This window comes from Rhopalosiphum padi, chromosome 2, assembly GCF_020882245.1.
Source record: "Rhopalosiphum padi isolate XX-2018 chromosome 2, ASM2088224v1, whole genome shotgun sequence".
Taxonomy (NCBI): domain Eukaryota; kingdom Metazoa; phylum Arthropoda; class Insecta; order Hemiptera; family Aphididae; genus Rhopalosiphum; species Rhopalosiphum padi.
Genome location: NC_083598.1, coordinates 29,873,876 through 29,995,771, shown reverse-complemented (window position 1 = coordinate 29,995,771; position 121,896 = coordinate 29,873,876). Strand labels below are relative to the sequence as shown.

Genomic DNA, 121,896 nt, shown 5'->3' with positions numbered 1-121,896 from the left:
ATGTAGGTATTTCAACATTAAACATATTATAATTAAAAATATTAGCAGCCAGCAATACATATGATTATAGTTTATAATGTTTTTATATTGTATGATATACTTTACTTTTATATTATTTTATTTTATTATTTGCTATGTATGGCTGTGGGACGCTATTTTAGTATTTGGTAATCGTCGCGGGCTTATCGCACCGACGACCGAGCGATCCCACATCCACTTTTATATATATATATTATATTGTATGTACGGCGTGTGTGCGCGGGGTGACCCGACGTAATATTCTATAAATATTATTTGTCAATTATTATTTTATAATATCTTTTACTGTCGTAGTGTCGTAGTCAGTTAGTTCTCCGCCGCACTGCTAACATGTCTTGTTAAAGTAGAATAAAGAGACGCACATTGATGTGTTACTGTATTTCGTATGAACCTTCTTTTTTTTTATTTACTCCATCGGCCTTCCAAGAGTTTTGACTCTTACAATATCAGATGTAAATTTAAATAAATATTAAAAAACAATTCTACTAAATAATGAATTAAAAACAAGATAGGAAATCTCACATTGTTAATTTTATAGCAACATTTAGCTATAGATCACTTATTATAAGTACTTTTGTGGGTCATTAATACAAACAGTAAAAATGTTCATTACACCATCAAATTATACTTAAACAGCTCGTTATATTATGTTGTACAATTATATCAAATACCAAAACGTTCTAAATTATGATGTGTACTCTATAATATTATGCTCTTAATTTGTCTAATTTGTATATGCAATAATGATAAAATAACATACAAACGTTTTTTTTAAATATAACTTCCTAATTCAGTGTTATATAAAATAAATGCATCACTCACATTGTTCTGCGAGTTCTGCGACCTTTCTAGAAAAACTAAAACTAGAGAAAATAACTAGAAGTCCTCAACCCAAGAAAAATCATAATAATATGTAGATAAGTATAGATTCTTAATTAGCAATAATTACTATAGATAAGTATTAAGTAATAACATAATATGAAAATGAAATATAAAAATAAAATAATTTTATTAAAAAACTTTAAAATCGACAACATATATATAGACTAAAGAATCACCTACGCTTAGGTACTTACCTATATTATAATAGATTACACTGATTGTAGTGAGATATAATAATATTTCTTAAACGATTTGTTCTGTTCTGCTCCTGTTCGCCGCTTTCGGCTGTTATAATTACGAAACGTCAGTAGCCTGCTGTACCAAGCTGTTGCAGTCGACGTATTACAATGTAAATTAACTATTAATGTACTATCATCATAGGCATATCACTCAGATACCGCGGGCAAACGTCGTTATTCCGTTAATAATAATAATATAATTATTATAATGCATTTGATTTTAATAACCAATTATTTTTCCTCGTCTGATTTGAACGGAACGCGTCTTACACGCCACGGCCGATCCGTACGTTATATTATACTTTAAATATAGATTCCAGGTAAGTTTATTTTGTAACCAAAATATAGTGATTGATATCTTATATATAATGTATATTGTATTTTTATTTTTAATTAATGTGGCAATGTTGCATAAAAGTTAGCAGGTAAGAACATTCTCAATCGTGCTATTAAAAAAGGTACGGCCGATAATGACCGTTCTCAATCGTGTTCTACCAGTGTAAGGGTATATCTGTCCGGTAAAAAAAGGTACGTATATGTAAGTTCATACACGTTGGAAGACAGGTACGATATAAAAAAATGTACTATACTTTATATAACATTATAAGTTAACAAACTAATGATACTGTCTTAAAAAAAAATTAAAATATCATAATACATTTCATTTTCATATACATTTTAGTATAATATTTCAATAGTAATTATTGAAATTCTCAAATTATTTTTAGTAAATACGTACATAAAAATAAACTAATAAGTCACATATAAACAAAAATGGATTTTTAAAAATTACATTGTTTTTCTCGCTTCAATTTTGGAAATATCAGGTGTATGGTTGTGTTCTTTTTCACTTTCATTAATAATTTGACCATAATACGACCACGACATTTTTTCGTATTGCATTCGATACATCGCCAACAACTGTTTTTGTAAAATCTATAAAATATCCGATATAGCACAGAAGGTCTCGAGCTTTTTCACTTTTAATAACTTCGAATTTATTGTAAAAATTATAATTTAAAAAAAATTAAAATATTAAATACAATAAATTGAATAGTGTTCAGTATCATGCACGTGTCAACGTGTGAAAATATAGTAAAGTTATCCAGCGATAAGAACCTACATCTACTTCTACGTTATCGTCATTGGAATTTTATTCTAATAAAAACGATTTAATAACACCGCGCGTATCGATACGATACGAATGATGCGGCAAATAAATAATATCATTATCTGATTATCATCAAACCTGAAGAGTAAAGATTATCTAATGGATTATATAGGTATTCGCAGACACTGCAAACGAATTCATTTCTAATTTCGTCATGTCGTGTACAAGAGTTTTGCACTTAATACAGTGAATTTTTATGAACTTTTATTCAGTTCAGTATAATATTATAGTACTCGATTAGTCAATTGTCTCACCACTTAATTGTCGCAGCGCCTAATTTTCATTTTTCGCCGCGCTCAATTGTTGGGATACCAACAAAAATCAGTCAAAAATATGCCAAAAAAGAAAATGTTATAAATGAAAAAATTGTAGAGTACTCATCAAACAAAAACCAAAAGGATTACGTTAAAAATTTATAAGTTTACAAAATAAACCACATAAAATAATTTTTTTTTTAAATATATAACAATATCATCCGAATGTACCGTGTCCCTAAAAATGTCCACCGAGCCCCACCGTGTGCATGTCTATGATTGTACAGGTATATCTGCCATCGTTTATTTATATTCTGCGCAAAATATATGATGAGATGGGATGGACTGAATATAGAATGTTCGTGTTGACTGTGCGCATGAGCAGACTTCGAGATAATGCACTTCAACAATTCGCGTACGGAACACTCGCAACTCGGTATACGTATAGTGTATACAATACGTATCTGTCACCGCCAATAAAAAATCTGCAAATATACAATACAAATGAAATCATTATAATGAACTATAACGATTACGACGCAGTATACGTATAAAATAAGACACGTGGTTAACAATCGTTATTAACGTTTGGAATCTAACGACGCACTTGTGTTATATTCTGTGGTGATACGCAGTCGTAGTAATAGTTATGATTATTATTTTATTGGTCACACATAAGTACCTACATTAATGGAACGGTGGCGACGTCCATTTGAAGCCGTTTGGATTTCTACGTTTTTGGATTGGCCAATGTTTGGATTACCGCAACGCTATCACGATTCACGGTGGCTATCGCTATCGCAGCATGTGGACAACGACTCGGACCCAATAATGCGATAACTACGATAGCGACGGTGTGTTGATGGCAAAGACGGTACGGGGTGAGTTGCTTGGAATAAAAATGTCAGCAGTATCAACTCACCTGCTGTTTTAGGGTACGGTGCAGCCGGTGCAGGCGGTAACCGGATACAGACAGCATTACCGGCAGGACGACAATTACATAGTATCAGGCCCGTGCAGCACCTATCCGAAGACTTACTCCTAATACCTCTTTAACGTCTTCCAATCCTGACGACAGAGTCCTGTCCGCAGTAACTTACACGTGCATTCACGGCATTCTGATACATTACACGCATCGTCAGACGGGTTACCAAAACAGTTTTCGCGCAAAAAAACACGAAATAATCCCCTTTTATATTTTATATTACGACCGGGCACGGCCCCTAGTCGTATTTTGCCGTTTTTCACCAAAAAAACTAAATATACGTATTTTTAAGATGGAAGCGCACTCGCGATGCCTCTAAAAACGATGTAGCGTGTACATAGGACCACCGGACTTTCTTTCTGTATCAAAAAAATTTCGAAAATCCAAATATTAAGCACCTAAGTAAGCTAAAACCACTTTTTTTGAAAAAAACTAGTATGCAAGTTTTCGGGGTGAAGGAATTATTTTTTGACTCTGATACTTTACACGCATCGTTAGACGGGTTGCCGAAATAGTTTTCGCGCAAAAAAACACGAAATAATCCACATTTTTATTTTATATTACGACCGGGCACGGCCCCTAGTCGAATTTTGCCGTTTTTTACCAAAAAAACTAAATATTCGTATTTTTAAGATGGAAGCGCACTCGCGATGCCTCTAAAAACGTTGTAGCGTGTACATAGGACCGCCGGACTTTCTTTCTGTATCAAAAAAATTTCGAAAATCCAAATATTAAGCACCTAAGTAAGCTAAAACCACTTTTTAAAAAAAAAACTAGTATGCAAGTTTTTGGGGTACATAATGTCATAATTGTTTTTTTATTATATTGTACATTTTATAATTTTTATATTTTAAATAATATACTTTTATTTCAATAATAACAGCACGAATGTGACACACAGAGAAAATGCTACAATGAGTAAGCCAGTAAGCTATATACTCGTGTCTCTATAAGTCAACTACGCACTTTATTCGGCCATCCAAAGACTGGCGGCATGGTGGTTGGCCGTAAAAGTGCGGTTAACGTGGCTGCCCGACAGTACTAAATATTACAAGGCGAAAGTAACACATTACGACGGCGGCGGAAATTTTCCACTGGTCAGGGTTGCTGCGGTCAACGGCAATTCCAATCAAATTACCGGCCGGCGTGGCAAGCTGCAGATTGATATGTATCATGTATTATGTATATTCCGAGCGCATGCCGATGCAAATTAATGTGCCCCGTTTAGTCTGCGACACGATGTCAGTGATGTACTCATGTCACCACATATATATTCATATCGTCACTACAGACACGGTCAGGATATATGTATATAATATATATGGATCTCGTTCAGTACCGTGTCGTGTCACCGCAACTAGACGTCGTCACTGCAGCCCTCAAAGACATGTGCGACCGTTTGCTGTGAGTTCACGTGTATAATCCCGTATCACACGATATTTGATTTATTTTTTTACTTTTACTTTTACACTATCTCGGTGAGACGTCTCCGACACCGACACTGTATTTGTGTACGATCGCAAAATACCATTTGCGATTTGGATCGGTTTCTTTATCGGTCGCCGTATTGTTTTTATGCGTCCCCGATTTGCGTTCGTCAGCCTCCGCCCGCGTTGCGACGCGTAAACGTCCGTACGCCGTGTCGTTTTTGTATTGACGTGCGTCGAGTGTGCCACCACTTCACGGCAACCTATTCGGGCGTTAAACGCTTCAGCGCGTTTTTAATATTTTCAACATTGTTGTCCGGTTTCTTCGCCGGTAGTCCCATCGCCGCACGCCGACTTCTCTATACCGTTTGTCCGTTTGTCGTTACCACTGTACGTGCAATGCAGTACACGCGGTCTCGCTCTAACTATACCGTTCTATAATATGACGTTTCGTGTCCATCGAGCAGTCGGTCGAATTGTTCCGTAACGATCAGTTGTTGAACTCTGGTAAATTTTTAACAATTGCCATAACTGCTATAATATTGGTGTCGTTACGCCGGCATAATCGTAGTACCACCTAGCCACTTTGTCGCCGCCGCCGCCGCCGGGCCGCGCGATTGTAATAGGCGGGTGTTGTTCGGCTGGCCGCCATGCAGAGGGCACATTGAATTGATTCTAGTGATGAGCTACACGAGTTGCATAATTTTGATTTGTCGAAAAAGTGGTATTAAGGATTTTTAAAACATCGTACTAGGTCAAATAGTTTATAAAAACTAAAAATTTAAAACAACAACTTTTTGGAAAAATGAAAAACTGTTCCCAGTGAAGAATTCCTTGTAGAACAATACAACATCAATGAAAATTTTTCGATGAACCATCATCAGGTGATAAAAAAAAAACGCCAATGAAAACTGAAAATTTCGAAATATTGAAAATCTTGATTATAATTTCTATTCGTTTGTAGGTTTTGATAGATTTGAGGTCCTGCTGGAAAATTCGAGCGTGAGCCTTTAAAAAATTATTATGTAACAATGTAACCAAAAACATAATATATTTTATAATACTATTCAGTCAACTAACTATAATATAATAAATAATATGATAACTTTGTATTATTAAATGTATTTAAATCAAGAAGAACTTGTACATTAAATAATTAACAATAATGATGATGTATGGGTCTTTGGAAAAATAACGGCCGAGGTTAGGTTAGGCCGAGTCACCGATTCTCCGCAGCTTGATTATTGTATTAAATTTTCAAATATTTCTATCCAGCAAATAATTTTTAATTGACATTTATAAAAAAAAACTTAATAATACATTAAGTAGACGAAATGTCTGCATAGAATCGGTTATTACTTATTATAATATTATATAATGATACATTAAATTCCAATTTAACACATCCATTACACTATGTGAGATGTGACCAACTCGATACGTCCTACTGTACAGCAAAGCGATACCAATTTTGTCACCTTTTTTTTATTTATGACCCCATAAAATACCAACTAGATACAATTTGTTACTTGAAACCACCCTCAAAATTAAAATTCAAAGCACTAAAAGATAATAACGAACACATACAAAGAAAATACATCATTGTAAAATAAATACATTCATCATCACTTCTCTCAGAATCTAAAATAAGTTTTCATTTTGCTTGTATAATATTGTTTTCATTATAACTTTTAAGTTGTAGTAATAATATTCACATAATTATGATGTATGAGACAAAACTTAATAAATAAACATCAATAATAATAGAAATATTAAATTATCATTATTGTACTGCACAATATAATTATTCTCGTACCTTGTATCCTAGCACACTAATCAAATTATGTATACAAGACACAAGTATAATATTTTAGTATAATATGGTCTAAGATTAATATGAAAAAATATTTAATAACTCATTTTGTACTTAATTATATGTACCTTTTCAATAAGTAAAACAATAGGTAGTTATCGCTTAAAATTGGAAGGTAGTCCAATGGTATAAGTACTAAAGTACTACTTAAACAATAACAATAAACAATATTTAGTGAATCTCCTACCAAAATGTAGGGATAGTTGTCTTACTATTGATTATTATATTATTCACATTATATCTATAACGATGGAGTTATTATAATAATATGTTTTAATTTTTTTTTTTTGCTTTGTGGACTCTTATTTTTTGGATCCCTCATAGAAGAGGAATGTTTCAAGAATAAGTAAGTAATTATATAAAATATCAATTAAATGTAAAATATTTACCTCGAATATGTAATTATAATTTTTTATTTATATTAATTTTATATATAAAAAAAAAAAACTAAAATAATAGAAAATTTTTCATACCATTTAAATAACTTAAAAGTATCTAAAATAATAAAATGGTAATATAAACTATAAACATTTGTTAAAAATTTTAAGTATCTATTATGGTTATTTATTTTTAAATTACTATAAAATAACAAAAATTGTTTGAGGGGAATTAGTTATTAGTTCAATGGTTATTTCAATGGAAATATGCAATTTCTTAAAAATATAAACTTCGAATGCTCATTTGAAATTAATTAGACTTTTCGTAGGAATTTTTTTTAACTAAGATTGAAAAATTCATAAGTAAGTTTGTATTGAATTTGAGTTTTAAAGATGAATCTTCTGACAAATAAAATTTTTTGGTATAATCTTACTATAATTATATATGTATATACTTATAATTAATTTGATTTTCCAAAAGTAGGTAGTGCACAAATATTTTTATCGGCCCTCTGTATTAAAACGTATGACTTTTTTAAACTCAATGTGTTTGTAATAAACATATATTAGAAAAACACAAGTTACACGCTACGACACTACCACACATTTCTGAGGAGTATAGTCGTGGCGGGTTAACATTAAAGTTAAAGTGCAATCAAAAAGGAAAAATAAATGAATAATGTTATCATGATAACAAATAACACAAGTCAAACAATATTGGTTTCACAGTACACAATCACATTACACAATTTTCAATTGTAAAATTGAATAATTAATTCATAGCAATTTTTAATATACATGTATAATACTTTAGCTAGATAAAATATTTGGTGATTCTTATTTATGTTATTATTTTTTATTTTAGCTTACACCCGTAAGTTTGGATGAGCGCACTAATTTTTTTAAATGTTTTTGTTTTTTTAAGAAAAATGTTTTTATTTTTACTTTAGAATATCTATAAAAGTTGGTATTTAAATGCCATTCTTTCGACAAAATCTAGTCTTGATATTTTATTATTTTGAAATTATGTATATTGATTTTAATATGTAGATATGATATTTTTTTACATGTACCTACTTCCTTTTTGTTTTCATGTTTTTTTTTGTGGTTGTTGTAATTGCTATTTTACTGGGTTTATTCAATATATCCAAAAATGTATTTATATCTGGCTGGCGTGAATAAAATAGTTACTTACCGGTATATTGTGGACCGAGGACGTAGTCGGCTATTTAATATAATTTGTCGATAATACTGCGGACACAACTGGGCTATGATAAAGGTAAAAATTAAGAACTGAACGCACTCGGGATATCCCCAATGGTAATGCATACCTACAAATGTCATAGTACAAAACTGGCAAGTGAGATTGTTAAGTGTTTGAAGTAAAGACGGCGGTGGGATAGGTAATTAATGGAGCGACGTAGTACTATAAAATCCTAAAATCTCCGGCAACGAACTATATGGAGTATGAGTATTAAACGGGAGTAGCTAGGTTTCTGAATCGACTATTTTATCCTATTTAGGCATAAACGTTTCGAGTTCCAACAAATAATAATTTTTAATCACGTCATAATAACTAAAATCGTTATTGCTCGTTTAAACATCTAATTTTGTTTAAATTTAAACTTCAAATGTCTATAAACAGAATTATTATGTTTTTATATTATTTTGGTTTTTAGATTTCAGTAAAAATATTACTATGAAGGAACACGTATTAAATTTTCAAATCTTGACAATAAAAATTGAACATTTTCACAGGGATTTTACACTATGACAATGTACTCAAGCGATAGCAGTAGGATACACAACAATGCGTCGGAGTTTACCGCGCAAGCTTCAGCTCATATTTTGGAACGTTCTTCAACGTTCGCTCTCAATCGCAATGATGACACTGACACCGACCATCCGTTACTCGACGAATTGAACATCAATGGCTACAATGAAATTAAACAACTTATACAAAAAACATTTCCCAGCGTAAGTAATGCTACGATTGTCAAATGACCAAAAAGTTATTACTTATTATAGCATTAACGCTTGATAATTAGTATATTTATTTGAAATAATCTTTTTAGAGTTATACAATAATATATACACATAACTGATTGCTGAGCGAATCGGTGGCTATATAAGTATATAACTATGGTGTCTGTCTCTGCTCTAGCATATACACACAACGACAACGGTGTCAATTTTTTCTCTTTCTCCTTAACTTATAGCCTATATAAGTTATAGGAAACATTGATAGGCGTATATAGGCGTTCAAAATTAGTATTATTTATTAGATAGTATATTAATGTATCCTTTACGGATTGTCATCGCTTATAAATATTAAGTACCTATAAACTTGTCAGAATTGAATTGATTGATAAAAAATATTATTTATCCTCATTATTAATAATTATAATATACCGTTCTATATTCCAGTGCGATGTTAGTAAGATATGCCAAGTCTACGCCCCGCAGATGTATGGCATGTATTTGCTGCGCATGGAAGAAATTAAATTGAACGTTGGCCGAAGTGTTCGAGAAAAATTGCTATACCATGTGACCACCGAGTCCAGAGCCATGGAGTCACTGAACAGCGGACTGGACTGGAGACGCACCTGTCGCAACAATTCGGATGCGGTGTTTCGTTCAGCGACAATGCGGATTACGCTAATTATTATGCTGACAATTCTCCCAGCGAAGGTATAATACTAAAATGTATTATAATGGTTTGTTTATTAATTAAATTCTCCTCACACCACTAAAACAAATACAACTCACACAAATTCGTTGTTAAGATATTGTATCTAACTTATAATATATTATTATTATTATTATTATTTTAATTGTGATACATATACTTTTTTACTATAAAAGGATGTAACGCACTATAGGCAATTTGTGTTCGGTCGATCTAATTTTATACTTTTAGCTTTAATATAAAATTGAGTTGACCTAATATCAAACTTAAAGAAATTAACATGATGTAGGCCATAGGGGATTTCATAGTAATTTATAAATTGAATTTAAAAATAAGTTTACTTATAATAACAAAGTAAATTATTACAATTGTATAATGACTTCCATAGTTTCATCAACATTAAAATATCAATAGATATCTATGATATGCTTATAATATTATTCTTACTTTCACATTTTATAATACTGTATATGCTATATAATGGTGAACTCTTGTAGTTAAATTTACTAGATGTCTAGATTGCATAAAATATTGTTGCACCTTGCACATGGGTAAGAATAAGAGAACAATAATTGCACCGAGCAATGACGTAAATAAGAAAAAATACCAAAGGGGCACAAGCTCCCAGACAATTTTTTTTTAATTATATCATATAATATTATATATGTATTAGTTTATAACATATATTATACATAATATAATATGTATCAATATTATGACATAATTTTTAATTAATATTTTCTTAATAAATTAATGCATTTATTTTATTATTAGAAAATCAAAACAAAATAATTATTTGTTGTAAAATGTAGCAACATAATTTAACATTATACATTTTTCTATGATCAATTAAGATAGTATGACATTCGAAAAACTACATAGAACATGCAACTTAAAGAATGATTGTCCATCTCTAATATGTTTAGATGCCACTACACCAGTAATTATATCTACGTCATAGTAATATTAATAATGTAAGCGTTTTTTTCTGTTCTCGCGAATGGCTGCAGACACGCGGATCATCATGATATGTTGTGTGCTGGTTAGAGAGACGTACGTGGTCCACGGCCAAAACAATGGGAACGCCTTAATCGTACCACCTAATAATGCGGACACGTCGGTGAGCTATACCGGTCACGTGTACGTTAAGTACAACGATAATGAATTTTATCCACTGTACTTTGTGTACTATCTGCGGAGACCTGAACACCGGACCACAAGCAAATTTTACCGCGCTAACAACCGCCGCCGGACCCGTATGGTATCTAGGTGGTAGCTATAATCTCCCATTCAGCAACAACAGCTACTTATTTGATTCCATCGACAATGATATTATCATTTGTATGAGTATGAGTTATCATAGTAATGATAATTCCTGGTTATTATAAATAATTGTTTTAATTTTTACGTAATTGAACAAAAGTATTGTCTGAATAATTTTTTGATTTTATATGATATTAAATATTTATTAATATTGTTATTTATACTTCTTTCACTACTCATTCGTATTATTATAATTTTATTATACATGTATTTTTGCGTAAATAATTCCTATCAATAACTATTACCTATTAATTACCGGTGGTATTTATGCGTATGATTAGCATTTTAACTTAATTTGATTGTACTAACTACTAGTAGATTCATTAAGATGTAGGTACATTTCAACTTTTATGTATATTTCATGTTATGCAATCAGTACGGAGATGGCTATGAGATAGCCAATATAGTATTAATATAGAACGTCGCCACATCGGGTATTAATGATGCAAACGTTTAGGAAAATGTAAGTCTGCTACTGTGGAAGAACCTCAATAAAAAATCTGTAGTAATTTTCGCTCCAAAAATGTGTAGACCAATCATAGGACAGGACTCATTCGTGGATTTTATTTCGTGTGCAGAATGGTAATATACATTCCAGCATTTGGCTTTAGTGTAGGGTTGCCATACATCACGTTTTGGCCGGGACTATACGGATTTTTAATATAGTGTCCCGTTGTCCCGACAATGTTTTGGAACGTTTAATTGTCCCAGAATCAAACTTCAATAACGTATGTTTATACTTTGTCTTTTACTAAACATTTCTTATTTTTGTTTTTTTTTCTAAATTTTAATTTTTTCTGTAGTATCTAAAATCTAATTAATAAATATATATTGTTTTGATAAATGATAAGTTAATTATTTGATTGACTAACAAAAACAATTTTAAAATTATTTCCTCAGTTTGTTAATGGCGACAATTAATTATTAATGAATAGTCAATAGTTCATTGTTTTCATATCACTGCGTAATAGTTTTTGTCATAGCATATCGCTAATAAATGATAATTCTGTCGATTAGTCATCATACACATTGTGTAAGATTTTGCCTTACAAACGTCGTAAAATGTCAAATACTCAAATGTTGCAGTATTTACGATTGTGCGTGAAATTCTAGTTACGATCAAATAATAGTGTGCTCAAACTGGTGGTTGACCACAGAATAGTGCCGCCGGTATACGATTTTTGCCATACAATTTATACAAAAAATATTCGTCCCGTTTTAAGTAAAACCTTACTTTGGTGGATAATTTAAAAATTTATCACCGTTATCTACGTTAAAAATTAGATGACTAAATTTGTACATTTTATAACTCACGAGTTAAATCAGTATTTTCGGTTGCCGCAGCCACCATAGGTATACCTACTGTGTTCGATTTCTGTTACGACTATAAAACACATACATTGTAATTATTTTAAATAATATATTCTAATATTCTATTCAAGTAATTCAAAACAACCCGACAGCGACCAATTTTCGTTGAGCAATGGTTAGGCAACACCCATTTATAATTCGCACCAAGTCAACTATAATGTATACGCCTGCCTTGTTATTCAGCCACGCCTCTGTGCACAAATTGGCCATCGAGGTGTCTTCTTGAATGTAGAGTATATGGTAACCAACAAATAATAATATACAAACCATTAAGCGCCCGTTCATTCCAGTCCCTATTTTTGTGTGGAGTAGCACACACAGTGTACACTGTGCAGTAGCAAAATTTACAAAAAATATGGACTGGTTCATTCTATCAACGTTGTCAATGTTCACCGAAGATATATTTCTTAAATAATTTTTATAATAAATTAAGATAAGCTTAGCAATTAATATTATACATTCATACTTATGATATACTTATACTTATACTTATTAATACTTCTATTGAAGTACCACAGACAGCAAGGTAAAAAATCGAATTCACTCATGTGTAATATAATATAATATAATATGTGTATGCATAATATAACAATATATAAAGTATTAACCAATAATCATAAATCATTAACTCCTAACTCGGTTCACTTGTCCATTCACCATACACATATTTTTCCCGTTGTTTCTCCGATAACATAATACTAAGTAGACAGTTTAACTGTAACACACTGATACTATTGTAAATAAATTGAATAGGTAAAGTTCACTAAAAATTATTGACGTCGAGTGTTTGAGTGTTGGTGTTCAGGATTTAACGCCAGTCAACTGAGGCATCACATTTTTGTGGCTGCACTTTAGGTACTGCAGCAATTCATTTAATACATATTCAAAACAGAAATATGTGTATACAGGAACACTGTTTCTGGAACAGTCGTATATGGGTTAGTTCGAGAAGATTCGATCTTTTAAAAATTCTCAAACATATTTTTATTCGTATTATTTCGTTATAAAATTTATTTTTATTTAAAAAATTTTCAAGGTTTTCAATCATTATACAATAAAGTAAAAAAAATTTGAAAATTTCAATTGTAAAAAAAACAAACATATTTTGAAAATTATATCATGTCTTGGTTAAATATTTAGTGAACATTTCAAGTCTGAAGTTTTAGATTTTTTTAAAGAGTGAATACCTACCACTGCAGTGTAGTTATAATGTAATTGCAATTGTAATTGAAATGCGTATGTTAAATTTTAATTTAATAATATTATATTATAAATACAAAAAAACATTCTGATAGCGGATGAGACAATTGTCAGTTTAAGTTAGGTATATTTCATAATATGACTTTTTATATCACTATTAAATTTATTTAATTTACTAATGCTATTACGGTATGTTGATTTTATTTTTATGTAAATCATTGTATGTTATGTATATTCTTAAAATTGAATTATTATTGTAGTAAAAAAATCGGAAATTTCTCATGCATATAAATAGCCGAAAAATCGTTTAAGGAGAAATAGCGGTATTATTATGGGTGAAAATCAAAAGTAAACATTTTAACTTCAAACAGTTCAAATGCTTATACAAATTAATGAAACTTTCCGGTAATTTTTTTTATCATACAAAAAATATAAGGAATTTCATACACTTTTAAATCTATTAAATATAAATACATATAATAATTTCCAAATTTTAATATGTCGTTCAATATTTCAGTGCAATGTCAATAAGATACGTCAAGTCTACGCCCCGCAAATGTACGGCATGTACATGCTGCGCATGGAAGAAATGAAATTGGACGTTGGCAAGTGTTCGAGAAAAATTTCTATACCATGTGACCACCGAATCCAGGGCCATGGAGTCGCTGAACAGTGGACTGGACTGGAGACGCACTTGTCGCAACAAATTCGGGTGCGGTGTTTCGTTCAGTGACGACGCCGATTACGCAAATTATTATGCCGACAATTTTTCCAGTGAAGGTATATTTATATTTATTTGTTTTTCAAATAAATAATACACATCCCCATTCGTCAAACGTATCATAACCGCTCAAAAATCATTGTCAAAATTGTCCAATGTATACTTAACGAAATGGATTTATAATGAGTTCCATCCAAAATTGACATGTTTTGTTACTACACCCATAATAATAAAACTTTCTTTTTTATTATTTAAAGGATATCAGCACTCAATTAAAATTCTCTGAAAATTATTCTATTTTAAACATCATATTAAAAATGTATGCCATTATACAAAAAGGTAAAAAAAAATTATAAAGATAAAAATATAAAATTAATTAAATGTTTTTAATTGCTTCAAATTATGGTAAACAATAAAAATTTCTAAAAATGCGCAACAATACTTTTTGAAAAGCTAAGTGATATTTGTTGTTTCCTTTAAATGAATCACAATTGTACTTGTATTAACTATTATATATTATAACAAAACTATTATCCATCTCACATACGTTTACTGTTTAAATTCTAGTAATTTTATCAGTCACCTGTAGCAGTACATAATATTTGAGGTATCTGGGTCCATTTTTACAGAGAAATTAAATAAATCTCATGGTGATATAAATACATATTATATGTATTACTACTTTAGAATTTAACAATTACCATATATATGTGTGTAAAATGTATTTTTTCATTTTTATTAAATTTAAATATTTTTGTACTGTGGTCTTAGTTTGTGCAGTTTAGTTTATAGTTTTTTTCACAATATGGATATTAATATATACAACAATTAATTAATTAATAAATGTATAGATTAACAATAACAATTTATTCTACTTAATTATGCACTATGATTTGCATATAATACATATATTTTTGCGAATATAAAAAATAATTTTACAAACAATGTGTACAGTGTACACGGTAATCGTCGAACGTGCAGTAAGGCAGTAATATCCATTTGAACTTTTTTAATCTTCCTATAAAAATGTACACAGAAACCTCAAGTACATAATAATAAATTATGACTATACAAGAATAATTTATTGATCATTCAGGATAATCAGATTAATAAATACAATATAATAAATAATATAAATGAAGCCCATTTACTATACTGACTGACACTAAGGATTTCCTCTTAACTCTGAATTGGAGTAGTAATAAAAAAAATAAACGTGTTTTTTATATGACTATACCTGCGAGTTTAGTACGAGCATCGGAGTATATTCCTCCAAGATACAGTAAAAACAAAACGTAATTTAGAAAATATTTTATTTATTACTTATAGTCTTATAGGTATATACTTACGTTATGTCCTCATGTAGTTAATAATGTGAGCATTTACTCGTATTTTATTTTTCTGTTCTCGCAAATGACTGTAGACACACGAGTGATCATGATGTGTCTCGTGCTAGAAAATAAAACGTACGTGGTTCCTAGACAGTACCAGGGGAGCACCTTGGTTATACCACCCAACCAAGCGGACACGACCATGAGCCATAACAAACGCGTGATCGTAAAGTACAACGATAATGAATTTTATCCACTTTACTTTGTGTACTACCAGCGGAGACCTGAACACCGGACCACGAGCAAATATAACCATGCCAACAGTCGCCGGCTGCAATTAGAGGATGCAATAGAGGCTATGAATATCTATGACGACCCATATGGAGGCGAACCTTCCTACTTCAGCGATACATACGAAGAGCTACAAAGTCAATACAACGACGATTACTGATTAATGATTATTATTTATACAACATAGTTATAAGTAATTGTTTTTATTTTTTAGCAACCAGGCAAAAAATATTACCTTTAAATATTTTAATTTCATATATTGTTTAATATTTATACACATTGATTTTTTTTTTACGTCTTTCGCAGCTAAGGCCACATTCAGTTTAACAATTTTATTTACGGTTAAGTAATAAATATTCATTCTCATCGTAATTACACGTACATTTATCACCGGCTTTTTCACGTGTCGATTTATACACATAATTATTATAGTTAGTATTTTTACGTGTGATTGGCATTTTCAATGTCGTTTGATTTTACAGAAGTTTCATTATATATATTGTGTACACATGCAAAATTATAATTTTATGTTATTGTGTTTACTAGGTGTATTTATTTATGCGGGTAAATAAATAAGATAATTTTAGTATTTTTATAATTGATAGTTGACACAACAGTTAAAGTTACAACTGGTCTAATACCAGTGGTGACCAAACAAACACGAACAAACAAAATGTAATAATTTATTATTCATAATTCGCGCTAATAAAAATATAAGTATTTGTATATTATTATCTGGTATTGTACGGTCATTAGTCTCAGAAGACAATATTTTAATTTTTTAATTAAATTATTATGGTTGATTTATTTTTCAATTTTCCAGAACTATTTCAATAACTTGTTAAGACTTTTATGTATTATTTTAAATATATATTTTTTATGGAACATAGTACATACAGTTTGCGACGTTTATACGTTTATAAATATATAAAGACATTATATTGTAAATGCTCTGGCATTTTATATTAGTATCAATAAAGTAATGTATATATACATTATACATTTTATCGAATAATTATTATTATAAACTATAGCCTAAAGGCAAAGGTCACACATATTTTGTTTGTTTAGGTTATGGGTCTTTAGAACTCGAGATATAATACATTAATAGCATAAGCGAAATTTGGCGGGGGGCTAAGCCCTCGCCCAAATGGTTTGTATACATCCCCTTCCACTTTTATATATCTCTGGAAGCATACACGCAGTAGATACATGCAAATTATAATAGACTCCCCAAATTTAAAACTCAAATTGCGCCTATGTTTAATAGTATATACTTAACTTATATAAGTAAATTCATATCTAAAATCCAGTTATTTGTTAATTTTTTAATGATAAAAATATGTATGCATAACTATAATAATAGTCGCTCCATAACCATGCCCTTGACATATAGATGTACGAATCCCCGGTAACGATGGCGGGGAGTCTATCGAGGATTGAGTCTACTGCTGTTATCTCTGTAAGAAATAGTTCGCTTTTTTAGGTACTGTATATATGTCAGTTTGTCATAGAAAATGCACGTCTCATGTATAAATTGGTGGTCTTTGTGCCGATAATACAACACAAAAATCATAATTATTTAAAATAATTTTCTAAGTAATACTAGTAGTATTAATAATGTTATTATTATATAATAAATTAATCATTTGTGCAAGAAGATTAGTAATCTCCTAGTCTTGATGCATTTGTTGTTATTATTGTCGTTGGTGGTTATCAGCGCTGTCAGCAGTGTAATGACGACTTAGACGTTAATAATATAATATAATTATTATTACGATGATAAAAATATAGTCGTAATATAACGAAGTTATAACAAAGACTTTTAGACTTAATTTGCAGGATTCAAATGTTTGGATCGCATTCTACGAGTAGCGCTCGACCAGATCACCTGTCTGCATCTAGTGAGTAGTGAGCAAACGATTCAATAAGTTAAAAACAGGTAATAAATAAATTACATTAAATAATATACGACGTATACAATCCGGTAGATTCATGATTCAACCTTTTTTAATTTAACTCAGCGTAAAATTGTCAAATCTTCGAAATACAATAATACACCCTACAGAATAAGAACGTACCTCGATAGTTTTAATTTCCCACCGATTATATATACAGATAACATATATTGTTATACGCATATACACATAATATAGACCAGAGATGGAAAATCCATGGCATGCGAAAAATCAAAATATTTTTATAAACCAAATATCAACGAATTTGCATCAAGAATTAAACCAAAAAAATCACAATAAGAAAATAAATAAAATCTTCAAATAATTTACTACCCTTGATATATGCCATAAAGTGATATAAACATTCATTTTTCTGTCGATAATTTAATGTTTTCTTTTTAGTGATTTTCCATTCTCAATAAACACACGTTTCAATATTTTCATCTGCTTATCCTCAACAGTTCTAGACGACGACAACGTCAATGTATCCGGGCGGAAACGGAACTAATTCCAGGTCGTCGAGATTTACCGCGCATGCTGCTGTTCAATTGCAACGGTATTACAATAAGCCAGCGTACATGCGCTATGGTGAAGCTGACAGTCAAAAGCTCGAAGTTCTGAGCCACGAAAATAGCGATCCCCTCATACAACGCGTCCGCAAAACATTTCCTAGGGTAAGTACCTACGACGACTGACCGATGACTACAGTAATATTACAATATACAGGCTAGAGTTGTTTTACCGTGTACATGGGTATATATTGGTAATTTATTAAATATAATAATATTATAAGTTATAAGGCTATAACCTCTAGATACATTTTATAGCCCTTGTAGATATTCTATAGGATATCTATATTATCTATGAAGGTACAAAAAAAATATATAATATAAATTGCTAAATCGGTTCATTCGTTTCGAATTAGTATTATAATTATGAATACCCGTAGACCGTAGTATATATATTATCCATGATTTAATATTTTAATTATTAATTATATATTAACAATTATATTATACTCGAAAACACCGACATAAAAGATGACCGTTTGATCAACAATCAGCCCATATTATTATATTATAAATTTTAATAAGTAGACTATACGCGCTATAGTCTACTAAAACAAAATTCAAAATTGTCCATGCTTATAGCATACTGAAATAAAGAAATCAAACCTATCAAACTCCGGATCTCCAACTTCTTAACGTCTCCTCGAGTAACTAAAAAAAATTATCCTCTATAAACCGTAGAGTTATATTATATTTTTTAAGTCTTCTTCACATTATTTTTAAATATGTTATTAATGCTAATAGTAAACTAATGGATTAGCAATTTTGATATAATCATAAACACATTTAACATTTTAAGTTTAGAGTACATTATTTTTTCTAACAATTTAATTACAGGGTTTTGAGGTTATTATGCAGATAATTGACAATTGTGTTTGTTGACATTTTTTCGTTGAAATGTGATTGAACACGGTCTTATCGGAACAATTATTATAGTATTTATACGATTGAGCACGCTCTTATTTTTATTAATTTTTTAACGCTACTGAATTTAATATTTGTTATTTTCTAAGATTATAACATAAAGGACTTGTTATATTGGTGATGTTGTTGTATAAATTAATGTTTTCACCTGTGTTATCCATATTGTGTGTCAGAATAGATTATAGATGTATATTATAGTTTGCCATATTTTGTTGTTAATACATTTTATTTATATAATATGCTCTAACCACACATAGTTGGTATTACTATACTCTTTAGTCTTTTCAGCAAAAGAATATGAACACAAAAATCTATTCTTTTGCGTTTTGCGCATTGGCCTATACACGATACTATTATGTAAGATTGTGTAAATAAGACGAGTCCAATTATAACATATAAAAATAAAATACATTATTTATAAAATTATAAATATATTTCATACCTGCATATATATATATTTTAAATGCATTAACATCATGTTTATAATGAACCATTATTCATTATCATTATCTAAAATAGTATATTATTTTGTTATTAATAGATTAAATAAATTAAATTCGATTAGCTAATCAATATTATTAAATGTATTTAATATTAATTTATAATGTATACCATCATTATAATATGTCGTATAATATTTTAGTGTAACATCAATATCATACACCGAGTCAACGCCCCGCAAATGTACGGCATGTATTTGTTGCGAAAAGAAGAAATGCAGTTGACTCCCGAATACTGCAGGGAAATTATTCTGTATCACGTAACCACTAAATCTAGAGCATTAGAGTCGTTGATAAGTGGACTTGACTGGCGACGCACCCGGCGTTCCAAGTTTGGACGCGGTGTGTCGTTCAGCGACGATGCTGACTACGCCAACTATTATGCCGACAATTTTCCCAAAGAAGGTAATTATTGATTTTTGTTTGTCAACGAAATTCTTCACTTTCTTCTTACTAATATACAAGTCAATTATTTTAAAATATACATTATTTTTTTCGGAAAGCATTTTTATTAATTTTTTTTTCTTACCTCTCACCCCACAAAATGTTACTGATTCTATACTACTCCAATCATCTAAGCATTAAATACTTACAACAAATTAATTTATAATTGTTGTAATAATTTGAAATTTTATGTATTATTTAAATTTTTAAAAAAGTATTATGCTTTGGGATTTGAAATTCGGAAAGTTCAAAAACCTAAGTATAATATAATACATGATAATAGATAAATAAAATGTTGTTTTGCAATATCTATTATAAAATTATAATTATAAAAAATAAAATTCAGAAATGTTTGTATAGTTTTTCAAAAAATAAGAGTTTACTCATTCAAAGAATCCCCTGTACACAACTGTACATAATAATATAACGATTATAACGTCATATTTATATATATAGTATACAATTTTCCATCATCACATAGTTGCACTTAGAAACTTAGATTAGGTAATACTCGTATATATGCACTTCGTGATATAGAGTCAGACCTATATAATCAGAGCTCTAACGTATACAATGCATTCTTTATCTGTTTTCATGGCCGGACGCAGACAAACGAGTGATCATCGTGTGTACTGTGCTGGTGAAAAAAACCCATTCTGTATCTGGCAAACCCAACGATAAGAAATTAATGATACCGCTCGGTACAGCTGACACGACGGTGAGCACAAACGGCCGCGTGTACGTCAAGTACAACGACTATGATTTCTATCCGATGTACCTTATGTACTACCAGCGGACACCGGAACTCATAAACGAAAGCAAATACTTCCGTATCAATCCCAATAATAGAATACAGCAAAACCATCTGGTGGCGCAGCAAAAAGAACTGCAGGCACAGCGAGAGGTACAGGAGGCACAGCGTCGTCGAGAGTTGCAGGCGCAGCGCGAGCTAGAGCAGGCAGCACGGCGTCGGCAAGAGCTGCAGTCGGAACGTTATTTAGAGCAAGAGCGGGCACGCCAGAGGCAAGTGTGGGAGCAGGAACGTCGCCGTCAGCTACTGTTGGAGCAGGAACATCATCAGCAAATACAGGCGCCACGTTCACAAGATCACCCACGGCGCCACGAAAGCAGCAACAATTGTCTAATCCTCTGATGTCCTAATGATTGTGTTATATTATTATTATTTAATATATTAACTTAAGATCATGTTATTACACCTGTGTATATACAGTGATCACAGTTATAAACTATATGAATATTGATACATTTTTTCTCATCGTAGATCTTTTTTTCTGTGATTTTAATGTGTTTATATTATTATTTAACGTTTATTTAAAAATGTATCATACAATTTTTTTTTTACAATAAGACGTATAATTATTGTGGTATGAGTAAATATTTTAACACGAATGTATTGAATAAAAAAAATTGCACAACAGTAATACATTTTACACGACGGATTTATATGTTAATATGTTATAGTTATATTAATAAATTTCTACAATAATTTCTCTTCAGTTTGCACAGGGGTATTGACGGATACATGGGTATTACAAGGATAAGAGGATTTGAGTGGTTGGTAAAGCAGTAGCAAAACACTTTGTAGGAGGATGTTGGTGATGTTGGTACTTCTAAAATTGTTTGAATTTTTTAGATGCTAGTATAGAGTACTAGAGTGAATGATGTTTTACGTAGCATGGTATTTGTATCTATCTAATATAATATTAAATATATAGACGTTACTATTTATTTTACTGGTCTTTAATATTATATAAATTTTCCATACAACAAATTTTAGTATTATTTGTATAATTATTTTGGGTTTTGGTAATAATATTTTAAGGACAAATATTATTATTTGTTATAATGATTAATAAATTACTGTTTATATATCAGTGTTTACGACAGAATAATAAGACATAACCACTTTACCCGCTATGACCACTTTGTACACCTTTCCCCTACAATATATTATGCAAAATGCAAATTAAAGAAATAATCTTTAAATGTATAATCAGTATAGATAGTATAGTATACTATTTTATGTTCGTAATTTAATCATTAAGCTTTTACGTAATACTGTAATAGATAAGTTCAATTAAGTTTTTTATAGTTATTAGTGAGTGTAATCAACTTTAATTTGTTTAAGCTTGTATAATATAGGATCCTTATAATTTGGTAATTCGCTCTTCCTTTTTGCACAATCATTGGATTTCGAGGAGATTTATAATTTATTAAGCTTCTGTTTGAAAATAAATTATTCTATTTTTTGATTGAATAAAATTATAAAATAATATTGTATTATTATCATTACAATTATTATTAAAAAATGTGCATAAAAAAAGTAGATATAAATACTATTGTCTATTAATAGGTAATATAAGTATAAGTATGACAACCATACAAAAATAATTGAAATATCATTCAACTATTAATCAAGATTTAATTTTATTTGGTACAATATATTATTTATTTTATTATACACTATTAATATAGGTACCTACTCTATAGGTTCGCTTTCAACAGAAGATAACCAAAACGAGTTTTCTCGTTTATTAATTCATTATTATAATTATATAACAAGTTCGGTGCAAAAAAATAGCATTGTCAGCCAGTTTAGCTGTACGTTTGGCTATTTAAGTTATAATGTAGGTTCCTCTTCCCTAATCTAAACTGTTCGGAATGTCATTTTCAAAAACATTGTATAATAACTAGATTCACTGTATTTTTCAATAAGTCCTATACCATAAAAATACATAAACAAATTTAGTTGGCCAACATATTATAGTATAGTATAGACAATATACACCTATACAAATATAATATTATAATAGGTACCTGCATATAGAATAGATATATAAAAAGATTGTATAAGTCATTACTCATTACATAAAAGTTATAAATATGATTTAGAGGACGCATTGGCGCAACTAGGTCTAAAATATTAGGGATCTAATTTTTTTTATAATTGATACAACGGTTAAAAATATTCTGATACATACAAATGGTGACCAAACAAACACGAACATGTACCATGTACCAATTATTATAACAATATTAGGTACATGACATGTAGCTATATCGTACACAATTATTTATTTAAATTTTAAATAAAATGTATATTTTTTATTGTATGATATTTTTATGTTCAAAAAAAAGTTTACACTGTGCACTATATCAAATAAAAACAACTAAATTGATTTTATACACAATATTTACAAAACACTAATGCCGCCAATGCACCATAGTTAAAATAGTAAAAACGACAAATGATTAAGTAATAGAAGTGAAAATTGATAAAAAAAATATTACAATTAAATTATAAAAATATTTAATTTTACTTTAGGATAATCAATCTCTGGTGGTTTCGAACAAATATATTCCGCGTGATGATAAAGACTATGTTTGTGCATTACACTTCGAGACCACTGGCCAGGCACGTATCCAGGGGAGCCTGGGTGGGCCGGGCCAACCTTGCATTTACTAGGCCCCCAAATTCAAAATATAATTATTTTTACCAATTATTAAAAATGTGATCCTGCACATTGAAATAAACCAATTGTGATTACTACTAGGTAATATAATTATTATTATAATAATTAATTTTTATATTTGTGGATAACGTTTCTGAAAAAGATAAATAATAGGGGTCTTGATAGACATACCTGTTTTATAGACAATATAATAGATAATATACTAGCCCGCAGATAGCAGTCAGTACGTACCCGACTGCTATCTGACTGTTTGAGCCGTTATTAAATATAATTTTATGAACACTTTCAACGGCGTTGACGTAATGACGTGTATACTTGACAATGGACTTCACTCCAACCGTCCTGTGACGCGTTTACGCGTCAGAAACGACAGAAACATATACTTTGGAAGTTTTGATCTACTATAAATTCAGTCGTTTTTATTTTAATAAACTGAATCTTACATGGGCCACAAACAATCACCTCGAAATTTAATTTAATGGTCGACTTTATTGGTTTTAGTTTATGTTTGTGTATAAAAAAATGATCTACAATGAAGACAAACAATAAATAATAAAGAAGTTTCATAAAGAAAACGATTTTAGTTGTATATTATAATTATTATCCACGTGTTAATATGATATATATTATTTATCTGTGCTCTTTTTTTATATAAATATTTACCTTAAAAATTTAGAATGTAGTAATGATTTTAAGTACAATTAATTCAGATTATTAGTGTTGACTTATTTTTTAAAAACTATTCCACATTTCTAACTTATATAATATATTTCTATTGTTTTAGCAGCAGAACAGATATTTTAATAATTAATGACAAATGTGATTTTAGATATTGGCCATGTATGAAGTATAAACATAAGTTCTTTTTGGTTTTTAAAGACGTGTATACAGACTTCAATACACTTTTATAACCAATGAATTTGTCTTAATAAAAATGCATTACAGGTTTAAATCACAGAAAAATTAAAATAGAGAGAGATGAACTCTACTTAATGTATACCAACCCTCAGATACGGCCATTAAATAAAATCATAACACTATACTTGCATAGAGGTTACTTGAGAAAATAACTTATTTTACCAAAAATGTAAATTGTTATATTCTACAAATATAAAAATGATACACACATAAATGAGAAATATATTAAATAGTTGTTTATTTATCAAAAGCACTATTTCAAAACAAATTAAAAATTTTTTATTGTTAACATTAGAATTTGCGTACACTCCGAACAAGTCAATTGGTCCGGTCTCCCTCTATGGATATCACTGCTTCGAATGGCTATGTTTGACCAATGAGTTACAAATCAAATAGGTAATAGAACTTCTCATCCAACACTGTTCCCACGTCTCATGAAAGTACTCCGATCTGCTTCCATCTTCACGACTTATATCCACAACAACAGGTAGAAATGTAGGCTAAAACCATCTTAGTACCTAAACAAAATATATTTCAAAATAAAACAAGGACTACACTGTGAACGTAAAGTGAGGTTAAACTGAAAAAAAAACAGTGCCAACGCTATCTGATGGTATTGGTAAAATTGTTGAACAAATACGGCGCATTAATTTTCCCCCACCAACAACAGATTATTTAAGGTTATGTAAATTACTAAATTAGAATACGAACATTGTACTCGCAAACGACGCATCGGTATTAATATGGGTGTGTACATAATTAATTCTTGGCTTGTACATAATATACAAAATGGCCGACACGTTTCCGAGAAATACCTAACCTAACGGGACGAAGAATAAAATAAAGGCGAGTTAACCATGTTAAAGCGCGTGATGAAAATATTTTTTTCTGCGTCATTTAAATTTTTAACCCATCTTGAATACTATAAATCGAAAAATATACCAACCAAATTGTCACTTCAAACGAAAACCACGTTAAATAATAAATTAGTTATTTCTTATTACTAAATAAAAAGTGAAATACATAAGCAGTACCCACTGAACAAAGTACTTCAATTAAATATTATCACAGACCTATAAACTAAGTTAGTTTATATTTTCATAGGTCTATGGGTCTTATAATTTTTAAGTTTAGGGTTAACTGCGAATCAGTGTTCACACGTTAAATATAGATATAATATTAAATTGATGAAATGAGTGAAATATTCTCACCATGACGCGTTTTGCTGGTTATCATCATTCCTTTTGTGCAGACATCAAGCCACAAAAACGTCCAAAGATTCGCGTACTTCCAAAAACCGTGGGAACACCGCCGTGACAAAAACATCCATGATCCATTTGATGTTACGCACAGTCAGACGTGACACGCGATGCGGCAATATTCATAGCGGGTGATCGGTCCGTTTGACATTATTCGAAAATGAAAAACACGTGGTCAATGGACAACGGGTCTGTCATGGCGGCGGACCCGTTGGTGAGTGCCGGGTCGACAGCCCGTGTGATTTTAGGTCTGCAGTGGTCACTCAATCTTCATCCTATGGACAACGGTCTGTGGCATCGGCATCGTGAATAATTAGATAGGTTACCACGGACTAAGATAGAAGTTTATCCTAGTCCGTGGTAAGCCACCATTGTGGTGCGCAAATGTCGGAAACACACGACTTGGTGAAGCGACTGTAACGCATAAAATGGCGCTCCGTGGGTACCGCACTACCACCACCGAGACCGCGTACGTTCAACGTCGTAGAACGCGCTGTTGCACAGAATATAATACGCATTACGCATGCGCATAATCAAATAATACAATTCGAATACCAGGTTGTAAAAGTTAGGTAAATGGTACTGTATTCTATCGTTTTCATCATAAAACACAATGGCGGTAAATTCAAATTTGTACAATGTTATCTCATTATAGTATAATTATATTATAAGTTAATAGTTATTGTGTACATTTTATGAAAATCTCCTATATGCATGTATTTATGCATTTATTTTAAGAGTTGGGGCTTAATATATTTATAATATGTCAACATTATACGGGAAAAGTAGTGAATACATTTAAAAAAGAGGGTGTCGATTATATCCCGCCATTGTCCATTGAGAAGTAAGTAATTGTAATATATGTGCTAAATTTGGATGTAATGATAAATCGTCGCATACGAAAAATGATTCTAAACGTAGATGATTTATTCGCCTGTATTACAAGGAAATTTTATAATTTATTTATATTTCTATTAAAGTAATTTATTTTACTATTTAATAAGAATATGAAAATGTCATTGTGTATAAAACATAATAATAAACTTAAGTATGTTGAACGTTTCAAGTATCCAAAATTAAAATTTTTAAATTACAAAAAAATAAGTAAAATTATTATTCTTCTATTAAATATCTAATTTCGTCTAAATTTTAATTTAAAATGTCTATATTTAAACACTTTTCACAACAAACTTGCAAATTGTAAGAATTCTCTTAGGCCTTAGCTCCTTAATGTCCTCTCTAACCATTCCAGAATAATCTAATAAAATCTTTAACAAAATTTAAATAAATACATTACTTTCAAAAAAATAAATATATAGTTGACAAATTTTCATGTTTTCATGATTTTGAGAAATTTCATAAAAAAATCTAACTTTGAATGCTTAAAATATTAGGACTATGTATTTTTAATGTTCCTAATTATTAAATGAATAACTTATGAGGAACTTTGTAATCTATTTTCAACCATTTTTTAGCAAAATTTTTTTTCGTAAACATTTATGAAAAAAAAAATAATATTTTTATAAATAAAATTTAACTAAATAAGTTAAGTTTAAAACAAAAATAACTAACTAGTTTAGTTAAAAATTTAAAAAAAATTAACTTTAACTTTTCTACAAGTTAATACCCACCATTGCACCTAACCATAGTCAAAAGATAGAGCAATATTTTGACTCCGTGTAGTCTTTATTTTGGGTCGTCAAGTCAACAACGAGTAAAACAGTGAGTGGGTTGCCAAGACACGTAAATCTTGATTATTGAAACAAACACAATTTATAGTTAATCGAAAAATTTTATTTCAAAAATATTTAGTAACGCGAATTGAGGCCGCAGAACTCAACAAAATTTCATTACATAACGTCCACAACATGCCGGCTACCGGAAATAGTACATTTATGTTGGAGCTGATCGTGTACCGCGTGACGTTGACGAACCAGATCCAGATGCACAATACGTGTCCGGTGTGCGTGTGTTTCCGGTTCCCAGGGATGGTTGAATTGGTGGTATGCGAGGTTGGCTTTTGCGCTGATGGTAACGTTGGCGGCGGTGAGATATTGATGACCAACGGCAAGTCATGCTTGTTCCCGATCGACAACGCGGACCTTTGCCGGGCGGCCCGTGACTTTTGCGCGAAAATCAGCGTGAATATGCGTGTAGACGGCGAACAACAAATGCGATACGTCGCACAGACGCATCTCGAGTTTGACCGGACGTTCACTGATGTTATACTGAACCCCAATCAGGTTGAGAGGTCACGGAAACTGAAACGGGTAACAAAAAATACATTTCTCAAAACTAGTGAAATGATCCTATTATACATGGTTTTATACTTGTGTTATTATTGTACATAAATGAAAACCGTGGTGTGTTGTGCCTTGTGCGACCAGGTCTTGCCGTTGTACGAAATGGGTCGTCCGAATCCTGTGGGCAGCATAGAATTCTTCGTCCAGTTGACTTCGCAAGGGGATCAGTACAAAGCCGTTCCCATGCAACCATCGACGGTAAATTGTCCAGAAAGAAAACCGTTGCCCCCGAAGAAAATATGCAAACACAAAGCTTCGTGTAGAAAGAACCGACCAAAGTCTAAGGAAGGTAATCATGACTCATCATTATATATAAGTCAAAAACGAAAACTTTTATTTTCAAAATATCTTATCATATGAGATGTGTTATTATTATTAATTTTTTTTTTATTTGAATGTATTCATTACCTACAAGTTATTGAGACGTAATACCCTCGAAATATTCTCCAGCTTGATTAATACACTTTTTCCAATTGAATAACACTGAGTACGGCCTAAACACTAATCATTAATCACTATAAGCATTTCACATCATTTGATGAGTTCCAGTAAAAAATTTACTCTAGACATTCTTATGACCGAAAAAATATATAATTTTAATAGCATAACAATAATATAATTAGAGAGAGAAAAATAAAAAAAAAATGCCAACGTCATACGAAATCGTCGGTGTAGAAACAACAAAGTGACGCTTTTTTTGAGGATGTGAAAACAAACAATATAATCTTTTTATTAACATTTTTCATTGAACTTAAAATTGATAACATAAAATTCTATTTTAATATGCCGCCACTTATTCGTCATTCTTCAAATGCGTATGGTAGGAGGCTGCACGTCGCGCGAATCGTAGGTAACTGTTTTTTTTTTTTAAACAATCAAAACTCAAATCACTGTCACCGTCCCCCTCCTTGTATATCAACTACTGTATCTAAATAGATAATATATTACATTTTCGTATGTAGATCTGCAATGCGCCAAAGAAATGAGACGGCGGTCTAACTACATTTTGACGATTATGGAAAAGGTTAAAGCTTTGTACAATGTGATGGAGACAATCAATGAGCCGTTGCGTAGCGGTCGGTCGAGATCAAAAAAAACTAATCGCAGAAAACCGTGCCTGTTCGACCTGAATTGTCCAGTCTCGCTAATTGTCCGTTTAGAAAACCGAATAACCGGAAAACACATTCGTCGACCACCAGATCAAGCTGTGCACCCGTCCTGGGGACGAGTGGCCTCCGAAAAAGTTGTCGGAAGACCGTGAACTTGTAGACGACGCGGATTTGTTCGTCATAAACGTGGGTCGGGTGGATCCGTGTCGGGTGAAAACACCAAAGTACAAGGACGGCTCTTCGCAGTATTTCGAATCGAACTTTTTGAGAAGATAAATACTTCTATTATGTCTTATTATGTGGCTATTCGTTTGGGGAATCGTAAGTTCCTACACGAGACCTAGCAGGTAAACAAGATACATATGTAAGTTCCTACACAGTAAAAAACAGGTACAAGTGTAAGTTCCTACACGGTAAAAAAAGGTACACGTGTAAGTTCCTACACTAGGAATATTATAAGTTATCAATCTAATAACAGTTATATCATATTATAATACTGTCATACGTTTTAATTTTTTATTCTATATAATATATAGTTTATAAGCTAAAAAAAAATAATTTATCTTATTTAATATAATAATTTTAAAAATAATAATAATTGTAATAATTCATAATTGTAAAAAACAATATAAGTAATAATAAATATTATATAGAATGCATTATTTATATTTTTTTTTTTTTTACAATAAATGACGAATTATTATTATATAATTACAATTATTATTTTTAAAATTATTAAATTGATAATATTTTTAAGGTAAATTATTAAATATTATAAAGAATTATATATTATATAGAATAATGGGTTAAAATATATGTCAGTATTATAATATGTTATAACTAATATTAGATTGATAACTTTAATATACTTAGTTTTGGAACTTACACGTGCACCTTTTTTTACCGTGTAGGAACTTACACTTATACCTGTTTTTTACTGTGTAGGAACTTACACATGTACCTGTTCTTTACTGTGTAGGAACTTACATATGTACCTTATTTTATCGTGTAGGAACTAACATATGTATCTTGTTTACCTGCTAGGTCTAGGTCTCGTGTAGGAACTTACATTCGCCCGTTTTTATACTGTGAATGCAATTAATATTTAATACATTGTTTTTAAAGGAAAATTCTATACGTTTTTGGTGTTTTTGATAATATTACTTAAAAATTAAAAATAGTGGCCAACTAGAATTATTTTATTCAATTAAGTATAATTTAAAATAGTTACAATTAATGAAGTTTTATTATACTATATTTTAAACGCTTTTGTTGTATGGTTAAATAACCTAATATTTCGGAAGACCTTGAAAAGTTTTAGGGACTGCTTATGTTTTTAAAATTGGAGTAATCCTTTCTAGCTTTTCTACAAGACTACAACTTCTTCAGTAATTTTTTTAATAATACTATTGGCCTAGAACAGGCATGGAGGCAAAATAAATTGAACACGCATTATTGTGTCGGACGCGCGTGCGTCGAAAGTCGTTTAACTGTCGTAATAAGTCGTTGGACATGAGTAAAATCGCGTGTGACTATATAGGCGTACAATAATTGCCTTTTCGTCGGGTGCTCTCGATGCTCGGGCGTGCGGTGTTTGCGTCGGGGCGCACGCGAGTTCGTATTGTATTTCGTGAGCGGTTGTGCGAGGGCGCGAAAGCCGTCGGAGTTCGGGTCGCGAGACCGGGAACGTCGTGGACGTGTTGGTCGACGGGACGAGAGCGTGTCGAAACCTGGTTCGACAAAAAGTGCTAAAAGTGGTCATTACATCTCTAAATTGCGATCGTCGATGCGCGTGGTTGTGGACACTTGTCCACGTGTAAAATGGCGCGGAACATCGGGTTCGGGTCGGCGGTTAAAAGTTCGGTCAGACTTTCGCGTGACGATTGTCGCGTACGGCGCGGAGTGGGGGCGCGTCGATAAAAACATATATAAAATTCACATTAGTCGCATACATGTAAAAATATAAAAACTAATATAATTCAAATATTGAGGACGAATATAATGTAAAAAAGGTATAATTCACGTATCGAAAATGGTAACGTCGGTCGGACGGGTCGATCAGTAAAGTGGTGACAATCGGTGGCGTCACCACGTGTACCTATAACAGTATTACGATAAATAGATAGTGCCTGATTAAAAAAAAAACCAACAGTTATCGATATCTAAAAATAAATAAAACTAAAACCAATAAAGTCGACTATTAAAAACCAGCATTCGGACGAATAGTGGCGCTACCTGCACAAGGCATTGTACTACCAAACTGCCGAAAAATTTGAGACCGGAATGTGTACAAGCGGTGTTACCTTATTTTCTCAACATCGTGCTTTTATCTTATCATTATTTTTGACAGCATATTTAAAATGCTGAATTCCGAATTATTGTACGTTATGTTAATATGCTCCCAGGCAACGATGGCGGGGAGTCTATCGAAAATCGAGTATAGGTACTGCTGTTATCTCTGTAATAAATAGTTCGCTTTTATCAGGTATTGTATACATCAGTTTGTCACAGTAACTGCACGTCTCGTGTATAGAGTGACTATCTTTGTTCTGACAATACAACACAAAAATCATAATAATTTTAAATAGTTTAATAAGTAATACTAATATTAATAATATTATAATTATATAATAAATTGACGAAGTGTCATCAGTGGGTGGCTTCTTCACTCAAGATTTTCCTCCTGTAATATTATAGCCTATATTCTTATTGTGCCTTGTGTACAGATTGTATATATATTAATAAAAAAAAAAAAAAAAAAAAAAAATATAATAAATTAAGAATCTGCGCAAGAAGATTTGTGATCAATCACAATAAGAAAATTAATAATTAACAGTAATTATATTATGTACGATATACCTAAACATCTTAAACTAACTTTTTTTATGAGGACGTCGTACCCGCATTTTTGTCTCCGTCTTACACACGTACGACATAGACAAAACGAGTTTATGCAGTCCACGTAGAACTCGCTCAATTTTGGTTCTATAGTAAATATACCTATTATTAAATTAAAAGATTGTAATATTTGGGAGGTCAAGAAGCTGAGTTTTTTCCATTACTCCCAATATAACGTGCATTATAATTTTTAAAATTAGCAAAAATTTCAAAATTTTAAATTATCTTAACTTTTATAAATTAAAATATTTTTTAAAAAAACTCAGATTCTTGTCCTCCAAAATATTATCATCTTTTAATTTTATAATAGGTATATTTACTCTAAAACAAAAATTGAGTGAATTCTACTCAGACTGCATAAACGCGTTTTGTCTATGTCTCAGACATAGTCACTATGTACTACAAGTGTAAGACGGAGACAACACAACGAGTATGACCACCTCTTAATACATTAATTATACAATAAAATTACGATAATTTTTTTCTTACAATATTGAATATAATATATTAATATATATAATATTCTTCATGGCACGCTCGAAAAAAAAGGTAATTTTGAACATAGCGTTCAAATAATTTGCTACCCTTGATATATGCCATAAAGTGATATAAACATTCATTTTTCTGTTGATAATTTAATGTTTTCTTTTTAGTGATTTTCCATTCTCAATAAACACACGTTTCAATATTTTCATCTGCTTATCCTCAACAGTTCTAGACGACGACAACGTCAATGTATCCGGGCGGAAACGGAACTAATTCCAGGTCGTCGAGATTTACCGCGCATGCTGCTGTTCAATTGCAACGGTATTACAATAAGCCAGCGTACATGCGCTATGGTGAAGCTGACAGTCAAAAGCTCGAAGTTCAGAGCCACGAAAATAGCGATCCCCTCATACAACGCGTCCGCAAAACATTTCCTAGGGTAAGTACCTACGACGACTGACCGATGACTACAGTAATATTACAATATACAGGCTAGAGTTGTTTTACCATGTACATGTGTATATTCGTAATTTATTAAACATAATATTATAAATTGTAATACCTATATACTCCAGATACATTCTATAGCCCATGTTGGCATTCCATAGGATATTTATATTATATCTATGAAGCCATGAAGGTACACTAAAAATATAATATAAAATACTAAATCGGTTCACTCTTTTCGGAATTAGTATTATTATTTATTAATTATGATTACTCGTAGACCGTAGTATATCTATAATATAATATTTTAATTATTAATTATATATTAACAATTATATTATACTCGAAAACACCGATATAAAAGATGACCGTTTGATCAACAATAACAATAAGCCCATATGGCATGGCATATTATTATATTATAAATTATAATAAGTAGGCTATACGCACTATAATCTACTAAAACAAAATTCAAAATTGTCCATGCTTATGCTTATACAGTGTCGTGTTAAGGTGTAATGCCGCCGGGGGCACACATATTTTGCCGCCTCATAACCACCCTCCCTCACCACCTTCACCACAACATCAATACCAATCATAAAAAAAAAAGGTATAATATACTGATTAAATGAATATAATACAAAATACAGATACTTCATCGCATCACGCCATTACTTCTTTGACAAAACATAGGAGTTGGGCATAGATGTTTAACCTACCTATATAATCAATTACGTACAATATTATTAAATCAATCATATAAAAATGAATTAATATTTTTTGTTGTTGTTGTACTGGAAACTAATAAAAACGATTTATTCTGCAAAAAATACAATGCTGAATAATGTCAATATGTAAATTGATTTGCATGTGTAGAAAACAATTGATTATTTTGAAAAATGTCTGATAGTAATATATTAAATATTAAAAATAGGTACAGCACTATGAAAAATTCAACATAAAAACAAAAAACATCAAATTATTAAATATAAATTCTGTAATATACTCAAATGTAAACAATGTTTAAAAATAAATAAATTATTAACCATGACTGGAAATAGAGAATTGTGAATTCACAATTATGCGGGTAGGCCAATACCTATCATATATATTAAAGAGAACTATCAACTATTTATAGTTAATAGTGTTGATAAATGCTATTATTTAAATATAGTTTTTACTACAACTGAACGTCTGTACAGGCGTATAGCAATATCCTCGCCGTCGAGACTCGACTGTGTTTACGAATTAATGCGTGTTAATATTGAAATCATTCGAATAAGATCTATGTAGTGGCGTAATTGTGGGGGGCAAGCCCCCCCCCCTGACACATTTTTGAAAGCTAAAGGTATATATTTTAAACGGGGTAAGGGGTGTCAGGGTTTTGATAATAATAAATATATTACATTCATTATACATTACCCCCCCCCTAGATTTTTTCCCAGTTACGCCACTGGAACTATGTATAGCCGTACAGGTATAAGTAAATAAGATTTATTATAATTAAAAATTTTTCATATAATACTTAAATCTTTTAACATTATATTGTATAATATATTTAATAACTGATGGAAAAATTGATTTATTACAAAAAACCAAAAAATGTTTGAAAAATTAGTATACGAATGCCGCCTATGAAATATTTTAAAATTTTGCCGCCGGGGGCAAATGCCCCCTTTACCCCTCGTTAAACACGCCTTTGTGCTTATAGCATACTGAAATAAAGAAATCAAACCTATCAAACTCCGGATCTCCAACTTCTTAACGTCTCCTCGAGTAACTAAAAAAAATTATCCTCTATAAACCGTAGAGTTATATTATATTTTTTAAGTCTTCTTCACATTATTTTTAAATATGTTATTAATGCTAATAGTAAACTAATGGATTAGCAATTTTGATATAATCATAAACACATTTAACATTTTAAGTTTAGAGTACATTATTTTTTCTAACAATTTAATTACAGGGTTTTGAGGTTATTATGCAGATAATTGACAATTGTGTTTGTTGACATTTTTTCGTTGAAATGTGATTGAACACGGTCTTATCGGAACAATTATTATAGTATTTATACGATTGAGCACGCTCTTATTTTTATTAATTTTTTAACGCTACTGAATTTAATATTTGTTATTTTCTAAGATTATAACATAAAGGACTTGTTATATTGGTGATGTTGTTGTATAAATTAATGTTTTCACCTGTGTTATCCATATTGTGTGTCAGAATAGATTATAGATGTATATTATAGTTTGCCATATTTTGTTGTTAATACATTTTATTTATATAATATGCTCTAACCACACATAGTTGGTATTACTATACTCTTTAGTCTTTTCAGCAAAAGAATATGAACACAAAAATCTATTCTTTTGCGTTTTGCGCATTGGCCTATACACGATACTATTATGTAAGATTGTGTAAATAAGACGAGTCCAATTATAACATATAAAAATAAAATACATTATTTATAAAATTATAAATATATTTCATACCTGCATATATATATATTTTAAATGCATTAACATCATGTTTATAATGAACCATTATTCATTATCATTATCTAAAATAGTATATTATTTTGTTATTAATAGATTAAATAAATTAAATTCGATTAGCTAATCAATATTATTAAATGTATTTAATATTAATTTATAATGTATACCATCATTATAATATGTCGTATAATATTTTAGTGTAACATCAATATCATACACCGAGTCAACGCCCCGCAAATGTACGGCATGTATTTGTTGCGAAAAGAAGAAATGCAGTTGACTCCCGAATACTGCAGGGAAATTATTCTGTATCACGTAACCACTAAATCTAGAGCATTAGAGTCGTTGATAAGTGGACTTGACTGGCGACGCACCCGGCGTTCCAAGTTTGGACGCGGTGTGTCGTTCAGCGACGATGCTGACTACGCCAACTATTATGCCGACAATTTTCCCAAAGAAGGTAATTATTGATTTTTGTTTGTCAACGAAATTCTTCACTTTCTTCTTACTAATATACAAGTCAATTATTTTAAAATATACATTATTTTTTTCGGAAAGCATTTTTATTAATTTTTTTTTCTTACCTCTCACCCCACAAAATGTTACTGATTCTATACTACTCCAATCATCTAAGCATTAAATACTTACAACAAATTAATTTATAATTGTTGTAATAATTTGAAATTTTATGTATTATTTAAATTTTTAAAAAAGTATTATGCTTTGGGATTTGAAATTCGGAAAGTTCAAAAACCTAAGTATAATATAATACATGATAATAGATAAATAAAATGTTGTTTTGCAATATCTATTATAAAATTATAATTATAAAAAATAAAATTCAGAAATGTTTGTATAGTTTTTCAAAAAATAAGAGTTTACTCATTCAAAGAATCCCCTGTACACAACTGTACATAATAATATAACGATTATAACGTCATATTTATATATATAGTATACAATTTTCCATCATCACATAGTTGCACTTAGAAACTTAGATTAGGTAATACTCGTATATATGCACTTCGTGATATAGAGTCAGACCTATATAATCAGAGCTCTAACGTATACAATGCATTCTTTATCTGTTTTCATGGCCGGACGCAGACAAACGAGTGATCATCGTGTGTACTGTGCTGGTGAAAAAAACCCATTCTGTATCTGGCAAACCCAACGATAAGAAATTAATGATACCGCTCGGTACAGCTGACACGACGGTGAGCACAAACGGCCGCGTGTACGTCAAGTACAACGACTATGATTTCTATCCGATGTACCTTATGTACTACCAGCGGACACCGGAACTCATAAACGAAAGCAAATACTTCCGTATCAATCCCAATAATAGAATACAGCAAAACCATCTGGTGGCGCAGCAAAAAGAACTGCAGGCACAGCGAGAGGTACAGGAGGCACAGCGTCGTCGAGAGTTGCAGGCGCAGCGGTATTTAGAGCAAGTGCCCCGCCAGAGGCAAGTGTGGGATCAGGAGCGTCGCCGTCAGCTACTGTTGGAGCAGGGACATTATCAGCAAGTACAAGCGCCACGTTCACAGGATCAGACACGGCGGCACGAAAGTAGCTCCGACTTTTATATAATCTCCCTGATGATCGTGTTTTTTTATGTATATTGTTATAATTATTATTATAAACTCTAAATATTAATACATTTTTTTCGCATCGTATACCGAAATCTTTTCCTGTGATTTTGCTGTACATATAATATATATTATTTAACATTTATTTACAAAAATGTATCATACAATTGTTTTTTTTTTTACTATAAGTTTATATTGTGGTATGAATAAATATTTGAACACGAATGTCCTGAATAATAAAAAAAAATTACAGAACAGTTATACTTTTTAACGCGACGAATCTATAGTCTATTCCAAATAAGAACAGGCTTGGGCGGCCAACTTATGCGCATGGGCGCGTCTTTACAACACAGCAGGCATACAGATGGTTTAAGGTACGGTTTCCCTGCAGCGACCAGACGCGCCGTCTAGCGTCAACTACTGGTCTAAACATAGTAAGCGTCTGGACTTGAGGTTAAACGCTGCAGGGAAACCGTACTTATAAGTCACTGATAAGTAACATCGTGTACTCAGTTATTGTGTCTCAGTGTATTCAAGGCCCCAAACGTTTTTTTTTTAACGAACTTCTTTTTTTACACATCGCGTAATTACACAACTTTTCACGAAACGGATACGGATTTTTAGTAGTACAGAACTTGTTTCGCAATCTGTACATACACATGACGAATTATTTTTTTGTTATGAAATTATGCGATTGGGTCCGGTGTACTAGTAACCATTATGAAAGAAGCTTCTATGGGAAAGAAACATCCATTTTCCAATGATTTAAAAAAATTTGCTGTCACTTTACAGTACTATTCTCCCCGGGCCTATCTTTTTGTTAGAAAATCATTTGGACATATACTTCCTAGCATATAAAAAGGAGTATAAAAGTATTAGACCAATTATTGATATATTATTTATTAAACACTTATTAACACATAACCAAAGGCGGGTTATAATAAAATAATACAATACAATACATAAAAAATTAAAATTTTCTTAACTGTACAATAATGATAATTAACTATAAAAAACTTAAGTTAGAACAATATAAAACTTAACTAAATAAGTTAATAAGTTTAAAACAAAAATAATTAACTAGTTTAGTTAAAAAGTTAAAAAAAATTAACTTTAACTTTTCTACAAGTTAATACCCACCATTGCACCTAACCATAGTCAAAAGATACAGCAATATTTTGACTCCGTGTAGTCTTTATTTTGGGTCGTCAAGTCAACAACGAGTAAAACAGTGAGTGGGTTGCCAAGACACGTAAATCTTGATTATTGAAACAAACACAATTTATAGTTTATCGAAAAATTTTATTTCAAAAATATTTAGTAACGCGAATTGAGGCCGCAGAACTCAACAAAATTTCATTAAATAACGTCCACAACATGCCGGCTACCGGAAATAGTACATTTATGTTGGAGCTGATCGTGTACCGCGTGACGTTGACGGACCAGATCCAGATGCACAATACGTGTCCGGTGTGCGTGTGTTTCCGGTTCCCAGGGCTGGTTGAATTGGTGGTATGCGAGGTTGGCTTTTGCGCTGATGGTAACGTTGGCGGCGGTGAGATATTGATGACCAACGGCAAGTCATGCTTGTTCCCGATCGACAACGCGGACCTTTGCCGGGCGGCCCGTGACTTTTGCGCGAAAATCAGCGTGAATAGACGTGTAGACGGCGAACAACAAATGCGATACGTCGCACAGACGCATCTCGAGTTTGACCGGACGTTCACTGATGTTATACTGAACCCCAATCAGGTTGAGAGGTCACGGAAACTGAAACGGGTAACAAAAAACACATTTCTCAAAACTAGTGAAATGATACTATTATACATGTTTTTATACTTGTATTATTATTGTACATAAATGAAAACCGTGGTGTGTTGTGCCTTGTGCGACCAGGTCTTGCCGTTGTACGAAATGGGTCGTCCGAATCCTGTGGGCAGCATAGAATTCTTCGTCCAGTTGACTTCGCAAGGGGATCAGTACAAAGCCGTTCCCATGCAACCGTCGACGGTAAATTGTCCAGAAAGAAAACCGTTGCCCCCGAAGAAAATATGCAAACACAAAGCTTCGTGTAGAAAGAACCGACCAAAGTCTAAGGAAGGTAATCATGACTCATCATTATATATAAGTCAAAAACGAAAACTTTTATTTTCAAAATATCTTATCATATGAGATGTGTTATTATTATTAATTTTTTTTTTATTTGAATGTATTCATTACCTACAAGTTATTGAGACGTAATACCCTCGAAATATTCTCCAGCTTGATTAATACACTTTTTCCAATTGAATAACACTGAGTACGGCCTAAACACTAATCATTAATCACTATAAGCATTTCACATCATTTGATGAGTTCCAGTAAAAAATTTACTCTAGACATTCTTATGACCGAAAAAATATATAATTTTAATAGCATAACAATAATATAATTAGAGAGAGAAAAATAAAAAAAAAATGCCAACGTCATACGAAATCGTCGGTGTAGAAACAACAAAGTGACGCTTTTTTTGAGGATGTGAAAACAAACAATATAATCTTTTTATTAACATTTTTCATTGAACTTAAAATTGATAACATAAAATTCTATTTTAATATGCCGCCACTTATTCGTCATTCTTCAAATGCGTATGGTAGGAGGCTGCACGTCGCGCGAATCGTAGGTAACTGTTTTTTTTTTTTAAACAATCAAAACTCAAATCACTGTCACCGTCCCCCTCCTTGTATATCAACTACTGTATCTAAATAGATAATATATTACATTTTCGTATGTAGATCTGCAATGCGCCAAAGAAATGAGACGGCGGTCTAACTACATTTTGACGATTATGGAAAAGGTTAAAGCTTTGTACAATGTGATGGAGACAATCAATGAGCCGTTGCGTAGCGGTCGGTCGAGATCAAAAAAAACTAATCGCAGAAAACCGTGCCTGTTCGACCTGAATTGTCCAGTCTCGCTAATTGTCCGTTTAGAAAACCGAATAACCGGAAAACACATTCGTCGACCACCAGATCAAGCTGTGCACCCGTCCTGGGGACGAGTGGCCTCCGAAAAAGTTGTCGGAAGACCGTGAACTTGTAGACGACGCGGATTTGTTCGTCATAAACGTGGGTCGGGTGGATCCGTGTCGGGTGAAAACACCAAAGTACAAGGACGGCTCTTCGCAGTATTTCGAATCGAACTTTTTGAGAAGATAAATACTTCTATTATGTCTTATTATGTGGCTATTCGTTTGGGGAATCGTAAGTTCCTACACGAGACCTAGCAGGTAAACAAGATACATATGTAAGTTCCTACACAGTAAAAAACAGGTACAAGTGTAAGTTCCTACACGGTAAAAAAAGGTACACGTGTAAGTTCCTACACTAGGAATATTATAAGTTATCAATCTAATAACAGTTATATCATATTATAATACTGTCATACGTTTTAATTTTTTATTCTATATAATATATAGTTTATAAGCTAAAAAAAAATAATTTATCTTATTTAATATAATAATTTTAAAAATAATAATAATTGTAATAATTCATAATTGTAAAAAACAATATAAGTAATAATAAATATTATATAGAATGCATTATTTATATTTTTTTTTTTTTTTACAATAAATGACGAATTATTATTATATAATTACAATTATTATTTTTAAAATTATTAAATTGATAATATTTTTAAGGTAAATTATTAAATATTATAAAGAATTATATATTATATAGAATAATGGGTTAAAATATATGTCAGTATTATAATATGTTATAACTAATATTAGATTGATAACTTTAATATACTTAGTTTTGGAACTTACACGTGCACCTTTTTTTACCGTGTAGGAACTTACACTTATACCTGTTTTTTACTGTGTAGGAACTTACACATGTACCTGTTCTTTACTGTGTAGGAACTTACATATGTACCTTATTTTATCGTGTAGGAACTAACATATGTATCTTGTTTACCTGCTAGGTCTAGGTCTCGTGTAGGAACTTACATTCGCCCGTTTTTATACTGTGAATGCAATTAATATTTAATACATTGTTTTTAAAGGAAAATTCTATACGTTTTTGGTGTTTTTGATAATATTACTTAAAAATTAAAAATAGTGGCCAACTAGAATTATTTTATTCAATTAAGTATAATTTAAAATAGTTACAATTAATGAAGTTTTATTATACTATATTTTAAACGCTTTTGTTGTATGGTTAAATAACCTAATATTTCGGAAGACCTTGAAAAGTTTTAGGGACTGCTTATGTTTTTAAAATTGGAGTAATCCTTTCTAGCTTTTCTACAAGACTACAACTTCTTCAGTAATTTTTTTAATAATACTATTGGCCTAGAACAGGCATGGAGGCAAAATAAATTGAACACGCATTATTGTGTCGGACGCGCGTGCGTCGAAAGTCGTTTAACTGTCGTAATAAGTCGTTGGACATGAGTAAAATCGCGTGTGACTATATAGGCGTACAATAATTGCCTTTTCGTCGGGTGCTCTCGATGCTCGGGCGTGCGGTGTTTGCGTCGGGGCGCACGCGAGTTCGTATTGTATTTCGTGAGCGGTTGTGCGAGGGCGCGAAAGCCGTCGGAGTTCGGGTCGCGAGACCGGGAACGTCGTGGACGTGTTGGTCGACGGGACGAGAGCGTGTCGAAACCTGGTTCGACAAAAAGTGCTAAAAGTGGTCATTACATCTCTAAATTGCGATCGTCGATGCGCGTGGTTGTGGACACTTGTCCACGTGTAAAATGGCGCGGAACATCGGGTTCGGGTCGGCGGTTAAAAGTTCGGTCAGACTTTCGCGTGACGATTGTCGCGTACGGCGCGGAGTGGGGGCGCGTCGATAAAAACATATATAAAATTCACATTAGTCGCATACATGTAAAAATATAAAAACTAATATAATTCAAATATTGAGGACGAATATAATGTAAAAAAGGTATAATTCACGTATCGAAAATGGTAACGTCGGTCGGACGGGTCGACCAGTAAAGTGGTGACAATCGGTGGCGTCACCACGTGTACCTATAACAGTATTACGATAAATAGATAGTGCCTGATTAAAAAAAAAACCAACAGTTATCGATATCTAAAAATAAATAAAACTAAAACCAATAAAGTCGACTATTAAAAACCAGCATTCGGACGAATAGTGGCGCTACCTGCACAAGGCATTGTACTACCAAACTGCCGAAAAAATTTGCGACCGGAATGTGAAAATGACGTTCCACCAAGTACGGATCCGGAATAGTGGCGTGTCCACTGTCCAGAACTTTTTTTGTGGATGGGCCACAAAAGTTAAGTTTAGAATAGTTTTACCCCTCCTCATATTATAATTAGATCTATTTAAGTTTTAGCATTTTTTATAATAAATGGTAGCTTACCTTTTATTAAAACATATTAAACTTTTTAAATATTCAAATCTTATATTTTTTTTAAATACCTAACCTAATCAAAACAATTTTTTTCTTACTATAAATCATATTTTCATTTTTCATTGAGCATCGGACTTATACAACTAGTCTAGTACTTATATAAAAATGTGGGTGGGCACTTGCTTACCAGGCCCACCCCCTAAACACGCCACTGATCCGGAAGTGTATGTCCCGATGATGACGTGGTACAACGCGCCGGCGAAGGGAGCGGACGTGGTAGGTGATGCCACTGACCCGGCAGTTGAGCCAGAGCCGCACGCAGAAGTGACGACGTTTTTAAATCACGTATAGGGCGAATGGCAACTGCGTGGAAACGTATATCAAACTCGTTGTTATCTACGCTTGTGCTGCGTACGATGAGACAGCCGACAGCCGACCGCAGGCGCTATGCTCACCACTTTCGCCGAAGACATCGGCAGGACGACGGCACTACCTGGTAAAGTGGTAACCAGAGGCGGATTTACGCATAGGCAACCTAGGTACGTGTCTAGGACACAACATCTTTCCGGGGGCGCCGCAATTTTTCTATATATTTATACTTTTATTTATATAATATAATAGTGTTGTAATGCCTTGGGGCGAAAAAATGGTGAGTCCGTCCCTGGTGGTAACCGAGGAGATAGGAGACAGAGTAGGGGCGGTGCCCGACGGTATATTATGTCATTACCCGAACGCGTTTTCCGGCCACCCATCACTAGCTGTGCGACGTGATTATTCGCGAGCGTCGCGCGCTCAGTAGCCACGTGAACGACCACTTGGCGGCTCGGCAGGCACCCGGCTGCTTTGGTCACGCTGAGCGATGATGAACGATGACAACGACGTAATTGTATTACAATCGTAAAGAAAATGTTTTATTAATACGAAAAATAATATAATTCAGTAGAAACAATAATTAATTACAATAATTATTCACATTTATGTTTATGTGTTGACGAATAAAAAAGATTACTTCCTTAATCACCTGTCCAGGACAATGTTAAACAAATTGAATCAAAATAGATTATAAAATATAATACTGATAACTATTTAAACGACTGTTTTTGATTGTTTTTATTACAATTAATTATTTTTGTATTCATCAATAAGACTCATTTAACTATCAACGTTACTAATATAATAATTAATATTTATTACTTTATTACTTTATTAGATATATTGAAATTGATTTGCTAGATTTTAAATACTAACTTTGTAATCGTGATGAATATCAGCTGATTATTTTACATCTATTAGTAAAACAAATTTTTATTGAAAATAAACTTTATACAAGAAAAATATTATTTTGTTTGACCCCACATAATATAACATAGAAAATACACGATTATTAAAACCAAATTTATGTTATTAGAGCGATAATAAAGTATATTATCCATCATTAGATAATTTTAAAATAAATAACATCGACAACGTGTCGTCTTTGCAAGCTTTTATTGATTCTCGCCGTAGATATAAGATATGTATACAACTTTTTTGGTTAATTGATAATTAAACATAAAAAGAAAAAAATGCAACAAATAGAGAATTCATAATTAAAAAAAGTAAAAATAATGATTACTTTGGAAATTAAATGAAACACATTTTTATATACATATAAAAAAAAGGCATTATTCTTTATATCTGAACGCTGAACCTTATTAATAAGATCTGATTTTTATTTCTTTGGAATTTGCAAAAAGTACACGATGAAATTTTAATATGTATTTATCAATCAAGATATGTGATTCAAATTTCAAAGACTTAAAGAATGACCAAAAAAAATTAATTTTTATAACGTCAAAGTATGAAAAATTAAAATTACATAAATAATTATATTATATTATGTATTTTTATATTGTTTCAATGTTTCATAATATTCAGAAATATAATATTATAATCCATAGCACACAAAATTAAGTATGCGACATGCGTGTACAATAAAAATATTTGATCATTGAATTCACAGCTAGGCGTCACGGCCCACGGACCCATTATCATAATATACAGTATAGAGATAATATAAATAATTAATATTATGTCGTAATGTCGTGTCATAGTAGTCGGAGAAGATGGTCGATATTATCGAAGTAGCAATATTATATACACTGAAATCCTTGTTATCTGCTATAAATAACAACAAAAGACAATATCGACAATAACAAATAACAATGCTAAAAATAAACAATAATACGATATCAAAAATATATTCATCCGGTTGGCCTAACACTGCCGTCTTGCCGTCTATCACACTTCAACACTATCTACCGCTATAGCTGTCCACAAATTAGTTTGCAGTCCCTCCACCAGTGCTCAATTCAATAAATAGTGCACTGGTTCTCACTTCTCAGTCAATAGTTATTTCTTATTTAATATTTAGTCATAACTCATAAGTTCAAAACTCGACCGAAAATCCCGATACCGTGTCTTATTTCACACCCGTTCACTCTACATTTATACTTTATACATTGTAAGTCGTTGGTCGTTGGACAATAAGCAAACGCTTATAAACACTCATAGTTTTTAGTCATTTTGAATTATATCGTATAGGCGAAGTGCAGTTCGTCCATAATTTGGTTTCGGTGTGTATTTTTAAAACGATACCTGTTTTACTGACTTAACTTGTGATACATTTTATTATTACACGATGTGCATTTTTTTTTTACGTTTAAAATAAATTATTGTGCGTGTTGTTATTTTTGTATGGTCGAATACTCTTCGGTGTTTTTGGACGATGGCGAAAATGACGCAATCTCACGGATATATACCCCCCCTCTCGACGCGCTTCATTAATCACGCCATGGCCCTTTTGAAACGGCGGCATAATTATCCACCGAACACCAAATTGGATGCCATTACCCAGCTCGACGGCAATCTGAAGATCAAAGAAGTCCGACGAATCAGACGCGAAGTACGCGATACCTTTCCCGACGTGAGTACCTCGACAATAAATAAAATAGATAGGTACCTATATAATAAATAATAATATTCAGTCATTGCGACGCTTTTTTTTTATCACGAGAACGGGATCAAAGCTTTACGAGTAATACGGCGTTTCCTAATTGCGAACACAAAATGTATAACATAATATATATAATTGCACACAAATTTCCAATTATTATTTTCGATGTAACGATTGTAGACATTGGGAACTATTACTGTATGTCGTTTGATATTGACGATATTGAGACGGCTATCAAGAAATATGTTTAATCAGTTTAACGACAACATTACTCGTGCTTGCCTAATATCTAATATAGTCTTTCTGTTTGTCTATTTTATATATAAAAAAGTATAATGAAAAACTTAAAGAGTTACGTGTGATTGTCGGTTTTAAGTTCCGTTTTCATCGCATAATGAAAAATGAAATTCAACGGTGGGCATGTACAAATAAAAGGTGTAATGTACTTTTAAAATGTAATACACTAACACATGGTGTTGAAATAGAAAATAATCTCGAACATAATAACCACGCGGCCGATGAAACGATCACATGTAAAAAATACATATTAAATAGTATAAACTAATTAGTAATAACTAATAATGTTAATATAATTTGCACAACAATTATTATGGTATTTTTTTAGTTATGAATTTAAGGAAGTAATTTCAATTAAAAGTTGTGCATTTTGCTTGTTTAATTTGTGCATAAAAACGAGTAAATGACGAGGTTTAGTCTCTGTTGGTGACCGACCGAGCACGGCAACACTTATAAATATTATAATACTTTTCCCATTTTTCAATTTTTAAAATTGTGTACTTCCGGATGATGAAATTATAACGGTAATGGCGTCGGCGGTGGTAGCAGCGATGAAATGCGTATAACTAATATTATAAAATAAATTTATATGTTAAGTACATTAACTTGTTCTATCCGGTTTGCTGAAGGAAGGTAATAATATTGGAGACGGGCAGATTTATATATGTATATTACCATTGATTATAAATAATATAAATACTAGTATTATATTATTATTATAGTATATTAAGGGGTACATTATATCATATATAATTAGGGTAACCAAACGTCATGTATTTCAATTTTCAACTTCTTGTCCCGCTGTCCCGACAAAAGTTATACGGGACGCATTTTGTGATTTTGTGTCGTTTTTTCAAGTATGCCCCTGTCCCGTATTAATTCCGTTTTTCCCATTTTATAACTGAAATTTATTTTATTTTTTAAATCGTTTTTTCTATCATATTTTTGTATGACAATATTCAATAAAATATTCGAATATAATTTCTCAATGGTATTTTTGGATTATGACGTCATGTCATTGTCCGAAACATAAAACGTACATAATATTATTATTATGCCGGTCATAACTCATAGTCAAAATAAGTACAATTATACCGTCCGCCGCGGTCAGTTTGTTATTAAAATATGTGAGCGTGTTTCGGACTATAATATCTATTTATATTTTATAATATCTATAATAGTATATTTATCTAAAATTAAAATTATAAATATTATTTGTTGTTAATATTTGTACACGAGTGTCAACTGTCAAGTCTCATTCAGTAAACGTGAAATTGTAGTGGCGTACTGCCGTACCTAGTTGAGTAATTCAAAATTAACTATACAATTTAGTAATAATTTGTTCTCAAAATGCAAACAAGATGGTGCGTTTCACTCAAAGTTTATAATCAGATTTTCTCTTTTTAAAAGATGCTGATGAAGTTGAAAAAATGTATTGTATAATATTTGGATCGGTATTTTCTATAGAACATGGTAGACGTAGACGTTTAAATATAAATTATAATACAACATACTAAAAATGTAAAAAAACATTTATTGGCATTGTCAGTTGCATCAAAACATAATTGAACATTTTTAATTATAAAAAAAAAAAAAAATAAATAATTATTTATTATTATTATTATTATTATTTTTTAATTATTATTAATTATTATATTTAGATGGGCAACTAGTGTCCCGCCGTATTTTAATTTTATTTTTATGGTCACCCTATACGTATATTGAACAACGAGCCTTAGCGAAAACGGTCTGTCAGTCTTGTCACCAAGTGATGTTTTAATATTGTGCTATTTATTATATCAACTTTTAGAAAATGTTGATATAGAAACAAACCTGAGCCGTTTACTAGCCCTTAGTCATTATACTATTCAACTATTGTAACCGGAATTGTGTAATATTTCAGTGCTACATCAATTGGATAGATAAAGTCAACGTCCCGGGGATGTATGGCATGTACTTGCTGCGTAAAGAGGAAATGCAAATGGATAACGGCGGAGTGGACGGTGTAGAGGAAATGATGCTGTACCACGTGACCCTTACATCTAGCGCTTTAAATTCGCTGAAGAGTTGTCTCGACTGGCGGCGCACTCAACGTTCCAGGTATGGACGTGGCGTGTCGTTCAGTGACAGTATCGAATACGCCGACTATCATGCCAACAATTCTACCAGCGAAGGTATAATTTATCAACTGACTTACAATTTACCATGCCCACTAATTCCTTTCAACCTATTACCACGCTTAAATGTTTCAAAGCTTTATAAAATAATAAATCTAATTAAATTTTTTATCTAAGTATTCGAATGTGTACTGAATAGGGATAATACTCGGATTTACTCGTGGTACCAGCCCACTGACCTTTAGAATTTTTTGGTTACATTCGACAAAAATTCAATTTTTAGAGCGATGAATATATTGGTTCTTTAATGATAGTGATTTTTCGAATGTGTCTGCTGAACGTTACCTTTAGGAGCAGTTTTGTAAAAACGTTTTAACTTTGAGTGTGGTTTCTGGTTTGTGGGACCTGTTTGGGGCTTTGGGATTGGGAGTCAAAAGTAAAAAAAAAAGATTATGTAAGTGGCCAATTAGGCACCGCTCTGCTTTACGTTAGGCGTTAACTGGGTCACTATTATGGATGTGTTAAATTCTATGATGTATCATTATATATGAACAACGGTTCTGAGCGAAATAAAATTATTTTATAATATTATGATTTATGAAATAATTTTTATTAACTTTTATAGTAAAAAAACCTATAACAAATTGAAAATGTCTCATGTTTATAAATAGTGTCGAAATATTTTAAAAATGTTATCGTTTACATAAAAAGATAATAAATATAAACTTTTGGTGAAAAATTCAAGTATCTACAAAAACCTTCCCCATTTTTAAATTAGAAGCATTTTATCGACAAATTATTGTGTGATCATTCCCCCTCCCCCCAACTAAAAAAAACAATAAAATCAATACGAGTACATAATTACATTCATCGCGTAATTACATTCAGCGTAGCTCAGGTACTAAAAATCATGAAAACGGAAATATTTTCTCAAAATCGATTTGTATTTGTTTTTATTTTTGTTTAATCTCTTATAAGTTTTGAAGATTCTTATAAACTATTAACGACTTTTAAAAGTGTTCTTTTTAATGTACGGACTTTTTTAAATGGTTTGTTGAAACTTTAGGTATATGTTATATCTGTATCTATAATGTAAATAATTTTTATGTTTATCTATGACATATTTTTCGTATTGATTTTAATATAATATTATATTCTTATGTTATGTTAATAAATAATAATATATCAAATACTCCCCACTCCCCTAAAAATTATTTAGATCTAGTCATTTGGGCATTGCATGACTAAAATAATGTGCTTATTATGTTATTGTGGCTGGCTGCAGGTAATCGAGTAATTATGATGTGTTCCGTGCTGGTGGCCAAAACGTATGAGGTCAACCACAAATTGAACGAAGGACAAAACTTGATTGTACCGCCCGGCATGGTTGATACAACAGTGAGCCGTGACGGCTGCGTCTATGTCAAGTACAATGACTTTGAGTTCTATCCTCTGCATTTGGTGTACTACGGATCAAATGATTCTGAAGATGATGACTATGAAAATGATGACTACGAATATGATGATAATTCTTACTACTACAGAGTTGGTGACTTTCACATATATCATCAATATTATTGATACTTATTATTATCATACACAGGTAGCATTAGGTATATTAGTTAAAAACCTCTAGGTGAAAGCCAGAAAGTATTTATCTTAGTTTTTGTCATAACATTAAATTCTTTTTTTTTCATTTTATTATATTTTCTATTTCTTTTTGATTTTTGAATAAATAGACGAGAAATTACTTTTGTTTTATTATTATTGTTTTTTTTATCAATTACGTGATAAAACATTGACAATATTCTATAGAAACAGCACTCCGAAAAAAATGTATTTACAGTTTTTAGACAATTTAAACTTTGGTCGATATTAACTTTCAAATGTGATGACTTATTACAGCTTTTGGTAGTTTTAATATCCAAAAACGGGCTTGGCATTGTTGTTAAGTGTCATAAAAAATTACCTTTTCAACTATTTATTACTTAATTTGTCGATTTAATGAAATATTAGATTTCTTAACATGAATTTAATACCATATAACCATGTTTAGTCTATTTGTCTGTTCATTATTGTATGTATGTATATTGTTACTATAAAAAAAAAAAACTTGAGATATTTAATATTTTCTATCTCTAATATAGTATGTAAATGACAGATTATTACTAAATGGGGAAATATACATAGAACAAGCGATGCAATGAAATTAATTTGACATACTAGTATATGGAAGGAAAAAAGATTATTATACATTTTGTTAAGTAATAATAAAAAAAAATAGTAATACTTTATTGATAGGATTCTGTAATAATACATAATGAATGAAAGATGACACACAACTGGGTTATATATGTATATAATTACTGTTATGGTGTTCACACCATTACATTACTGTGTATATAAATATTTCAATATTAGATTCTAAATAATTTTATAACAGTTCTATTCAAAATAAATTAATTTTAGCCAGTATTAATATCAAAATAATAAGTATTTATTATTTAATATTATTGAACCATACTAGCCAATATTAAAAAATGGTAGCTAATAATATGGACATTTAACAAATTCTGGTTACATAGTTTATGGAACCAACTACAGTTTGTTGTGTGTACTAACTAGTTTATAAGTTTTTACATAAACTTTTTAAGACGCCAATATTTTAGTTAAAAAATAATTACATTATTTAAGGAATACATTTTTTTTACATACTTCAGGGTTTAAATTATTGCTAAATTAAATAGTTAAATGATAACTTCAAATTTGAGTCCTTAGAAATAAAATACTAAAGAAAAACATAGTCAGTACAATATAGTTTTAAAATTCAAAACTTTTCATGTTTATTGTAAAACATTACATAGGTATTTTAAATAAAAATATCATATCACATTTAAATGTATTTTTAATAAATCTATAAAAAAAAAAATCAATAAATAATAATTTTAAACTTTGAATACTGTCATGTAAAAAGTAAAACTAATCAATAATTATATAATAATGTAATTAACAATAAAATAAATATTATATAACAGATATTGGTATAAAAGAGATTCATGTATAAAATCTTATTTTGGATATGTATGATTAACATGTGTGATGGATTATATTAGGTTAAAATGGTTTTGTTACACTAATGACAAAATTCTAATCACATAATTTAAAATCTCAGCCAATGAGTTACAATGAATACTGACTAACAGTTAAAAATATCAACCAAGTTCTAGATAATAGTTTTTGGTCATGGTTACGGAGTTAGAAAAACAAAATCTGAGGTTTTGCTATAAATAAATCAATATACAAAAACTAATTGAAGTATTGATAAATACTCTTAAAATTTCTATTTCAAATAAGTAATTAATGAATTTAAATATTAATATAATAAATATATAGTTTTATATAATTTAAAAAAAAATGTATTGATATACATTATTTTTAATATAAGCTTATGAATAGAAATACTCTGTTTATTTGAATATGAGATTATAAATTTAAATATTCTTTAATTTATATTTTAATATCTTAATCGCTTAGTTAAAAAATGAAATATATATAATATCCACCAGTATTATGATAATTGGTTAAGTTAGGATAAATGAGATATAAGAGTTACTTAATTGAATGTATCAAAATTTAATATTAAGTTCAATTATATGAGTGTAATTAATTAACAAGTGGTATTGCCGAAAAAATGTCAAACTTTTTATTATTGCTATAGTTTATTATGTTTAATGTTTTATGTTAATCCAATTATTATTGTAATAAATAATTTGTACAAATTTATACTTACAGAAATATTTTTAATAGTTGAGATATGTCATTAGTGTAACAATTGAATAATTATATAAAATAATTATCCTTTAATATAAATATAAATGAGCAATAACAATAATACGTTAAAACTTTTACTCCAAAGAGTTTTGGGTACTCTTTGCTTGGTTGCAAACAAGTAAGGAGTTAAAAGATTGTTTTCCAATAGACATACGAATAGCCGCAGTTGATTTTAATAAAGCATTTGAAGTAAAACTTTCTGGTAACTTTGTTAAATATTGAGCGCACGTAATAGAATCCATTTGCAATAATTGAGACTCATTACTCCGTAAAATACCTATTTATATTTTTTAACAAAAAACAATATAAATAAATTTGGTTTTTATTTCATTGATTAACATTTTTATATTTTTCAGTTTTCTCATTGATAAAATATCTTCAATATTATATTTTAAGTTTTAACCAATTGTTAAATATATATATTTTTTAATTACCACATCAACTTACCAAGTGCAGCTCGAAATAAGAATTGATCATTATCTCTTAAAAAATTGTCCCAAATAATAGATGTCAATTCTAGGTTTGTTGATTTAGCAAAAACTGAATATATCCAATCAACTAGATACATTTCAGAAGTAAGACCGATGAGATTAAAATGTGTATTGAGTTTATTCAAATTATGTTTAAGTAGGTCATTATATGTAGTAAAATAAGAAGTCATCTATAACAATAATAATTACATTAATGGACATATTCCAAATAGGTATGTAATATTTTTAAAATCATACTAACCAAACCTTGGTTTACAGTGTAAAATGCATTCAAACATGGAGATTCCATTAAATTAACTAGACAAATAAATGCTTCAAGTTCTTCCATATTCAACAGTAAAATGGCAGCTATAAAACACATGCCCTGAATGTACCCAATATCAGGACGGAGACAAACGTAGGCACTAAGAATCCTTTTCAATACATCAAAGTATGGTCCACCCTAAGAATAAAATTTAAAAATTATTCAAAAACTATAACATTTATTGGTAAATTACTATGGTAAAAACAGAATTTGCATAATGCATTTGTTGAATCCAAATGTAAAATGTTGCAATTTATGAAGTAGGCAATTATAGTTTATAATAAATAACCGAAAATTGGCTAAAATAGTATTTCAAGTAGAAGTATAGCAAAATCATAGTTCAGACAAATATATGATAAATTGTATACAATAAGCTCAAATAATTAAGTTTGATAATATAAACTTTTGAACACTTAAAGATTCTGAATTGTATAATCAATGGTCAATACATGGACCAAAATATACCAAATTTTTCAATAATAGAATAATTATTTATTACATGAAGGTAGAATTACGGTTACATTAAACAGAATTATATATTAAATAAAATGTACATTAATCATATATTATACAAGCATAAAAATATATTATTTGTAATCCAAAATCTATAAGCATACACAGTATATATGTTACCGGCAAACAAGCAAAGAGTTAAATATAGGCATTCTATAGAATTCTTTGAACTATTTGACAATGTATTAAATTTGAATGTTTTTTTATGTTATGGCTAGGCAACCTATACATTTCCTAGGATTTCTATAGAACGCCAATACTACGTTTGGTAATGTGTTAAATCAAAATATGTTTATTTTTATTTATTTATTGCAGCATATAGTTGATGCATGACATTTTGAACTACATAAAATATTATTTTTTACACATAAACATTTTTTAGATTGACATTGTGTCTCGCATGTGCATTTTATAAAACGTTGTCCAGTTTCTGTAGTCTGTTGAGTTGCAATGTGCGTAAAGCAAATGTATTTTCTATTGGAACTTCTTCAATCGTTTTTAAATTTTGTGATTAATTTTTTTTTTTTAACTACGATAAGAACAGTTTATAAGAAACCTTTTATTAAATTTTCAAGTTTTTTTGCGTACCCCACTTAGAAAAATCGAAAATTTCAATAGTCTATAAATAGTAAAAAAAAAGCCAGAATATATTGAAAATGTAATCATGTATAGATAATGTAATATATAGAATACCTAGTTATTGTATTATATTTTATACTTTACCTGCTCATTCTTGGCATTCTAAAGAATACCTAGAATTTCTATATATTACCGGATTCAACACATTGCCAGTAACATATACATTGATATCTGATGGGAATTTTAGTTCTTATAATTTATTTTATAACTTTTGTCATTCAGAAAAATTAAACCATAGTTTATGTTTATAGTTTCTGGTGTCTTACGCAATATACTGGTAATAAATTTTAACTATGTATCAAAAGGCATGAATATTTTACTTTACTCTATTGTTGATGTTCAAAAGAATCCTAGCTAGATATGGTTGTGTAACAGTCAAAGAGATTATACAATTGCATATCTAAATATTTGTAATTTTAAAATAGTTATACTATTACTTATCTATGAATTGTATGCATATTCTATGAAATTATTTTTGTAAAATATTGCTTATCAAAATAAAATTACTAAATAAATAGTTATTTACTTGTTGGAAAATTCCCAAGTGAGGAAATGTACGTGTAATATCTAAATGAATACACTCCAGGCAATGCATTGTAGCTTCTGAATCTTTAAATTTGTTAAATGAGTTTGAAACACAACTTCTGTATAATTCTTCATTGATTAGCAAATCATTTCCAATAGCTAAACACCAAACTTTACCACGTACACTAGAGGGCAAACCATTCCACCAAAGATCACGGCATCTCTTTGTCCTACACCTAATAAAAATTGAATTAATAAATACATTAGTATAATAAAGAGACATTTTTTGGACTTTAATATACATTACATTTGATTCCAATTTGGAATTATTTCTTGAGTCCATATTTGTGTAACATGTGCTAATCGTTCTTCATTTTTTAATTTTTGTTTTAAATATTCTTTATGTTTTTTTGCTTTTTCAGACTCTGCAAAATTAAAATATATAATGTAATTTTTAAACAAAAGTAACTGCAACAGAATAATATGTCTAAAATTACCACTTTTCTTTGCATTTTGTAATATTTTCTCATACAGTCTCTCATGTTCTAATTGCTCCTTAGGTAGTTTGGCTGGGATTTGAGCTGGTCTACAATTTAAAATTAAAGCTGTACTACCAGCTATTTTGTCTTCATTATCAATTGTTCTGGTATTTATACGATCAAAAGTTTTAACACCAATATAGTTATTCTACAACAAAATAATGATAATTATCTAAATGTGTTATTTTTTATTATTGTTTTTATTTTGTTATACCTTTTGGATAGATTTTCCAATCGTCACTAAATAGCATTCAGATGTTTTCCTAAACCAAATAGTACAAATAATATTAGTTTATTATAAATAGAATTATACTAATTGATAATTGTATGAATATGAGGTACCCAAGATTTAGGCAAGTGGAATCAATTGATGTATCTACGTCAATTAGACATACATTGGATTTTGTGATGCTGCCACTACATGATGAGTTTATAGCTGTTTCTGATTCCAATTCATCAGGGCCAGAGCCAAATATGGATGAACATGCTGTTCTAGAGCAACTACTGTCATCTGAATCGATTGTATAACTGACATCTTCGGCAATAGTTTCTCGATCACTGATCGACAAATCATCAAAGTAATAGGATAAACATCCATTGTCAAATGGACTAAGCGATCCGGAATCGTTCATCAATGATGAATAATAATTGTCTATGTGATAGTATTACAATCAACAAACCAGCGGACATTCTGTTTTCTTCAATCCCACCATGTTAGAAGAATCGTTATTTAATTGAAAAAAAATTGTACCAGATTAGTTTTTAAAAGAGTCATCATCAACGAACCATTCACGTCGTGAAGTCAAATATAATATATATTACACAATAACACAACGACAACGGTAGAATACTAAAAAACACTATTAAGTATACATCATCAAAATTTGACTGTTGTTTTATCACTTGTTGATACTACGATGAACAAAAACTCGAAAATATCTCGTTATCACATTTCACCGCCTTTGTCATAGCAGATATTCTAAGACCGTGGTCATAATAATATTATTATTTATTTTCTAACATTAATTGATAATGTGTTCACATTCTTTGTACCACGAACTACAGATCATGGCTTAAGATGGGATGGGTACAGTTATCCCAATCGTGATAAGGAAAATGTTTTGTTACCAACCTTGAATATCAAAAAAAAAATCCAGATGGGAATTCAAGTGGGCTCATGGTGAGATACTGTATGAAACGTAGTCGATCCTGTAAAATATATCCATTGTAAGTTTATAAATAGCTAATAGTCAATACGTACTTGTAAATATTATAATAATATAAATGATATTAATTTTTTTTTTTAATTATAACTTGAAAAACTAGTTATCAACCTTTAAGACTGATTATATTAATTTTAAAAAATTTTTAAATTTGTAATATGAAGACAAGTAATGTCAAATACATTACTATCTAATGACTACTTTCTGAGGACAACCAATATTTATCTCAGAACATCAGTGCATTACAATTTACAAGTTGTAACTTATAAATTATGACACTATCATTGAAATACCTTCATTACTGTATTGCATAATAAATTGATATTTTAATATCATTAAATCTTGTATTATTACAATACTCGACTAAATGATATAGGTAGGTACTGAATAAAGTGGTACACAAAAATACATAATAATGAATAGTTCTACATTAGTATAATTAATAGTATAACTAATATAATATAATATTTTAATCATAGGTATGCTAAATTCTGGAATAAAATTATAATTTTTATTATTTTAGAACTCCATAAAATGTATTTTATAAATATTTTATATTCCCTCCAATAATTATGTTTTAATTTTTTTCTATTAATGTGTAAATAGAATATCATATATTTATAAGTTATTCCTAATGTTACTTGATCAAAAATATATTAATTGAATTAACAACTATATTTTTTTATTCTAATCTAAAAAACTCATACATTTTTGCTTAGGATATTGTCATATTGAATCAAGTTATATTTAGACCTAATCATATAGAATATAGTAAAAGTATAATATTATACAAACATTTACAAACTATAAAAATATTAAATAATGACATAATATCAAAAAAATAGTTTAACTTATTTTAAACTGTTTGAATACCTCTCTATACTAAGCTCTACATGGAATAATACTTAAGTTAGGTATAGTCGTAGCAGTGCTATTGCAAATATCTGTGAGGCCTTAGGCAAAACAATACAATTTTCATATATATGTAATTATATCCAAGAGCGGTGTATATTTGTAAAAAAAAATTAATCTTAATAATTTAAGTCGAAATAACTGTTTAAAATATTCAAAATTAAAAACATCAAATTATGATTTAACTCAAAATGTTAAGCTTAATAATATGGAAAAAATACTAAGTTAAATAACTCAGTTAAAATGTAATTAAATAAATAAATTTTAATTACTGCCTATAAAAAAAATAGATTACATACACATTAATACATTATAGTGATAAGAAGGTTTATAATATCATTAATACAATTGAAAAAGATTTATTTATTTTTAATACATAAAACTATTAAAGGAAGGCAAGCAGATGCCGCTTTACTGTACACTAGACGAGTAGGTCACTTCTCACTTTCATGAATGTGTTAAATTAAAATTCGACAGTTCAATGATTTAATGATATTATATCATAGTAACGATAAATTTTACAAATTTGGCTTTGTTGATAGCAACATCTTAAAACTAAGATTTTATCGTAAACTTACGTATATCTTTGATGAAGAAAATTCAAATAAGAGCTGCTCTGTCCGTGTATTTTGTTTATATTTATAAGAAATGCAATTTTGAAGAAAATTCAAATCATTTTTAGCTATTTCATAAGTTCAAATTTGAATTGAATTTTGTAATTTTTGGGGGTTAAATATTTGACTATTATTTTCGATATTATTTTTGGCTCCTGTTAAATTGATAATTAACTTCTAAGTAAGTTTAAAATTAGTAATTGTACAAGACAATTTTAACATGTAAAATATAAACAAAATACACGGACACAATTTTGTTTATATTTATAAGAAATGCAATTGAAAAAACAACTTATATTGGATTTCGCATTAAATTGTTATGAATTTAGAACTAATAAATAATTTTTCATCGAAATTTATAAAAAAATTGAAAATTAGCTAAGCCTATAAATAGAATCGAAATATTTTTAAAATATTGTAAATAAAAAATGATAATACTAACATTTTATAAAAATTTGAAGTATTTAAAAATATTGTGAGTTGTGACTATAATTTTCTGATATTTTTCAATTAGTAAATAAACATTTTTTGAGGAACATCTTACCAGCTATTACATTTTTAATTTTCAAGTATTTTTACATATAAATACATTTGTTATCGTCATTTATAGAAAAAAAATTTAAATAAATTTAAGATTTCAATTTTCTGGAAATAATAAATATAGCTTAAAAAGCTAATATAACAATAAGCTAATATATACAATTATGATATAATTATTTGGTAAAAATGTCCATGGTTTCCAAAAGTTTATACGGTTATTCATTTTCAAATTAGGTACATCAAATAAACAAAATATATTTTTTCAAAAACTTGATTTGCGTAAAAATTTCCATTTTTCCTTGAAGTTATTGTTTGTTTTTCCTGATTATAAAAAAAGTACTGGGGATTTTTAATTTTGTTCTTTATGAAGGATAGTTTAGATAACATTTTCTATCCAAAACGACCAAAACTACTCAAAGCTGAACATTGAATTATATACTATATAATCATGTATACAGATAACAGCTAGGTATAAAAAAATACACATCATTCATCTACTTAGAACTATACATAGAGAAAGAATATAAAATAATTGTATATGAGACAGACTGTCTTAGGTGAAAATATTAATACTACAGTTGTTATGAATATTTGCAGTATTCTACACAATTTATTTATTTATTTATTGCCACTTACCTACCGATTGTCCTGCAATTATAATAGTACCTAATATATATTGACATATATTTTATAATATTACAGACTCTCTATTTTTTCCATCCACGAAGTAAAGTGCCTAAGTTTCACAATCAAGATTTCGAACAATTTTCACGTACCCAAAGGAAATTATATTTTCTAAGGATAAAGTTAAAGTTGCAGATTTATTGTATTTTATTATTTTATTAAGTAGACACACCTTTTTTTTTGTAATTATAATTTTTAAAATGTATATAATTTGTTTCTTTGAATTTCTTATAACAGCTATAATCAAAACTTTACAAATAACATAGTTTTTAATAATTTAAATTGTTCATGTGCTATTGAAATTTGATCAACGGAATCTAGATTCTAGGCAATTGTCTAAGTTTCTTGTTTGCTAGCGACCACACTGGTCGTAAAATGTGCTCTTAATATTGAAATCTAGTAAACAAGTATAATATACATTTAAAATAAGAATAATACAGTTGTATACAGACAATTAAAATATTTTATTTATCATAATTCATATCTAATGATGCAATTTGTGTAAATTAATTAGCTATAACAATAATATGAGTATTTCAGTATTAATAATATAATATGTTATTATAAAATTGTTACTGATGCAAAGTACTTGTTCAAATATATCATATTAAAATTAACAACTAGGTTTATGTTTTTTAATTATAATAATCCTACCTCAATACATCATGCATTTATGTCTTGCATATTGACTCGCCTTAATACCATATAGTAAGTGTATAGTGCTTTTACAAACTGAAAATAATTACAATGATAGGTAAATTAGATAAATAGCTATAACCTAGCTGTAGTTAAAAACTTAGTATAATAGTATACGATATACTATGAGGCGCTTGTAGAGTCTTCACGGTACACTTTATTGAAGTTTAGATAGGTACATAATGACAATATATGGACTATAGTAGACTTAAGGAACGGTAAATACGAATAAAATAAAAATCATCTTACCGAAATGAACGACTCGTAACTTAATTTGTACATGTAATATCCTGTTATTAAAGTTGGTTTTATAGATCTCAAAATCATTAACGTCAGTAATTGTCGTACTCTTTTTTCGCATCGCCACCAAGGAACGTTATACAATGCCGTGCAAACACTTAATTGCTGCACATAGACATAAATTAAATCATTATATAATTACATTATTTAGGTAGGTTTATAGGTTTATCCATACTTTTTGTATGATAAATTCACCAAAAAAATTATTGAGGTATTGATGCCAACCACTCATAAAAATGAAACATATTACACTGATTGTTTCGATTACGCTGGCACTAATCTGAATATAAAATGCGTGATATAACTATATAACTATATAATTGTATTCTTAAAACCTAAATAATAATTAAATAAGTAATAACTAATAATAATTTAAAGAGGGTGGTTTTTAAATAAATTAAGCTTTTTAGATAAGTATAGGTACCTACTAGATAGGTTTTACAAAAATACTTCAAGTATAAAATGCAGAAAAAGGAAAATGACTAAGTAAAATTAAAATAATTTTAAATTTGGAATACCTAATAATATATATTTATTTCAGGCTTATTTAATATTAAATAATATATATATAAAGACATACTATTATTATCAAAACTATATGACATCTTTATGACTCCAATTCAATTTGCAATAAATTATATTTAAAAATAATCATAACTGGTTTATTATATAAAAATCGACAACTGATTATTACTTATCTAGGATAAAAGTATAAATAATTAGCTCCTATATTAGTATATTAGTTAAATACTTATATAAACATTTTTTAATAAAAAATACTAATATGTCTATTTATTTTGTTTAATCACTAAAGTTGTTAATTTAATTTAATCATTCAGAAGTACGATTAAAGATATAGGTATATCTTTAATCATGTTCAGAAGGTATATTAATAGATTAATTTTTAAAATAAAAATTTTTCAAGAATACCATGTTATGATATAATTTATTTTTGTTTTAGTTAGGTATTAAAAAAAATCGATGTGCGAAATTATTATATACATACAGAATGATGAATCACCAAGTGTGTTTACCTCCATTTAGTGTAACCCTAGCTAAAAATGAATTTATTTGAATCCTAGTTTTCAGAATTTTTAATTATAATTTAGAATCAAATTTTAAAATTTTTAGATTTTTTATACCATTTAATTGTAATCTGTGGTGTTATCAACTTTTAATATTTAAATAATAATAAATACCTTTTTCCTGTAAATTATTAATCAGATGACTTTTTTGAAAATGTTGATCAAACTCAAAATTCGAACAAATGATTTTGAGTTATTTTATTTAACTTTGTGTACCAAGGATAATACAGGTCTATGATAATATATGTTTGATAGATAAGGCCGATAAGGGTCTATGGTTCATTACTCTAATACTCTAAGTTTAAAAATTATAACCATCTGCTTAATAATTTACAGTGTAAAAAGTTAATAGGTATACCTACCGTTAACTGAAACAATGCAAATGTCAACGAGGTTATTCCATGTAAATAATCCATAAGTATAAGTGTGTTAAATAGTTTACGTATATTTTTTATATAACTGCAAAAAAACAAATGACAACTAGAATATGTTTGTACAAATAGTTTAAATACAGGTTCCTACTTTAATAATTCAAAACATTCACAATAATATATAATATAGCTATTAGCTATAAAGTGATACAATTGTATGTGATATTGATATACTAAATAAATTACCTACATATTTAAGTTTAATACATACTCGAGGATTAGAATGTGGTGTTTCACACATTCTCGGAGTGTTGAGTAGCAATGTATTCGTTGTTTTTCAGTATACATTAAAGTTAGGTTGGTACACGAAGAATTTTCAACTGTACAAATATTACATTACAAATTTTAGGCGGACATACGGGGCTAATATTACGCCACACTGGGTCCGTCAATTTTACGGTTCTATTTAAAATTAATGATGTTCCATACTATTCGATAAATGTAATGCAATATTCAATAACCTTCTTCGTTAAATTGTAGGTCTACAAATATGTTGCTCCTCGGGATTTAATTCCGTATTTACTATTATCTAAAGAATCAGAACTATTGATCTGAATAAATAATTGATCCTAGTTCTATTTCATTTTGTATTATTGGTAATAAAGTTGCCTTATCTATTTTTTCCACTTCAAAAAATCTTCGTTCTACAACCCCATTAACATTTTTACAACACATACCAAAAATACACGGACTTCGAATGCGAGTACCGTAATTTTTTGAGTTGAATGTCATCATCAATAACGTTAGCATCACCTGATACATTTTCATCTACATTTATCGTAATGAATCAAATGTACTTCCACAATAAAATGAAATAAAATAAAAATAACTACGGGAGCCTACTGTCGGTAAGTAGCATATACTACACGTATACAGTTTTTTGGTAGATATTATTTTACGGTAGGTAACATATTAGACGAGTACCAAACATTGTACACCAATTTTCGGTAAAATGAATATGTTTGTTTTAGTTATACTTAATTTAGAAACGGATATAAAATATAATTTTAACTAAATATTTATAATGGTATTTTCTAGAAATAGTTTAATTTTCAAAAAAAAAATTTATATTGATAGCTGCAATTTACAAATATTGAAATGTTTAACTTTTATAGTTTAATTCCGTTTGTGTTAATATAATTATTGTTTTTATAAAAAAATTATAATATTTATAAATAAATCATCTTGAAAAATTAATACGAAGATCGAAGACAGTTTGGCGACACTTCAATAATTTCGAAAATATCAGATTATTTATAGTAATATAATATAATAATTTAATACTTACGTTGTGCTAAATTGTTTTCGTTATTATTTAGAGATGTGTTTAGTAATTCGATTTGACCACCGACAGCATAAATTGCCCCAAAAAAATATGTATCAATTCCCAAATATACTAACATGGTTAATACCAACGCAATAGAATGGCAGACAAAAAGTACTAAAAACATCCAATTTTCGTTCAATGTGAATGGTATCCAACAGCTTAAAGGGTAACTTTTTGGATCATTGTAGTATTGAAAATCGGATCGGTCACTATAATGCATACAGTAAAGGTAACTATTAAAATAATTGGATAAAAAAGTTTAGTTGATCGCTTAAATATAATATAACCATTAACCACACAATAAAAACACAAACAAACCAGAGTTCTTCCCGTTGTTTAATATATCTATAGCAATAGATTTTTTTATTATAGCAGGAGCAGATTCTAGAATCGGTATCAATCAGACTCTCCCTGGATTATAAACTGGAACTATAGACACAGAGATGGGATTTTTGGATGCTTATTTTCAACCTTTATGTTAAAGTTTTGTCGTTTATAAAATTATATTTGATTTGTTAAAATTAAAAATAGTGTGTGCTGTGGTATTTTGTTACATACAATGAATCGATAATGTATTCAATTTTTTTCTATTGACCTTTTTAGAGTCAAAATTTAAATGTGCAATTTTTGGATGCAACCGCTAAATCGCTTGCCTGAGAGGAATCTTATCTTTTAGTCTGTGCTGTTATCGTAGAAATTAAGAATTACTTAAGTTAACAAAATTAAAAAATAAATGATGATATTTTGAAAAATAATAAAAAAAATTTCATTTACTTTACCCTTTTGAATAAGTCAACAGGGGGCTGACAATTATTAAAACAGCCGCAACAATACCACCGAATAAATACCAATAGCTGATCTTTTGCATTTGTTTTAAATAGTCGGCAGTAAATGCATCAGCCGAGCGTCCGTACGCCATCGATCCTTGAGTTTGTAATTGTGCTAGTGCGGTTTTGAGCTGAGCAAATTTCCAGTTGAACACCATCATGTAAAGCCATTTGTACAGGCCCGAGAAAAACATAGTCCAAATATCTATGGCCTTTGCCAACATTGTTAGGTCGGTGGTGACCAAAATCTGAACCATCATCAGAATCGTAAACAAGGCCAGGATGATAAAAATGATTACCCTGTAAAAATTAAAAGCCAGACGCGTCCATATCGTCGAATCACTCGAGGAAAACACACCGATCCACCGGAGAATATTGTATGCAGACGATAGATAATCACAATTTTCCATTATTCCGAATGAGTATTTTTATTATAGTGTTGTAAACACGACCCAAACGAATGACGTGAGTTTCAGCTTAGGAGGCTCATGTAATCACCATCGAAGTTAATAACATATTTTATCTATATATTATGCATATTCACTTATTATAGTACCTTAGTGATGGAGTTATGCCCGAATGTTCTTTTCGATTTTATATGCATTGGTTTAATATTATAATAGCAGCTACCCACTTTAATTTTTTATTAGAGGTAATAATATGTTAATATGACAATTCCAAACATATTATAGTTTACGGAATCTAAAATTATATATTTGCTTATAATAACATTATCATTATAGTTATATATAATTATATATATATATATATATATAATATATATATGATCATTATATGATATATAGTAGGTAATGTATATGTTTAGACACTAATAGGTTGTAGCGAATAAGTATTATGTAAATGCAACTTACATTTTTTTATACTTAAATATAAATATTCACCATGTTATAAAAGTATAGAACATATCAATATCTTACCCAGTTGTGGGTTATTATTTTAGTATTTTACAATAACTCTAAAATAAAATTGCGTCAAACCCAGCAAGATGTTAACTGCATTGTTTACTTTATCGCTATTAGCATTTATATTAGAGTGAACTGATTTTCTACCAAATTTAAAATTGAGAACATTATCTATGTTTGAACATTGTTTTATTTTGCAAAATTTCAATTTTAAAATAAGATATGAGCATATTTCAATTATAATATTTTTATATAAACTTATATATGGTTTGTATAAAAATTTAAATATTGTAAAATAGTTGACGTACAAACACGTATTATGTTTTTAAATTTAAGTTAGACTATTCACTCTTACACTATCGCGCGGTTCTGAGAAAAAACAAAGTATCTATAGTGTGCTGACATTCTCTTTGATGCTATTTGTATAATTATTCTATACTATATATAGTTGTATAATATTATTAATAAAACCTAAATATTACAATATTGAATTCACGGATTTTTCATTAAGATTTATAGGATGCAGATTGCACATTTTACCGATACTTTTTTTTAACTTAAAAAATGTATACGAATGGCGATTAGCTACCTTTTAACTGTCTTATCTAAATGTCCAGATTATCTATATGATATTGGTTGATAGATGTCATATCATGAATTCGAATTACAAAAGTTTACGAAAAATTATTATAGTTAGGAAAATCAACATAGAATTATACGTTGAAGTTTTGAAAAGATTGAAAAGCAGTGCGAAGAACACGGTGAGTGGCAACTGGTTTCTTCACCACGATAATGTGCCAGCTCATTCATTGAACCTGGTGCAACAGTTTTTGGCAAAACATAAAATTGTTCATCTCCGCAAGCCACTGTATAGTCCTGACGTAGCTCCCTTTTTCTATAAAATATATTTAATGGGTACAGCATACTTACCACTTACCTAATATTATTGTTTTAATTTTAATACTACCTAATAATATACATTGTATATCAAATATTTATTTAAAAACATAATAATTTTAATATATGTATAGCTATACATTATACATTATACTATATAGCATAATCTAGAAAATATTTTATTTATTAAACTATACATTAATAATATATTAAATGGAAAACATTAAATTAACATTTATTAATTAGACTATTCGTACAATATAGTACCTACTTTGTTGTCTAACTGATAATATGTAAAAATATATTTTTTTGGTTTTATCGAAACACTGATATTATAATTTAAGCATTAATTATAAATTCTGTATTTTTTAGAATAAAAATTTTATAATAGTGTATTATAATTTTATATACCTACGATCCGAACAAACAACTTAAGTTCAGCTTCAGCTTATGAGGATCGTGAAATAACCAACGCTGTTGGACATTTATATTTATTTATTATATTTACGAGACTAGCTCTTAGAAAGATCAAAATAAATATCTACAAATATTATAATTAAATTATAGTTATAAAATATATTTAAAAATTGACTACAAGTTCTGATAAACTATAATATATACATTGGAATTGGTAAAAATATTAATAAAGGTTGAAAGCGACGTCATTGATAGAGACGTTATAGTCTTCTGATTGGTTCTTTAAATAGTTAGAGGTGCACGGAGGAATGTAAACAGTAGTAACTAGTATAGTAGTATTTCTTAAATTTTTCTGTGAGACTTAAGTTAATTAAATAATTAAATTTTAAAGGTAAGGAGAGTAATTGTTCTGATAATAAACCATTTAAAAGAGTATGTGTTTGTCTAGCAAGGGTATCCATATTAAGAAATTAGGAAACGGGTGTAATCATACGGTGGATGGTGTATGTGTATACTGTATAGTATAAATCTAGTGAATCTTAGAAAATTACTTTGTACCATTTCAATCTGACGAGAGTTGTCTTATATATGTAGATCCCAAAGACCAGCATCGTACTCTAAAATTAGACGGACAATGGACATATGATATATTAGCCAATAGCCATATGCCCATATATACAATAGAACCTCGATTATCTGAGCCTCCGTTATATGAAACCTCTATTATCCAAACTGCAATTATCGTATCTGAACGCAAAGAGTTTTGAAACCGGTGAACATATTTAGCGGGTTTTGGATTTCGGGTTCATCAACGGGTAAATTTAAAAAAATATAATAAACATTATATGTTCCTATGTATGTTTAATGTATTTCTAATAATGTAATGTATATAACTCTAATAAAATATTAATAATAATAATAAATATGTATGTGCATAATATAAAATATTTAACTGTTTTAAAAAAAAATTTTTTTTATTTCCAATATCCAAACTTTTGCGTATCTGAACTAGGTGCAGTCCGAATTAGTTCAGGTAATCGAGGTTCTACTGTATTATTATTATTAGCCAGTATCCACTTATTATTTACCATAGTATATTATATTATAGAGTTGAATCAAAATTGTTTTTTTTTTTAACTTTAAATGCATTGGACATTGGTTTAATACAATAATACTATAATATTAGCTACCTTACATCAATGTTTTTTAACTAGAGGTAATAATATGACAATTCCAAACATACTGCTTAAGAAATAAAAAATATATATTTGTCTACAATAACATAATCATTATAGACTATATATGATATACCTATAATGGCCAATAAATATATACATCAGTAGGTTGTAAATATATATCAATATGCATGTAGTATTAGTATATTACATATATAGAATTCAGCTTATTGATAACCATCATCGTCCGCCGTCCACGATAATATATATTACCATTATTACCTACAAATATCTACCTAATATATTATGTGTGGTGTCCATGCACTTATTAATACTTTAATATTTATTATACAGTGTCTGAAATGTTTGACTTTAAAGTTTAAATGCATTGGGTTAATAGGTACTATAATATAATAAGCTACTTTACTTACTTGCTAGTTACTCTTATTATTTACTATAGTTAACAGTTAGGTATATAATATATATTGTTTTGTTTATATAACTACCCAGTACCCACTGCTTATGTTTTATAAGAGGTAATAATATAACGATTTCAAACATATTATTGTTTAAGAAATCAAAACTATTTATTTTCTAAAACTATATACATATCTACAATAATGATTTATAGGTAAGTATAAATAGATATTATATTCCGTGTGTTTAATTTTAAAGGTAACAGGAAATATTTTAACACCAGAACCTTGAATTTAATTCGGATTTTTTATAGTGGTACAGGACGTACACGCGTTTTTAATAAACTTCAATTTTTAGCTATTTTTGTTCGTTCATGTGTAGTAAGCTAGTTAAATAAAAAAGGTATTTAATAGGTAGCAACTACTGTTTTTTGAGATAGAATTTGGATTGCTTTATTTTTTCTGAGCAAATTAGATTTTTTTTATATTTTCAAAATTGACATTTTTAGAATGGTTAATATTTTCAAATTAGGTAAATTGTAATTATTGTACTTTTCAACAGTCTATATTAATCACGTATTTATAGGTATTACTAATTACTATAAAAATTTATTTAAATTTTAATGATAATTATTATTATGAAATATAAATTGCCTACCACCATATTATTTAATTATTAACATCGATCTTATCTGATACAAGTATACCAAGGTTTATAGATTATTAGATCGTATATAATCGTATATAAACCTTGCAAATGTCATAGACCTTATACTAATAAACGTGACATCCGGAGTGGATGCGGGTGGGTGGTGCGGTCTTTCATAACTTTGATAGTACGCGGTGTGAGTATTGATAAGACGCACGGTTACAATGATTGTACAATCCCATGGTTCTTGTGCGCATGTGCAGTGTACATGTACTACCTTGATCAGCGCCCTCACGTGTGGACGCCGGAACTACTACCATGTACCGTCTATTAGTATAACTAGTATAAGGTCTATGGCAAATGTACAACGGTTTATCTTAAGCCATGCCACGGATATAGATAGAGAAAGATAGACTCGCGACTTCCAAGGACTATTATATATATTGTCAGTAGACCGTAATCTTTGGTATCCTTGGACTTTAATATTTAGTTTAAATTCAAGGCTGAGAACTTATTTTATTTGCTACTTTTCCGACTTTTCGTGACAACATTTTATTGACTTATATTTCGCGATCTACCCGTTTAACTCCAATGGAACATTTAATTATTAGTTCTATGCCAAATTTATTGTATAACCTGTCTAGTTCATGTTGTCGCCTTGTCGGGCAAGCTTTGGCGATCGTATAAGACTACTAATTAGTAAGAATAAGGGAGTCTTGAACATGGTCAGTACAACTAGTTACTATACGTTAGGTTAGGTTTTACAAATGTCTGAATTTGTATAACTCATGTGTGCAAAATACAATATTACTATATTAAGCAATACACCTATGCATATGATATAAATTAAAAAATTTAAAAAAATGTTTGTATACTTATATATCATAGCTATGATGAGAAAACGTACAAATTAAAATAATCTAATAATTCAAAAATCTAGGCTAAATTATTTTTTTTTTACAAAATTAGAAAATATTAATAATAATTAATGTTTTGTTCAAAAAACTGAAATCCGAAATCCAACGAAAAACCGACCAAAGGGAAGACCACGTTAGCGTTGGTTAGAGTTAGACAAAGTGAAGAAAGATATTTCAGATACCGACGAGTCAAAGCAATTGAAGTAGGTATGTAATGGACCAGAATGTATGGTTATGTTTACAAGTTAATAACAATGGCATACATACAATTATTATAATAATATGTAGTACCAATAATATGAAAAATGCAATATTGTTGGAAAACATAAAATAAATGATTTTAATAGCTATATCAATAAAATAAAAATTTTGAAATGTATTTGGTGAAATAAGCACGACAGACCGCTCAGATTCGTTTTTCATGTACAATGATTACTAGTAAATTACAATTTAAGGTACTCATAAAAGTGATCAACTCGGCATGTAATACACAGCATGTTCGTATTTTAATCTGAAAGTAAATAATGATTAATTTTTTTTTAAATTTAGCGGGTTTTTTTTAACGGTATATTACGATTCATATGACATGATGTTGGTAAAGTATTTTCTACCGGGTTGCAGCTGATTAACAAGATTGTATTTTCATTGTCATTTTATTGTCGTATCACTGTGTTATCACGTGTGTGGTAATAATTTCGGTTTATCACTTTATTTCATGTCATTTCTTTTTCTTTATAACATTTTGATGCAGATTGCAGATTGTAGCACATTTTTGCTTTTAGACTTTAAATTTATTATAAAAACATACACATATATATATATATTTAAATTACACAATGTTGATCAAAGTAAAGACTCTAACTGGAAAAGAGGTAAGTAGCTCTCTTAATTATACCCATTAATTGATATATTATTGTTTGTTATATAATGTTTTAATTTTCCATTGTAGATCGAAATTGATATAGAACCCACTGATAGAGTAGAAAGAATTAAAGAAAGAGTTGAAGAAAAAGAGGGTATTCCACCTCAGCAACAAAGATTGATTTTTTCTGGGAAACAAATGTAAGACCAAAATTTCACGTTTTCTATTTTAGACGTAACAAATATTTTTGCTTTTAGGAACGATGAAAAGACTGCCCAAGATTACAAAGTTCAAGGAGGATCTGTATTACATTTGGTATTAGCATTAAGAGGAGGTATTTTTCTACCTGTTTGATAATGTGTAAAAACAATTATTACTCTGATTTCAAACATTTTTTTTTTCAACTATTATATTTATTTCTATTTATATGTAACTAAATTCAACAACAATAAATAAATGAAATATTAATTATAATCAATTAGCAACAATTTGTGTATTAAATTTGATTTTGACAATCTTGCGTTAAAGTCAGATAGGTTATGTTCAAACCAAAAAAAAAAACATTCATTAATATAATAGTATATAATTGTCAAAAAATTGTGTTTAAAATTGAACACTGAATTATACGAATACAAAGCTTATAACTTTGTGTATTTTGAGTATTTTTTGGGGGAATTTCATAATTAAAATATATTTTGGTATTTATAGTATATACTAATTTAATTTCATGAGATTCCAATTAAGATACAAGATGCTTGTTACATTTAGGCAAATCAAAATTAATACATTTTTTTAGGTAAACATCTAAAATATAATATGTACACAATTAAAAATGGAGAGTAAATACTGGTGATTACTGTACCACACAATTGTTATTATTTCTTATTGATAAATCTAGCAAACAAAACAAATGTAAACTTGTTTTGAATTATAAAATAATACCTATTGTTTAAATTAATATTTTGATTATAACTGTGCAACTTACGTTGTTGGGTAGAATTTTTGCTAGCTATTACAGAGCCAATTTATATATTCTACAACAAAAAATTTAAAACTAGGATAAAATTTAAGTTTTTTTTTGTTATAATATGTTTTCTAGATAGTATTGAATATTTGTTTGATTCCAAATTAATTCTATTAAATTTTTCGATAAGGATTAAGATAATTGTGATGTAATGCTAATTGTTTGTATTAATTTTTAAAGGTTTTTTCTAGTATTTCTTGTGTATAGAAAATAATTAATCGCATAATACCTTCTATACCATGATATTTTTTCAATTTCTTATTATTTATTTTTAAATTATTGCATTACTGTTTTTCCATTTTTTTCTTTAATTAGTTATTTTTAGATTTATCTATACCATATTTATTTGTTAGATATATCCATTATCCAATTAAATGTGAATTTTAGTTTTCTCAAATACTCAATTATTTCACTAATATTATTGTATAATACATTTTAGGTTCTATTTATGAATAACTGAATGGCTAGGTATAATGTATCAAATATTACAGGTATTACTGTATCAGTGATTAAACCACAGTTACTTGTTATATTATGAACATAAATAGCTTTAGTTTGTAGGGTTATTGACTTATTGTAATCATTTATATGGTTGCTCTAATAATATTTAGATAAAAGTTTAATATTTATCAATACTTTGTGTTAATTGTACCAAATCGACCATTAAAGTATTCTCTATAAAAATTATTTTGTCAACAGTTTGATAATGTTAACCATGTTAATATAATATTTAATAACAAGAATTTGAGTGATTTAACTAATACATTTATTTGACTTTATACATATTTTTTTACAATCTGTACATAATGACACAATAAGTAGATGTGGTATAGGAAATAATTAAAAACAAGTAGTACAATTACTCATTCCTATTAGACGAATCGTTTAAAAAAGCGATCACTTATTAGCGTGACCATTTTGGAAATAGTATATTTTTATTGATTTAAATTTGAGTAATTTATGTAATGGTTGATATCATATTTTAAGTAGGTAATGTTATGTATCTATTCTTAACACAGCTTATTATGACAACACTAATAACATAGATAAATAATAAATATTAAATATAAACATTTTGTTGATATTGAAAAAAGGTATAATAGAACTAGCAATTAAGTATTAAGCAATCTTGTTAATGCTAACCTAACCTTGTAGAGCCTACACAATGTAAATGTCTTAATACTGACTTTTGTAAAATTAATTTTAAATAATCACTTTTTAATATTCAATGTTATGAAATAAAACAAATAATTTTATTTGTATAATACATTTTCAGTTCAAAGTAAATTTTTACTATACCTACAGCTACTATAAGTTATATTTTTTTATAGTACCTACCTATAGTAATTAGTAAACATTCAATTAGTTCTAGACTACACATAATAAATTGTTTACAAATTAAAAAACAAACAAAATTACATTTTATGTGCATGCTGAATCTTTGGTATAAATTATATAATATATACATTTGATTTACACATTAATACATTATTATTTATTTTTTTTAAATCAAATAGACTAGTATAAAAAACATTTTAAAAATTTGAATAGGATAATAATTAATCATATATATATATATATACAGACCACTTAATTCTATTAAATTCATAGTAATAGTGATACTACTAACAATATTATACATAAAACAATTGTTTACTTATAAAATACCTATTTATTCATTGCATTTTTTATATTGACAGATTGCTGGTAAAAATGTGATTAAATGTTAAAATATTTGTTGGTATGATTGAAGTTTTGATTATTGTTTGTTATCATACTTGTTAACTCCGTGTAACAATGTTTTATTACTGGAAATTGTCTTCTGGGAGGCTTTTTATTGTTATCCGATGTTGTACAGTCTGATGTTATTAACTTTTTGCTTTTATATCGCCGATTTTGAAACCATATTTTTACTTGAGTTGGAGTCAACCTTAATCGTAATGCCATTGCTTCTCGCTCTGTAGCCGATAAGTAACGCTGTTGATTGAACCGGTGTTCCAATTCTGATATTACATCCTAAAGAGATAATTAAACAAAAATATTATATGTTAATTGTACAAAAATGTAATTAAAATTAATATTTTAGTTACTCATGAAATATTTAAGAACATTTGCCATCATTGATCATTCATATTTTAAATTCTTATAAAAAAAATTGTAGACTATTTTTAAAAATTTAAATCATGATTAACAGTTGCTAAAATTGGGTTTAAAATTTAAAGTATTATATATTTTTGAAAATTCTTATTCTCTTAGTACTTATTCCACTTACTAAAAACATTTCTATTCTAACACTAGCTAATCCAAATTTCCTAACATAAAATCTCTTTTATATTTATCTACTGGATAGTCCTTCTCATCGCTTAAAGTGTAGTTGGGCATGCAACCATTTTAAAAAAATATTAAAGAAAAAAAAGAATTCAAGTGAAAGTAGTGCCACCGGAAGCTCTGCTTCATTTAAGCTGTCTAGTAACCTTTTATACTTATTGTTTATTGTATTTTTTTGTTTACAGATTGTAAATATAAAAATTAAAAATAAACTACATTTTTTAATAGATTCTTCTCTTATTTTTCAGTTCACTCATGGTGTATATTTTAAGAGTGCTAATTTCAAACTGGGGATGTTGATTACCTCTAAACCTCCCCAATTATGTCTTGTACTTTTTACCTATGCATTTAATAATATAAAAACATGTATGTAATTATACCTGAGAAAATAGTACTCGAGGTTTTCGTTTGGCTCTTTGTCTTTGGTTCGTTGATGATTTACTCATAGATTTTTTTTGGTCGCATCTGCTAACTATTGGCTTATCATTCAAAGTTGATTCTATAACATACATAAAAATAATATTAGATATTACCTTTCAATTAATTTCAGTTTTATTATTCTTCAAGATAGGTAGTTTAAACTATAAATTTAATAAATACATTTCAGAAAATTAAATTAATATGACAAAGAAAAAACTGATCAATAGAACCAAACCTCATTAATGTTAAGATAAATAATATTAAAAATGTTTATCTACTTAAGGAGCCGCTACACCAGCATTTGTTTTCTCTATCTATATCCCATTTAATATAGGAATAAAGATACTCTGCATTTCCACGATTACGACTCTCTGGTTCAGTTTAGTGCAAAAGCACCTATTATATATTTTATAAAGAAGAGTATTCCTATATTATGTGGGAGATCGACAGAGAAAACAAATGCTGGTGTAGCGGCCCCTTAAGACTTAACCCATGATGATCTATTATTTTATTCATATTTAATTTATTTAGTCATGCTAGAATGCTAGATACCATCTACGTATTTGATTTGCAACTAGTTGTTTGTCAATGCCCAGAAGAATAATTCTAAATAGGTATGTCCAAATGATAATGCGTAGATTACGATTTATAAGTTTAAAATTAAACACGCATGGTACCTCAAATAAGTGACTTTTTAACTTATCGAGTAGGTATAAATAATTGAAAAAAAAACAAACACTAAAAAATGAAGTTAATTCTATGGCTACACTAAAAAGCAAAAAAATAACAAGCCTTAACCTTAAGACATGTAATTTTACTATTTATTTATTTATTTAAGTTAAACAATTTAAATGTGCATTTATAATTTATAGAAAGGTACAAATTTGTCTGTGTTAATAGGTATAAGTAATCAAATCATCAAAGCATACTTTAAGATTGTAATATTATTTTTATATGAATTATGAATGTACGGTATTATCACAGAATATAACATTACGAAGTATAGGGTAACTAGGATTAGGTTTTCTACTAAGCCAGAATTAGCTATTAGGCCAACTGACCTGTATAGCTTCGTTTATGTCCCTAATCTACTTGAAAATGTTTGTTTATTTTTATCAAATATTTAATTAACTTTGATTGTTAGTAAAACAGTATATACAGTATACACCTTAAGATGTGACATTTATGTAAGTAGATGTAAGTAGAGTCGTATAAACGATATCAATTTACATAGCATGTGCTCATCTTACTTTTTATATCACAATTTATTATATGAAATTCTGATTTTTGGAATTATTTTTAATTGAAGTATAGTCGGCTACATAGGTAGTTAAAGACCATAATAATTTTGAAATATTTTGATTTGTATGCCATTTAATGAGTGTCCTTTGTAGATACAAACTTTTCTTTTTCAAACAAGATCCATTCTTTTTTATATTATGATGTTTGTGAACATCAAGTGTTTGGATTGAAATTTTAAAGACAGCGAAACGAGTAGTTTTTAGGTTATTTAATTTAATGTCTCTACTTAGGACAATAGTTCATGATTATAGATCTAGAAGATATATGGATTTCAAAATGATAATATCAATATTATTAATTAAAATATATCTGTATTAAAATTGTGTACGTTTAAAATCTGTCTAATAATAATAACCAATAAATACCCATCAGAGACTAGACTATAGGTAAATAAATTAGTAGCCACTGCCCACTAGCCATATTTTACGTAAAACAATTATTAAGGGATATTATCCTAATTCTTGAATCCTTAATGGATGAAGTTTCAATAAATAGTTTAATAACTAAGAAACTAATAGTCCGAGTTTTCATTTTAGTGTTAGGTACACCAAAGTTTTCAAAAATGCATCATCCGCTTAACAATTTACTGCAAAAGGGGAAGATTCTCATTTGAATAAAATAAAATTGTTTCACTAAAGGATACCGCCCGCATTCTTTATGTAGATAAGCATAAAAAATTGAATCATTTAAAAATTTCAAAAATTAAAATTTGAAAAAAAAAATACACAGTCAAAGGATAAAAGAAGCCAGGAGTGCATGCATTCCTCATAAATCAAACTGTATAAATAAGCTTATACCTACTTTTATTTAGTTATAATTAAAATTATAACATCACAAGACTCTTATTTATTATTTTATGTTCAATTAATGTTTCATAAAAATTGATTAGAACTCTTAGAACTACAACGTTAAAATTGGGTTTTCTTGGTTTTCTTGGTTTTTATGTATTTATATTTATAAATTATAATATGTATATATTTTACACTTTTTAACTTTCGACCTATATTATTATCGACAATTTTGACTGTAAATTAATTTTGTACTATTAACGTTTAGTATTAGAATCATGTAGAATTTTTTATAACAATAATATTCTTAGATTTCATTAAGTTATTAAGTTTAGAATTTATAGATGTATACAATGAATTAATAATTAGTTAGGTACTATGATTAATGTTTTTATTTTTTAAAGAGTGTAAACGTCCTTAGGCAAATTAAAAATGTTGTCTTATAGTCGCTGACTGCTGAGTAGTATTAAATTTACACGAGTTTATGCAAAATGTAGCATCTATACACAATACACGGTATACTGTATAGCTAAAATGGATGATGTTCCTTTTATCTTCTATCTATACGAGTATTATGTGCAATTATTGTTCCTATGTGCCTATATTTGTAACTACATATTAAAATGATCGCGTTCTCAATAATTAAGACATAATAAGTAGAAAATGTCTCATTTATGTACTGAAATTCTTAGAAGGGCTTCGTAATCTTATTTTTAAATAGGTACGTAGACACGTAGTACTTCTACCATTTTTAGTTCAAGTCTTAAGTTTTTAAAAATTATTAACAAAATGCGTTAATATGTATAAAATCTTTAAATATGCAAAAATATGCAGCATACATTTTTGAAATTGCGTTGTATGTTGTATGTATTTTGAGACGAGTTTGTGTTAAATCATATTTTCAATACATAGCTTATTCCTATAAATTGTGTAAATGCACGAAGTTCTGAGCCCTGATTAGAATTTGTATAAATATAAATAGGCGTTGTAGGTAATAGGTACATTTAGTAGGTTTACATTGTACGTACCTACTGCAGTATAATGATGCTATAGAAATAATATTATCAAATTTTCTGTTTGAATTTTTTTTTGGTTTGTATAATATTATAAAACTTGATTTATGGTAGATAGAAATATTTAATACGAGAAACTTGTTTAGGAAACAAATATGAATATTGAATACATATTACATATACGTTTACAATTACATTAATGACATACGATAGATAAAGGTAATGTATTTTAGACGTATAGGTATTTTCATGAATCACAATGCATCCCTACAGACTGCAGCAGCAGGTTCAGGTTAATACCTAGTTAATTAAGAACTGTACGTACGAGTTAACTACCTACCCGAGAGTATTTTATTTCATTATCTAAATTCTAAGTTTTAGAATAGTTTTACTGTACTCATATACGCGTAGCGTAATAAATAATTAAAAAGATGAATGGAAAAATAAGGTTTTCTGGTGTTCATTAAAATTTTACAAGAAATTGTTTTTATCATATGCATAAACTTATTTTAGGATTTAGGTATTACACATTTTAGCAAAACATTATAACAGCTAATCCTAATCATTATTTTCGAAAATTCACAGTATACAAGTATATAATACGAATAAAGGTGTTAAATGTCGCCTTCTTATAAGTTTTAAAAATGTCAGTTAACACCTTTAACCACGCTCATTGATTACACCTTTTCAATTATATTATCCTGATGTACATATTATAGGCAGTATTATGACATAATATACTATATATACCGCGGAGTCCGAGAGTGACCACTACCCTTAATTTTAGAAGCCGTCAATTTATGAAGCTGATTCTAAGCGAGCCACATTGTTAAGATTAAGATATGTTTATAAAATAGTAATATTACTCTAAGCTTGACGTCAAGAGTCCCTCATGCGGCTCAAGAGCCTCGTCCTGGTCACTCCTAATACATATACTATATAGTACATTATACTCGTTTATAGGAACGTATAAACGCTTATTTCTAATCACGGAGGAATATAATATATACAGGTACGCGAGTGTTGACGTATATATAATATGTGGGCAATGCGCACTTACTGAAGAATTGGTCTGCTGACGCAGCGGTGGCGGCTGTGCTGCATGTGGTTTGATCGGTAGCACCGCGACCGGGCTGAAACTGTAACAGGCCATGTTCGGCGGACCGGAAGCCGTCGCCGTCGCAGAAACCGACCTGCAGTTCCGGGGCCAACTGTACGGGCGGCGGCGGTGGCGGCGGATGCAGAGTCAGTGGCGTCAGTTGCGGCAGTCCGCCGACGTCCGACGGCGTCCAGTACCATTGCGACCCGTCGACCACCCCGCCGGCGCCGGACGACGAATATTCCTGTGGCGACGACGACCAATTGTTGTCGCTGTATGCGTCGTACGGACCGCCGTAACCGCCGCAATAACCGGTGGCGGCTGCCGTGTCGTGGTAATAAGATGGTTCCGCGAAGTACTCGCCGCCGTCCTTGTGGTGCACGTGATGGTGTTGCGGGTACGCAGCGGCGGCCGGATCGCACTCGGAGGGATTGCTGCCGCAGTGATAGTCGGCCGCGGTGCAGGCGGCGGTCGCGGCGTACCGATGCTGTTGCAGGTATTCGTCGGCGAACTGGTCCATGGTGGCGGTGCAACCGGCGATAAGTGCAGCGTTCGTCGTGTGCATAGCTCTGCTGCAGTCCGGTCCCCGCGGTGACGTGTCTCCTCGATCACTGTTGCTGGCTACGGCGCGCCGCTCGTCATCTCCGCGCGCGGACGATGCACCGCAGCCTCCGCCCCCGCACCAGGGCCCAGCCGGGGTGCACCCGCGGGGGTCCCCGCCCAAGCCCGCCGAATCTCAGCCAATCCGAGAGCCGCGCGGAGCACATGGCCCGTTTATACTCGCGCTGCAGTCGTCTCAAAAAATAATATCTGTAAATTATATATATACGCACTCTTATTATTATTATCATCATCATCATCATCATCATCATCATCGTCGATATCGTCATCGTCATCGTAATATATATATACGTAAATCGGTTGACGTTATATATCGTGTAGGTACACTACACGTTGTGTCGTCGTCGAACTTGATGTAGGTACTAGAGGTCTGCACGGGCCGATAATTTTCAGCCCGGTCCGGCCTGGTAATTTTTTAAGTAAGTTCGGTCCGGTCCGGTAACCATTTGTTGTAAGTCCGGCCCGGATAGGTCAATTTTTTATGGTTTTTTTTTTTTTTTTTTAATATTGTATTTATAAACAATTACTATAATTTACTTATAAGTTATAACAACATATTTATAATAAAAACATTTAATATAATTGATATATAAAAATTCAAGCCCGGTCCGGCCCGGCTTCAACTACATTTAAGTCCGGCGCGTCCCTAAAGCTACCCGGGCCGGGCCAATTTCGGACAGGTCCGGGCTTAGCCTGATCCATGCAAGTCTTTAGTAGGTACGCGCGCGCAGACGCCTGAGTGAGTACGGTCCATAAAGATGATATCCATCATAACATTATTCACTTATTATTGTTAGGCATCTACGATATTGCTATAATTACACGTGATTTAGATAAAACGTTGATCGTACCGATGTGTTATTATGGTATGAGTATGGTAAACTTTTTTGAAAAATAATTTCGAGAAAAATCTGCGTCCTGTGGTATAGGGTAAGAGTAATGAGTAAAGGTGCGGTGATTGTAGAATCTCTTTTATAGATATACTTTTTGTTTTTTCAAATAATTGTTTGGATGTATGGATCAGATATATGTGTAATGAGGAATTTGTTATTTTTCTTAGAGTAATATATTGGAATAATAATTTTTTTAGATTGGACATTTTGGTATTTCCCTATATAGTTAGAGGCTAGCACTAAATTGTATTATGCCATTAAAAATATATTGTTATTACTTAATTAGCTAACAACGGTAGTGTACTCGAATAACAAAAACAAAAAAACCATTGATATTTTGAAATATTTATATATTTTTATATTGTATAAATGTTTTTGAACTGGATATAATATTTTTATTTTTATCCAAATTTATTTTTCTAGCTGTTACAGAGTACAGATTTACAATTGCCATATCAACTAAATAATGAAAGTAAAAAAGATATACCTATATTTATTATTCATATAACATTGATAAAACAAATATAAATATGTATATAATTCAATGTTTTTCCGTTCAATGGAGAAAATATACTGGATTTTTTCTGCTTTTTTTGAAGGTTAAGTTACTGTAAGACTGCAGGATAGTAATGGTAGTATATTGTATTAAGCACCCAGGTATTCCACAATACTAACAAATAACAATAAGTCTTCAAATATCTGATTGCACCACTCTACCAGTGGCTATAAATATTTCATATTATATTAACTGACAATATGAAAACATGTATGACCCGTAATTGGTAATCGTTTTCTGTATAATTATTATTCTGTACTTATAATTGATAATAGGAGCGGAGAAGATCCGCCGTAATATAATATATATGTAACAAAACTAATTTCGTCGAAATGTCAACACACTTCTTAATGACTACCTCGATTACGGCTAACCAATTATCATCTAAGTAATTTTTATTTAAATAAATTTCCAAACATAATTAGCTAGCCACCTACTTAGATACAAACATGCTCAAAGTTTTGTTATCCTACAGGTGTTTATATAATATTTTTTACCGCCTTTTCATACTAATTTTAAAAATATTATGTTATACTAATATTTATAAACTATTTGCCAGTGGCGGGTTAAGCGATTTGCCGCCTACAAGCAGGAAATTCGCCGCCGTATCAAATTATAATATATTTTATTTTTTATATTTTAAGTGCGCCAAATTTGCCACTCCAATCACCTGATTATTTTGCCTGTAGGGTAACCCGACGCTGCTATTAATTGCTGTATTAATCATAATCAGGTTGGCGAAGGGATAAATGAAGCCGAGCATAGGCGCAACTAGACCTCTAAAACGTGGGGTGCTAAAACTGTTGACAGTTTACCAATTGATGGTATTTCACTTAAATAATAATTGTTAGGTATAATAAACAAGGGGTGCTAAAGACCATTTTGCACCCCCGCCCCTCCCTAGTTGTGTCACTGAAGCAGAGATAATCCATCAACCTGTGGCGAATAGTAATAAGAAGCTTTTTTAGTTACGCATATCCTATTGTAAACAGAAATAAAGGAATACGTGATTATGATTTTAACATTATTAATAGCGGGTAAGTTATCCTAAAATAACTGGTTAAATCTATTTAGGTTTAATCTTTCTTGAGTCGTCAAGATCGGTCGATTATTTTTTGATTCCATAAGACACAACCATAAACATTTTGCCTTTTATACATAACACTCATAATAGCTAATATACGTGGTTTCTATTCTAATACAGATATACTCTAATTACTGGGATTTCAATAGTAATATACTAATGCGTATGCAAAATATTGTGCCAATGCGGTTTGGTATAATGCACGTAATTTAGATATTACCTGACTATAATAATATGTGTATTAGCAATTAAACGAACATATATATTTATTATAATTTATAATCTATCTATCGTTTCCGTTTTGTTTCTGTTGAAATATACTCAATCGTTTTTTTAATAAAATTGGCCGAGTATTGTTTTAGCATATCAATCCAAGCCCGAATACACAAGGGGGGTTCATACCCCCCCCAGAAATTTTTAAAGTAGAAAGAAAATAACTATAAACTTAATAATATATTTTTAATTCATGTATTATAAATATTTTAAATCCCCCCTCCTCCCCCCGAAAAATTGATCCTGAATACGGTGCTTGTATAAATCCCAATCACACACATTGATTATTATTTATCACCTATATGACTATATGTCTATATATATAATAGCAGTAATTTAATTATAGAATAACTTTATCGTTATCAGCTTAAGTGACAAATCATTATACAACAGGTATAGAAAATTATATTCAATCATAATAACTTTTTTGTTATATGACGTAATCAATAGCAATAACTTTATGTCTTTATACTCACACAAGTCACATACATAATATAATATATAAATATATTATATGTACCTATAAACAAAATATTATACCGAAATAAAATTCATGTGTTAGCCACTCTATAAACACCTATAAGGGTTGAACTATGAAACTACATATCCTTACCGAATCTCATGGAATCTATATTGATATAATTTATAGAAAATGATTTTGTAATTTTCAAGTCAATAGCGAAAAATAAAGTAAAAATATTATTCAAAAGATCGATATTGTTATGATAATATTTTTAAAATACTCAAATATGCCTTACTAAATTTTCATTTAAAAAATGTAACATATATAGTAGGTATACCCTAAATGAACACCACAAACTGGTCAGTTCACTCAGTTCCGAGCCAGTGGCCTCTGGGTATATATATATATATACTGACGTAGTGATGATGTATACTTGTATAGTTGTATGATGTTTACAAGGGGTGTAAGTAAGTGTAAAACGCGTGTCAGATTATAAAATAACAAATCAAACAATATGATGTAATTGAAGAAAAATCTTTATTGAAATACAATTTGTTTTTGTACATTCTTTGAAATATAATACGATATTATTATTTATTATAGACAACTGAAAAAACACAGATGACTCTAGCCGCGAGGTGTGACTATCACGGTCGGCGTTGTATATTACGCGTATATTATTATATTATGATATGATATCAAACCCGTGCAGTGTACGTATATATGTATATACGATTTCATTCGTGGCCGACGAGTATATTGTAACTTACACGACGTTATAATACGTATGACTTGTGTCTCGTATACATCTCCGCGTAGACGACGACGACGACGACGACGAGCAGGACGACGCCGAGTCCGCCACCACCTTTTTGTTTATTTTAAATATCGTGTTCATCGGTGAATTTCGGCTTGTCTCGGGGTCTGGAATTTGTATTGGAAATAATATAATACATAAGGTGTCCGCAACGGAACGGATTGTCAACGCCGGGCACGGTATCTAAAACAGATGGCCGTTCGGCGGTAAATAATATATTCTGGCGCCTATGCGCTATAATAATATTGTACGCGCGTATAATATGATATACTATAATATAATATGCACGCGGTCGTCGCCGTCGTCGTCGTCGGCACGGCGGCGGGGTTATCTGCGCCCGACCATCGGCCCCTACGAACTTACACGTTATTAATTTTTCAAAGTTTATAAATACAAAACGCCACATGGATCCGGGTATAATAAAAGCTTAATAATAACCGTTATTGTAATCTTTAGGAAAAAAAAAATAATAACGAGCGTTATAAAGATACCAATGTTATGAATGATCGACTATTATTATCGAATAACCGATTTATAAGACATGTATAATATATATTTTTGTGTAAGTATAATATTTACGCACGCGTATGTTAAACAAACATCGTTTCACGTACTGACGAGTTAAATTTATAACATAGAACGCGAGTCATCTGCCGATGTCCGTTGTTATTCTATACGCTTACATTAACGCGTTCAGTGTATAGAACATTATAATAATAATGTAATGAAATGAATTTTTTTCAATTTAACAACATATAAAACGATTCAATCAGTTTTGTCGTAACGGATTTACTTTTTTCGTTAGTTATTAATTTTTTTTTTTTAACGTATTGTGTTTTATAATTTGTCAAATAATTATTGTAATCTTAGAAAGTTGTTGAATTTAAATTTTAATATCTCGGAAACTACTCGTACAATTTTTTTATTTATGTAGAATTTATGAACATGTTCAGAAAATTCATTATAATCAAGTTTAATAAATTAATAAATAATAAGTAATTAGTAAGTAATATCTTAAAAAAAAACTAATTTTTTTCACATTTTATGTATATTCAGTGCAATCTCGCTAATTAATCTGATTAGGCCCACTGTTAATTGGACCTCTTGAACTGCTCAGAAATTATTATTCATAGGTACGTCTGACAATTTTGACAAAATTCATTAACAACTTAAATATTTTACCGAAGTAATAGAAAAAAAAAACTTTTAAATTGATAATAAAAATTTGCATTAAAACAGTATTATCTGAACAAATAAAATGCCAGATGAATTATCAATTGAAGTGCATTTGTTGACTTCGATAGTTTAAAATTATATAAATACAGGTATTTCGTACAATATCATTTCTGATAATCGAAAATATATTATTTTTTTAAATAAGAACATTTTGCAGTCATCAACATTTTTCCATATAAATAAATTTATAGAAATAAAAATTATTGTTATTTTAAGTATTTTATAGAAATATATATATTTTTTTTTGTCATATTTATTTTTATTTGTACAATCTATATAAAATATATTTACAATAAGCACAATAGATGGAGGATAATGGATATATATAATAGGTCATGATTGGCTTGTTGAAATTGATTTTTAACATTTTTTTTTTGTGAAATTACGGAACAAAAACTTAATATCACTGAGGAAGAATTGATACAGTGCATCGTCTTATGATTCAGAAGCAATTAAGCAAAATCATTTGAGGGTGAGATATTATATTTAAAGAATTAGAAAAATTCGAAATAAGACGATAAATATTTCAATACATACGGTAAATGGTGAAAAAAATCAATAATTCTAAATTTCTACCAATAGAACATACCTTATAAAAATTAATTTTGTAAAATTTGTATACCTTATTGTGTTATGAAACAATTTTATAAATGTAATTACTATATAGTTAGCTGCATTTATGAATATAATATACATTTATATTAATTATATCATGTATTTATGTACTCAGTACATACAAACGCTCATTTTCGAAATTAAAAATTATAAAGACAACACTTAGATCATCATTAAGTCAATAATAAGAAGATCCTCTGCTACTAATAACTAATAAGCATTGAACATAATACAATTAAACATGTTTATGAAATAATATAACTTGTTACACAAAATCTTCATTGTAATTGGAAAAAAATTCTTTTATACTTGAACTATTATAGTATATATTATTATAAATTGTCAATCGTGAACTTTATTTATTAATATATTTATTGTTATCAATTTAAATAGTAAAATGAATTTAAAGATTAGCATTAAAATAATTCATATGTAGTATGTAGATATAAAATACAATCCTATTATTGGAAATTTATTTTTATAAAGATGGGTTTTCATCTTCAAAAATACAGTTTTTAAAAATCCGATTTTCGGAACTTTTAAATATACTTATGACATTATTTTTAAATTCATGAGATAGTTTCTACTTTAGATACTTAAGAAGTGTCCTGTGGAGATGTGAACTTCTATTTTTCAAATGAAAATATCATTTTTCTATTACAAATTATTTAACGAATCATTTTTTTGAAAATTTTAAAATATCAAAATAAAAAATTGATTAACATTTAGGTTAATAAAAATCTTCAAAAAAACTATCCTTTTAATAATTTACAGTAAAAGGGGAGGGGAGCTTCTTATTTGAAAAACAGAAATTTGTATCACCACAGAACGTTCTTTAAATAGTAGGTATACAAATTCTTAATAATTTGTATATTATATTATGGTCTAATTATATTTAAAAATTCTAATGACTCAAATTAAAATAAATTTATTTTTAAATGAAAAAATAGTAATGAGTATGCTTTGTTAATCACACAGTTTTTTAATGTAAGTATATTAATAATCAATATTAGAGATTCAGTGTTTAATTCATATTTCTATTGGCTGCTATTATGGCTTATGAGTATAATTTATAAATTATAAAAATAGTTTATACAAATTATTTCATACTATTTTTGATTCTTAATTGTTTAGTATATTTTGTTTTTAGATTATGAGTGGAGCTGAAAGCCGGAACCAGTCTCTACTCTGGTATCCTGTTGAATTTTTATCCAGATTTAGACGGAAACTTATAGATATCTATTACTAGGCAAGCCATGTATAATACTATATGCGTTATTTTCGAATAAATTATATTAAATTAGTTTTCACAGTTTTTTGTCACGTTTTATTTTTTATTTTACGAACAATACCGTATGGATTATTTATGCATTGAAATATCAAATAAATTATGACATTAAATGTGTATAAAAGCAAAATAAAAATAAAATATATATTGGATACATTGCAAGTAGGTTTTTGACATTTTAATATCATATAATGTAAATAATGTTATTAAAATATTAGAAAATATTTTCGAATGCAGCATACAGCGAATTGGTGATAATGATAAATATCGTTCCTGAATTTTTGTTATAAAGACATATTATACACAACAGGTTTATAATCAATTAGATAAGGACCTAATTTATAAATTAATATGTATGTAGAATGTAGTATATATAGTATACTGTATATATCTAATATAATATATTTATAGTATATTATAGAGTATAAACATAAAGTACAGTTGATACAGAGTTATATAGCCTAAAAAAATAATGATTTTATATTAGTTTAATGTTGTAAAATATGTTACAGTTCAATTATTTTTACACATAGGTACCTAATTATCACTAAGATTCTTATTCAACTATATAAATTGTCACCATAATATTATTTTGCATTTTGCATTCGCGCGAAAACACGCATATTTTGTTAAATGAGGTGGCACTTAATATGTAACCGAACATTACCTCACTTATTGTCAAATCTTAGATTTATTTAATTACCGTCTGAAGAATGAGAGAGTTGTGGTGAAAAAAATGTCATAATAGTTGTAAACAAGCCGTAAAGTGGGTATTGTTTTTGTGCCGCCGAGACATAATATTATTATTATACCGACACCAAGTCAATAAAGTATAATTTCAAAAATATAAATTGTTCCCGTCAAGACCACGTAAATCAAATAATGTACCCCCAAAACGAGGCTTTTAAAAAAGACTATATAGTGTTCCCACGAACACGGTACACCATATAAGTTGTCGCGTGTGTCCGTGGGAAATCCGATGACGTTGGCCACATGGCTGACATTACTAAATCTGTCGTTGGATCACCTGTGCTATAAACACCGAGTTAATTGGTGTGCTCCATATATAAAATGTACCGCTCACGTATATTATTATTATCATTATTATTATTATAGTAGTAGTAGTAGTAGTAGTAGTAGTAGTAGTATTAGTAGTAGTAGTAGTAATAAGAGTTTGATTCGTGCAATATGTCAATGTGCCGCCGATAAAACGTGATCGAATTAAATGCATTTTTTAAATTGTTGCGTTCCTTATTTTATGTGTATACACTCATCTCGGCGAGTTTCCAGGTAATGGTTTTCGTATCAATCGGTATCAACGATTACCTCTTCCTTATATATATATATATAAAAAATACAAAACTAAGTTTTTACAATTGTTGTAAATATAATAATTGTGCCAACGTAAAAATATTTATTTAAATAAAGTTATATGTATATAATATGATGTAACTACAATAAAACAAACCTGTATAATATGTAAAGCCTTTAAAGAACGTTATGTTTTTGAAATTTTTTATGATAATGAGGTATTAATTTAAATTTTAAAATAATTAATGTTGAAAACAGCGTTATTATATATAATTTAGATATTTTTTGAAATATTCAGCCGTCAAAAACACTATACGCGTATTGCGTATAGAACTACTAAAACATGAATCGGCTCATATAAGCCCTAAAAAATATGTACGTAGCATTTGGTTACTATTCCTGCATAGTTTTATTTGACGCTGTATCGCGTTATCAGAATCTAATCATGCCGAACAGTTAATTGTTTAATGTGTTATAATAGGACCGTGTTGCCCGACAAAGAGATTAAATTATGTTTTAGTTTGTATTTTATTGCTAATGACTAATGAGTGATATATTATGTGGGGTTTCGCTCTAGTCCATAAAACCGACTTTATTACTTTTGATGTGGTTAGCCGTTTAGTGTTATAGTGACAAAATCATTTAACGCGCTCAACACAATATTTATAATTCATTATCGCACATAAATTACGCGGTTTATGTTTATGTTTTCAATAGTGTTAGACAGTATTAAACATTTGATTAGTTTTTAGAACGTTGTTTCTATTGATATCTCTGTATTATATTGATATAAAGTTACATAAATTAATTGTATTGTTAGTTGATTAAAACAATTGACGTTTAATTTTCAAACTGCGGGTGTGTAGGTATGTCAAATGTGAAATGTAAGTGTGAAACTTCTGAAATAAATTTCTAATCGTCACATCAGTCAAGTAACCGATTATTAGTTCATGATCTGTTAATATCCATAAAAAAAACACGTATTGCAGTCATCGGCATTCATAATAATTTCGTATTATTTTTTAAACTATGTAATAACTGTAATAATATATAGTAATAATAATTTTAATAAATTAAATAATCATTGTCATTAATGGAAATATGTGTCTTACACGATAGGAAAAGACCACTTAAAATGTAATATGTTATGACATGATGTACAAATCAAACATAATCCCACAGTATATAAAATGAAAAATAATCTGATAAACTCATCTAGTCGTCTATATGGTGTCGTTATACATATTTTTAATTGATTATGATTTATAACGACATAATATGATAATATTATCTGTTGTAATTTGGTATAAAATTTAGAGTAGACGTATGTCGCGTGTGAATGTTTATGTATTTTTTGAACGACACCAGTCATATTATATTATGCGGTTATCACCTGTACCTATTTTATATGTCTGAAACGTACCTATAATATAATGTTATTATTCATATTATTATTTCGATAAATTACCATGCAGCGTAATCACTAATCAATACTCGTATGTTTCTGTTATATAGAAAAAAAATGTTCCTCCCAAGTATTACTGTAAAACGTATTATTATAATTATTATTGTTGATTATAGGATATTCAATTCAGTTACATAATTCAGAATGACAATACACAAATTTTCTATATAATCTACTCGTGTATACCGTTACAAAATAAATACTTAAATTATACTTAGCTATAAATTATAGCCTATAATATATTAAGTACGTTTACTACAGAGTATATTAGGTATGTAACTTTTTTTTTTTAATAAATTAATCTTTAAAAAAAACACATTTATTTCATCGAATAAAATTAAGTTAACATTTCACAGGATACAGGATATAGGTTAGGGTTTTTCAAAAGTAGATACCTATTTATTTATATTTTTTCTAGATTTTAGAACATCATTGTATTTGATAATATGTGATATTTTATCAAATAAATTAACAAAAATTAAAATACGAATACAAATTGGCATAAAAAATAAATCTAATGATAAATATCAAGAGTAATAAAAAGGCTATACGCTTACGTGCCACCCATATATTTTTTAATATCAACATCATAACAAAATAATTTTGTTTATTAATATAATAAACCATATACCATATATGTACATTCAACCAAGTATTTCATACTTAAACCTTAACCAAGTTTTAAACCAAGAAGGCAAAAACTATTGGTGATTTTTTCAACACGTGTTTGTAATTGTTCAACGATATAAAATACGTTGAATTGAAAACAATTTATTAGTACGCGGCTTATTCGTTTTAATATAGGTATACCGTATACAAACCTATTATTTTTTCAACATGAGTACAACTCGTATTTGTATAGATTCATCGTTCATGATCAAATAATAAAACAAACAAAAATATACCTAAGTATTTAGATTAGGTTATTTTTTTTTTACATTAATTAATATTTAAAATGTTATTGTTATCTATATTATTAACAATAAATTTAATCCTATATGCCTAACATTCTTATAATTACGTAAAATGAAAATAATATTTCAATTTCTATAAAACGTATTGATGATTTTATTTTATATTTTAATAATATCTTTTATCTAACGAGATAATATATTCATATATTTTTAAAGAAATAATAAAAAATATAGTTGAAAAAGCAGCCAATTTTCCTAAAAGAAAAAAATTTAAAATGTTGTTATTAGGTAGGTATTTACATTTTTGTTTTGTCTTCATTGCTTTTGAAATAATTGTATTTAAAATTTTTCTTCCAAAAATAGTGACATTTTTATTTTCTCTAATAAATAATGAAAAACTATAATTTTACTTTATTTTTTATTAGCTTTTATTACTCGTCGAGCCATTCACGAAATTTTTCAATGTAATCTATACTCTATTTTCAATCGATTTTTTTATTTATTAATACTTGTGTAGCACTGTATAGCCACATAAATATGTTTAATTTACGAAATAATATACATATTTTCAGTATTTTTGTACATACGCAGACTTCAGATGGCACGAGTCAGTTGTCAGTCAATAGTTTTCTAACTATACGTTTTATTTATAATTATTTATAACTTTAATCTTATATTTTGTGTTATTTGAAAAAATATCATTCTATGTTTTTAATATAAATTTTATTTTTAAATACTGACTAGTGACTACTGCACTATTGCAATCCATCGGCTCTTGAAAAAAAATGAGGCGAAATATTTACTGCGCACCGTGATCCACAGCCGTATGGTGAAAGTATTTTATAAAAATACCTATTGAAATGGCTCTGAAATAGAAATTTGATTGAAATGTTTTCAATTTTCTTTTCAAAATCCGCATGCTGTAGACGACTTGGGCAGTTGACGCTTTCGACACCCTTCTCTCTATACTATACATAAATATACTAAACGCGGTCAAACTCGACATGTTGATACGTCGAAAACCGAAATCGGATAAACGTCCCGTTTTCGAATATATCGTATTACTATTTACTACCAAAGGAGTATATCGTTATGCGTTCGGTCGACGCATATAATAACGTAATATTATTTGCCATAAGCATAATATGATATTATAATAAATATATATATATATGGGAGGTATATCGCCTAAACGATATATAATATGTCGCGAGTACGATGGAAAAGATATACGTGAAACCGAGAAACCGACGACACCGTGTGGTCCCGTTCGCATTATTTAACACGTGTGCTAACCGTACCCGAACACGGGTTTCCAGCGCTGCCCGACGAAAAACATCTCCCCCGAGCCCTCTGGGTAGTTACGCACAGTAATGTTAAAGGAGGTACCTTACACGTTACGGCCCGTCAGTCGTCTTACGGCTATCGTGTGCGCACTATATACACATGTACGTAATATAACAAGCGCCATACCAGTGATATATATATATATACGCATAATATATATGTATATATATTATAATATGCCATATTTCAATACGCACCGTATAAGTGTGTTTTGACGTGTCTTGTCTGTCCCGACATAATAACGTCATCGTCAAGGTAAGAAGTCTCGTTCGCGTGAGCATATATATATATATATATAATATTATACGTTCGCATTTTCCGACCAGACGCATATTTCGTGTATAATATATAAATATATAAGTTGTAAATTATATTGTGTTGGGATGTATACGGGCAGTGTATCACTGTATATAAATTAAACATATATATATATTATTATACACACGTCACCCAATGCAGCGGGTGCCATGTGATACGTACCAGCTAGGAAAGCGGCGCTTATATATGTATGTATACGAGTCAATATTATGATATTTATGATATTATACCTAATATAATGTTTACGAAACTCACAATAATAATTTGCTGTGATGTTTCGCATTGGAAAACTCGCGTGACCATCATAATATTATATAGCTGTGTAGAGTTTAGTTTGATTTTTTTGAGACTGCTTTTAACCGTTTTAGCGTTATAGTACATAATATCACTGGTCCCGATCCGAAAAGCAATAATCGTTATAAACTGATTGACACGAACAATGTTTGAGAATTTGGAAGAAATAACAATTATTCAAATCAAAACATTACATTTTATTGAGGGATCGATTACTTTTTAAGTTTTCATTTAGTGACACCAAAGTATACAGACTAATTCGATGTGGTTCGACTCGTGATCACCAAGACATTTTGTTTTTGTCCATTCACAAAGTGCCAAATACATAAAACTATATTTCATAATATTAAAAAAAGATTGGTAATATCGATTGTGTCGGACACCGGTCATTATATTGTTAACACACGAGTCACGAGCTAAAATAATCTATACATGTACATATCATAGACTTTATAGTTTATACTAAACCACATACCTTATAAGGTCTATGATACTCGTACATATACATATCTTATTTCTATTAAAATATATGCAAAATATAAAAAATATTTTATATTTTATATATAAAATTGTATGTAGTAAGTATATTAGTGTCATTTTTAGTAAGTAAACAAGTATTTTTAAATCACACAACTAATTTCAAACAAAATATCTTAACTTTTAAATTATATATAATAACAAATATAAAATATTAGCTTTATTAAAAATTTTATAATATTAAAGGTAGATAAGTATATAAAAAATAATAAATAAATAAAATATGAACGGATAATGATTTTATTTTTATCAAATTATAGCAAATTAATTGAAAAACAATGTGAAAGTCTGGGATATGTAGCTTAAAGTAGGGTGGCTAACGTTACAGACGTTTATATTCTATGACTTGTACTAAAAATATAGTATATAATAAATTATTATATTATATTATTATTACAGGGTATATACTTGGATTTGAGCCGATTGATTGCCTCGGTGAATTTGAAATTTGGTTGCAAAAATAAAAACAGTCTTCTTATTGTTAGCCCATAAGTGAATTTGGAGGAGAGCTTAAATATGCTTAGTACCACTTGGATTTTTGAAAATAGTTAGACTCTCACATTTAATTCATGTAATTTATGGTTAATATAAATTAATAAGGAACTAATAAGTTCTTATACATTTTATGCTAATTAATTATTAAAATTAATATGTACAGTAAATAATCTTTGTTAAATACTTATGAGATGATTAAATGGTGAGTGTTTATGCGTGTGCGTGTTGGGGAGGGAGAATCGATGATTGTGTATAATCCATGATTATAAGACTAATAAAATAATATAAGGAGCTTATAACCGCCTTCAAATTTTTATTGAAATTTTTCTTCTGCTTTCAATTTTAAATAAACGATTATTCAATTTGTACATAGAAAAATGTTTCCATTTAAATTATTTAAATATTATATTATTGTATTATTTGTTGTTTGTAAATATTTTATTATTTACTCGTATATTGAATAATGCATGTAATATAATATATAATTTTTTGAATCATAACCGTATTTTGGTGATTGCTTATGGGGTCATATTTGCACGTATATACTATATAAAATATAAAATATAGACATTTGATTATCATTTTATGTAATTATAAATATAGTTACTATTATTTGTTATTTCCATTTGTGTTTATTAAACTTTGCAGGTCAATCAATTAAAGTTGTTATTGAATTTACTAATGGGTTCCTATACATATACCCACCTAAAAATATTGAGATTAGATGTAGTTATTTTTAGTGTGTATCGTGTAAAGCAAAGCATCAATACCTACATACTATTATTAATAATTCATATCACATTATTTTATACGCAACTGTGCGTACAGATATGGTCATTAATTGGTCAATACTAAATAACAATGTTCGAAATTTCAAATAATTAATTTTAATTTTAATTTAAAATTAAAATTAGCGCGTTATTGCTAACAAATTGTATATTAAACAATCGAATTATATGATTATACAATAGTAATAGGCACTGCATAATATATTGTCATGTCTGAAAAAAATATTCATATAGGTTCAGCTACCTAAAAGGGAAATGTTTAGCAGTTATTGTTCCAGGAAACATTTCTTGTTCGTATATTTTGTGTATATGCATTTTATACTTCCAGCTACCTACGCTTGTTTTGTTTTATTGCGTTTGAATACGAATTATAACCAAACAAGTAGGTACGCATAATAGCAATAATTATACGTTCGTGACATTTGGAATTTATTAATTGTATACTAATATTTATGTAAAAAAACTCAATTAATATACAGTCATACTGCAGTTATATACCAGATACCTTCTTCTCTTATGTGTTACTCATGTAGGTATAGATAATATTTACCTATATTATGTTGATTTAATTAAAATAAGTCTATATAATAATATCTTTCACTGATGTATAACTATTTTATCATCTTGAAAATCATATTAATTTAAGGATCTATCCATTTGGTTAATTGTAGGTAATAGGTACGCATGTCAAAATATAATATTCTAATCACAATATTATTTTTAGTTTTAACACATTAGGTCTACATCAAAAACAGAAAATCATACTATAATGCATAAATAAACAACCCATGAAAAGTTCGGTATGCATGATGTATATTGTATTTAGATATACGACTTACTTAAGTGATCCGCATTGAAACGAAAAGAAAAATCACTTAATCGTTTATCGACTTCAATTAAGTACATACGTTCCCTATTCAAACATAAACTCCTATATTGACGTTGCGTGTTAGTAATCGAACCTTCTGTAACGACTATCCCTAATTATAAACATTTAAATTATACAAACGATTTCATTAAAAAAACTAAATAATCATTCTATTTTCTCGTATGAAATTTATCCTCTCTGCTTGTTCTAGACAATATAACCCGTTGGCTTAAAATAAAATAGTCATGAGACCTTTTAACTAAATCGTTATTTTTATTCAATATTTTATATTAAAAAAAGAGGAAAGTTAATAACTGTTCTGCTGTACATTATAATTTATAACAAAACAAGAAAATCTTTAAGAAAAAAATTTCTGTATTTCCCTAGAATTTTGTTTGTTTTTCCAATTGTTTAGAAAAACTCTCGAAATTTTTTTTATTTTTGACCCTTCTAAAATACCATATAGATTCACTGTCCTACCAAGAAAGATATTGAAGTTGAACATTTAAAATTTTTACTGCTCACAAAAACAGCACATAAAAAATATCATTGTAATTGTACCGCTAAAAAATAGGTACCTATACTTGAACCTCACGTAATAACTAACTAGTAACTATTAATGTTATATATTTTACTTATGTATATATAATATATATATTTGTAAAATGTCAGTCGATAATATTAGATGTTTTCTCTCATCACGTGAAGCTCATGTCATAAGTTTCTCTTGATTAAATTTATTTATTATATTAGGTACCCGTAGATTGTAAATAAAAAAATAAATAATTGTATGTTTAACAATTGTATTCATTTACTATAGGTGTCTACTTAATAAAGTTATTTATCTTTCATATTAAATTATTTATATGAGTATTTTAAAATTGTTCAATATAGTCGTATAAATAATGTTATCATGGACCAAATTCTATTGTTACTCAAATTGTTTTGTGAATGCAATTATTTATAATGCTTTTGGATATGCCTGTCTGATGTATTAAAAAATATTTCTTTATAATTATATCGGAAAACGAACAAAGAAAGACGTGTTTCCAATTTAAACGGTCTTTGTATATATTTTGATTGTCTTGTCGTTTGAAATTTTAGTTTTAATCAAAAAATTTAGAATAATAGACATTTTATTATTTTATTTTTTATCAAAGTAAAGTTCTGCAACTGACGTAAAATGAAGCAAATAAGACAAAGTTTTTCTATTTTCTTTAAAGTATATTTCTGAAAAATAATTACGTGTTTTTAATTTGGATAAACATACAATGCGTTATTAGTCTTTACGTTTATGTCACCATGTCATATACCGTTAAATTATAAAAGAAGAAACATATCAGCATAGGTAATGTGGCGCGATCTAGTACATATTTATTATCCAGTTATAAATATTTATTTCCCAATAGATGTCACTGGCTATAACTTTTAATACAAAAATAATAAATATTATACAACCTTGACTAACAACTTGAACTCTTCGAAAATAAAAAAATAACAATTAATGTTCGAATACTAATGATTTTGAATATTAAATTTATTACTAATCACGTTTATTATACTTTATAATGTATTGACCGCTTTCGATTATTTAGTATTAATTGGTCGTATAATTTGATTGTTTGTATTCCATTAAGTTCACTTTCGTATTTTGTATAATAAATACCTATTGTAATGGAAACATTTTGATAAATACTTAATAATTATCAACTATGTCTATATTTTTAAACTTTCTAAATTTTATTAAATTTTATTTTTGATTCTATTTAACATTTTACGATTTAACCGAATATAATATTTTACGTATACATTACATACCTAGTCTGTTATGATAATATTATAATTTTACATTTTTATCAATCAATACAAAATATAAATAATTTTATCTAATATTAAATTAATTGGTGATGAAAAACAAGTAGCTTTATTTTTAGTACCTAGTTGATCTTTATACTTTAATTATTGCATACATTTATTGATTTATTACAAGATTACAATACTTATCTATATTTTGTTTCAAATTATACAGCAGCATTCATTTTTTAATTCACAAAAATAAAAATTTTCAATTATATACTTACCTAGTAATTACCTACCATAATTGTTATCCAAATGCCTGCACTCGTATAGAGCCATTTATTGTTATTTATAATAACTATTAATATTACTCATCGACTATATATACGCATGGGTATAATATTATTATACTCAAGTATTGTTGAATTCGATGTTTAATTAGAACGCTTGTAAATAATTAGTATAGCAGAACCTCAATCCGATATGGCAGTGTGTTTGTTTAATATGATAGCACGCATTCTAATATAGGTACATCATTGAAATGTTCATCTCGCGCATTTATCAAAACATAATGTAATAAATTCTTAATCTAAAATAATTTGATGGTTGAAATAAGAGAGTCAGTGAGCCGGATGAAGAGATAATGGTAAAGTAGGGTGAACGACTTGTCGCAGGGTGTAATATCCCGCACAGGGAATATAAGTCAGAGTATTCGTAGAACACAATTGATTTTGGGTGTGAAAAATTGTCTTTTTTGTCGGTGAAGTTTGATAATAATTTTATGAACCCATTGTATTATATATTTTATAACCTAAGACGAGTATTAGCCCTCAGCAATACTATACAGCTGCACTGTATTATGATAGTGTAGTTTCGTAATTTAATATTTTGTCTCGTATTGATTTTGTATAATAGGGTACAGTTTTATATTTCGGTCGTTAAAATTATATTAAAAATTTAAAAATAAAAACTAAGCAATCAATTAGTGTTATAATATATTCTAATTTTAAATCTTTTATAGTATAATACTATAATATACACGAGCATAACATTTAAAAATTATTATTTTGTGTATAGAAATAAAATATAATTTAATATGTTAATATCAAATATGTACTTAGAGTATTTTGTTCAAAACTATACAGTGAACCTTAATAATGCTGTAAAGTCTGCGTGTAATAAAAGTTACGCGAGCATATTGTGGCAACGCGTTGCAATATTTCGTTCGTCGGCGGAGGTGCAGTGTATTATATACGCAACCACTACACCACGGACATATTATATATTATGTGTGTTACGTTGTATAACTGTATTAGTCGTCAGGGCGAAAATCGTTTTTGATAGGTGACGATAATAATAATAATATAAACTAGAACGGTTCGAGTAGTTTATAATATATACGAATACAAGAGGAGAGCATTGCTGTTGCAATATCGAAACGGGGCCGCGAATCGTGACGCGAATGCCTCGGTGGTATATAATATATATACGCGTACCTACGTCCCACGTGTACGTAGCTTTTTACTGCCATATCTCGACGGTAGGGTCGGCGGGTTTTTCGCACCCCTGCAAAAACAGCAGCAGCAGCAGTCGTGCTCACTCAAAGCCTCATTTCCTGTCATATTCTCGAGCAATATCGTGACGTTTTCGATTCACACACGGCGAATTCACACCCGGAAAACCACCCTAAGCTGCTGCACACACATACACATTAATGCGTACGCGGTATACGTATATACCCAATATAACAATATTGTTATAACGCTATATATACAGTATATGTATATTATAATATCGCATACGCGTGCCCGATCGGAAGTGTAGTCGAGGCTGGGCTATAGTTTCGCACTTCCGGTCTCCAGTATGCGTCGTATATGTATATAAGTACGTATATATATATATATATATATATATGTATAGCGATGGCGTTTGCATACGTAATAATATAATCTTAATCTGCTTAGGAGGAACGACCGGAATTCGCGCTGCCGGAGCGTTCGCGTATACATATTATGTGTTGCGAACGGAAATTAGCGAGTTCGTGTATAAAGAGCCTACAAGTATATATGCATGTATTATATATATATTGTATACATAAATACATATATGTATATATAATATATATTAATATATAGGCATGTGTCTAACAATAATATTATATTATGCGCGCTGCAAAAGTATAGGTCACGTGTCATGGAAAAGTGTTGTAGTCCAGTCGATTTGTGTGATAGGTACGCGTCGTGTGGCACAATATTGTTATAATACAAAGGTAACATACACACGCGTATTATAGGAGGTACTTACCTATACCACGGTTCAAGTCCGGATTAAAGTGGGATTATAAAGGGCCCATTCTGCTGTCATCGGCCTATATCGAGCAAAGTCTATAGACTATATATAGTTGTATAGTTTTTTTTTTAAGCCCATGGTTTTTCGTGATCAAAATTTGTTAGTAACTTTTTAATGAAATTATCTATTATTATTTTAAATGTGTATGCGCACTGTAAAACTCAAATATTATAATAATATAGTCACTCTGAAGACTTTCTCTGCAATGATCTTCAGGAGCAGGCAACAATAACGTCTTGAAAACTGTTTAGGGGTTGTGAGTTGCGTACATTAAACGCAAGATAATTGTCCTGACAAACTGCAGACGATAGCCATCATGCTGACGATTTTCGATGAGTTATAGTTTCCGTAGCTACCAGTTTCTCGGTTGTATAATTAACTAATGGTAATATAGGTAGGTAGTAAAATCTTGATTTCAGATTCGTCGTGATCCGTCGGGACAAACAAATGCGCGTATCGTCCTCGAGCTGCACGTTAATAAAATATATAACATCAACACAGTAAGTAAATAATATCATATTATAATATATGTGTATATGTTTATGATATTATGGAGTCGTCAGTAGACCCCAGAGACCCAATTAGACGAAAGGTATGCAATAGTTTATTTTTGTTTATTGTTTTAACGGATTAATAATTATCGTACATTGCTCATACATAGTTATTCAACTCCGGTGATATTTTCATCGAGTTGTATACATGCGGTGTACGTGTAACGCGCGTTTATAATATATACCGTGATGCAGCCAAAACAAATACATATCATTATAATGCCTACCGGTTTTTAGGTCGAGGGTGTAGTAGTTTTATTTTTAAATATAAGGTAATTTAAGTAACCCTTTTTGACTAAACAACATTTTTTTTTTTTTAAACACACCGTTTGCCGGTGACAATGTATGTGTACCTACTACCCGACTGCGCGCATAATAAGTATATATATTATACTGTTTTATAATTGCCGTTCTCCCGATGTCTGCAGCCTGCGATCTCTTCGTCGATTTGAACCAGAATTTTAATTGTCTCCGGACTTGGGTGGTTTTTCAGCGCTATAAATGAGCAGAGCAACGGTATTTAGTGCTCGCATGGGTGTTCTTTACACGGTTGTTATCTAAACGAGTTTTTATTTTACGACCGCCGTGTTTTGTAGAGGTTTCAGTGGCAATTGGATTTAATGTCCGAAGAAAATGCTATAAACTCGCTTTCAACACACGAAATTCAAATTATATTAAATATATACAGGCGAGTAAACTATTAGTCATTGTCCTATCTCAAATTTCGACTGGCATAAACAACACGTCATTATAATACATATATTATATTATTAAATTAGTTACTACCTGCGAACACTCTAATTATATAATAAAAATACGGAATCAACTGGCGACTATAGTATAGTATTTCTTTATATTTATTTAAAAACTTGTTAAATCGAATAAGAAAAAAATGTTTCTTCTTCGTTGACTATAGCAGTATATTTGTAGGTATAGAATACCGATTGTATAATATTATATCTAATAAGTAATAACACGTTTACGATGATAGCAATATGAAATAGCGATAGATAATAATATTATATTATACTCTTATAATATATTACTATAATAATATAATATACGGTTTATTACAGTATTAATAAGAATAGCAATAACGCGCATAAAAATCGCAATAATTATATTCATGCTATATACTTATTATATTATAATATGCAGGCTGACATTTATCGATTTATTATTTGAATAAATCAATTAACATACTTTGGCTCCTATATTATGATAGTTATAAATATCTCCGGAAAGTATATTTCATTTAATAATAATAATAATTATTATTATTATGGGATGTAATTTATACCTTCTGCCCACGATATCCGTACATGCGGCGCAATGATATAATGTTATACTTGAACAAGGCGAAAACAATATTTACAACGACAACTAGCTATAGTAAGCAATATCGGTGAATTGTTACTCGTTTACAAGACGTATCGCATGCGGATGTATTATAACGCCATTATACCGCAGTAGAAATAAATAATAATATAATATAATATAATATAATATGGGTACTATAAGTATAGTATGCGGTGAAAAATTGGTACGCCGGTTTTGACTCTAATATAATATATTAGATTTATAGTTTTTATGTAAACGGGGTAATTCGCCAAGCACCGCCGTGACTCTTATTCGTTGGTTTAGTTATACATTTATTCAAATTCTGATTAATGAGACTTGTTGACATACTTTAGACTGCAGTATATTAAGTAAGTACTTTAATTTTTATATTACAAGGAACATCTTGTGTTGATACAAATAATGTCTTTTTATTTCGAATAATTATATAATTATCCGTTTTCACTGTGGTTATTGTTGAGTGGGTGATTTTTTTGAAAACCTCGATGTATAATATATATCGGATGTCCCATAAGATAATCCGTAAGACATTATTATTATTAACGTTTCGAAAGTATTTTTTTTTTATAATTTAATAGTTATTACTTTGTTGGGACATATTTTTAATAAAATTATATCCTTTAGAGCACATCATCTAAAAACATATTGCTACTGTATTATACTTATGATAATTCCTTGAAAACATTAAAATAATTAGAATCATCATATAATATTACCCAGAGGATACCACTTGAGAGGCGGTTCTAGTTATCCTCCAAAAATATTTGTATTTTTAATTGTACCTATTTATATTTATTTTCATAGTTCATATTTTATATTTAAAAAATCATATTTTCCATCATTCTGGTTTAATTAAAATTATAATTATTATTTTAATAATGTGACTATATAAATAATGAAATGTAGTATTTTTTTATTGTGAAACTAACGATTAAATAAAAATAAAAAGGGTATGAATCTTAGAAAATATAAAATATAAATAAATAAATATAAATGCAATTTAAATTATCTTTATTCCCTATTTTAAAGAAATTAACATAAATGTAATACCTGCCGTGTGTTTTAAAGGAATTTATAATATTTCGGGAGGAGTTTACATTTATCCATCCTTTTCTATATTTTTTTACGTTTTTATTTTTGAAAATGGATCATTCTATATATATTATGATATATTTAATATATATATGTATAAATGAATACCTTAACTGGCTTAACTATAGTCGTTTTTCAATCATTAAACTTTATGTTTACTTATTAGGTACTTAGAAAATTGTTCAAATTGTGTCCCTATTTTTGTCGAAAAAAAAAATTTAAAAATACTATATACGTACCTAATATTAAATGGCGAGTCAATGACTGCAGCGTCTATCAAAGAGTTAATATTAGCTTATTATAATAGCTACCCAGGGGTCCTTTAAAAAAAAAATTTAATCGGTAAATACACAGTCAATTGAATATTTATTATTTTATATTCAGTAAATGTTATTGGGCACTTATGGCCACAAAATATACGTCGCATTGTCTAATAAAATACCGTATCTACTTTCGTATTCCCCTCGTTTTATACAATAATGGCAACAATTGAAAAGATAAACTGCCACATTTTGTATCTTAATAATATTATTATAACGCGGTGCTTCCCCCTCGTATGCCTCAATAACCACAAAATAACTTCATTCATAAGTAACGATAGTTTCAGACTATAATTGTCATTTTTTTTTTTAAATAACTTATCGAGGAGGGGGTAAATATGTAGGTACATAATTTATATATAGTTAATATAATATTTTGTATACTTTCTTTGGTTGTAGGTATTTTATCAATGACCAGTAAGTCACGTGTTCAAATATTCGCAATGGAAAAGCCGAATGAAATTATTATTATTATTTATTAATATATTCACAAAAAAGGCAGCGTGTGTGGCATGATTTTTTTTTTTGATTTTTCATTGTATGCGTTTTGAACATACACCTATGTATTGTAACACTTTATAAATGCGTTTGATTTATTTTATATACAAGATATTATTTATTATATATTATTATATTAATAACTCGATTATATTACTATTTTGTATAAATCATTATGTGTTTTTAATAAAGGTCTATACTTATATTATTTTCGTACGAGTTGACAATAAAAACGATAAATTCTTTAAATACGGAAAGGCGTTGTATTCTCTCGATTCCCGCATAAATTCAAAATAAATACTCGTGAAGTCATAACGTTTTTTTTTACAATATACATTTAATATTATGTAGATTGGGGAATAATAATGATGATAATAACGTTTATTACTCATAACAGTATTAGATTCTATTTAAATGTAGTTGGTATTATTGGGAAGCATAAATAAAAAGTAATATATAATAAATGTTAAATATACTAAATCAAAAACAAAACACTAGTCACATATAATATAAATAATAGATAGTCGCTGACGTATATATGTTTTATAGGAATAATTAAGGTTCATTTTATATTATTAGGGTTTCTATATGTATTTTTTTTATTAAAGCTTTCAAATGATGTAATACCAGATTACAATATTATTATATTACTGCGTATGAATATACTCGCGTATATATTTTTGTCACTTTTAATAAATTTCACTCTAATAGTCATTATTATTCGAACGTCCAAAAAAAAAAATAACCGTTAATCTTTGTTACACACATTTTCCCTCTATTTATTAATAACATCAGTATATCAAGTACCTACTGATAACGTTTTAATCCGTTCTTTAATTCAATGGGATTTTTTCCCCATTGGATTCGTGCCATATTGTTGTCGTTTATTTTTTTATTTTGCTCGTGTGCGCATATGCGCGTATATTTAAAGCTCGAATCACTATCGCTTCCGTTATTAAAATGTACGTACAACCCGATTTTTTTCGCCGAACACGCGAGGGCAGTTTTATGCACGCTGAGGGGGAGGGGGAAACGTTATCAGTCGCAGTGTCGAATTGTGTAAACCCGTTTAAAAAAGATGTGTTCCAGTTTCCTGGATTGTCGTTGCCACCATTGCTATAGCCACCGCCACCGCCGCCGCCGCCGCCGCTGCCTATCGGCTCACTTCCTGTACATCCCCACCAACATATCCCGTCTACACGTCCTGGCACTTAATATCCTATTTTCGAATAATAAATATCCCGAACGCGTGTACATGTATATAAAATATGTTGTATGTATACGCGTGCACGGGAAAAGATAGGAGTGGCGTGAATTCACCCCGATCATTCTTCAGTCGCTTTCCACGGGTCAGTTTCTGAAACTCCCCAAATGATTAATGATGTCGCTGGTGGTGGAATTCAAATTTTCAGTTCTTTTCCGAGCCGCAGAGGGGCCGAACAACAACAACGGCTTCGACAGCAGTATAGTTTTATATATAAATATATACAAACACATATTATTATATAACTATACATACGTGCTTAAAGCAAATTTGACGGCAAATGAATCAGAAACGTTACCACCGAGTGCTCGTTTGGCTGGAAACGATCCAAAAACGCGTGCGGAACTGCGGACATCCTCCCCTCAAAAGTGTATATTTCGGTCTGTAATTTTTTGGACCGTTTTGTAACACGTTGACGTATTTACCGTTGTACAAGAGCAATGTTCTGTACAGACAATGGATGACATAAATACAGTTCTCAAAAACCGTTGTCTTGGACAGAATTTCATCATTAGTGTTTGGTGCATTAAACTGCGGTACGAATATACGATTGTGTCTGGTCCAAGACGTCGGCAATTAGTAATATGGTTTGGATCGGCGAAAAATACTGTAGCGTCTATTCGAATTTCAAGTAAAAACATGATCTGGCTTCTCGACTTATTATTTTATTTTTAAATCAAACAATATCATTCGTATATTGATTGCAGATATTAGATAATAATAATTAGGTATCTATATATATATATATATATATATCGCAGACTATACGATTATTGTAATGTCCGCTCGTCCATATGAATACGAAGTTCTCGTGTTCTCGGCGGCCCATCAATGTATCGCGCATACACGTTCCTATAAAGACACACAAATAGGTATACGCGTACAATATATTATATTATAATATTATATTTATCTGCGTATTATATCCACGCCCGTCGTAGTATGCGATTTTATCGAACGAGTTTCGATCGCGTTTTATTTTTCCACAAATCTCGTTTTACAGATTACCGCGCGGCTCGCACACGCTCGTACCCGCGCAGCAGCGCTCGTATTATTATAATAATGTGCGTAGTATATTAGATATCAATTATTGCGGGCAACCCGTTAGTCTGGTCGCGCAATCGGGGTGTCGGATTATATTGGTCGGCGTGTATATTATAATACGCTGCAGTGTGTATGCTGTGCGACACAATCGCGCCGTGGCCGTAGGTACGTCGTGTATCTGCGGTATTTATATTATATTATATACGTACGCGTATATTGCACCTATCACGAAGTCCGCGACGAGGTTAATTGGAGAAAACGACGTGTCTCGGTGTCCGCGCGGACATTCCGCGAGTAAAATCGTTCTCCTCCGGGGCCCGAGAGCGACGGCGTCCGGTAATCGCGTTCCGGCGAAACGGTCGGTCGGTCGGACGGACGTCGTCGTCACCGCGTTGTCAACCGCGCAGTCGGCCGCACGTCAATTATGCACGTGGGTTTAATATGTACTGTTATACTATGTATATATATATATATATAATGTGTCTGCATGTATACCATCGGCGTAATGTATGCAAAACTACTGCAGCAGCTCGACCTCGAGTGTTTTCTTTTTTCCCGCCGCCGGTCGGTCGACGTTTGTTGTAAGTCCGCGGTTGCGCGCGAACAATCGCGGTGGACGATATTGCCGAACATGGTATTATTATTGTACGGGCGTTTATTTATAGACGCAGCTGATCGACCGAGTGTCAAACGAGCACGTGAACTGGTTTCGGGACGATCGACGACGACTGTGTGTACGAGGACCTGTAATTAAACAATAAGTAACCCGAGAGTACTGGCTATGTGTTCAACGAGGGTGTTCACAGTCTGCGGAGCACGGGCATCATCATCATCATCATCATCATCATAATCGTCGTCATCTCCCTGATCACCGCACCTATATATAATGCATAATAATATTATATTAATATTATTAATATCGTACCATTTGTGTTCGGTCCACACACGGTCATTATTGAGATCCACTGTGGCGTGTGAGTTATGGTGAGTTCACATCTCGTCGATTCTGTTCTATAATCGTTGTGGGATCGGACAAACGAGCCGGCTCGAGAGGAGTTCTGAAAATAAAACCGAAAACAGGTCCTCCGTGAAAACTCCCGTCCGATAAGCGTGCATTTCGGTACCACCATCACGGCTACACTAGGTACCCATATGTTTTTTATGCATATATTATTATATAATATTGTTTTGACGAGTTCTGGTATAAGTTTCATGTTTTTGTTGTTATAATGTAACGTAATAGTGGTTGTCGTAGGTTATTGAAGGGAGTTGTTTGTTGTTTTTATAAATTCAATATTGTAATCCGTTCGAAGAAACGTTAGAGAACTATAGGTACATTATAAAATAGATATATGATGTTCAATCGCTCTACATTTTATTTTATTCCTGCGTGCGACATAGTCAAAACGTTTTCATGCAAAATAGTTATTTTTTACGTAATCTTAGTACAAAATCACCCATCACAAAAATATTGATGGAATAAAGAGCGTTTTTTGATGTATACTTTTATCTTATCATTGTTTCAAAATAATTTAATTTTGATTGAAATTTACAAAAACTGTTCTTATTTTTATGGTTGAAAATATTATCAAATAATAAGTAAAATACAAAACCGATATGTTAAATCCTTAAAAATATTATTTTCTACTTCATCATCTTACGTAGTGCTGGAGACGGGTATATATTATTATATTTACACACCCCCGGGCTCTGATAGTACTGCATGTAGTAAAATATATTACGAGTTCGAGGAATCTGAGCAAAAATATGTGTTATTATTGTACGGCGTCAGACATCAAACAATTAGTTTGGCGGTTAAACTCCTTTCAATATTGCGTATATATACACACGACAGCCAAATACCTACTTGTATCCTTACGTGTATTCTTATATATATATATATTACACATGAGACAGCCGGATATCTGTCGACTGTCGGTAATAAAACGCGATGACTAATGGGATAATAAAAATATTATATTATAAAACAACGCGTGAGCGCGCAGACGACCGAGAATCATTTTTCGTATGGGAAAAAAAATGTAGATTAACGGCGTTATAACGATTGCGACTTATTATTATTTATTACGCCAATGAATTCCGACTCCTCGTGCATTGTTTAGACTTAGCGAATCACCGAGCATACTCATACACCCCCTCTATGTCCTTTAATCATGGATAATATGATAATTATTATGATAATATGTTTTGTTTTTTCTTATTTACTTATTGTCTGTCACCATCAGTTATCATCTTATTTTAAAGCAGTTAAAATATATAAATCTTCTACTTTTAGAATAGTTTGTAATAGAAAATCGGTTCAAATGTAAAAAAATACGGAAAACAGGAATATTTATTTAAAATTAAGTGTATATATTTTTTATAATTTCAATTATTTATTTTAAAGTCAAAAGTTTAAAAATTGAATACGTTTTTTTATAAATTGGTGTTTATCTTTCTAAAAATATCGAAAATACCGTAGCATGCATATTTTTTTTTTTGGACATTTGAAGTTCTAATATTAATTTTTTATTTAACACTAACACCTTAAACACTTTTCGTATTACTTATTCTGTATAACATACAATTATATTTTTGTTCTATTTAATATTTATACCACGAGTCTATTTACACCGTTCTACAGTACGAGACATTTTGACTTAGGCATAGTAAGTTAATGAAAATTGATAATAATAATAAAATATAATATTAAATTAAATCTAATTAAATTTTAAAATTAGTCCTTTAGTATATTTATTTACAAAATGAAAACGTTCTATTAATTGGAATTTGAATAAAGGGGGAAAAAATCAAAATAAGTAAGAATGCTTGACGAATCATCCTTTAAAATATGTAATAATAATATTAAAGTCACAAAAAACAACACAAGTATATTATTATAGTACCTACATATATATATTATAAAATATAAACGTATACCGAGTGGTAATTATTACAGAATACTGCATTATATAGCCCATATAAATATAATATTATATAAGTGCATTATGCGACTGCGAGGAATTATATTCGTGTTGTACCGGCATTGGATATAAATGATATAATATATTATCCACCGTCAACTTAATTGCGCGATTATATTTTCCCGGCTACTTAATATATATATATATATGATATGATATGTTGCTATCGCGCGTGTCGCTCTAATTGGACGAAATATCTTACGAGAAACAACCCGTGCTTCGTCTGTTTGAAACGGACTGTTTCTATGTGTATAATCATTAATCGGTATCTGCGCTGCAGCCTACGTGTGTCATTAATTATTATTATTTATACTGTGTAATGTGTACATTAAATTTGTAAAAGCAAACGATTAGATTATTTTTTAAAACTAACCTACTAACTGTGCCGAGAATAATATTGATTTTTTATCGTGCCACGAAAATATTTATTAATTATAAGTGCGACTCAATATATGAGTGATAAGTGCTTGAAAAGCTACACTCATACATAGTTAGGTATATGCTTGTGTAGTATATTATACAGCATCAATTTTTAAGTTCATTTTAACGGTTTTGAAAATAAAATATTGGTTTAGGCCATTTTATAATACAGAAATTCAATAGATAAAATGTTAATAGTAAGGTATTTCAATTCTGCATTATCTATATTAATATACTATAAACGACATTTTTATGCATGTTTAATATTTAAAAATTTGATTTTTTTTGTAAAAATGTAGTGTTTATTTAAGTGTAGGAATAAATATTTTAAGTCATATAAAATTGTTATTTTTTTTTTAAATTAGATAATTGATAAACAAAGTTATAGTGTATAAATTGAATAGACTATACCTATTATACCATTTAGTATGTAAGTATACTATCAGTGGAGGATTTACAGTGGGGGGAGGAGTCCATGGGGTCTGGACCTTCCCAGACGCTTATATATAATATTACAAAATGTATAATAATATATATAATAAAATATTTTTACATATTATTTTTTAGGATAACTCCCCCCCCCAAGGTTAGGTAAATCCGCCACTACAGTACAATGCATGCGTACTATTATAGTTTATAGGTAGGTTAAATATTCAACTTATTATATATAATAAATATAATGTATCATTTTTTTAAAACATTCGAGACTAAAAAAAAAATACTACATAATAGGTATATACATCTATAAATTATAATATAATATAGGAAGTACCTATCGATTAACGGTAAAAAAAAAATCGTTTTTATCAGACGATATTATTATTGATGACTGTTTTCGGACGCTTTAATCATATTGATATAGTGACTTTATTTTTTCAATAACTCTGCACTACGGTGCAGCAGGGTGCTGCACAAGGCAATTTTAATTAATCTCGTATTCACGGGATAATTCCGATGTCAACATCGGGTCGTTAAAAACGTGAAATATTGCTATACCGAAACCGATGTAATTACGGATCTCATTTTTTTTTTTTACCGTCATACGATTATATATACACGTGCCGCCGATTACGCACAGTGTTATACATAATAATGCGACGCTCGCTACTGCTGCTGCTTGCAGGGGCAGCGCCGCGGTTAAACGGATTATTCGATAAGCTCGCGATATTCTATTACTGTTCATAAATCTGCCACGAGGATTTTTTTGCCGGCGATGATATATAAAAATAATAATTTATATCATACCACGTGGTGTGTATGTATATTATTATTATTATTATTAGTAGTAGTATTATTACACATATAATATTATACGGTGCTGCAGCAATGATGATGATGATGATATGTGCGCGGTGTGTACACGAAAAAATATATAATATGCGTGCACGCGCGAGTGAAATAAAAATCGAATGGTCGTCGAATACGAGTTTATAGCGATTTAAACGCAATACGAACGCCGATGATCATATTATTTTAGTAATAATAATAATAATAATAATAATATTAATGTGCGAGTGTGCGACGTGATGCTGCGCGTTATATCCGCAAAATGACGGCTGCTGCAGATTTTATCGCGACGAGTTTTTTTTTTCCGCGGACTTGTCGTCGCACACCGAGTTCCCGTGTGTATAATATATAATATAGTAATATATTATATTATGCAGTGGACGTTGAGACGTTATAATATAACGTATTAAAGTCGTCCACGTAAACCTTATATTATTAAGCAGTATAAACAGTACACGAATATAATATATCAAATAGGTTTAAATCTCCGAACGGTGAATGCGCACCGACGAAGTTCATTTAATTTCGACTTCAATAACACATATATGTGACTTATAAGTTATAATTCGAGTAGTTACATGTATACTCAGCCGTACACACACTTATACTGAATAATTTATTTAAAAATTAAAATTTACCGTTTATTATGTACAACAAATTGCATGTATTTACAATATAATAATTTATGATTATCGTATACAAATACATTTACTTATGCAGTTAGATCTTAGATATAGAATTGCTGTGGGAATATATGACGTGTGCGAATAGGTGACGGAAACGAATAATGATTATGCTATCGGCGGTGCCACCCGTCGTCCGACTATTGAAAGTCATGCTATATTTGTTTTATAAAATACACCGTGCATTTCAATTAGAACGTTTTCGCTCGAGTCTGCGGTAGACATGACCGAGAGAAAACGATACTGCAGCACTACTGCGGGCTGTAGAAATATTGTTCGTTTAGAGCGCAGTGTAGTTTATTTTCCCCATCGAGGGCCGCATAACAAATTTCACGATGGTGGGCCAATAATCAGAACGCAATGGAAAAAATTAAGTAATTTTGTAATAATTAGTTTTATATTCGGTCCCTATTGATCAGGCAACTTGCGGAAATGAAATCTATAGAATACAAATGACATGGCGTATGTGAATTTTATACTCAACGCGGCGTCTCAACTCATATAATAATAATAATAATATAATACCATGCAGATGCACTTTTTATGCGGCTTATTACTTATTATTATTATTATGCACTATATACTGCAGGTACATTGAAATCGCACGAAACACGTCTACGCTTCCATAAGTTTTCGACTCGAGCAGGGACGCGTTCGCAATGCACTATTACGCGTAGGTATAGGTGCAGCAGCAGTTGTCACTGCGGACGTCTGGTGCATCGGCGGGTAGTGCAACTGCCGCAGTGGCGGCGGATGATATTATTATTATTTAGTAAGTGGCGCCCACACTTTGGAGGAGTCGAGGGGCGGGCAGTGGCGGCGCGGCGGCGACAGCGTACAAGCGGTAATAACGATAATTTAATACGGATAATATAAAACGACAAAACCGTGCGGACGGCGTCCCGCTGGGCGCGACCCGGTGCCTAATGAATTGTGCGTGTTCGTGTGTGCGTGTTTGTGCGTGTGTGCGCGCGTATTATATACAGTCGGGTCCAGTACGGTCCGGTTACCGATGCTGCTGCTGCTGTGGCTACATCTCGGCGGCGAGGAATATTGTGGCGGCGGAGTGCGCCCGTCATAATAATATGATAATACGATAATGTTATTAATATTATTATTATTATTATACGTCATCGTGTTCCGTATAATATATACGTGGTCGCGGGCTTTACGTGCATAGGCGGAGGGGTATCACGACCGGTGTATATATTATATTATTATATATACTGCAGCAGTATTATAGGTACGTTTGGAAATTAAATTATTACGAATTAATAACCGACCGAGCCGACGGAATTTATCACCGTCAAACTTTCTAGCCTCGCAGCCGACGACCGTACACATTATATATGTATGTGCTGTACGATATGTTCGGCACACGCACAGCATTGTATATGTTTGTATAAACTATAATATATATATATATACGCCCCGACAGACCGTCATCAACGCAGACCGCAGTCTTTCCTGTACGCGTTTACACATATACACACGTATTAGTATTTCGATTAGAATTTAATTTTTTTCTCTGCTACACATTATGTACGAAGAGAGTTGACCGAATCTTCGTAGGCGGCGAGTAAAATACTCGCCGTCCGGATAAAGCGCATTAATTATAATAATAATATAATGCGTAACATTATTACTGCGTATACACGTATATATAGGTATCGGTAGGTATCTGACACCGTGTTCGGGGGTTTACGCTTTTGTATGGGTACACCTGATGCGTATTATAGTCACAACAAAACCACTGTGCAAGCTCTAAAAATGCGTCTAAAAATACGGCCGGGAATAAAAAATCAAAAATACAATGTACTCGTCAGTTATTAAGACGATGGGTTTTGCTGCATAGCAAAGTCCGGAAATATTTTGTAGTGTTGCTATTTATAATTTTCGATTTACTTGGCGAGTGGATAGGTATACTTGTATACAGGTATAAAGTTTATACTTATAGTTTTTGTGATATTTTAGTGATGTTATATCATGTTTAAATCAATGTACAAATACTTGAAATACATTAGATTTCCTTGTATAAATATTAAAATATATATAAACTAGCTGTATTTATACGTACAATAATTAATTGTCCCATTAATAAAATATTATAAACACATTTTGCACTCTTCTAATAAATCGAACATTTTATTTACATCACAAGATATATAAATAAATAAATATAATATATATTATAAAGGATGTATTACATATGATCGTTCGATGATAATACGTGATGTGTATAGGACATAGGTACTCTAGGCATATAGCCCGATATAGGTAGGCACTTGCAAATCATAGTTAGGTAATGTATATAATATGTATATGATTTGCAGCATAAACTCGTAAGTGCGTTTCCTTTTTTACGTTGTCGATGATCGCCAGAACTGTTTGTAATGTTTGTATTGAAATGTGTGGGCTTGCGTGTACGTCGCATTTCTCTCCCTCGTCGCATCCTATCCCATTGCTCCACGTGTTTTCGGATTTTTAAAATATTATGTAAACCGCTGTTCGGCGACGTCGGTGGCGGCGGCAGTGGCGTAGTACATAAATCCTTTGGTGTTTTTCGGCGTTTGACTACAGGCGACGCGAAGCGGAAGGTGGGGAGTTGATACAGAAGCCGCACCCCATTATAATAATGTACTCTCTTTTCCGCCCAAACACTATATATACATGTTTAATGTATAGTGTTATTGTAAAAACTTTGAAATAAATCGATGTCATTTATTCGAACTCGCTACTTCCGTGTTTTAAACAGTTTATTGAAATCCCGTGTTTTTTATTTGTATATACTTACTATATATTATATTTTTTCCAGCCAAAAAAGTTTATTTTTACAAAGAACTCTCGCCGAGAGGGTTCCCGCAAAACGTCGACGTTAAAGACCGATTAATCTTATTCCCTTAGCAAGTACTTACACATTGTAAATTGTATACACTTAGCTAGTGTGCTATATTATTGTTTCCCATATAATACCTAAGTACGTAACTACGGGTAATTGTTTATTGTATAGACGTATAGTATTACATAGTAAATCGCCCCCATTAGGGTTGTTTATATAAAACAGTTCGGTTAATTTCAGTTTTTCATTCGACCCAAATAGTTTATTTTCAATTCGTAGGTACTGCAGATCGCTGGCTCTGAACCAATACAACGGGTTCGTTTGTAATTTTATTTACTTATATATTATATTTCTAAAAATCATTGGTTAATTTAAAATTGTAGACAGTATATAATATATATATATATTTATTTAAATATCCTGTAAATTAATATTTACTGAATTTTTATAAGTCTAAATTGTATTTTATTTGAAATATATAATTTAACGTTTGGACAGTTAGACTAAGTTATTACTTAAAATGGTAGTTATTTGGTGTTTCTACGAATAAAGTACAACCATTGGTATACACCATAATAATATTATTATCTCCGCAACAACTATCGTTAAAATTACTGATCGTATTTATATTTTATTATTAGCAATTAGCATAAACTATATTTAAGCTTATGCGCAGACGTATTAGTTATTGCTCGATCACATTTTACAAATTTTATTATAGCGGAATAACGCCTTAAAAAAACTCGGATTACAGGAATAAAATATTCACGTATATGTAGGTAAATTTAAATTGATTAATAATTAATACTGGTTAAATTGCGACGGTAAAAAGTGTCATTACAATTTACAGTCGTGTTACTTGTTGTAACAGTAGTAGTTGTTCGCTGCAGCGTGTGCGAATATACCACGTCTGCTCCTGCTGCCCACAGTAATTTTCAAAAATTATTATTATTTTATTTATCATCGTCATAATAATAATAACATAATGTAGCAATACGCGTCCGTCCTGTTACAATAAAGATATTGGTCGGGCCCCTGACACTGTACAGGAAATCGTTTATCCAGGTGTTGTATTTATGTGTACTTACGTTTAATTAAATGCGCAGTGCGATAATATAACCGGAGGACTTGTGTTCGTCGATTGCGTTTTAATTAAATGTCAGCAATTGTCTTTATATGTTTAGTTTATGTAAAGCGTACAACTATTTTACACACGACCGTTTAGTAATTGTGTATTATTTTATACGCAACCACCGTCAAATCGCGTGTTGTATAATAATTGTACGTATACCTACCTCCTAATATACGTTTGTCGATGATACGAAATACGTTATACCGTATAAACGGAAAACATGTATGGTATACGCGAATCGATTCATTCTGTTCGATTGAACAATAATATAATGATAGTTGCGCACTAATCGAAATATAAAAAAACGATGCTTAAAGTAAAATAATAATAATAATTTATTTTTTTTAAAGAGTAAAATTGTTTTAAAAAATATTTATATTATCCGAACGACTATGTATGATTTGACCAAGAAATTTAGTTTAAGGATTTCGTTATTTTTTGATAGTTTAATAATGATAAGTATAAAATTGGAGGATCAAATAAAAATCCTAATTTGGAGCGTCTAATTTAAATTGTATTTTACATATAAACAATAAATACAAATAAATATATCAAAATGTTATTAATTCAGTCAAGTATTGTTTTGTTCTGTTACAAATGTGGAGATTTTTTTTGGTATATATATCTAACCTAACAGGCAACAACTCAAAAATTGTTAACCATATTTTTAGAGTCACTTATAGGTAACTTTGTAAACCTTATTAGTCGAAACGCTTATAACAATGTATTAATAATAATACGATTAATAATTGGATTAATCCGCCATTAGGATGAATTTGTCATAATTGACAGCAGCTAGCGAGACGGTGTGCCGCGTGTAGATCGTTATTTATAATAATCGATTGGTACAATTAATGTTGGCGCTATACATGTGGCGTTCGTGTGCAATGAACAGTGTGATAACTGAAACATCAAAGACAAACGCACCCTCCTACATGTCACGGCGCACGTAAAATACTTTTCGGCATTTGGCGGGACGAACGTTATTTTAATCGATGGTTGCTGTATTACTCGACTGCAGCTATGGGGCTCGTAATTGGTTCGATGGACGAGGGACCTTCAGCTTGTTAGTTGTTGTAATTATACATAGAGGTACCTATAATATTATATTGCAATACGCGAACGTTAAAAGCTTCAATCTCTTGAATTTTCAGATATCACACACTGTAGTAGGTACACGCACAGTACCTACTTAGTATTGGTATATCGTCCCGGCTGTGGTTATATGCCCACGTAAAAATATGACGTACCCAAGACGATTAAAATATTTTCGAAAAACCGTGCTGCGCCGACCGCGCCACCCCCTGTGCGCGACCAATTAAAAAATAAACTGCCGGTCTACAGTATATAATATATATGTATAAATACTTAGGACCGGCTGTACAAATTGAGATCGGTGCCGTCGTTTGCAGGTACTACTATGATGTTACAACTATTGTCTTTATTATATTGTATTCTCTTCCCGACGGCGCGCGCGTTTGTGTCATTTATGTTTTATGAGCGTTCGTCTTCCTTCGGGTTTTTATTATATTTGTATTTTATTTATGTTTATCGCCAAGGCGGATCTATACGGGACGATCCAAGGGAAACGGCTTTTCGTATAATACACGTGAATTCGGTGCCCGGGTTATTTGTAATATCTTTTATAGCCGTTTTAATCGTTTCCAACTCTGGAAGATACCATCTCGATGGGAATTTGACCTATTACGATACTAAATTATACCTATATATGTGCATCGTATACGCTCCGGCTAGTCGTCTCATTGATGATGCTGGTCTTCTTCATTTTATAATTATAATTATTATTATTATTATCGGCCCGACGACGCTCCTACCTATTTTATTTTTAATTATTGCAAATCTCTATAATCTGGCTGATAAATCAATGTTGACGTATTTTTATACTATGGGTTTTCTTTACACACGACGATACAGTGAAACTATAGTTAAATCTACGAAATCAATTGCCATTCGCATGAATTTCTTACCTGTTTTTAATTTACTATGATATTTATTGTATAATTAATCAATTAGGTTTTACATTAATAATCTTATAAATTATATTGACGCAGTAAATGGTTAAATCAAAATTATATTTCTACTTAATTTAACTGTTTTATTTCATGTTAAATACAGCCAGCTAAACATTGTTTTTATACGTCGTTTCTCTTATACGTTGTGTACATTTTAATTGGTGTTGTGTTCTTTGAATTGTGCTTGTGCATAGTTTTTCAAGGAAATATACTGTGCAATGTATTAAATTTAATTATTTAAACTCGTTTGACATGTTTATGTTGTTTTGCTCCAAATCCTAAAGTAATTTTAAATATTTTTGGCAGTAGGTTTAATTATCCAATTAAAGCACACTTACACTATATAGTTTATTATATCCATCTATATATTATGAATATACAATATGCATAATGTAATGAAATAAACGACGAGAAATTTATTCATTGACAATATTGATGACTTAATAGAAATTTGAATAAAACTGTTTTTTTTTAATAAATTGTATATTATATTATTTAGGCACATATCTTTAATGCATTAAATACTCGAACATACTATATTTCCATTTTATTTTTGTACATTTTGGAAATAGCTGTCTAGACTTCTTAATATTTCGAATTGGAATTATCATTATAGTATATATTAGAGTAATAACTCTAATTAAACAGCTATTAGTAAATATTATTACAATATGTTCGCCAAGGTGTTAAATATCCGAAGGGCAAAATTAAAATCAGATACTTATAATTTATAAAGCATTTATTGTATCGTGTACCTATATAATGCCATTAAATAATAATTATTGACATTAGTTCATCATTAATTCATAGTTGTAATTAATAAGTAATGGCACGTTTTTGAATGCCAAGAAAGTCTTTAAGAAACAAAATAGATATTTATTGTTTATTGATTTAAAATTGCACTATAATTTATAAGGTTTTTAGAAAATTGGAAATATAATAATATGTAGGTACCAACACTACTAAATACTAGGTAGTAAATATATACAAATAAATAGTATAAAATAACTCGCATAATTAGGTACGAGAGACGAGAATTTGTTATTAACTGGTCATAATATTATTCGATTTTATATTTTAATCACTACGCGTGGTATGTTAATTAGAATACATTGTTTCATTTTAACATCATCCAGCATGTATAATTAATAATTATATTATAGTAAAGGATAGTTTACTCAGTTCTCTACACACCTACTTAAAATGTTTAAAAGGTTACTCTGTTTAAGTTAGTACTTTACGTCATACAACTTTTAATTTTAATTTTCCTTTATAGAATTTTTAAAAATTGAAATTTCTTTAAAATATTTTCATAATTTAATGTTTTTTAATTATTCAATTTGTTTTGTTGTAAATATTATTATAATGCAACTTTTCGTTCATGAAGAGGTAATATTTGAGGCGTAATTGTATAGGTATTTAGTCACTTAACAATGATTAAAATTATTCTCATAGGGTAGGTTTTTATCTTAATAACAGAAAAATATAAGATAATAAATTAATAATCGCTTAACTTGTAGGTGAATTAGGTGATAAATAAATACTTCATGGGAGGTGGAAGTAGAAAAAATTAAGTTTCAATACTATAAACATGGTTTTTATGTTATTAATTTTTATACTACCATGTTATTATTGAGATTGTTAAATGTTGAAACATAAATTAAAATAAAATAAAAAAACCGATTCTATTAGGGCGTAACATTTTATTGTGGTTTCACGTAAACTCAGGTATAACCTGGCCAATCAAAACGCTGCTGTAGCCATCTAATTTAACTACCCATAAATAATTCGATCCATTGCGACTTTTATAATATTGTTTATACATCATTTGTAATAGGTATGGCTATTTTATATACATTTTAATAATATATACAGATTGTGCGTTGTCTGTGCTAACGTGCTGTGAAAAATTAACCATTATTCATTACTATTATGGACATAATTCCCTTAAAACAAAGTACAACATACACAAGACATATTATACACACAGGCTCATTAATATTTAATAATATACACATTGTACCTATATATACATAATAATAATATATTATGTATAGCAAAACGTGAAATAAATCATTCGAATTTCAAAATGTTATTATGAAAAAATCCGGTGTTGGTATAGTATACTATTAGTACTGCAGACTGTAGGCCTAAACTATACAATCGTATATGTTTAAATGACCAATATTAAAACTATAATGTAGGAATTTCGTTTGTTACTTGACGAGTATATTATATACTTTATCCTTTTAAAACTAAACTATCATAATTATTTATACGAACGTTTATACAGTTATGTATGGGTCAATCAGAAACTGGATTAAACATATTATTATACGTTATTAATTTTTAACTGGAAAATATAATAATTAGTACGTACATAAACATAACAATAAAATTTTATCTTTAGATAGTTAAGTAATTTAAAGAATAGTGTTATTAAATTTATATTATATAATTAAAAATTATAATAAGTGTACGCACACGGATTACGATTAATAATAATTTATTTCTGCCGAATCAATAAATAACACCGACAATTTTAGATTTAAATTATAATTATAATTACAGCGTAATAAAATGTAAACGTTTTTAAATTAATATTTCTGCATAATAGTTTAATTTTTAATTATAGTTTTTTAAATAATTATTCAACCATAATTATATAAATAAGCCTGAAATAGTATAACTACACTAATTCATTGAATACTTAGCTATTGAATAAAAATATAACAATTATTTCTATCGTTATTTTTCATAAAGTTTATTTAGTTAATTGGCCGGGTAAAATATTGTTAAATATATTGAATGTATCATGATGAATATTTAATTTACCATTGTGGAAAATAAATGTTTATTATTTGGTTAAAGTGTCTTTCGTATAAAATATATTATCAATTTATCCTTCTTTTTTAAAATAATTTATTAATACAGCGTATAATTTTCTCTATACTACGGAATTCATTTCTATTAAAATATGTAAATTCAAAATGTTTCACTTTTAATTAATATTGAATACTATTTTATTAATACACGATACCTATAATGTTGAACTAATTTGAAAAATGTTTGTAGGTTTTTAATTTAATTGAATACAACGTGTTGGAGGTATGCACGCGTGTGCGCGTATGTATAATAATATGTGTACGAGTAGAGATTAGGTGGAGTGCCAAGTTCATAATATTATGTAGAATACACTAAGACCATTAAAGACAAGCGCATCTAATATTATTCTAACTGTATATACTGTATACAATAATATAACAAGTGTCCGACTGCACCTTAAAAATACACTGTGTGACGTTTGAATTAACTGTTTACATGAAGCATGTGTGGTCGTCCGAGTTTAAACTCGTAGGTCGAAGATTTGACATCACTGTCGTATATGATACAGAAATTATTACATTATATACATATTATACATATTATACATATTATTTATTGTCGGCGTAACATAAAAATGTTATACAATGAAATTCATAATTCTGAAAGACTCATTTCGGAAGAACTATTGGGTATAGGTACTAATTCAGATTAATTTTGTGTTTGACATCAATAGTTTAAAATTCGTAATGATTAGCAAATTTAATAGTTATTATTGCAAATAATATAAGTATCAAGATGAATACTAAATAGGTATTCAAGAAATAACCAATGTTATATTTTACGTAATATGAATTTAAAAATTTCAAGTTAATTGTGATATAATCATAATATATTATGCTATAAATAAACTATAGGTATACTATATAGATATTACATAATTATTGACATTATCTTAACGTAAATATTTTTTTATTAATGTATATGTTATAGTATAATATTAAAATAGTGTATGCTTTTTAAAAATTATTTTCTGCCGAATCACATGATTAATAATAAAGTTATTGTTAGATAATATATATAATTTGGGTTTTATTAAAAAAAATATATTATAAAACTATATTTAATAAATTGTTATTTTGTAAAAATAAAACTCGTATGTTATTACGTTTTCCTATAACGCGTTTTTGCGGAAATTTGTATATTTAATTATGAAGAATTATAATTCCATTTTTAATAGTACATTTTACAAATTGCTGAATAGTGTTTTTGTTGTACTCATGATATTGAAAATCGTGTCACTATAAATAAATTAACTCAACTTTAACATTTCAAGTAAAACAGATCGATACAGTAAACATTATATCGTTATCAGGCTAGGGATCGCCGATTAATATTTCTGAAGGGCTATATTAAGAATTTGGAAATTTTTTGTGGGCTATAAAAAATGCAAAGTAAATATTTTAATCATTATATTATTATATAATTGTAAATGGTTAATTTTTATTCCTCGTGTCTGAATAAAATATGGTCCGACATTTTGTGACTCCCGTCATATACCACGTCATATACCACAGTATGTTGATCATGGTATGTTACATATCATGGAAATGATATTGTCAAGTATGCAATTTTAATATTATATTCATAAATATGAATAATGTCTCATGCATTTCTGCTGTTATAACACGAGTATGTATAGGTAGCAGGTAACCCAGTGAAATAAAATTAAGGCACACCGTCGTCAATTGATTGAAAAACCGTGTTTCACATGATTGTCAACCAATAAAAAAAAACAAAATTGATTTACTGTGCTGACCATATTTTACTCGGTTTGCCTCCTTTCGACCAGCACCGCAGCAGGTGCAACAATATTGCTCGGTCATAAATAATAATTCGCTTTTCTTGTACGTCGTCTTGCCATCGTCTATAGGTACACCGTCTTTTCTTACCCATTCCTCCGCAGAGGCCATAGGAATTGGTCAATAAAAATAAAAATAAAAAAATGTGACACTCCTTCGTCCTTTTGTGAACCGCTGAGAACGAATTTCACGGACCGACAAGCGCATTATAGCGGCGACAAAAGGAGTCGGCGGGTTCCCACACACAGGTAAGTCATATGATATGCCGTTTATGTAGTCAAATTATATCAATAATAATAATAATAATACGTTTTTATTAATTGTGCACCCCATGGGGTAATGTGTAATAAAAAAGTATATATATATATATATATTGTAACCCGTCCTGGTTAGGAATATGAAAAAAAAAAAATAATAATACCGAGTTGCAGCGTCTTTCTTCATCCCTTGTGTACGGGTGCTGTATAGTATTTGAGCTCGGAATCTTGGGAATACCACAAATTTTACTAGTTGACGCAGCACGACAACCATAATAATATACTATAATATAACGTTAAATATAACTACCATAAGTTCGTTACTTCAAAAAAAAAAACGTATAAATTACTATCTATTTTCTTCAAATTTCATATTTATAAACAATATGGGTACTTATAGATATATTATAATAAGTATAGCTAATATGTATAGAATTTTAGGAAGTGTATTAAAGCGATGTAGGAAAATAATAATGTAAGAAACTAAATAAATTTAAAAAATTTAACATGCATTTGTTTGAGAACGAAAATCCGTTTAGTTACCGAAGAATTTAATTTATCAAAATATTATTTAATAAGTTCTCATTAAGATTAACTATAGAATAAAATAACATAATTTAAAATGTTCCATTGAACATGCATAGAAGTTTAAATTAGTAAATAACTTTGTAACACATGTTTTAATGAGTTTTAACTTATTTAATATTAAATCATTTTTTATTAGTTATCTAAAAAATAATTGGTGACTTTATGTATGGAAAATAAATTGCAAACATTTATAATAAACTAATAATCAATAGCTAAAAGGTTATTTAAATTTATTTACACACGCATGGAATTTAGAGTTTTTTTGCGAACTTTGATGTTAAGTATACATTGTATTGGGAGACACACCCACTGTTTTAGTCGGTGTTTTTTATTCCTAAGTTTTTAACAAACTATTTAATCACATAATCATCACATGATATATAACAAAGCAGTTTTCAATTACATTTTAATTTCATTGTCGTCAAAAATTCCCCTTATTACTAAGTAATTAATAACTACAACAATT

The 121,896-nt window shown here is 29.6% G+C and overlaps 8 protein-coding genes, 1 long non-coding RNA gene and 2 pseudogenes across 15 annotated transcripts; 7 read left to right on the top strand and 4 right to left on the bottom strand.

Annotated features, from left to right (window-relative positions):
- Positions 1-1,584: 1,584 nt before the first annotated feature.
- On the top strand, positions 1,585-16,333 carry LOC132918937 (uncharacterized). The gene is given in 10 exon segments (XM_060980294.1): positions 1,585-3,466; positions 3,520-4,974; positions 9,006-9,224; positions 9,675-9,858; positions 9,861-9,938; positions 10,947-11,208; positions 13,141-13,156; positions 14,348-14,436; positions 14,438-14,610; positions 15,975-16,333. Coding segments are annotated over 9 exon segments (1,611 nt in total). The 5' UTR covers positions 1,585-3,466; positions 3,520-4,743.
- A 1,362-nt stretch (positions 16,334-17,695) lies between these two features.
- LOC132920400 (uncharacterized) lies at positions 17,696-22,750 on the top strand. 2 transcript variants are annotated; one of them, XM_060982774.1, is made up of 4 exons: positions 17,696-18,077; positions 18,534-18,805; positions 20,268-20,529; positions 21,177-22,750. In XM_060982774.1, exons 2-4 carry the CDS (start codon positions 18,614-18,616, stop codon positions 21,719-21,721), a joined length of 999 nt encoding a protein of 332 aa, XP_060838757.1. In that variant the 5' UTR covers positions 17,696-18,077; positions 18,534-18,613; the 3' UTR covers positions 21,722-22,750. The 2 variants fall into 2 exon arrangements, with proteins under 2 accessions (XP_060838757.1, XP_060838756.1); XM_060982773.1 differs by having other exon boundaries at positions 17,696-18,115.
- Positions 22,751-25,194: 2,444 nt separating this feature from the next.
- LOC132920401 (uncharacterized) lies at positions 25,195-26,711 on the bottom strand. Its single transcript, XR_009660728.1, has 2 exons — positions 26,192-26,711; positions 25,195-25,498 (listed from the first exon to the last, which is right to left on the bottom strand). It is a non-coding gene; the product is annotated as an uncharacterized LOC132920401 (long non-coding RNA).
- Positions 26,712-28,107: 1,396 nt separating this feature from the next.
- LOC132918936 (uncharacterized) lies at positions 28,108-29,927 on the top strand (annotated as a pseudogene).
- Positions 29,928-32,423: 2,496 nt separating this feature from the next.
- LOC132920399 (uncharacterized) lies at positions 32,424-37,720 on the top strand. 6 transcript variants are annotated; one of them, XM_060982770.1, is made up of 4 exons: positions 32,424-32,499; positions 33,262-33,474; positions 36,179-36,440; positions 37,088-37,720. In XM_060982770.1, the coding sequence occupies exons 2-4, from the start codon at positions 33,283-33,285 to the stop codon at positions 37,633-37,635; spliced, it is 1,002 nt and encodes a 333-aa protein (XP_060838753.1). In that variant the 5' UTR covers positions 32,424-32,499; positions 33,262-33,282; the 3' UTR covers positions 37,636-37,720. The 6 variants fall into 6 exon arrangements, with proteins under 6 accessions (XP_060838753.1, XP_060838749.1, XP_060838751.1 ...); XM_060982766.1 differs by having other exon boundaries at positions 32,426-32,486; positions 33,203-33,474; XM_060982768.1 differs by having other exon boundaries at positions 32,431-32,499; positions 33,203-33,474.
- A 1,232-nt stretch (positions 37,721-38,952) lies between these two features.
- On the top strand, positions 38,953-40,772 carry LOC132918935 (uncharacterized; annotated as a pseudogene).
- A 4,445-nt stretch (positions 40,773-45,217) lies between these two features.
- On the top strand, positions 45,218-50,104 carry LOC132922844 (uncharacterized). Its single transcript, XM_060986565.1, has 3 exons — positions 45,218-45,910; positions 48,141-48,411; positions 49,640-50,104. The coding sequence occupies exons 1-3, from the start codon at positions 45,713-45,715 to the stop codon at positions 49,933-49,935; spliced, it is 765 nt and encodes a 254-aa protein (XP_060842548.1). The 5' UTR covers positions 45,218-45,712; the 3' UTR covers positions 49,936-50,104.
- Positions 50,105-50,829: 725 nt separating this feature from the next.
- LOC132921950 (TBC1 domain family member 12-like) lies at positions 50,830-56,172 on the bottom strand. The gene is made up of 8 exons (XM_060985217.1): positions 55,539-56,172; positions 55,411-55,459; positions 55,155-55,344; positions 54,965-55,082; positions 54,659-54,893; positions 52,918-53,118; positions 52,633-52,846; positions 50,830-52,462 (listed from the first exon to the last, which is right to left on the bottom strand). The coding sequence occupies exons 1-8, from the start codon at positions 55,826-55,828 to the stop codon at positions 52,260-52,262; spliced, it is 1,500 nt and encodes a 499-aa protein (XP_060841200.1). The 5' UTR covers positions 55,829-56,172; the 3' UTR covers positions 50,830-52,259.
- A 3,138-nt stretch (positions 56,173-59,310) lies between these two features.
- LOC132921526 (odorant receptor 83a-like) lies at positions 59,311-64,295 on the bottom strand. Its single transcript, XM_060984592.1, has 8 exons — positions 63,788-64,295; positions 62,970-63,217; positions 61,893-62,001; positions 61,613-61,709; positions 60,341-60,445; positions 60,115-60,270; positions 59,824-59,901; positions 59,311-59,565 (listed from the first exon to the last, which is right to left on the bottom strand). The coding sequence occupies exons 1-7, from the start codon at positions 64,243-64,245 to the stop codon at positions 59,833-59,835; spliced, it is 1,242 nt and encodes a 413-aa protein (XP_060840575.1). The 5' UTR covers positions 64,246-64,295; the 3' UTR covers positions 59,311-59,565; positions 59,824-59,832.
- A 5,639-nt stretch (positions 64,296-69,934) lies between these two features.
- On the top strand, positions 69,935-70,569 carry LOC132922490 (NEDD8). The gene is made up of 3 exons (XM_060986047.1): positions 69,935-70,101; positions 70,179-70,291; positions 70,349-70,569. The coding sequence occupies exons 1-3, from the start codon at positions 70,066-70,068 to the stop codon at positions 70,443-70,445; spliced, it is 246 nt and encodes an 81-aa protein (XP_060842030.1). The 5' UTR covers positions 69,935-70,065; the 3' UTR covers positions 70,446-70,569.
- A 1,295-nt stretch (positions 70,570-71,864) lies between these two features.
- Positions 71,865-78,691, bottom strand: LOC132922489 (muscle-specific homeobox protein tinman-like). Its single transcript, XM_060986046.1, has 3 exons — positions 78,027-78,691; positions 73,824-73,942; positions 71,865-73,131 (listed from the first exon to the last, which is right to left on the bottom strand). Exons 1-3 carry the CDS (start codon positions 78,628-78,630, stop codon positions 72,835-72,837), a joined length of 1,020 nt encoding a protein of 339 aa, XP_060842029.1. The 5' UTR covers positions 78,631-78,691; the 3' UTR covers positions 71,865-72,834.
- Between the last annotated feature and the right edge of the window lie 43,205 nt (positions 78,692-121,896).

Coding starts and splice junctions, on each gene's coding strand:
- LOC132922844 (XM_060986565.1), top strand. CDS start 45,713: ATGGCGAAAATGACGCAATCTCACGGATATATACCCCCCCTCTCGACG. Junction 45,911..48,140: donor TACGCGATACCTTTCCCGAC/GTGAGTACCTCG, acceptor GTAATATTTCAG/TGCTACATCAATTGGATAGA. Junction 48,412..49,639: donor CAACAATTCTACCAGCGAAG/GTATAATTTATC, acceptor GGCTGGCTGCAG/GTAATCGAGTAATTATGATG.
- LOC132921526 (XM_060984592.1), bottom strand. CDS start 64,245: ATGGAAAATTGTGATTATCTATCGTCTGCATACAATATTCTCCGGTGG. Junction 62,002..62,969: donor CGAAAACAATTTAGCACAAC/GTAAGTATTAAA, acceptor ATATTTGTACAG/TTGAAAATTCTTCGTGTACC. Junction 60,446..61,612: donor TTGCATTGTTTCAGTTAACG/GTAGGTATACCT, acceptor TTTTATATTCAG/ATTAGTGCCAGCGTAATCGA.
- LOC132921950 (XM_060985217.1), bottom strand. CDS start 55,828: ATGAACGATTCCGGATCGCTTAGTCCATTTGACAATGGATGTTTATCC. Junction 55,083..55,154: donor ACAAAATGCAAAGAAAAGTG/GTAATTTTAGAC, acceptor TTAATTTTGCAG/AGTCTGAAAAAGCAAAAAAA. Junction 54,894..54,964: donor ATTCCAAATTGGAATCAAAT/GTAATGTATATT, acceptor AATTTTTATTAG/GTGTAGGACAAAGAGATGCC.
- LOC132922489 (XM_060986046.1), bottom strand. CDS start 78,630: ATGCACACGACGAACGCTGCACTTATCGCCGGTTGCACCGCCACCATG. Junction 73,943..78,026: donor GTCAGCAGACCAATTCTTCA/GTAAGTGCGCAT, acceptor TGTATGTTATAG/AATCAACTTTGAATGATAAG. Junction 73,132..73,823: donor CTCGAGTACTATTTTCTCAG/GTATAATTACAT, acceptor TTATCTCTTTAG/GATGTAATATCAGAATTGGA.
- LOC132922490 (XM_060986047.1), top strand. CDS start 70,066: ATGTTGATCAAAGTAAAGACTCTAACTGGAAAAGAG. Junction 70,102..70,178: donor AGACTCTAACTGGAAAAGAG/GTAAGTAGCTCT, acceptor TTTCCATTGTAG/ATCGAAATTGATATAGAACC. Junction 70,292..70,348: donor ATTTTTTCTGGGAAACAAAT/GTAAGACCAAAA, acceptor TTTTGCTTTTAG/GAACGATGAAAAGACTGCCC.
- LOC132920400 (XM_060982774.1), top strand. CDS start 18,614: ATGTATCCGGGCGGAAACGGAACTAATTCCAGGTCGTCGAGATTTACC. Junction 18,806..20,267: donor TCCGCAAAACATTTCCTAGG/GTAAGTACCTAC, acceptor ATAATATTTTAG/TGTAACATCAATATCATACA. Junction 20,530..21,176: donor CGACAATTTTCCCAAAGAAG/GTAATTATTGAT, acceptor GGCCGGACGCAG/ACAAACGAGTGATCATCGTG.
- LOC132920399 (XM_060982770.1), top strand. CDS start 33,283: ATGTATCCGGGCGGAAACGGAACTAATTCCAGGTCGTCGAGATTTACC. Junction 33,475..36,178: donor TCCGCAAAACATTTCCTAGG/GTAAGTACCTAC, acceptor ATAATATTTTAG/TGTAACATCAATATCATACA. Junction 36,441..37,087: donor CGACAATTTTCCCAAAGAAG/GTAATTATTGAT, acceptor GGCCGGACGCAG/ACAAACGAGTGATCATCGTG.